General features: G+C 39.2%; 4 protein-coding genes across 5 annotated transcripts; 2 read left to right on the top strand and 2 right to left on the bottom strand.

Moving 5' to 3' along the window:
• Window positions 1-7653: 7653 nt before the first annotated feature.
• On the top strand, window positions 7654-9592 carry LOC129773896 (skp1-protein-hydroxyproline N-acetylglucosaminyltransferase). Of its 2 annotated transcripts, none has more exons than XM_055777558.1 (2): window positions 7654-8586; window positions 9473-9493. In XM_055777558.1, exon 1 carries the CDS (start codon window positions 8077-8079, stop codon window positions 8425-8427), a length of 351 nt encoding a protein of 116 aa, XP_055633533.1. In that variant the 5' UTR covers window positions 7654-8076; the 3' UTR covers window positions 8428-8586; window positions 9473-9493. The 2 variants fall into 2 exon arrangements, 1 of the variants encoding a protein (XP_055633533.1); XR_008742702.1 differs by lacking the exon at window positions 7654-8586 and adding an exon at window positions 9288-9405 and having other exon boundaries at window positions 9473-9592.
• Window positions 9593-43492: 33900 nt separating this feature from the next.
• On the top strand, window positions 43493-105990 carry LOC129773887 (uncharacterized). The gene is made up of 7 exons (XM_055777549.1): window positions 43493-43693; window positions 51755-52119; window positions 52184-52310; window positions 97383-97622; window positions 100872-101905; window positions 101967-105423; window positions 105497-105990. The coding sequence occupies exons 1-7, from the start codon at window positions 43680-43682 to the stop codon at window positions 105633-105635; spliced, it is 5376 nt and encodes a 1791-aa protein (XP_055633524.1). The 5' UTR covers window positions 43493-43679; the 3' UTR covers window positions 105636-105990.
• Window positions 105991-118014: 12024 nt separating this feature from the next.
• LOC129782532 (uncharacterized) lies at window positions 118015-121449 on the bottom strand. Its single transcript, XM_055789664.1, has one exon. It carries the CDS (start codon window positions 121447-121449, stop codon window positions 118015-118017), a length of 3435 nt encoding a protein of 1144 aa, XP_055645639.1.
• A 6673-nt stretch (window positions 121450-128122) lies between these two features.
• LOC129777568 (cyclin-G-associated kinase) lies at window positions 128123-143264 on the bottom strand. The gene is made up of 5 exons (XM_055783921.1): window positions 142981-143264; window positions 142214-142584; window positions 139250-142153; window positions 139023-139184; window positions 128123-130035 (listed from the first exon to the last, which is right to left on the bottom strand). The coding sequence occupies exons 1-5, from the start codon at window positions 143111-143113 to the stop codon at window positions 129925-129927; spliced, it is 3681 nt and encodes a 1226-aa protein (XP_055639896.1). The 5' UTR covers window positions 143114-143264; the 3' UTR covers window positions 128123-129924.
• Window positions 143265-144179: the final 915 nt, after the last annotated feature.

The following is a 144179-nucleotide window of genomic DNA, read 5'->3' as shown; positions in this document are numbered from 1 at the left end:
ACAATATGACCATTCGAATAATCATGGTGGTAATAAGGAACAGGAAAAGTTGGGGTGGGAGTGTTGAGATTCTTGCAAAGAATACAAAATAAGAGATAAAACTTTGAATCCGCTTGGATAGTCCTTCGATTTATTGGATTCTCAAAAGATGTATCATTAGCATCTTCATATGTTACGAGATTGTCTTGTTCTGCGTCAAAACTTGTTCAATTCGTGAATAACGATGTGCATTAGAGTGTCAATGACAATGATCTCAAATTTACGAACTTCCTGAAAAATGTTGATTCCCTCGAAAAAATACACTATACAACATTCCAACCCAATCGAACTTTATTTACTATTGTCTCAAAGACGCCAAAGTTCCGAAAACCGTAAAATCACCCAAGAGAGGAATGAATTAAATCTTCCGAAAACCGTAAAATCACCCAAGAGGAATGAAATCAGAGCTTTAAAAAAAAAGTTGAAGCCAAATGGCTTCAAATTGCATGAACCGTCGAGATCTACTGTCATCTCAATTTTTTTGTCATCTAAATCCCGAAATTCGATTTTTAATAATATCCCTTGGGCGATTTTACTTTTTTTTTAAATTGACTCGATTATATACAGGTTTCATTATATACAGTGAAAAAAATTGAAGACTGTATATAATCGACCATTTGATGGTTTAAAAAAATTTGGAACTTTGACGGCTGTGCGACACTAGTAAATAAAGTCCGATTGAGCTGAGATTTTACATAGGGTATTTTTTCACGGGAATCAACATTTTGCAGGAAGTCTCTTTCGAAAATTCGAAGGTCACTTTTTTCCTATACATTTATTGGCACTCTAATGTGCACAATATGCAACAAAGCAAAAATTAAAAATTGACATTTTTCTCTAAAATATTTTTACGCAATTCTCGCAGCAGGAATTGTCTTTTTGATGACAATTCGTTTTTCTTTGCTCAAGTAATAACTTTTTCGATTCCACGTAAGGCTATTCCATTTGAATCCCAATTTTCGGACTCTTCATCTTCATCAACCTAATGTAGCTTCAAAAATGATGAAACTTTCGCACCCTCGGCAGTCGAAAACGAATTTTCATCATCGTAGAAAAACGTGTTTGGATGCAAAACTATTTTGACTATGCCATCGTCGAACAGGGCCTCAAACTCCACATCCTCATCATGTGTGGTATTGTCCTGGTAAATCATTTTCTTCAGAATCGAAAGTATGCATTCTTTTACAACCGACAACGGGCTATCAGCATTTTCCATGACTTGGCAATGGAATCAGCCGGTACCTCGTTCCTAGTCTCGGCTACCCAAAGCATAGCATCCCTAATGATGATTCGCTTAACCATGTCATCGAACTCTCCTTGGCATCCAAGAAGCTCACGAATGAGCTTTTGCTTGTAGTTGGACTTGACCATTTGAATAATATTTTGGTCCATGAGCTGTAATGGCGGGTTCACATTAGGAAGATCTATAGCTATAGATGGATTTATTCACGCGAAAATAGATGTAAACGGGTGAGAATATTTATGATACATTTCTTCGAGGTATATATAACCACTTTGAATAGAATAAATTCAGGCATATGTAAACGCTGCTGAATTTCTCACTGGTGAGAAATCACTAAAGTTGGATGCAGTTCTACTTGAGGTGAATAAATTCACCGAAAATATGAATATATTCATTATATAAGTTCGCGCTAGTGTAAACGGTTGATGCGATTTCTATAAATCTCATCATATTTCTTCACATGAATATATCCCTAGTCTAAACCCACCCTAAGAAGGCGATTTTTCGATTTTCAGAACATTCCCCCTCCTACAACGGGGCGCCAGTCGATTTCTGGCTACGACTCTGCAATACACAAGTAAATCAGTGCAAATCATAGTTATTTTACGTTTACCGAGAGATTTTCTTTTAAAATTTTGTATGATACGATTATCCGGAAAATTATCCGGAACTATTCACAATCGTGAGTTCAAACTCAGGGCCCTCAATTGACCATCTTTGTGTTGTTATAGAATAACTACGTCCACGCAACCATCATCAGCGATGGAAATCGATCCACGGTCGAAATAAGATCGATTCATCCATACAATGCTCTGCTCTGCAAGACACATCGGGCTGCTGTTCCATAAATAACTCAACAATGATCAATATCAACTGTCTTCGCTGTCCGGTCTGCTGAACAATGGAAGAACAGAAAGAATACCCTTACGCCTAAATGGCTACTACTGTGTGTTTTACCATAATGTACTGGAACAGAATACTTAACGCCTAAATGGCTACTACTAACTACTGTGTAATTTACAATTTATAGAAACATAAACATATGTACATGTACACGATTAAAACCCGGCTCTGTTACAGCTAAAATGCTAATGAGCCTAATAAATAAATAAATGAGATAGAAAAAAATTCTATTCACAATTATGGTTTGCTGCATTACGCGCGTGAAGTCCTCTTTTACAAATTGAACAAATTAGATTTCTCGCGTAACTTTTGAAAAGGTCCTAAGTAACAAATGTGAACAAATCGAGTAAATGGATACGCTTGAGAACTAAATCATTGAGTGCATCGCGAAAACAACCGTTCAAGTATCTATCCTTTTCACCTTTTTATCACCGATACAAAAAAAAATGTCCAATGTACAGATTCGAATTTTAAGCACTCAACTGTTACTTCGGACGCCACTTTCCTCTGACGCTCTATACGTCCGAAGTAACAAAGCATTCAAAACAACACGAAGTCGCACTTTGGACATTTTGAGTTTTTGTTATTTTTGGATGTAGATACCGTTTTTAGTGCAATTCAAGAAGTGATAACAATAATGATCTGCTTTTAACACGAAGTGCAAGTATTTGGATTATTGTTCAAAAGTTATTCTCAAATATTCATCGTGCAACGTAATTTGTCCAATGTACAAAGCAGTCAGTCAAAACGTCTAATGTAACATTTTTCGCTCGAAAACTTCAATTTCAAACTAAAATCACATTACAGCAGTTACGATTGGTTTTTCATTGTTATTATTGACTGCTAGTGGTAAAAGTAGTGATAAAGATAGATTACTTTTGAAATAATTCGCGGAACAATATTCCGGTCTTTAACTTCGTTTTTCTCGAGTTGATGTGAGTGTTACAAAGGAGCTTTTCAAAAGTTACGCGAGATTTTCACTTTTTCATCCTTTTCATTATTACATTCTATACATCGCCCTTAATCTCTTCGATCTATCGAAAAATGGATGAGCAATAAGCGATAGAACCTATATTTATTCAATTTGTACCTCAAATATGTTCCCGGAAGACGAAATCCTACGTTAAAAGATGCTAAGTCAGAAATATTAACATCAAACAAGACGAGCGCTTTCGTGCTCCCCCGGACTCAAACAACTCTCTCGAGATGCAACTGATTTTGTGATTCCTGATTCTGAATGAATCACGCTTTAATCAACAGTATGGTTTCATCCTCTAGTTATACTTTTCCATAATTTTTTACTTACCTTACACAAACAGCAACGCCATAAAGTAATACAGGTCGGACTCGATTTTATACAGCCTCGATTATATTTGATTCGATTAAATACAATTTTGGAATCGATTATATACAGTTTGGAAAAAAAAAAATTTTTTTTATGTTTCAAATACGGCTTATTTCAAGAAAAAAAATGTAATCTTTCAACGTTAAGGTGAAAAGTTACATTGTGAAATTTCAGTGGCTATTACATGTACAGTGGGGTAAAAATCGTGATTTTTTAAGATGTTGCTTTAATTCTCACCAGGAGTTGTTTATATCGATATTGCAGCTAAATCAAGAAGCATAGAAGTTAGGTGTCAAGGAACAAATTGTAGAGCGGTTAGAGAGCTTCAATTTGGTTGATAGCAATAATCAAATTTAGTATGAATTTTTTGGATAAAATTAATAATTACAAATTGAAAATTACCAACTTTTAAATTTTTTGCTTCCAAAAAGTTATTTAAATCCACTAATTTAGATGTTCCACAACTGTATCCTGTACTCAATTTGCTCATCTTTCAAATGAAAGCTACAGAATTGTTTTACGTAGCGTACTTTTTAGGGTAGATCCAGTTTGAGACAACAGAATACGAAACAAAAAAATCTATAACGATTTTTTCCATCAAATATGATCATCAATCACATCCTGAGAGATTCTGGAAAAAAATTCGTGTGAGAAAGGTGTTTTCTGACTTCAAGGCGATGAATCAAAAATTCAATTCTTCTTTCATTTTCAATAAACGAAAAATATATGCATGAAAAACGAATAAAAAAAACTGACTCGATTATATACAGGATGCATTATACAGGTCGGACTTGATTATCCGGAGTACTAATTTTTTTCACCCCGGATAATCGAGTCATAAAAAAAACATTTCTATAGGTAAACGTATTATAATTATCATTTGCACTTATTTATTAAACGGTTTTATCTAGGTTGACCCGTTTGTATGTTTGAGACTTTATAACTTTGCAACTTTGTATGAAGCGCTGTACCACATTAATAGAAATTTAACCCCCTTCCTGTTGACCGATTGATCTGAAATTTGGAGCACATCTTTATCTCTGGTGACATTATAAAACTGCTTAGTCCATGGTCTTGAAAATTCAAGATGGCGGCCGCTACAAAATGGCGGATTGCATATGTTCTCAAAACCCCATCGATATGTATATCAAATGAAAGGGGTTGACTAGTAGAATACAGTAAGTTATGAAAATAATTATTTTTTTTTAAAACCTCTTCAATATGGGTATCAAAAGGAAGGTTGTCCCACATCAATAGAAAATTGAACCCGCTCCTGTTGACTGATTGGTCTGAAATTTGGAAGACACCTTTAATTCTACTGTCATTAAAAAACTACGTATTCCTTGATCTTGAAAAATTCATAACATAATAAACAACATAAATTCAAAAAGTTCGCGGCCACTAAATGGTCTATTATGTATTTTTTGCAATTCCCTCAATTATGGTATCAAATGAAACAATTTGACTAATAGAATACAGTATCATCATGCAAATATTCCGAAGAAACTTAGGTAAGAAATAAACGTTGGATTTCCATTATCCACAGTTAGTTGTTTCATCATATACCTCACGATTTCATTTTAGTCTCATCATTGCCCTAGATCAATGAAGGAACGGATGTGATAACTACTAACTGCTATTTGCCAAATTATTTTCTAGCTCTTAGTACATTAAACCGTTCAACTTAAAAAGTTTTTTTACTTATTTTATTTTCTAGTTTTTAGTGAATTATCTAAATCATTAGTATACTTCTCTACAGTAAAACCATTCGGAAAATTTATTTATATATTCAGTAATTTTTTAGTGGCGGCCAAATTGAATTTTTCAAATTCATGGAATACGCAGTTTTACAATGACCGAAGAATTAAAAGTATGTTCCAAATTTCAGATCAATCATTCAACAGGAACGGGGTCAATTTTCTGTTAATGTGGGACTACCCTACAAACACTCAAATATACATACAAACAGGGCAAGCTGAATGGAACCATTGAAAAGTAATTGTTTATTTGGGAACTGTGGTCATCTTGGATTTGGATTTTTCATGATCTACTGTGTTCTACCAGTCGAGCACTTTCATTTGATACCCATACTGATGGGGCTTTGAAAAAAGGGTGCCATTTTATGATGGGGGGCATTTTGGATTTGCACTTTTGATTTCACCTGAATTTTCGCCAGGAATTGTTTATCGCTATTGCCACTATTTTTCATAAATAACTGTATTCTACTAGTCAAGCCCTTCATTTGATACCAATATTGATGGGGTTGTGAAAAAATATATATGGCGCCATTTTGTAGTGACTGTCATCTTGGATTTGTATTTTTCATAAATAACTGTGTGCTACTAGTCAAGTCCTTTCATTTGATACCCATATTAATAGGGTTCTGAGAAAAACCCATATTGATGATCCGCCATTTTGTAGTGGCCGCCATCTTAGATTTGCATTTTTCATAAATAACTGAAAAATAACTTAGAATTAATAGTCAAGCTCTATCATTTGATACTCATATTGATGCGGTTCTGAGAAAATATCTTTTTCTTGAATGGCGTTAACGTTCCCTGTGGAACTTTTGCCGTCTCAACGTATGCATTAACTAGCGTAATTTATTAATACTTTTGAGATTTCTTAAGCCAAATAACACGCCTTGAATGTATCCCGAGGGGCAAGCTCTAGAATACGCGTGACCACAGTGCAAGTCGAAGTAAATTTCTATGAGAAAAATCCCCCGGCCAGAACGGGAATCGAACACGAACACCCGGCAAGATATTGTGAGATGCTAACACCACTCGGTCACGGGTGCACTCTGAGAAAATATGAAATCCGCCATTTTGTAGTGGCCGCCATCTTGGATTTGCATTTTTCATAAATAACTGTGTGCTACTAGTCAAGTCCTTTCATTTGATACCCATATTGATGGGGTTCTGAGAAAAACCCATATTGATGATCCACCATTTTGTAGTGGCCGCCATCTTAGATTTGTATTTTTCATAAATAACTGTATTCTACTAGTCAAGCCCTTTCATTTGATACCCATATTGATAGGGTTCTGAGAAAATATGTAATCCACCATTTTGTAGTGGCCGCCAATTCCTTTCATTTGATACCCATATTAGCTATTTAATATAGAATTATTATACAAATTATGTGAGTGTGAACACACATCTCCTTACATCCCATCCTTTTCCTAATGAAAATGTGTCACCCTTCTAAACTCGAGTCGACCGCGAGTAATCGATTTCCTATTTTATTAACCATAGAATTAAGGAAACATGTTAATATATGCTAGTAGAAATATAGTTAAGAGTTTGGCTGCTTTAAACTTATGTAACTGAGCCTGTAAAAATAAACGGATTAATAAAAAAAAATATACAAATTATTCAAAACTTCCGAAAATCAAAAATAAAATACTCCGGATAATTGAGTCAAAAATTCCGGATAATCGAATCCCGGAAATCGGAGACTGTATATAATCGAGTTCGCGCTGTATAAGGTATGTTGGGTTCCTGGGTTCTTTATTATGCTTCGATATAACGTACAATTCGATACAACGTACAATTTTGTGAAATGTACGTTATGACGAAGTTCCCCTCTAATTATGTATGCATGCACAACGCACGATAAAGTCAAATTCATCACAACAAAATTTGTCAGTATGGTATTTTTCTTATTATTTAAAAACCATTTTGTTCAATTAATGAATTTCATTCCATTACTTCACGGTGTGATTACTCAAAATAGTTGTATACACATGTAAGCATTCCCAAAATAATCCGCTGAATTAAACCCTGCAGCGCGCAATTGGCGAAAGAAAGCTTCTAGTATTAATAAACCGCGCGCGCGCACACGTAAGCTCTCAAATCAGTAGCGCTGCATCTTCTATTTTGGGATTTTACTCATTTCACGAAACAAACGAAGAAACGGTGAAAGAGCACAGAGAAGCGCTGAGAAAGCTTTTCACCAAAGTAGCACCAAAGTTCAACGAACCCTCTGGGCAGGCAAACATGATCGCACGCATACTATATCGAGAACAATACATAAGCGAGTGAGCTTTTGAAGATCAAGCAGGTGACCGCAAGAGACAAGAGAGAAAACGCACACCTGTGCCCCGCGAACAACGCGCACATCGCGAAACATCGCGCACTCTCACAGAAGTTGTCCAAAATCAGCGATTTCTCAACCGAAAGACCCCTGAATTCTAATCTGTTCAGCTGGATACGGCTTGTGGTACTAGTTTTTTTTATTTTCTGGTTTTGTTTTCGATGGACTAGCGCTTTTCAGTTCTCTGTGCCAATGGAGATAACACTCCAGCGAGAGACCTCCGGGCGTGATTCAGTATATTGTGTTGGTAACAGCGGTTCACAATAATTTTGGGCTTGTGCGACTTCAATGCGCATTTGCATCTGAAAGACGAAACTCGAGAAAAAAAAACGTTCGCGAAATCCTTCATAACGTGTGCTCTCGCGGCGTGTTGCATAAGATTTTGTGCTCGAAACTGAAAGGTGTGAAACCGAATTCGGTACATCTGAGTAACATCGTGCGTGTGAAAATGTCGTATCAGTGCAAAAATTGCGAACGGGAGAAAGACCAAAATAACAACTATGTGAACGCAACGTATTCGGCCAATACACATGGAACTCGTGGCAATTATTCAAATTCCAACCATGCTGGAAGTGAAAAGAGGCAAACCAGAAGGTCCAGCAACAACAGCAACAACAACGGTAACAACAGCAACGAAACCGCCAGCGGAGGAAGCGGTCATCAGGGAGCTAGTTCCGGAACTGGGTCTACCCAGGTGACCGCCAAAGTGATGTGGGGCAGTGTTGGAGCGATCAAAGAACTTCGCGAGAAAGAACAAGCCGAACGAAATCAGGTCACCAGGGCCGGACGTCGGCAATAGCAGCGAAATCGTATGAGAAGCACACGTAGATTATAATTGTTGTTGAGCCAGAATTGCATATTTTCAATGTTATCAACTTTTATTCTATCCAGTAATTAATACGTATATTATTTATCACACACTGATCGACAGAACAAAAGTTAACGGAATAAAAAGCAGGTGAGCTTCCGTGAGAAAGTTATATATATATATATATATATATATATATATATATATATATATATATATATATATATAGGTCGATCTGAATTATTTATTCTTTGTTATACTGTTGAATATAATTTCAAAATATTATCAGCAAAATGATCCATGTCACCGTGTGTCTTTCATTTATCTACCTGCGTTTAGAGAATTCCCAAAACTCATAATCGATTGTTTGGTGTACTATGATGCCACTAAGGCGATACGACAACCTTGGCATATACCAAATATTCAATCTCACAGCTGGAGATTGAATAAGGCGCAAACTATAGTGGATCTGATTTTTTCAAAGCCTTGTCATGTCCCGATCGTGTTCGGCCCCTTGCTCGGCCGAGATAAAGATTTCTGTTCCTTTCACCATGGTTCGGCAAGAACAGAAGGGCAGTATATAGGACACAACCCAAACTGAAAAAAAGCTTCTGTCCTTCCCATATTTAGGTTGCGCGTGTCGGGTACATGAGGGTGTACACATTGTAAGCTTATCGTTTCTATTGCGCTAGCGCGTGCATAATGCGCATACTCATGGTAATTTCGTTATTTTGTAATATGTATTCCTATTTGTTTCAGGAATAAAATTCATTTTGGTTTTGTTTCTGAAACAATCTTCGTCTAATTCTGCAATACCACTAACGTTCTAACCTTCTCAACGTGGTGTTTCGCTTCGAATGAATAATTGAACGATGATAGTTCGAAAAGCTCTCAAGCTTCCATCACGGTATCTTTGATTAGCACTACGCAATGAGCCAAGGGATCTACACGAGAGTCAACATGAAAGCTGTACAGTAGATGTGAAAATTATTTGATACAGTGTAGTTGATTTATTATTATTTTTTATGACTTGCAGAGTGTTGACATTTCAAAACAAAGACATAGCCCAGTCAGAAACTTTTAGCTTCATTCAGGACTCTTATTGCTAAAGCAAGCTCTGCAGGATTCTCGTACTTCTTAGGTCTGAGCCCAATGTCCTGGAAAAAAAGGTAATGAACGTTGTGTTTATCTTTGATTTTCCACCGCATCCATGTCTAAATGCTATTTTCACGACGGATTTATCAATTAAAAGCGTACATTTTTGTAGAGCTCCCGCTGAATATGAGGCTAATGTGATAGCGTGGAGTGAATATTTGTGAAATCACGTCGAAAAAGACGGATAAAAGTGATATTTCCATGTGCCATTTTCACTCCCCCACGTTCATAGAAACAAACGAAGTTTCATTATTTTACCGTTATGAAGTTGATGTTTCGAAGGTTCTCAGTGTCGGTGTGTATGTTGTGAGATAATAATCACCAATTAACCAAAATTTTACCGAAAATGTTACTGCTTTGGAGAACTAAGCATACGACTGCTCTCTGAACCTTTATACCACATGAATAATCGAATTAAACCACGATATAACTGTCATCTGTTAAAAAACAACCAGTTAAATGATTTCATGATAATTTTGGCTCAAATTATCATACGACCGTGAGTACTTTCAACATTGTTTTGTTTCTTCCATATACATTCCATATTGAATGCAAATAATTACGACACGATATTTTGCTTGCCAATACAGATACACTTCGCCTACTGCTCCACCTCTATATGTACTCATTGGTCTGAGCCCATGAGAAGGATTACCAGGTGAAGCAGATGGCAGAATTGGCGAGCGTGGTGTGCGTGATAGCATGCACTGCTATAGCTACTATTCACATTGTGACGTCAGTATTTGGTTTCACATTCAATTGCCTTCTACATCCATGTGAAAACGCCTTTTTTCGGCAAGTTTTTTATCAATTAAAAACAGATCTTCTCGTAGAGTTCCCACAGTGTGCAGTGGATATTTGTGAAATGATGTCGGAAGAAATGAATAAAAGTGATATTTTTGTGTGTCATTTTCGCTCTCTCACCTCCATAGAAACAAACAAATTTTCGTTATTTTCTCGATGATATGATGATATTCTGAAGGCTCCTAGTACCGGCGTATATGATTTGAGGAAAATAGTTTACAATTAAGCAACATTTCATTGAAAATTCTGCTATTTCCGAGGGCTAAAAATAAGACTGTTCTCTGGATGTTTTGGCTCCTTAAATGATGGAAGTAAGTCACAATACAATTATCATCTAATAAAAAACAATCAGTTACAAAATTTCATGAGCATTTTGGCTCATGACATCATCAAATTGGGGGTCTCCGTAGCCACATTGGTTGCGCGTTCGCTTAGTAAGCGATCGATCGTGAGTTCAAAACTCAGGGCCCTCATTGACCTTCTTTGTGTTGTTACAGAATAACTATGTCCACGCAACAATCATCAGCGATGGAAATCGATCCACGGTCGAAATAAGATCGATTCATCCATACAACTGCTCTGCTCTGCAAGAAACATCGGGCTGCTGTTCTATAAATAACTCAACAATGATCAACAAGTGTCTCCGCTGTCCGGGTCTAACTGGATAATGGAAGAACAGATAGAAAACTCTTACGCCTAAATGGCTACTGTGTGAATGTGTACCATATGCAATGGTATAGAAGGGAATACTCTAACGCCGAAAATGGCAACTGTGTAATGTGCTAATTATTATAGACATGATAAACATGTGACATGTACACAATTAAAAAAATCGGCTCTGTTACAGCTGAAATGCTAATGAGCCTAGAATAAACAAAAGGGATAAAAAAAATCATCAAATTGTGAGTTATTTAAATATTGTTTCATCTCTTCCATATACATTCCATATTGAATGCAAATAATGACAGCAAATTATTTTTTTACCAATCCAAATATATTTTGCCTATTGCTCCACCTCATATGTACTCATTGGGTCTCAGCAAAGAATAATTCGCGTTGACGACGGAATGGTGTCGACATTAGTTGGTATGAGGCCAACTATTTTCTATCAGATTAGTCGGCCCTAAGGCAATTTTAAAGCTAAAATTTGTATGAAATTAGTTTTTCCTTGTAGTTATTTTCCTACTAGAAATATGTTTTTCTGACCCTAATTTAAACCATTTTCTATGTATTTTCATATAATCTCACTAAAACTTACTATTTTAATTTAAAATTATCTTTAGACACAATTTTTGTATGATATTTTATCACTACTTGTAAGCAAAAGTGATTTTCATTTACATAGTTAGTACGCTATGATTCGGGAAAAATAATTTTTATTCATAATTTTGATTTTAAAAGGGTGTTCATTTCTCAGGCAAACCCATATTGTCATGCCTACTCCCCCATTCCGTAATACGAAGCTCAATGCCGTCAACACGGATTGGGCAATAGCGCAGATGTAGATGGATGACCGACGTTTGGATGCCGGTCAGTTTATGCTCGATTATCAACACCGTTACCACTTCCAGCAGCGTCTTCAGGATGATTCCAGTTCTGGAGAGAATGACTGAAATAGTTATCGGGACCTCTCTCAAGCTCCAAAAAATCTTGAAGACAGCCAATCGACGGTACTTGCAAATTTCACGACTTTGGGTCTCCTCCAGATTTTCATTCAATTTAATGACAACGTTTATGATGACAACTATCCGCATGTTCTTATTCTAAGCCATACTATCTGACCGGTCGGATGGCGGATGGAGAGATTGGTCAGAACGGTGTAAGCCTAATACAGAACGACAATTTTTCAAAACAGATGCGGGCTGCCATGTTTGCGTATAACTTTTGCACATACGAGGTTGCATATAAATTCGTATCAAATTACAATTGTATAAAATATCGTATATACCTCCAACTATGACTATTCATACGATTTATTATTTGATGTGGGCTGCGTGAGCTAAAGGGCAACCTGCTTAGCCGTACCCCCGGCTTGTTCACTTCTTTTTTCTTCATTCCTTGATCGGCTATGGACCCGGGAAGACTTTTCGATCTAGTTTCAAGCGCCAGTAGAGTGGAATTGTGAAATGCGGACACGAGAAATTGTATGATCAGATTGAATGATGCATCCATTTGGAAATTTTCACTGAAAAATCGAAATCTGCTTAAGATATCCTTTTACAGTTCACGGCGAAATATTTTTTAGAATGCTTTGGGGCATTCGAACGTAAACATGAACAGGGAAATGTTTTGATGTCTATATTCACCAATGTTTTCGCGTTCACGTTCGCCAAAGCCGGTGAACTATGGTGAGTTCATCAACACCTCGGTTCCCCGGTGGAAATTCAGAATCGTAGTGGAATATTTAATTAATCTATTTTTATCAATTTGAATTGTGTTTAAATATGTTTGATATGTTTGAAGAATTACATCGTTAAACTCTTTGATAATGATATGGTGGCCAGTCGAGTCGTTGGGTGGTCCGTATCAGATAGAAGATGCCGAAGTGAAATGAGATATGATGAAAACGCCCTCTGTAACCCTAGATGTATGGATGAAATAAGGAAAAAAAAACAATGTAATATAAGATAATTAGCAATACCGAACACAATTATCAATTTCTCTCATCAGTGCAAACATGTTACTTTAATATAGAGAAAACATATTTTAAAAGGAAAGGGTAATTTTGTTTTATAATTTTTACTTTCTGAGTGTTCATTCAACCCAATGTGAATTTTAATTGGACTTACAAAACCTAATACTATATGTAGAGTATATGGGAAATCACTTTTTCGAATATTTCTTCACTTTTTCAATTTTTTTTTGCAGCATGAACTTTCCTTGAGTGAAAATGAACACATCAAAACAGACAGCCTCAACCGAATGACCCGTTCACGAGCGGAACACACCTTGGTTTTTATTTATGAAAATTGAAATAAATCGTTTCAAATATCAAATCATTTTTAACACAACTGCTACCATATATAATATTACAATTACACTTGTGCTAAATTTTTCACAAGATACGATCGGTCATTGATATGAAATTTCACGAAGCAACCAACATTAAAGTTCCAAGTTTAAATTTTATTTGCTAGAATTAATCATATCACTCACCCTACTTGCAATATAAAAATGCCCCTAACTTGCATATATTTGCAATGCCGATTTCCCTCGGGCACCTTGGTTTTGATATCTCTGTTAAGGAACACATTTCGGTGGGAACAAAAGCTCCCCCTTCTTCTTCTTCTTCAATGGCACTAACGTTCCTAGAGGAACTTCGCCGTCTCAACGTAGTATTACTTGCGTCATTTTTATTTGTACTTAGTTGAGATTTCTATGCCAAATAACACGCCTTGAATGCATTCTGAGTGGCAAGCTCTAGAATACGCGTGATCACAGTGCAAGTCGGAGGAAATTTCTTTGACGAAAAATTCCCACGACCAGAACGGGAATCGAACCCGAACACCCGGCATGTTAGTTATGACGCTAACCACTCGGCCAAGGGAGCACAAAGCTCCCCCTACTTTCATGTATTTGCAATATCGATTTACCCCAGGCAGCTTGGTTTTGATGTCTCTGTTAGGGAACCGCCGCATGTGTCGTCAATTTCGACCAATTAGAAGTTGATATTTCCATTAGGATAGGGGTTGAGATTTTTCAATTGTTCGGTAGTTAGTTTCATGACATATATTATTTTATTCAATATAAGCAATTGTTATGGAGTGCCGAAATCGATTTCTCCGCAGGACTCACGAGAATGGTGTAACGTGACTCAGGGTCCACTTAACGAGAACAGTAGGAGGTCTTCTCTCTCTCTACTTCTTTCACTTCATTCCACCACTCACTTCCCTTTCCATCATGACTCTTCACTATCTATCTTTCCAACTCACTTTCTGTTCGCAACCCACAGCGCGAAAGAGGAGCAAGTATCCATCAAAGTTGCTTTCCTTTTCTATTCCTACCCTTTTTCCCATCCAAGCCTCTCGCTTCCTTCAGAAACGCAGTGTGTGGCGCATGAAACAAATACAGACAGTAGCATATCCTGATGACGAACAAAAGCCGAACACACACGAACAAATGCGTGCATAACGATGATCAATTCCAACCAACCAAGAAGTGTTCCATGCGTTTGATTCTAAAGCGTGTTTTAATTTTCAAACAAGCCACATCCAAACAGTTGGGTCTTCCACAAGACCGTCTCCGTCAATGGTGTGTGATCCACCACTGTCTGTAATATTATACATATTTCTCTTCTCTATTAATTTTCTGTTCAAACTTCTTGACGGACTAATTGCCAGAGTCACCACAGTCTCTCCTTTCAAGTAACCTTTTCTCCTCCCTTCCAGTTCTTTTCCCCTTCCATTTCCTTCCATTCCAACCGGAAGGACATGTGTCAGTATTGACAGATGGTTTTCTCGCTTGATGCCAAACCACCTCGACCTGATGTTGGGTTAATAGGTTCACATGGTTTTTATTAGAAAAAATTAAACCAGTCACAGTAAAGCAGAATTTTACTCGAAATTTCATGAATAACTTTTTAGTACAAATTTCTCAACCGCTCGAACCAACTTTTGGCAATACATGAAATCAACAATTTATAGATAACAAAATAAAGAAACACTTTCCATCAGACGGTATGAAAATTGACGCGGTGCCTGCCCACATTCTATTTGAAGATACGAACAAAATTTCATTGCGGTATCCAATATATTGTGATTCTTTAGATGTTATCATGCCGAACCGTGCGTTGACGTTTGATTTCTTCTTTGCCGACACCTTTGCCATAATTTTTGGCGCACAACCTTAACGCCTGCTTCGCCATAACGTCAGTATAATGCATTGATGCATTCTCAAAGGCACCAACGAAGCCCTAATAATGACGGAAAACAAACAATGTTAACTGTTTGGAAAAAGACTGAATTATGCCACACAGCTTGTACTCTGCTGTAACACCCGTCGATGCGAATTCGCTTAAGAGTTTGTCAAAAGCGACCACCTTCACCACTAGCGGGGGGAGCTTGATTTTGGTTGCTTCCTGGGTAACGGCGTTTACATTTTCGACCGACGCGCCGAAATCGCCTACTTCGCTCTTGTTCGATGCTGTGTCACACTCGCGAAGGCTCGGTTCAGTGGGAGCGCTTTTCACTACACCAACATCGCGTGCAGCATTAGATGACGCTTGCCTCGAAATTTTATTGCCCCTGGCAATGCGTTCGTTTTTTGCAGGGCTCGAGCCTGCCTTCCTCTTCTTCTTTTTGCTCATCACACACTACGCGAAGCGTCCAATTTATGACGCGGAAAGAAAAACACACGATACGAATAACGCGAAAAACGAACAGAAAAACCAAACGACGATATCCAAGTTGGATTACCACTGGTGGGGTCCAATATCAGATCGAAGCGCAGCGAAAGCAAAGTGAACTGGATTGCTCAACAGTCCGATGCCGAATGAAAGTTTGCCTCTGCGAGATCCACTGTTTACTGTAGGCAAGTATTCCACTTCATTCTTCTACTTTTCCTTTGTTCCCGGAGACTTTAAATCCTACGATTTCCCCTCCGTTGATCGGCGATAAGTTGCTCGTTATTGACAGCTCTGTTCGTGAAAGCACACAAATGGACAGAATAAATGTATGGGAAAATGGAAACGCTTAAAGTTGTCATGAATTTTAACCATTTAAAAACCAGGGGATTCTAATGTATAATGTATAAAGTATATGTAATTCAACTGATAGGCTGGTAAACGACCGGACCAAGCGTACGATCGGTACGCTTACCTGCAGGCATAAAATAGACCCCATTCGTGGCCCTTAGCATATTGTCCATCAACTCCTGTCCTTACCTCACTGCCTTGCCGGCTGGGGTACGAGTAACCATAGTGAAGATCGGGTAACCAACCTCGGTGGGATCTTGGTCGTATGCTGACAGGGAAGGGACTCTATCTGAGCGTCTGTTCCCCATGTCAGGGGCGGCTGATCACTGTTCTCGTGCCAGTGGGGATTCTAAAAAGAACCGTGCATTTTGATCCTCCGGCGAGACAGGGGGTTGGTGCAAGCCACCCGTAGAAATGAAACGCACAGGAAAATTCCCAAAAAAAACGAGACAGAACAACCGGACTAGACACACGCAAAGAACACGGACTAGAGATTGAAAACTAGGAACAAGGAACTGCGGTTCGAGTTGGAACTGCAAGTTTCTAAACTTTCTTGCGAGTACCTAATTTTTTTCGGAACCTAAATAACTTATAACATTCCAGTAAGACATTCAAGATGCTTGGAATGCCCCAAATAATTTTTGGCGCACAACCTTAACGCCTGCTTCGCCATAACGTCAGTATAATGCATTGATGCATTCTCAAAGGCACCAACGAAGCCCTAATAATGACGGAAAACAAACAATGTTAACTGTTTGGAAAAAGACTGAATTATGCCACACAGCTTGTACTCTGCTGTAACACCCGTCGATGCGAATTCGCTTAAGAGTTTGTCAAAAGCGACCACCTTCACCACTAGCGGGGGGAGCTTGATTTTGGTTGCTGCCTGGGTAACGGCGTTTACATTTTCGACCGACGCGCCGAAATCGCCTACTTCGCTCTTGTTCGATGCTGTGTCACACTCGCGAAGGCTCGGTTCAGTGGGAGCGCTTTTCACTACACCCACATCGCGTGCAGCATTAGATGACGCTTGCCTCGAAATTTTATTGCCCCTGGCAATGCGTTCGTTTTTTGCAGGGCTCGAGCCTGCCTTCCTCTTCTTCTTGCTCATCACACACTACGCGAAGCGTCCAATTTATGACGCGGAAAGAAAAACACACGATACGAATAACGGAAACGGAAAATTCTGGCTGGTAAACGACCGGACTAAGCGTACGATCGGTACGCTTACCTGCAGGCATAAAATAGACCCCATTCGTGGCCCTTAGCATATTGTCCATCAACTCCTGTCCTTACCTCACTGCCTTGCCGGCTGGGGTACGAGTAACCATAGTGAAGATCGGGTAACCAACCTCGGTGGGATCTTGGTCGTATGCTGACAGGGAAGGGACTCTATCTGAGCGTCTGTTCCCCATGTCAGGGGCGGCTGATCACTGTTCTCGTGCCAGTGGGGATTCTAAAAAGAACCGTGCATGTTGATCCTCCGGCGAGACAGGGGGTTGGTGCAAGCCACCCGTAGAAATGAAACGCACAGGAAAATTCACAAAAAAAAACGAGACAGAACAACCGGACTAGACACACGCAAAGAACACGGACTAGAGATTGAAAACTAGGAACAAGGAACTGCGGTTCGGGTTGGAACTGCAAGTCTCTAAACTTTCTTGCGAGTACCTGATTTTTTTCGGAAATATTAAGAGCCCGAAATTTCAACATCGTAGCTCTGCAGGAGGTGTGCTAGAAAGGTTCGATGGTGCGATCGTTTCAAGGTGGTTATACCATCTACCAGAGCTACTGCAACATACACGAGCTGGGTACATTTTTCATCGTGATGGGCGAATTGCAGAAACGGGTGATTGGCTGGTGGCCGATCAACGAAAGAATGTGTAGACTGAGGATAGAGTTGTGTCACGCCTACTATGGGCTCCGCAAATCCTTAATGTCCAACAAAATCCGGTCCTGTGCGAAGTGTACCATATAAAAATATCTAATTCGTTCTCTATGGGCACAAAGCATGGTCAATGCTCGAAGAGAACTCACAAACACTTTGTGTTTTCGAACGCCAAGTGCTCAGAACAATATACGGTGGTGTACATGAAAACGGAGTATGAAGAAGGAGAATGAAACACAAACTGGCGCAACTCCACGACGAATCCAGCATCCAGAATGTCGCCAAAGCTGGATGCGTGCGATGGGCTGGGCATGTTGCGAGATTGCCGGATAGCAGGAACAAACAGGAGAGGGGTGGTGGTGGAGCTAGGTGGTTCGAACAGATGGAGCAGGACTTAGCGGTGCAGCCGGGAGTGGGAGAATTGCAAGTATGAATAGAGCGCATTGGTGGAACAATGTTGTGAAGCAGATCCAATCTCTTAAAGGGATGTAACATCATTGTAAATTAATAATAGAATCCAATATATTCCGTTCACAGTACCATCGACCCTCAAAGGTGATTTTACTCTTAGACGTTGTATTGAGCAAAACCGTTGTATGTAACATCAGTATTGTGAAGCTAGCTATTGTGACTGACGACTCGTTGGTTGGTCTTATGTTGGTTTAATGTATGTCTAATCTCCAATGGTACCGTACAGACTAATCTCGATGTCGGTTTGCAATAAGATGCAGTTTGCTGGAGATTCGATGACTCGAAGGATGTCAAACAGCTTTCCAAGGGTTATACGAAGGCATAAATCATTGACGAAAAGGATCAATATCAAAGGACCCAGCACACGACGGTACACTGCGGTACACCAGATGGTATGATGAGTGTAGGGAAACTGGTGGTAAGCCCGTCACTGGGGGTAAGACCGGCACCCCTTAAGTTTTAATGTTGAATGGCTTTCACGTTCCCTGTGGAACTTTTGCCGTCTCAACGTAAGCATTAACTAGCGTCATTTATTAATACTTAGTTGACATTTCTTAAGCCAAATAACATGCCTTGAATGTATTCCGAGGAGCAAGCCCTAGAATACGCGTGACCACAGTGCAAATCGAAAGAAAATTTATTTGACGAAAAATCCCCCGGCCTGAACGGGATTCGAACCCGAACACCCGGCATGATAATGTAAGATGCTAACCACTCGGCCACGGGTGCACTAACTTGAGTTTTACTAGAAAACTCTAATCAACTATGTTTTTGAACACTGTACATGTTAGTATTTATTATTTTAAACGTTTTAAATCAAATCCAACCCACTGTGATTCGTCAAATGTATAAATATTAATCAAAACGAACGCGAGTGCAGATCAGGGCCCGAAATCTTCGAAGGTGAAAAACGAAGACCGACTCTACTCTCAGTAGAAGCTACTGACAGTGGAAGCTTCGACTAGAACTGCTCCGGCAGTCGCCGCCAACAAAAAAAGACTTAACTAGAAAATGAATTGACTAGCGTTGACTAGCGAAGATGACTGGTGAACTAGTCTAGTCAGTGGTTATTTTAACTGACTCGACCAATGGATACGAATATGTCTCTTCTTTCAAATGACTTCAATCCACCTTTCTACTTCCCTAGGAACAAAATTTATACCCGCGTACGCAATCTTATTTTTACGCCCATATAAAGAGGAACGAAAACATGATTTCTGTTGCAAAAAAGAAGTTACCCCATCAATGGACGGGTTATTGTCTACCCATCGTGAGCACAAATCAACGAACTTAGACATTGATCAAGTATGCTATAAAAGTCCTCGCGTTAGTATTAGTAAATAGCGTGCAAAATAGCGCGCACACATTGCACGCTGTTTTATACGTGTGAGTAAAATTGTTGTGTACGATAGAAAAGAATCTATCTCACCTGTAGCGTATGTTAAACCACGTTGAACCTAAACATCGATGCATGCACATGTACATTGGAGAGAGAAAGAGAGGAACGAATTCGTTTTGGAGGAAGTCACTTCAAAATGCAATGAGGACAATTTGACTGGGAAGAATGCAATTATATAGTCGAGTCGGTAGAGGAAGATAGCTTACTATCCTCAGTTGACACGACTATGCAGATCCCTGACGCAGATGATGTGCGAACAGATGTAAATTTTCGGTAGTGGAAGTTTAAGCTTTTATTCTTGAACGAAGTTTCTAATCCTTTTTCGTTGTTCTACAGTTTGTCCCCTGGATTGTTAGCTATTACTGGCATTCAAGTTGAGTTAAGTTAAAGCAATAAATTAATAGAAATAGTCTCCTTAAAAAATGTATACTTTTGGAGAAAGACCGTCACCCTTTGAGTGAAGTTTTTTTTTTTTTATTAAATCGTTTATTTTTACTGGGTCAGTTACATAAGTTTAAAGGAGCCAAACTCCTGACTGTATTGTTACAAGTATATATAAACATTTTTCCTTAATTCTAATGTTAATGGTGTAGAAAACCGATTACTCGCGGTCGTGTTTAGAAGGGTGACATATTTTCTTCAGGAAAAGGAAGGGATAAAAGGATATGTTGACAATGTTCACTCTCACACTCACACTCACATTCATTACACTCAATTCTTAAGCCTATCTTATATCTAATATGTTTTTACATTTCACCTTATTCTATTGTTAATAAGAAGGGATTTGATTTCTCGCGAAGGAAAAGGAAAAGGAGAATATAAGGATATAAGGACAATCAGACACGAATATCGATAACTTTTAGGAAGACATATATTTGGGACATGTAATCAAGGTCTAAACCAGCCAACACATCTCTCACCGGCACATTGGGCTGCCTTCCTCTAGCCCGAAGAGAGTTTTCTAAATTCGATCTGGCAACAAGATACTCCTCGCACGACCAAACAACGTGTTCGACGTCGTGGACGACCTTGGCCGCAGGCACAGATATTGCTGTCGGCAAGATCAAAACGAAAGAGTAGCGCGTTTAACGAACAGTGATTGGACATGAGTCGGGAGAAGGTGCGAATAAAGTCCCGGCTCAAGTCCAGACTTTTGAACCATGGTTTGAGGCTAACCTTAGGGATAATTGAGTGGAGCCACCGGCCCAATTCATCTTCGTTCCATTTGCGTTGCCAGTTAACGATGGTATTTTTACGAACTAAAGAATAAAATTCATTGGAGGCGATTTGACGCTGATAAATTTCGCCTTCAATTGCACCTACCTTTGCTAATGAGTCAGCCCTCTCATTACCCGGAATTGAGCAATGTGAAGGGACCCAGACAAAGGTATAACAGCGTCTGGTTAAAGCACTCAAAATTTCTCGTATTCTCTCAAGGAAGTACGGCGAGTGCTTTTCCGGCCTCACTGAACGGATAGCTTCGACAGAGCTAAGACTATCCGTTACAATGTAATAGTGTTCAACAGGTCGTGAGGCGACGCTGTCCAGCGCCCAGTGTATTGCTGCCAATTCAGCAATATACACTGAGCAAGGATTCTGAAGACTGTGGGAGGTGCTAAAAAATTCGTTGAACACTCCAAATCCTGTGGACTCATTCATAGAGGACCCATCAGTGAAGTACATATTATCACAATTGATACGCCCATACTTTGCATTGAAGATCGTAGGAACGATCCCCGATCGATGATAATCTGGAATTCCATGGATTTTCTCCTTCATGAACAGATCAAAAAATACAGAGGAATTGATGTAGTCAGGAAAACAAACACGCTTGGGAATATACAAAGAAGGATCAACCTGCATGGAGATGAATTCATGATATGAAGTCATGAATCCAGAATGAAAATTTAGCCCGATCAGCTGCTCAAAATTTCCGATCACCAATGGGTTCATAACCTTACACCGGATGAGGAACCGAAGAGATATTAAATTGAAGCGATCTTTTAGTGGGAGTACGCCTGCCAAAACCTCGAGGCTCATGGTATGCGTTGAGGGCATACATCCCAACGCGATACGGAGACAAAGATACTGAATTCGCTCGAGTTTAATGAAGTGTGTTTTGGCAGCTGATTGAAAACAGAAACTGCCATACTCCATCACTGAGTACATAGTTGTTCGATACAACATTATAAGATCTTCGGGATGGGCTCCCCACCAGGTGCCGGTAATTGTACGGAGAAAGTTTATTCATTGTTGACATTTTTTACTCAGATACCTAATATGGGCCCCCAAGTACATTTGGAGTCGAACCATACCCCAAAATTCTTGAATGACATAGCATGAGTGATCGGTTTACCCAATAGTTGAAGCTTTGGTTTTGCTGGTCTATGCTTCCTAGAAAAAACCACCATCTCTGTTTTCTCCGTGGAGAATTCGATCCCTAGCCCAATGGCCCAGGTTGAAAAATTGTTCAAGGTATCTTGTAAGGGTTCTTGCAGGTCGGATTCGTTTGATCCTACGACAGACACCACTCCATCATCTGCAAGTTGTCTTAGGCTGCAATTTTGTGTAAGGCAATTGTCGATGTCGCTTACATAGAAGTTGTACAAAAGGGGGCTTAAACATGAGCCCTGGGGGAGGCCCATGTAAGAGAACCGACTTACTGCCGAATCTTCGTGAGAAAAGTTCAAATGTTTCTCACAAAGCAAGTTATATAACATATTATTCAATAGAGGCGGCAGACCCCGAGAGTGTAATTTGTCTGACAAAACCTCTATTGAAACAGAATCAAAGGCCTCCTTTATGTCCAAGAATACTGAAGCCATTTGTTTTTTTCCGGCGTAAGCCATTTGAATTTCTGAAGAAAGCAACGCAAGACAATCATTCATCCCCTTGCCCCTGCGGAACCCATATTGTGTATCTGAGAGTAAGCCATTCGTTTCAACACAACGATCAATGCGAAACAAGATCATTTTCTCCAACAATTTCCGTATACAAGACAGCATTGCTATTGGGCGGTACGAATTGAAGTCGGACGCGGGCTTTCCGGGTTTTTGAATAGCTATAACTCGTACTTGTCTCCAATCATCTGGAACAATATTATGCTCCATAAACCGATTGAATAAATTCAACAAGCGATGTTTCGCCACATCAGGGAGGTTTTTCAGCAAGTTGAACTTAATTCTATCCGATCCCGGCGCAGAATTGTTACATGAAAGCAGAGCAAGAGAGAATTCTACCATCGAAAACTCGGAATCAAGATCGCACCTATCTTGTGAAATATCTCGAACAATTTTTTGTACAGGAACGGAATCGGGACATACCTTCCGTGCAAAATTTAAAATCCATCGATGTGAATATTCCTCGCTTTCATTCGTTGAAGAGCGATTTCTCATGTTTCGAGCCACTTTCCATAATTTTTTCATTGACGTTTCTCGTGACAGACCTCCCACGAAATTTCGCCAATAAGCACGTTTTTTCCCTTTGATCAAGTTTTTAAATTGATTTTCAAGGGATAAATACGTTTGAAAATTCTCAATGGTTCCACTTTTCCGAAAAGCTTTAAATGCATTCGATTTATCCTGATAAAGCTTGGAACATTGGCTATCCCACCATGGATTGGGAGGCCTTCGACGAATAGTGGAACCTGGGATGGGTTCCGTTTGAGCGCGAACCGCGCTGTCATAGATCAAACGAGAAAGGAAGTTATACTCCTCCAATGGAAGTAAACCATCTTTGGAATTGATGGCTAGAGCAATCGCGTCCGCATATTTTTTCCAGTCAATGTGTCTTGTGGGGGTCTCCGTAGCCACATTGGCTGCGCGTTCGCTTAGTAAGCGATCGATCGTGAGTTCAAAACTCAGGACCCTCATTGACCATCTTTGTGTTGTTACAGAATAGCTACGTCCACGCAACAATCATCAGCGATGGAGATCGATCCACGGTCGAAATTAGATCGATTCATCCATACAACTGCTCTGCTCTGCAAGACACATCGGGCTGCTGTTCTATAAATAGCTCAACAATGATCAATCAACTTTCTCCGCTGTCCGGTGGTGTAACTGGATAACGGAAGAAAAAAATACAATACAGAATACTCTTACGCCTAAATGGCTACTGTGTAAATGTACCATATGCAATGGTATAGAAGGAATACTGACGAATGGCAACTGTGTAATGTAATGTGCTATAATTATAGATATGATAACCATGTGACATGTACACGTTTAAAATTCGGCTCTGTTACAGCTAAAATGCTAATGAGCCTGAAATAAATAAATGGGATAAAAAAAAATGTGTCTTGTGAGGTCATATGCCATGTTTATAGATTCAGAAGAATTCGACCCAATGGTGATGGAAATTTCGATTGGCAAGTGATCACTACCGTTGGGATCCTGGATTACATTCCACTTGCAATCTAACGATAGTGAATTCGAGCAAAGCGAGAGGTCAAGAGCACTTGGGTTAGCAGGAGGTTTAGGTACACGTGTTGTTTCCCCAGTGTTCAAAACGGTCATATTGAAGCTGTTACAAAGGTCATATATCAACGATGAACGATTGTCGTCGTACTGTTCCCCCCAGGCAGTTCCGTGAGAGTTGAAGTCTCCCAAGATCAAAAGTGGCTCAGGAAGGAGTGAGCACATGTCAACAAGTTGCTTGCGGCTAACCGCAGATCTCGGAGGCCAATACAAGCTGACTATACAAAGGTCTTTGCCTCTGATGTTTGCATGACAGGCAACAGCTTCGATCCCTCCAATAGGTGGAAGGTCAATTCTAAAAAAAGAGTGACACTTATTGATCCCCAATAGTACCCCTCCGTATCTGTCATCGCGGTCCAAGCGTATTATATTAAAATCGTGGAAAGAGAGATCATTTTGAGAAGAGAGCCAGGTTTCGGACAGTGCAAAAACATCACAATTGACTTTATGAATTAGAAATTTGAATGTATCCAATTTAGGACAATTCCACTGTAAAACAGTGATATCTCCGACCTCTCTATTTAAATTGGACATCAAGAGAGATAATCATTGCAAGGAGGGGCCATGTTTGCATCAATTGTTGCAAAATTGTCTTCAATACTGGAAGCATTGAGATGACAATGGTTCTGATGGAGTCGGAAACATTAAAACACTTGAAGATTTGATCCAAAAGGTCAGACAACTTTATAAATCCCGATTGGGAAGTTGAGCTGGACGGAAAAATAGGGACAGTTGGGGTTTTTGATGTCCCCTCGAGTGCTGGGTCGTTCGAAGATGAACTATTCCCACGGAAACCAGGAGGAACCTGATTTTGATTGTCCGCTGCACTCGATTTTTTAGGCAAGCTAACAGCGGGTATCACCGGTGGGACTTGTCCTTGAACTTTGGGAGTGGTCACATTTTTGCGCCGGGGATTCCCTTTGGAAATAACCGTTGTGCCCCCGCTAGCTGTGTCCGCTTCTATTTCGTCAACTGGCAACGTAGCGAAAACATTATGTGTGTTGATTGGTTGTTGCTCTTGAGCCAGTGGAGAAGCGCCCTTCAAAATTTCCGCAAAAGTGCGCTTCGAGCGTTCCTTCAAAGAGCGCTTCTGTTTATCCCAGCGACTCTTGTAAGTTTCACAAGCTGAGAGCTCATGTGGGGATCCCCCGCAATATGGACATTTATGCTCAGTCGCACTGCAGGATTTCCCCTCATGTTGCTCTCCGCAAGTGACACAGCGCTCCTTGTTGGCGCAATAATCTGCTGTATGACCAACTGACTTGCATTTGTTGCAAGTCATGGGCTTTGGCACGAAGAGTCGCACTGGAAGCCTTAATTTATCCACCATAACGTAGTCAGGGAGGGCGGAACCAGCAAAAGTTACTAGAACCGAGTCGGACGGCGTGAATTTTTTTTCTTCCCCATTCTGGGAAACTTTTCCTAGTTGCTGGCAGTCCAAAATTTTAATTTGCTTCAAAGGGAGCTGTTTAAATCTGCCATCTCCCTCTTTTATTATTTCGCTCGTCAGACCCGTTTCTGTAATCACCCCCGCAATTTCTACGTTATGGCAGGGCACATATACGCGATATTCTATTACAAAACGATTGTCGACAACAATATCGTTAGCGTGCTTCCGATTAGCCACGACAACACGCAGTTTGTTCGGTCTAACCTTTCTAATTTCGACCACGGAGGAATAATATCTTGCCAGATCTTTAGAAATTTGAATGACATTTAGAGATTTTCCTTTTGGTTTGGGCCGGAAGAAAACAACCCATGGGCCAGATCCAGGTGAATCTTCTGGATAGACCTTGTCACGAGGAGAGGAAACAACTGAGGGGGAGGACGAGGTCGATTGTTGAGCGGGATCAGGAACAGTAGGGCTGGGAGGCAAGTTCGGGAGTTGATCGGAAGCGGGAGCAGGAGATTGAGGGGGTTAAGATGAGTGAAGTAAGCCCGGAATGATTTCCAGTTAGTTGAAGGTTATTGCGACATATTTTCCATCTATTTCAGATGCCTCGCAGCTCCCAAGGAAATCGAATTGTGAGAGTGGGTCCCAGGAGAACCTCACCCTTGCAAAAGAGCCTATCGTTGGTGCAATTCCTGTCAAACTTCTAAGACTTCTAAGACTTTGGAATCCCCAGGTCTACATTACGGGATCACGTTTTGTGAAGTAGGACCTAGATTCCATCGAACTAGTAATTTAATTGTGGTGCCGCATAATAGATTTGCCTAATATCAAATTCCTTTCTTTCCCATATTCCATGTTCACCGGAGCTTGTTCCGACCATATCTCTCGAATCAGTTAAGCGATTCGAACCGTATTCGATAGCGACATTTGGAATTAGGATACCTCCCATTTTTCGGTTGCCTTATTCAAACTGGTTCAGCTGGTGTCAAGTATATTCATTAACAAATTGAGGGTGCCGGTGTTATCCCCATGAGGTGCCGGTTTCACCCGCACTGGTTGGTGAACTCTTGCTATGTATTGCAAGGCGCACAATACCGTGTTGAAGGCTTCCGAAGAGTCAATTTTAACGGAGTTAGCTTGACTGTGACTCCTTTCGAAGCATCCAGTTTAACCAATGCACCGAGTACTTCATCGTTGGAAAGGTCGAGTATCGGAACGTGGTTATTGTGAAACATCCCGGACTAAGTACAGGTGATTTGGGATATAAAAAAATGTATTATTCAGTTCAATTTTTGAGTTATATTTTTTTGACTGTGTATTTTGAATGTTACTATTTTTAAATAGCTGATTGTTTTTCCAACAACTTCCTCAAACATCATAATTTAATCAGACATCTGGATTTTGAGCTATGATTTTTTTGGAAGAAAGATCAATGATTTTCAACACGTTTCTTTCAAGAATCAGACAGAATTTAAATTAGTCATATTATAATTAAAATTGTTATTTTGAATAGCTTTCAACTTAAGTATAAAGTTTCAAAAAAATCGGAGAGGGTCAGGTCCAAATTGTTTTCTGGCTGATTTGACGTGGAATATCAAACGACAAAACAAATCAATTCGGAATTTGTTGCTATCAAAATAATCAAATAATGGATTATTAATATTTTGGCTCATATTTGTAATACTTGAATGAATATAAAAATCCTTTGCTGAATCACATCAATTCGGCACAAAAAAAAACAGCTGATCGCACCTATTATCTGTATACAGCATAAATCATGTCGGCGTGTAAACTCTCTCCCACTTGATTCCAGGTTTAACATGTATATAAAAAGTATCATGATCACGAAGAACCTCGAAGTGTGTGGCAGTAGTAACTCAAGATAAATAAGCCAAAGCTCTCCACTCCAGGTTTTTATATTCATATGTACCTACGTAAACGTGTGAAAATGTTGACGCAAAAGAAACTCCATTCAACTACAAAACTGTTAATGCAGAGCTTTCGATGTTCTCTCTTTGACATTGACCTAGACTCAACGGTATGCAGGTGTGTGTATGTGTGTGTGTGTGAGAGAGAGAGTGGTTCGAGACACGAAATGTTTTATGTAGCGATTCATTGCAAATGTGGTGGAAAAATAGTTTTAAATACGTGACTTGATGGTCCATTCCTTTTGGGGAAGGTGCATTTTATGCCGTGCAGTTTGCACTGCATTCACCGCACGATATATGTGTGAATTAGTTGGTAACCTTTTAAGTAACGGTGATGCAATAAGGGATGGAAACTGTGCACCATACATGCAAAGAGAATGAATTGAGTTTCCCAGTGATCGATGCATAACTATTTCCATGATAAGAAAACAAAAATGAAATAATAATAAATATTGAAGGTTAACAATTTCATATCTATGTTTCGGTTAACCCTTTGCGATCGTATTAAATGTTGATATGGGTGTCGTACTGGTCGGAATTAATTTCCCATGAAAAATATCCTCTTATCTTTCCACGCTAAAAATGTTTCAATTTTATTTAAAATAATATCACTCTAGGAAAAAATATTGAAATTTTTAAAATATGATTTTTTTATTGGCTCATGCGATTGAGAGATGCATACTGATTGTATCCATATAAATTCGACAAAAATTGGTTCGGTTCAGCTTGAAGATTTTAAGAGTATTGGGAAAAACACGTTCTTTTAATGAAAAATGTTGTATTTTTATTTTTTATAGTATTTTCTCGATATCTTGAACAACACTTAGTTAGGCTAGAATATTCTTCGAAGAACGGAGAATGTTGCGGTATGTGCAGGCAGTAAAAGGACATATTCCTCAGGGTAATCACCATTTTATCACCTCTTCCCCTATTATGTAATAAAATCCAGAACGAACAAAATTATTTCAATGTTTATGACTACTAAAATCCTTCCATTATTAAGAATATTTAAAACCAAAATAAAAAAAATAAAAACCGATAACTATAAAGGTCAAAAGTCTGGCAGCACATTTGTGTTCACAAAGCGGCACATAGCAATATATTGGTGAACAGTGGTACATATAAATACAATTGTAAACAAAAATATTGGATTCAAAATTCCTTGGCGTTTTCGGCGTTCGACAACAAAAATTCCTCGAAAATTCGGCAGAAATATATAGCAAGCGGAAACCGTCAGCAGCGAATCAAGAATTATCCAAAAGAAACGCTTCGATATCGCCGAGGTGATGCAATCCGAGTCGACCGCCGACCCGCCGTCGGAAGCGGCGGTCTCTCGCAAGCAAACCTGTGTTCCACCGATTGCCCGGTTAGTGTGAAACATATGTTGTTGTTGATTATGTAATGTCGACTTACGCAATTTCTGTTGCATATAAAACGGAAAAAATGATTCTGACAGTTTTGGTGTCGGAAGATGATCAGTTTTTTTTATTTTATTATTAATAATAGAAAATGCATATGGCTGCCGGTAATGTCCGGCTGAAGTTTCGAAATTGTGTTAAGGGACTAGATTGGACGAATCTAAGTTAGATTCACAAACAGATGGCGCAGCGAGTAAAATGAAGATTTAATTTGAAATTTGTTTGAATTTTTTAGAAAAATCAGAATTTTTCTTCAAATTTCCTTGTTTCAGGTATTCTTTCTAAGCTAAAATGGTTAAAAAATCATCATTTCACATTGTTTCAAATAATCACGATCAATCTCGCTTTCAAGCGCGTAGAAATACAAACATCATCATTTTTGTGGTTCTGAGTTTTAGTGTAGGTGTCGCATGAGCTGATACAGCTTTGCATAGCGTCAATTTGGCATGGTATTACTATATCATCCGCTGATTATAATACTTCGGCGATCTCTTTATCCTGTTGGAATGAATGATCTTTTACCATCAATAACAATAACTGGATCGCTCCCAGTTTATGTCTTGATAAATATCGAATGTATATAATAAGACGAAATGACATTTTAGTTATGAAAACTAGGTCTTTTCTCTCCAACTGAGCCAACTGATCCAAAATGTTACAACAACAATCTTATTTCAATGCGAATCCGTCAGATAAGCTGCAAAAAATAACGATGTTAAAATATCAGAAGATCCAGAATACCAATTCTGACGACTTGTGGGCATTCAATGCAACGCGGTGCTGATCTGTAACAAGTTTTTTTTTGTATTCAGTTGAGCTCTCACTCCTTGTATACACATGCACTCTGGCGAATGTGCACGCTCCGAAACACAGATCAAATGTTTCGTTGTCAGCACCGTTTTTGCACCGAGTTTTGCACTGTGTTTTGCGCCGTATTTCGCATCGTATTTCGATAGAGGAAGTGAGGGTGGGAATTTTCTATTTTTTTCAGCGAACATGGTGGTTTGTGTATCTTTATAGTGCTGAATTTAAAGTGTTTTTTGTGGGAAATAGACGGCTGGAATTAGAACAAATTTGTTCCACCGACGGCGAATTTTAAATATTATCAGGATAAGTACCTATTGAGTGCATGCTGATAATTGTTGTGCGTTTTTAAATCAAATTTATATCACGGCTCTACGGCTCGCTATCGCTCAGGATAGCCACCGTAGCTGCTTGTGCTGTGTTGTGTATCGTTGTATTGTTTTTTTGTTGTCTCTGCTTTTGCCATTGCTGCCGCGCAGGGCACTCTCGAGATGAGCGAGTGCAAGGCGTGCGACGGCAAAGTAATGATCAGTGATGATCCTGTTGTTTGTGTAGGTAAATGCGGTGTTCGATTTCATCGGCGCTGTACTTCGCTTACAAAAGCAACAGCGAAACTGATAACAGAGAATCCGAACATTCAGTTTATTTGTGATGAATGTTTGTCGGACCAGAAATGTGGCGTGCGAGGTGATGCTTTAGACGTTGGTGGATTGCAAAGGGAGATGGAAAAGATCTCACTTTCGCTCTCTGATGTCCGAGGAAGCTTCACCGAGCAAATAAACATCGCGTTTGAGAATGAGCGAGATAAGCTTATCAGATCTTTCGACGAGCTTTTCAAAGAGAAGATGGCATGCTTCGAGAGCAGTGTTGCCAAAAAGTTGGAAAATATGAAAAGCTTACTCTCTGAAAAAAATAATGTTGACAGAAATTTAGCTGTGATGAACAGGAAGCGACAGGTTAGTCCGAGCTCAATTAGTGCTAATTTGGACACTCCGAGCAAGAAAATTATGTTAACGAATAAAAATAATGATTTGAAAGAAAAAATGTTTAGAAATAATAATAATAATATTGAAAGTTTCGCTAATGTCGTGGCTCGTAAGGCTCGTCCAGTCATTGTGGTAAAGCCAATAGAGTCTGACAAGAAAAATGATGATACAAGAAAAATGTTGAAGACTAAATTAGATCCTAAAATACACAAAATAGAGAATTTCAGGAACGGTAAAGATGGCTCGATTATTGTTGAGTGTGCAGCAGGGGATAATATTGAGCAAGTGAAAAGTGGAATTGAAAGCAATCTTGGAAAAGGGTTTAGTACTTTTATTCCAAAGCCAATAAAACCAAAATTAAAAATTATTGGGATGAGTGATCGATATTCCTCTGATGTTTTCATTGACTACTTAAAGAGTCAAAATGAAAACATTCCGATCAAGGATGTCAAGGTCGTTGTTGAATATGAAAATCCACGCTTGAAGTATAATAAATACAACACGATAATTGAAGTTGACCATGATACTTACAGAAACCTGATGACTGCTAGTAAAGTAAGTGTCGGGTGGGATAAATGTAGCGTGGTTGAGGCCTTTAGTGTTTTGCGCTGTTTTAAATGTGGAGAATTTGGGCATAAGAGCACAGATTGCAAGAAAGAACAAACATGTTCAAGGTGTAATGAGAAACATAAAACATCTGAGTGCTCATCAACTGAATTGAAATGCATAAATTGTATCAAAGTTAATAATGAACAGAAGTTGAATTTGGATGAAAATCATCCAACTTATAGCACCCAGTGTCCTGTCTATCGGAGACTGCTGGAGAAGAAAAAAAGCGTCATTTTTCAAACCAAATAGCAATCCAAAAAAAAAAAATGTGTGAATAAGTTAGCAATAATTTATCTGAACATAGCTGGGCTTTCTACAAATTACGCAGAAATGCGATATCTTGTAGAAAGCATGCGTCCTCAGATGGTTTTTCTTTCTGAAACTCACATAATCGATGGAGAATCATATGATCAGTACAAAATTCCGGGCTATAAAGTTGCTTTTTGCTTGTCGCACTCCAAACACACTGGAGGTGTTGCAATTTATGCAATAGAATCAGTCAAATTCAACACTCTTTCAAACGAAGCTGTTGAAAATAACTGGTTCTTGGCTATTTCAGTTGAAAGAGGCATGCAGATGGGAAATTATGGAATTATATATCATTCCCCCAGTTCTAGTGACCAGCGTTTTCTAGATATTTTGGAAAACTGGTGGGAAAGCATTGTTGATTGCAGTAAGTTAAATATAATTGCTGGTGATTTTAACATTGACTGGCTTAATGCCCGAAGTTCGAATCAATTGAAACAATTATCACATTACTTTACCTTAAAACAATCTGTTAACGAAGCCACTAGAATATCTAAATATAGTAGAACTCTAATAGATCACGTGTATTCTAATTTTGCCACTGTCCATTCTTCTACACAGGCCAAATTAAAAATAACTGATCATGAGACAATTTTTGTTTACATTGAGAATGGACAGTATGACCGTGACGGAAATAGAATAAAAATTAAAAACTGGAATAGATATTCCAAAGAAGCCATGTCTCAGCTTGTTTCGACAAGCCTGGATTTTGAAGCAATGACGGGACACCTGAATGATAAAGCAGCTGTTCTGACCGATATTCTGAGAGAGTGTACCAATAAATTAGTGGTTGAAAAATATATTGAATTAAACAATTCGAACAGCTGGTACTCTTTTGATCTGCTGCGTCTCAAACGCAAAAGAGATAAAAAGTACAAAAAGTTTATAAAGACTAATTTAGAAAATGATTGGAATAGGTACACCTTCGCGCGGAATATATATTCACAGGTCTTGAAAAGGACTAGAAGTGAATATATACAGAGGAAAATCGATGAACATCAAAATAATAGCAAAGAACTATGGAAATTATTAAAAAAGTTATTAAATTCTAAAAATAGTACACCGCGATCCATAGTTTTCGAAGGGTCAGAAGAACAGTCAGACCAAACTATTGCCGATAAATTCAACAGTTATTTCGTCAATAGTGTTCTGCTGATCAACCAAAGTATTGACTTGGTCAGCGAACCTGACGAAATAATACAGCCGATTAATATCAATTGTAGACTAGATTGTTTTTCACCCATCACTTTTGCTGAGTTAAGAGATATTTGTTTTTCATTGCAAAAATCGGCTGGTATCGATAATGTCAACGCAAAAGTGATACAAGATTGCTTTCATGTCATTGGACACGATCTACTGGACCTAATTAATGAATCTTTACTAACTGGGCACGTGCCAACGGTTTGGAAGGGATCCCTTGTGATTCCGATCCCCAAAGTTAATGGGACGGATAAAGCCGAAGAGTACCGCCCTATTAACATGTTGCACACATTAGAAAAAATACTAGAACTTGTTGTGAAAGTCCAGCTGATGCATTATGTAGATAACAACAATTTGCTAATACCGGAACAGTCGGGATATCGAGAGAGACACTCTTGTGAAACCGCTCTGAATCTGGTGTTAGCAAAATGGAAAGAGAATATCGAAGCGAAAGAGACTATATTTGCGGTATTTCTGGATCTTAAACGCGCTTTTGAAACAATTTCTAGGCCCTTATTGTTACAAACATTGGAGCGCAATGGAATTGTAGGAATGTCGTACAAATGGTTCGAAAGCTATTTGTGCGACAGAACTCAAAAGACTCGTTTTAATGATTCTATTTCCGATCCCATCGGCAACTCACTCGGGGTGCCGCAGGGAAGTGTCTTAGGGCCCATTTTGTTTATTTTATATATAAATGATCTGCGACGGGTTTTACGATATTGTGATATTAATTTGTTCGCGGATGATACTGTCCTGTTCATCGCAGCTAAGGATATAAAAGAAACCGAGGATCACATAAACGAAGATTTGCATTCTCTGGCTCAGTGGCTTAAATTTAAACAATTGAAATTAAATGTTGGCAAAACAAAATACATGCTGATTTCTTCAGTGAACTCCAGTATTGACGTAAATTTTGAAATAGATGGTGAGACATTAGAACGCGTGAATGAAATCAAATACCTAGGAGTTATCATTGATGACAATTTAACCTTCAAGTCTCACATTAATAATGTCATCAAGAAGATTGCCAAGAAATACGGCGTTTTGTGTCGTTTGAAAAAAGAACTGACGGTGAACAGTAAAATTAAATTGTATAAATCATTGATCTCACCGCACATAGACTTTTGCTCGTCGATCCTATTCCTTGCAAACAATACACAATTAACGAGATTGCAGCGTTTACAAAATAAGATTATGCGTTTGATTTTAAGATGTAGTAGATACACTTCCTCTAATTTGATGTTGGACGCGCTACAGTGGCTATCTGTGAAGCAAAGAATTTATTACTTGACAATGGTGTTCGTCTTCAAAATTTTAAACGGTATGCTGCCTCGATACTTGTGTGATCGAATTGAAAGAGGAAGTGATGTTCATAGATACAATACTAGAAACGCGGATGATGCAAGAACACCTAACTTTATATTCAGTAGGTCGCAGAACTCGTTGTTATACAAAGGAATACATTTTTTCAATTCGATGCCCAGAGAAATAAAACGTGCGGCAACAATGGCAGAGTTTAAGAGAATGTGTATTTCCCACGTAAAATCTGTTTTGTAAACAGGTTCTCGTAATTTTTTGTCAAATGATTTATTTATGTTTAATATCAATTGAAATTAGAAAAATATTTACAGGTATCTCAAACTGCCATGTTCGTACTGATGATGATGATGTTTTTTTTGTTGTTAAATTTGTATTGTTAAATTTGTTAAAATTGTAGATTATTATTAAAAAAAAAAAAAAAAAATTAGCGTTGTCTACGAAAGTTTGAGCCTCGCGCGCGTTTGGTGGGTCTGGACAAATGTTAATAATGAACACTGGCAGAAAACTGACACATAATGAAATTTTTATATAGGGTCTGGAGTGGAAACTGGAATTGGGATAGCTCATTCGGAATTGTCGTAAACTATCTTTCATCAGATGGTTATATCGATTATTTCTGATTGTAGCAGATCTCTTTCATGTTCTAAGTAGAAACTTTTAGATATTGGGTTCAATTCCCAATCAGTCAAGGATCTTCCCGGGTTGGAAATTTTCTTGACATGCCTCAGAAAAAACATTGGGCCTGAAGTTGAGACTATGACTATGGCAATGTCAATATGGATAGGAACATTGTTTGTTTTTTCGCAGTTTGTGCCTATTTTTACTGTTCTATTAATAGATATTTATGCCTGCAACAGATCCAGTTCGCTTCGTTTTTTTTATAATACTGGTCTCTTGATATTTTTAAACTTAATTATTATCTATAAGATAAATCGTCCTGCTCAAACCTTTGTAGGGGTATGAGGTGGGCCATCATCATCATCATCATCATCATGTGGTCACCCTATGGAACATGCCCATTTCCTGTGTCCACATAATACTACAATTTCCGTTTTTCGAAAAAAATGGGTGGGTTATATCTATGATATAACCGCAAGGTTGACGTGGGACTATCTTAGCTTAGCAATCATTTGTTTGTATTGATTTAATTTTTGATTGAATGAAACAATTTCCGAATTCAATTGAATTCAATATATTTGCTTTGTGAGTAAAAAGATTGTATAATGTCATGTGAGGTCAATTCATGCATTTGGATAGATTATGTTCTTCGTTACAAGTAAATTTAATGACAATCCTTTTACGTTTAGTATGATGACATCTTGGTTTTTAAGTCTGTGTTAGAGAAACATACAGTAGAACCCCGATTATCCGCGAAATAGTCGGGCTAGATCACCGCGTATAACGAAAATCGCGGATAACGCAATAAAGGACTAAAATGAGGTACAAACACGAAAAAAGATATTTCAGCATCAAAACTATGTTTTGGTAAGGTCGTTCACATCAGTGGTCAAATAATGTGAAAGCCATGACCAAAATAAAAGAGCAAGACTCTACCACTCACTTACAAATTTCGGGACGGTTTATAGAATTACTAAGGAACTCGGATTCGCGGATAATCGAGGTTCTACTGTATTTCAGTCGGAAGAAAAATACACCCGACCTGCATGAATTTGCAATACCAATTTTCCCAGACACCTTTGTTCAGAAGTTTGTGTTGGGGGAACACAATTCAGCCGGAACAAAAATGCCTCCGATTTGCATGTATTTGCAATACTAATTTCCCCACGCTCTATGAATTTGCAGTCAGTGTTAGGGAAACATAGTTTAGTCGGAATAAAAATGCCCCCAACTTGCATGTATTTGCAATGCTAATTTCCGCACGCTCCATGGATTTGAAGTCTGTGTTAGGGATACATATTTTAGTCGGAACAAAAATACCCCTGACTTTCATGTATTTGCAAAGCGGATTCCCCCAGGCACATTGATTTTGAAGTCCGTGTTCGGGAAACCGTAAATCGGGCCAATCAAAACTGAGCAGTTAAGGCGTTTAGATAACGCTTGACATTTCACAGTTATTCAATTGTTTATCTAATGAAAAATAACATTTTATTAATTGCGATAGAAGCGTGGAAATATTCCGTATCAATTGATGCAAACATCTTTCCGATCCAGTAAGAAATGTTCAAGTTATAAGCATTTGGAATCTTTCATTTTTTCCTGCATATTCTGTATTTAGGTTTTCATTTTACCCCCCCATATACTCCGGTTAGACGTAGTCCCACGTCAAAATATTGTAGCTCAACTTATTGTTGTTCAAGATAGCAAGCGGCTTTTGTTATGAAAATTGAAAATTATTTCATTATTAGAAAAAAATTATAGGAGGTTGTGTCCCAGATACGACCGCATTGTTGACGTAGAACAACGCTGTTATTTTATATAAGTCGTTGATTTATACCTTCGGATATTATTCTTTAATGCTGTGATATTTTAGAAACAATTGCTTAGTAGAATAATCTCTGAAATGATTTTTTCATTGTAGAATCAGTTGACGATAATTGATTGTTGATTCATTGTTGCCCTCGCAAAACAATACACTAGCTTATCGTATGTCGCAATTTATTTCATGTCAATGCATTGCAAATTTACCTCGAACGCTATTCCGGCTACAGTCAATTATATACATGTTGCACCAGCACCATTCTTCCACATCTCATAACTACATCAATATATCTTTGGCACCGCATGAAAACAACAACAATGACAACACTTGCTAGTATCTTATATCATGCTACATGTTATTTAGTATTGCCTCAAAGGAATCGCAACTCTAGGCATCGTTCGTACAACGTAAACCAAGCGCCAAACAAGCGTTCGCCATAGCATGCATACAGAGCCATACATTGGTGGTTTGAAACTACTAGGAATTTAAAGACTTCTCATCATTTTGCGCTATGCTCAAAAGAAACGCTTCTATTAATATCACTGGCCTCAAAAAAAAGTTGCATTACTTTCTCATGCTCGAGAGAAGCGCAGCTGTCACCCTGAGTGGAGGAAGTTTTGCTACTGGTAAGCGAAACCTAATCACATACAAAATTCTAGAACGACATTTATTTTCTTGGTGACTGAACACGCAAAATAAACTCTTTTTGTTAATAACAACCTCGAATTTAGCAATGCTTCATTATGATCAATATTAGCGCAAATGCAATACTAGTTGAAGGCAATTTTGCGACTGGCACGCGAACCCAAATAACTTATAGCATTCCAGTTAGACATTCAAGATACTTGGTATTACCCAAATAATTTTTTGGTGCACAACCTTAACGCCTGCTTCACCATAACGTCAGTTTAATGCATTAATACATTCTCAAAGGCACCAACGAAGCCCTTATGATGACGGAAAACAAACAATGTAACTCCTTGGAAAAAGACTGAATTATGCCACACAGCTTCTACTCTGCTGTAACACCCATCGATGCGAATTCGCTGATGAGTTTGTCAAGAGTGACCGCCTTTACCACCAGCGGGGGGGAGCTTGATTTTGGTTGCTGCCTGGGTAACGGCGTTTACATTTTCGTCCGACGCGCCGAAATCGCCTACTTCGCTGTTGTTCGATGCGGTGACAAATTCACGAAGGCTCGGTTCAGTGCGAGCGCTTTTCACTACACCAACATCGCGTGCATCATTATATGACGCTTGCCTCGAAATTTTATTGCCCCTGGCAATGCGTTCGTTTTTTGCAGGGCTCGAGCCTGCCTTCCTCTTCTTCTTGCTCATCACACACTACGCGAAGCGTCCAATTTATGACGCGGAAAGAAAAACACACGATACGAATAACGCGAAAAACGAACAGAAAAACCAAACGACGATATCCAAGTTGGATTACCACTGGTGGGGTCCAATCTTAGATCGAAGCGCAGCGAAAGCAAAGTGAACTGGATTGCTTAACAGTCCGATGCCGAATGAAAGTTTGCCTCAGCAAGATCCACTGTTTATACTCTAGGCAAGTATTCCCCTTCATTCTTGTACTTTTCCTTTGTTCACGGAGACTTTAAATCCTACGATTTCCCCTCCGTTGGTCGTCGATAAGTTGCTCGTTATTGACAGCTCTGTTCGGGAAAGCACACAAATGGACAGAACAAATGTATGGGAAAATGGAAACACTTAAAGTTTTCATGAATTTTAACCATTTACAAACCAGGGGATTCTAATGTATAGCATATTTAACAAATCTTACGGAATTTCCGATTCGTTTAGTATGTAAATCGCCAAAATCCGTTCGCGGCAAAAATAGTTATTAACGTTAACTTTATTTAATAAAAACGTGACCTGTTTTCTGAGTTGGCACCCTTAATGAAAGACGTAGTTCTACGTCAAAAAGTTGAACAATCGAACATGTTTTTAAGTGAGTAAGTAAAGTGGTCACCTGTGGGAGCCAAAGGGATCACTCGCACATATCATGCTAGAAGGGATAGATTCATACGTGTTTTCTTGTCCAAATTTGTTTAAATCATTATTGAGAAATTAGGCACATGTATGAAATGAGCTAGGCCTATTCACCTAGAGTCGTGATTGTAATTTTCTCACATGTACAAAAACGTAGTAGGAAACACATAACGTTTTTCATAATGAGGCTTGGTTTGGTTGGGGTAGCATTTTTTTACTTGGTCAAAACCACAAGAGCAGGGGTCCCTCTTAAGAGCAGAAGGAGAACATTGTCAGAAGTAATCCTGACCACTTTGTCCCCAAACAACAGAGTAATTTCTATGCGAAATAATCGCTGAAAGTGAACAAAATATCTGTTCATCTCTTCTAGAATATGTGAACAGTCGTCAAAACTGTTGATTTGTCGAAAATATAGGGTCAAATAAACTAAATTTCACTAGAAATTCCCTAAATTCGAAACGCATAATATTTTGACATGCAAAAGCTCCACTGAAGTACAGGGCGACTCAAAAGTCATGAAATTCTTCAAACATGAGGTGACTATCAATACGGTGTCAATATTCAATAGTCACACTACCAATGTGACCACTTTACCCCCACGTGACCACTTTGCCCCCACTACCCCTACCTGTTTTACACCACGCTTGAATCTGGTTTGCTTTCTCTGTTGAGTTCTTTTTCTTCACACAAGCGTATACGGTTGGTATGGAGGCGCGCTGTTGTTTTTGAGCTTTGCTTAGAACGAACGCAGACAAAATGGGCGCAAGAATTCGTTACGTGTGTAGAGGCGCACATCAAACAAGTGAGAAGCGATGTTGAGGATCTGAATTCTGGGCTGTGTTCTTTCGGCGCTCTCGTGTTTAAGAATTTGGCACAATCCGTACCAAGAGAGAATATGTGTTTATTATGAACTCGCGCTGATGAAAATTAAACTCGAGTGCAGCGCAGCGTATTTTTTCTGAAGACTGCTCACGATACAATTGGGGCCTCTTTTATCAATGAAAAAATCTGCACTATCCTAATCGTGCTATCCTATCACATAAAAAATTTGTATAATACGGAAAAGTTAACTTCAGTGCATATATTTCAATTTCAATATTGATTAACATTGTTTGGGGTAGAGTTTGTTGCACGGTGCATAGCTTGTTTTCATTTTTACAGCTGATGAACAGGTGTTACAAGCACGTCTGTGAACTAAACAGCATCCATAGCACCACTAGTAACTATAAACTATAAATAATTACAAACATAATGAATTATAACGGCAATAAATACTAGCAAATTAGTAAAATTTGTCTAACTAATTATTTCTCTCAGTGATGCGATTAATCGATTATTTGGGGCGATTAATCATATCGATTATGTTTCATTCACAATGAGTGCGATTTTTTTATTTCAATAATGATTTTTATTCGTCAACCAATCAGAGCAAAGCGCGAAATCACCCATGACAGTGCGAAAAAAGATAGAACTCGCCAATCTTTGACTGCGAAAATCGCATTACTTTGACAGTAGATACTACATACATCAGACAGGTGGAACAATATATGCTAGATGGATTAATAATTTTCAGCTCCATACATATGAACATTTTTTTTTTTTTTTTCGCAATAAATTTTCAGCTCCATACATATGAAACGCTTCATCAAGTGAGAGCTGAGTAGATCACCTATTGCAAGCGTATTGCTGCATAATCAAAATTATTTTTACACATTTTTGTTAATATTCGATTGAATTTGTTAGTTTTTCTATTATTAATTATCTGGAATTTTATACTTGCATTTACACTTTTAGCGATATGATTTTGTTCCACCATCTAGTACGACCTTGTCCATAACAAATAATGGCAGTATGATGAGAGAGATGCAGGTTTGACAGACAGATTATCGCGCGATATCGTGCACCATTGTAAAGAGCTGCACTGAAAAATATCGCGAGTGAGTATATCGCATGCGATTAAAAGCCTGCATTGCGAAGGAAGCATAACGAACGAAAAATATTTCATTAGTTGATGAACGAATAATTTCAAAAATCGGGGATCACCATTTTGGACACGCATATGGGTATTTTATCTCGCTTATTTAAACCTCCTGTACTCGCGTGCAAAATCATAAGTTCTATTGTGTATTTTTTAGGCTTTATTGGTATGATTTGAAAAAGAGTATATAATTGAAATGAACAAAAAACTCCAGAAAATATGTTTTCTACATCTTTATTCATAGTGACCATTCTATCCTGGATTCCTCGAGAAGACGCACCACGCTAGATATGGAGTACAGACTAGGGGGTCGTTGCTGATTAATGGTCAGCTGCATCCCAATAGGAAGTATCCCGTGTCGGGCACAGGTACAGATCATTGAAGACAGCAACATCACAATTACGAAAACACTTGTAATACTAACCTCGAGCCAACCGCGAGTAATCGGTTACATATTACTAACATAGTTATAAGGCAAACATTGTCGAAATATTGAACTCCCGGCCCCGTCAGGTTGACGCCATATGAGCCTTAATAAAAATATATATTTTGGATAAAAAAAAAAAAATACATCTTTATTCAGTTTTAATAGGCATCTAATTCAGCCTCATCCTCAAAACAGAGTAATTTTTGATACTGCAACACAAATAACGAAATTCGACTTTTTTCCTGTTATTAAATGATAGTAAACAATAATTCGTGAACAGTCTTCCAAAAAACACTTACAAATGTGCGCGATGTTCAAATTCCATGTTTTTTTTAAACACGAACATACTTTACACTAGTGCTCAATTTTTATCTCAAACACGCTCAATGATGCATAAACACAAACATGTTTAAATCACACGCGTTTCTCACATCATAAACAAACATGGTGTTTATTATTCAAACGCATCGTACAAAACATATCACCCGTTATCGTAGTATTCGTTACATATAGATTGTTTCCATGCACAGAAAGAAATTATTCATCCTAAAGCATTCCTTTATAGAATACTTTTTCACAGAAACTAACTTCGCATTGCAAAAATTGTGGCTATGAGTTCATGCACATTTTGCAAGTCTGATTAAATAATCCTTGGTTTTCTCCCGTGCAAAGAAAACATCCGAATTGAAAGAAACTTTCTATGAGTATGAGTAACTTTCTATGAGTTTTTTGCGTGTGGGTTGCCAATTGAAGTCTGGAGAACCAACTGCACAGTGGGCGACGTCATACAAATGCTGGCCAAATAAATAAACAAATAGCCAAAAATTAGTTTTAGATTCATGTTTTCGGAAAGTTTACACATATTCTTGGATTTTAATGTGGGTAACTAAACATCTCCGCCACGCTCTAATAATTTTAGTACTTTTAGTAGGTTTTATGAAAGATGAGAAGGTTTACTTGTTCAAATAGCTAATAATTGCGGATGTCACATAAATCCAATTTATGAATTGATGCTTGCGCAAAACAATGATATCAATCGTGAAGAAGAATTTTGTTCAGAACAAATAAATAGGTTTATTTTATTTGCCCAAATTTTTAGACGAAGCACCCATCGTCATGATAGCGAAGGATTTATTCCATGTCAACACACCAACACACCGTCTGTTGAGTGGCAGTGGTAGTGTGGTGTCCAGTTCGCTTCTTCTACTCTACGCACTGCCGGTACTTGGGGTGAAAACGCGAGAGAAACTGTACACCATGCTCGAACATCACGTGAAACAATAGGATTACACGTCGTACATCAAAACATACTACGAATACAAACATGTCACATTTTCAAACAAAGGTACGAAAAAATCATGTTTGTGTTTAAACACCAAACTGCGAACAGTATCGTGAACATGTTTATCTCGGACGCAGTGTTTTTTGTGAAAAACGGAAGACTGACTGGAACCAATGCAACAAAAATCATACCGGAAATTCCAACGAAAACTATACCAAAGCATTCAAACACAGTAGAAGCCCTATTGAGTCACCATGGATAGGAAAAATCGCGGATAACACTCTAAAGGACTGAACAATTGTAGTGCAAAGGCGACACAAAGAGATATTTTAATATGAAATTATCAAAAAAGAAAACATCAAACAATCAAACCAAAAGATCAAGAGCCTACCACTCACTTACAAGTTTCGGGAAGGCCTATAGAATTACAATGAAACTCGCTTTCGGATCGCTCGCGGTTCTACTGTACTACTGTAAACAAATGAGATGTGCTTCGACAAATCAGCGCAAAATCGAAATAAGCTCTCAATAAATTAAAATTCTACTCGAGGAATGCGATAAGCAAACACAAAAACACTTGCAAAAATGTGTATCATCCTTCATTAGCTTCGTTTCTCTTTCACCGCGTCTAATCGGCAAGAAGATCGTTGAATTGCGAAAGTAAAGAGAAATGAAAAGATAAAAATATATCCATACTATGATGAGTACCATTTGAGACAGTGCGAAGTATCATTTAGCCCCAGGGGATGATAGTTTGCAGATTGGTAACATTTGGTATTCTTAATAACTCGTGGCGAACTGATGACTCTTGGCGCAAAACCGGCAGCAAACGGGGCAACGGGAGAAATGCGAAAAGTCTGGCAAATGACGATGATCGAGATGATGATGATAGTGGTTGATTCAGATGACTGAAGATGATGTTCGTGGCCTGCCTTGGCCCGAGATGGAATGAGATTGGCTTATACATTCTCATAAAATTGCACAAGACACATTTAAAAACAGGAACTAAGACTCGCGCGCTTAAAAGGAGAGGTATCATTCAAAGGAAATTGGAAGCTTCGGGTCAGTTACTTTACGACCAAAGTGATGTTCAAACGCGCCATGTAAAAGGGTCGTCTTGTTTTTTAAATTGGCCGCAAGTTACTTACTGGAATGTGAAGACCCTAACTGTACCCAAAGAATCCGCGAATAAAATCGAATGTGGCAGAGTGAAGTGTATCGGAAGTTTGTTATTGAACACAGCTGATATCCATATAATGGCATATTTCCGGTAATGACCGTTTTCTTTACCTGAATGACCTATTTCATCAAATCACATCATTGAGTGTATTCATTTAGCAAAAGAAAATATGTGTAAAGAAATTGTGTTGAAAAATTGTGATTGAAATGACCAAACCGTTGAGGTTGACCGGCTATTCACGTTTTCATATTGGTTGTTCAGAAAATATCCGGGGTTATTGATCACTAGATGTTGTTGATGGTCATATATAAGGCTATAATAATACAATTGTATCAGAGGAAGGAGCGCCTGAAAGATGAACCTGTAGGTTACGTTTCGTGTAGTAATTTACCAATCGTGTCGAAAGTTATACTGATTGTAAATGAGTGAAATTCCTGAAAAAATACGGTATGCGCAGTAGAAACATGCAATCATCACGGGCGATGAAAAATGGGTAAAATACAGGAATATCGTTCACAAAACATCATGCGCTAAGAACCACCACAAACTGCTTCAAAGACTGGATACTGTATGTATGATGGGATTGAGAAGGTTCATTATAAGGTATTCACGCATGGCCTACCGATCAGTTCAGAGCTCTACCGCTTTGAGCTAGACAAATTACACGAAACTATTAAGAAAAGCGATCAGAATTGATCAACAGAGATGTTGTTGTCAGAATTGTAGTGCTATGTTGTTGTTCTGATAACGATGACACAAGATTTATTTGGTACTGCTCCTTAATACCAATCAATTGGATATGCCTTAACATGTATTGAAGCGCCCAACTTGATAATCGGTTACATATTACTAACATATTTGTAAGCAAACATTGTCGAAATATTGAACTCCCGGCCCCGTTAGGCTAACGCCATATGAGCCTTAATAAAAATATATATTTTGGATAAAAAAATGTGTTGAAACGAACAGTGAAGAAAATATTAAGGTCGCAAAAAAACTAAAGCTTTACTCAAATAACGTTTTCATGAAATCCAACGAAAACAGACTCTAATTTCATTGAGAGGCAACTAGACTTCTTAGGCTTGTATCCCCATGCGTATCTTATCGTTTAGGATGACAAACGGATGCCAGCAAACACGCAAGATCTCCCCTTCCCCTTCCAAGGGTTTGGATTATTCACACTCTTAGAGGGGAACGGAGTTTAAAACTTGCTGACAAATTACCCAACTTACCCAAACCAGGTTTTATTCACCGCGAAAGAGTAAGTCGTGTTTCGATATGGCAGGCATCGTTTTTAAGATATACACTATTGTAAAATTGAACTAATCGTCATCATTTATGCGTATCAGGCAGATGCAGCTCAGGAGTCACATAGACGTATAATCTAAAACAATGTATTACTGAGAAAAGTCGCTGTGAAAAATCATTCAACAGTAAATCCTATCAGATCGTAAACGAGGACATATAATTGCACAGTTATGTTGCTATGGTGCCATGCTGTCGACTATGTTACTCCTTAACACTCCTCCTATAAATTGGTTGATTTGATGCCAATAGCTTCTCGTAATTGCTTGAGCTTGATTACTCCTAAAGATTTGGATAACAGGTATGTTTCCATCATGTCATTGTACAGTACTGTATGGTTACAATGATATTCTACTTCCTTCCATCTGAACCCCATTTGCATCCTATTGGGTTGATCATTCGCATCCTATTTGCATGATGCGACACCATTTCTTCTTCCATTGTGGCCTTCTATTTCACATGCTCAGAATTTCAAATGGCTTCAGCGTACATCTTCGATGGCAGATTTACGGCAAGTCCATAGGAGCGTTCCACAGGAACACCAATGTTCGGTCGAGAAGATCGTCGCACTGATTCGGAGTTTGTCGTATCTTCTACCGGATTTTGCTGCCCACGATCGCAGTCTTCAATCACGAAAAACTGCACAGAGTCATCAAGTTCTTTCGGTTTTACATTCTGTTCTTGTGATTGGACCTCCTCCACTCAAAAAGAAATGAACAGAAATTTCTCCAACATTATTTTCATTAGATTTTTTCTCCACTGGTACATTCTTGCTTCCACAATCTAGCTCCAGGAATTGGACATCGCGACTAATAATGACTTCTCCTGTTTTTGTGTTCATCAATCTACAGGCCTTGCTATCAACTGCATACCCGACAAATGTTAATTTAGTCGTTTCATGAGGGCTTCCACGCTGGATTGTCCAGTAGCATGCATATAGCCCCGTCCACTCAAGCTCCTATTCTTTGTTACGGCTAACCCATTTTGTTGTGGTGCAGAGCATGTATTTTGCCTTTATACCTTGAACTTTATAACTTGTCGGACGCACATAACGATCTAAACGTTGGAAATTTTTGCTTTCGCATGTAAGGTGGGACGTTGCATCTGAGTCTATCATCCACAAACTCGAGATATAGCTTTGGCACCGAGCCATGAACCTGAACGACATTTCCCTATCGTTTTCGCGCACTGTTTTCGCCTTCTCTCTTAACTACTTCTTTTTGAACACCTCTTCAACCTTCGAAGCACGACAGTCCTTCTTACGATGTCCCTGCTTTCTCCAGAAGTCGCTTTTTCACATGCGTACCGTGCATGGCTCTTAAACTTGAGTCGGTCGTTGATAATCAAACCAAGATATTTTAGCTCACGATGTTCGCTTGTTGCACAGCCCTGCTATTGCTGACCAACACCATTTCAGCTCTGTGGTGAACCATCTGTCACCCTGTCTCTTTCTTCCAGTTTTCCACAAATTGTATCGCCTCTGCAGCCAACATTTCGATTTCATCTCGCGTTTCGCCGTCACCTTTAAAGAAACATCGTCGGCGTAGCCTGTAATCTTCACACCCGTTGGAAACCTCAATGTAAGCACTCCATCGTACATCCAGTTCCACGGTGTTGATCCCAGGATAGAGCCTTGTGGTACCTTGTGGACAAAGCTTTGGCGATGACATTCCATCTGGCGTTGTTGAATGCATTTTTTATTTCGACTATTATTACGTCGCAATTGAGGCCGGAAAAGCACTCGCCGTACTTCCTTGAGAGAATACGAGAAATTTTGAGTGCTTTAACCAGACGCTGTTATGTCATTAAATTTGTCTGGGTCCCTTCACATTTCTCAATTCCGGGTAATGAGAGGGCTGACTCATTGGCAAAGGTAGGTGCAATTGAAGACGATATTTATCAGCGTCAAATCGCCTTCAATGAATTTTATTCTTTAGTCCGTAAAAAATACTAACTTCGTATCGCTAACTGGCAACGTAAGTGGAACGAAGATGAATTGGGTCGGTGGCTTCACTCGATTATCCCTAAGGTTAGCCTCAAACCATGGTTCAAAATTCTGGACTTGAGTCGGGACTTTATTCGCACCTTCTCTCGACTCATGTCCAATCACTGTTCGTTAGACGCGCTACTCTTTCGTTTTAATCTTGCCGATGGCAATATCTGTGCTTGTGGCCAAGGTTACCACGACATCGAACACGTTGTTTGGTCGTGCGAGGTGTATCTTGTTGCCTGATCGAATTTAGAAAACTCTCTTCGGGCCAGAGGAAGGCAGCCAAATGTGCCGGTGAGAGATGTGTTGGCTCGGTTAGACCTTGATTACATGTCCCAAATATATGTCTTCTTAAAAGTTATCGATCTTCGTGTGTGATTGTTCTTATATCCTTATATTCTCCTTTTCCTTTTCCTTCGCGAGAAATCAAATCCCTTCTTACTAACAATAGAATAAGGTGAAATGTAAATACATATTAGATATAAGATAGGCTTAAGAATTGAGAATGATGAATGTGAGTGCGAATGTGAGTGTGAACATTGTCAACATATCCTTATATCCCTTCCTTTTCCTGAAAAAAATGTCACCCTTCTAAACTCGAGCAAACCGCGAGTAATCGGTTCTCTACTTCATTAACACTAGAATTAATGAAAAATGTTTATATATACTTGTAACAATACAGATAGGAGTTTGGCTCCTTTAAACTTATGTAACTGAGCCTGTAAAAATAAATGATTTAATAAAAAAAAAAATTACGTCGCAATACCGATTTCCGCTCCTTTCCGCTTTAATGCTTTGTTGGCTACTTCGGTGACTGATAGGATAGCATACACTGTGGATCTATCTTTCCGAAAGCCCATGTTTACTATCTGCGCACCACGTCAATCTGTTGAGAATTACCCTCTCCAGCAGCTTTCCGAGTATATCCAAAAGGCAAAGGGGCCTATACGAAGATGGATCGCCTGATGGCTTGCCAGGTCTCGATAAAAGCGCTAGTCTATGTCTCTTCCATATATCTGGAATGGTACCATCATCCAGACACTTCTGCAGTGTTCTATCAGCTCCTCTGCTGACACTCTATCGATGTTTTCTTCCTCATTAGCATATGGTGCAAGGAGCCAATTCACCAAATCATGCTGTGGAAAGAGTGCCTCTATGATACTCTTAAGTTTATCCAGGAAACCTCTGATTTTTGCCATCACTACTCTGTATGCATTGTTCCATGGGTTCACATCGGCATCGAGTTTGCAACAGTTTCTTTTACTAAGCCGGATTTCATGCTTGAGTGCGAATTTTGTCACACTAAATGTTAACATGCGCTCTAGTCTGTCGGTGGCAGACCTAGCCCTTTGCATCTGCCTTCTGGTTCGGAGACAGTTTCCTCAAAGGGAGTTAACCCTTTCGCTACGAACGTCGTCTATAGACGACATTTGCATGTAGCACTCCGACGGAGCACAGTGCCCTAGTGAAAGGGTTAATCGTTTCGTTCCACCAATAAACAGGGCGGTATTCATTTTTTGGCTTTGATTGGCGTCTCGTAGCATGCGTTTTAGCGAATTGCTTAATGATCGCCGTGCTTATAGTCATCGCTAACTCTCCAATTCATGTTTGTTGCCAACGTTGCGCTGCAGAAGGTGACATCGATAATGGAACTTAGTACTAGTAAAAGTAATATTACGTAATATTACGCCACGTATTACGTTGAGACGGCGAAGTTCCTCTAACGTTTACATTAAAAAAAACATGGACAAAAATTGCCGATTTTTCGACGAAAACATTTAAGTACAGTGGAAATTTATAGTACGAAGTGTCTGCCGGAAGTTGCGTCGTTCATCAAGGAATACCATGAGGGCGAAGACGCGGCATTCTGGCCGGATCTGGCGTCGGGCCACTACTCGAAGCGATGGTTAGAGGAGATGGGGCGGCTGATATCGATGTGGTACACAAGTCGGCGAACCCGTTCAACGTCACCCAGCTGCGTCCCATCGAGAATTTCTGGGAAAACCTGAAGCATGAGATCTACTCCAATAATACTCCAAAAAACATGCCTGAACGCATGTTTTCGTCCGCCATGGCGAATGTTCCGGTTAACTGCCGGAAGGTCGCTCGCAAGGGCGTAGATTTTGTTTGCAAGTAAGCAAGTAAGCTAATATAATAATATACCTTACATGGGAAATTTATCAAACTCAATTATCTGTCTTAGTTGTTTTTATCCCCATCCGAAAAAAATACTACGAATTACTACTAAGCACTACGAAGCTTGATATACTCGAAGAGTTCTTGCTTTTTGGGTCCGGCCAACATCGATTCGTCATGCAGCTCTGGCTGCTCAAGGGGTTTGTTGCTGTTTTGTTTTGGTGCTCTCACCTGACCTCTTCTGACAAAAATATTCACATTTTCTACTTCATTCTCTATTTGTTGTGTATTCGTTGTATCCTTCATATTATATTCGGATCCTCCTTCCAGACCGCTATCTCCGCTCGGGATGTACAGTCGCCTAAATGATCCCATGGTTGTCTATGCAACCAGGGAGGCCATGAAAAGGTTGTCACGGTCCTCCAGGGGGTACCATGCTCAGTGCCTGATCAGCGCAACACAGGAATGCTACATCTGAACCCACAACGAGTTTTGAGCGTACCCGAAGACCTGCCGGTCGCACCATTAACCCGCTAGTCATCCAGCTCTACTATAGTAACTGAATAGCACGACTAGTGTAGTTTCCAAATCATTCCATATCTGTGTCATTTTCACCAGTATGCCGTAATTAGAATCTCACTGGTATCGATCCTAAGGGTGGGTTTAGACTAGTGATATATTCGTGTGAAGAAATATGATGAGATTTATAGAAATCGCATCAACCGTTTACACTAGCGTGAACTTCTATAATGAATATATTCATATTTTCGGTGAATTTATTCACCTGAAGTAGAACTGCATCCAACTTTAGTGATTTCACACCAGTGAGAAATTCACAAGCGTTTACATATGCTGAATTTATTCAAGTTATATATACCTCGAATAAGTGTATCATATTTATTCTCACCCGTTTACACCTATTTTCACGTGAATAAATCCATCTATAGCTATAGATCTCCCTAATGTAAACCCGCCATAATATGCCCGTTGGAATTCCATCCTCTGTTGTATGCCGCGGTATTTTCCCCGCGCTATCACACTAGGGCTTTACCGCGCCCTTACTCACGTTGTAGCTCGATTAGTCGCCTCTTACGACATGGACAGTGACCAAGATCAGGAGTGCTATTCTAGGCCGGAAAATCCACAGCGATGGTGATGGTGTGGCGAGCGCATTCATAGGCTTGAAAATGTCCAGAAAAGATTCTTGAAATTTGCACTGAGAAATCATACAGTCAACAGCAGACACGAGATCCCAGATATAACATTTTTTTTTGCAATTTACTGAGCGGACGTGGTACAGAAATTACAGCAACCAGGAGTAACTTATCTGACTGCATCTCTTTCGTATCCTATGTACGATTTTGATGTGATGAAACGGATAGTACTTTGGCCGGATATCCGGCCAGCTTCTGATATTAGTAACAGAACGAGCACTAGGCTTCATTTCTTCGATTCATCGATAAGCTTCTGTGCCTGCTAATTTCTCCCGCTTAAAGATTGCTCGTTTCTAAGATATTTTTTCCACTTACGCTCCACGAGTAGTGAGAACAATAACAGCCCACCGTGTCTGAACTTCGCATTGTCACTGCAAAGATAACATGGTGTGGAGTATGCTGTGTAGGGCATCCCTTGGCGACCGAGTATTTTTTATCCCCTCTTGAAATTTTTAAATCCATTCTTTGGATAGGAGGCATTTTATTTTACTCAATACATTCGATATAGCACGAACATTCGGCGTCCAGAAAGATGTTCTAGCAATGGAAACCCCATAACTTGTCATACGCTCAAAAACACGTGCTCCCCCACATCGCGAAGAACGAGCGACTTCTTGGACGGTCAATACATCATGTTGATGTCATTCGTCGTATAGCTCTGATTTAGCCTCAATGGCCTCTTCATATCCCGTACTATGAGAAAAAACGAAGAAATGATTACATTTCAAAAACGGTGGCTGGCAATATAATAAAATTTCACTCATTCTACTCTACTCAGCAAAGTGAGACATAAACCACTAATTTTCAACAAATCATTCGTTTCATTCTTCAACATTACGTTAAATAGAACGCTTAAAATCGAATCGAAAGGCAAAATGGAACCGTGGAGTAGACGAGAAATCCCTCAGAAGTACGTCTACTCCAAGCTCATGTTTGAATCATAAAAATTATGGAAGCGTAATAAATAATGCTTTACAGCGAACCGCGCACGTTGTGTTTACAAACAAATGGTAATAATGGTTGAGTAAAATCAATTATCCAACATTTATTTGTTTTAATTAGTTGCTTCTTGCACCAACACTTCGTATCACACTCCAATGCAATTCTGCAAGTCCAGCTGTGTACAACAACAACTTGAATGAGGTGGCGAACGGGGGTGTTTACGCTAATGGAAATGGTGTTTCAGTTTTTTTATTTCGCTAATTACTGCTTTATGTACATCACTTCATGGGAACGGCAGCACAATCACGCGTTGCCGCCTTTCTTCGGAATAATGTTGTATGGGATATCCAATGAGAAAATGTAGATTCTAGGTACCAGAATTTTGAATTCTCAGCATTGATCGATGATTACATGAATGGAGTGGTATACGCAACATAATGGTTAATTAAAAATGTACAGCTTTATATAAAATCTAACGGATTAACTTTTCATATTCTCGATTATGATTTTCCAAAGATACAACTCTACCTTTTCAACTTTGATTTATTCTCTGTAATCCCACAGTTTCATAATTTTTACAACATCAATCGCCACATTCTGCGTCATCCTTACAACTGGACCATGCTGCAGCTCGGAACTAACAAACAGTTCGAAAGTCAACTCCATGGTGCGGGAACTGGAACGGTTAGAACCCAACGAAACAAACCTACCGCGACCGATTGTACCTGCACAGGTGCAACCGAAGAGAATGAAACTCAAGGTAACACCCAAAAGACGTAAACACAGCAATGCTACAAGTAACACAACAAAACGATCGAAACACAAACGGAAATCCGCCATGCATAATGCCCTCCAGTCAGCGGCTCGGAAGGGAATGGAAGCGATGATAGAGTTGTTTGACAGACGCGAGCCAGACATGGTTAAGAGAGGTAAGGTGCATTAATACACTAGAAATGAGATAAACTAATAATTATTGTCAATTTTTTTTTTTAGGGAATATTCTTGATCCAAACGATCCCGGAGCTTTGCTTTCGAAGTTTAGTTCATCTGATGATGTTCCCGAAGATCAGGCTAAGGGAGGTTATGCTGCATTGGTAGCAGCTAAGCATTTGAAGGAAAGGTAACGATTTATCTCAGCAGTAATTAAAACATATAAATTTGGATACAGATGAAAGATGAGACATAGGTAACTGTTCACAACAGGATTGACTTTTCAAAAAAAAACATAGGTAACAATCGTGTATTCATATCGTCTATAGCATTCAATGATGTGTTCAAAATTTGGGAATCGATTTCCGATTCAGTTGTGAACTGCGCGGCTCACTGAGAAGAGTTTGAGACTAATACAGTTTACCATTCCACGTTGACAACTTTGAGAAGTACTTTAGGAAGTACTATAACTTCATACAATGTTATCTAATTTGAGATATCGACCTTGGTGAATTCTTTCTGTTTTATAGCTTAAAAACCCAAACGGATTTCTCGTGGTGATTTTGTGTACCGATCAAATAAACAAAATGCAATTGGAGCCAAAATCGATAAATAAGGTGAATGGTTTTCACGTTGTTTTTAGTATGAAACTGACGAACGTATGCAACGCAACTATATTTAGTTCTTTTGGTACCAATCTTACAATGACTCGTTTAAGGCACTTATGCAGAATGCTAGCAATTGATCGAAACGATTAGTATTTATGGTAGATTCTTCTGATACCGATACCGATAGCCTGAAAGACATCGTCATCAATTAAATCAAAACATTTTGAAGCATTGAAACAACTATATGTGAAACTTCTACTCTACATTCTGTCCAACTTCTGTAAGATCACCTTGAATACATTTCGTTGTATCACAAACATTTCAACAAGATATTTCGATACATTGTTGAATGCATAGAATAAAGTATATTTGATATGAAATATGATAATTTCAACTATCTATTTGTTATAAGACCATTTCAAAATTCATGAGTATTATCAAGAACGAATTCAAAACAATCGGCAGATTTACATGTCAATAATTGGTAACCTTGCCATTTCGGTTAATAATCTGGTAAATTCGTTTTGGCATACTATTTACCAAATTCTGCAGAACGGATTTCTCAATATTTTCCCATGTCTCCAAAATTGCATCCTTGAGTTCATCAACCGAGGTGTACTGCTTTCCCTCAGCGTAGATTCTGCGTACTAGGATCCCCCAAAGATTTTTAACAAGATTCAAGCCTGGAGAGCGAGCCGGCCAATGAATCAAGTTTTTGGTCCTTAAACTATTGCTTAGTTTCCTTACTAGTATGAATAGTGTCATTGTCTTGCTGGAATTCTGAAGCATATGAAAGCCATCTTGAGCTGTCCGGTTGCACAGAATCTCGCCCAAACCATGCACGAGCCTCCACCAAAGTTCCTGGTTGAAAAATACTGCTCCTCCTTCCAAAAATCACGCCAGTACCCGCTGAACCATCAAGACCATCCAAATTGAACTTTTTTTCAACACTGATGATAACCTACCAAAGCTAAAGTTTAAAAAATGCCGTCATTGCGACATTGCAGAACCTTCCGTTATGATATATGGCAAAATGTATTCTTTTGAAAACATTCTTCGTCATTACATACCATGTTCAACTGTCGGTTCATGTGAGCCTTTGCAAAATTCAGACGTCTTTCGATGTGAGATGGTCTAAGATTAGGAGCTTTATCCTTTTTAGCCTTCTTCATGTAAGGACTTTTTACCAACACTTTGACGAATTGTCTCCCGGGAAACATTTAATTCAAAGATTGCTTTATTTGCATAAGCGATTTTGAAGTATTCGAAGCTGTTCTAACTATTTATCGCTTATCTCGGTCAGAGAACTTCAATTTACGTGGAGCTCTCTTCTTCTTACCGTATCCTTGAGGATTGGCCAAATAATTGAGTACTACTTGATGGGAACGTCTAATCCGACGAGCACTTTCTCTGATACCAATATTTTCTTGGTGAAATGCATCGATTTGACGTTTTTTTTTCTCCGTGAACACTTTTCCTATCGGCATTTTCCAAATTGATTGAGCTAAAACAACGGAAAATGTAACTGGCCCTATACTAACTTGACACTTGAAAATTTCAAAAACATTTGTTTACGCTCAGCGCTTACACAAACACATATGAAAATCATGCAGTGTATGGTAGCAAACGCGAAGCAAACGTGTGTTTTATTCATTGGATACCCATATGAGCGTCTCATCCGCCTGCATCGTAGGACTGCTTATGTTTAGGAGATACCTTCCTGTAAAATGGAAATCCAAAAATTGTTACATGTTAAAACTCTCAAATTTATAGAATCCATGTGTTTTATGTATTGTAACACGTATTTTCGGGAATCTGATTTGTAACAAAAAAATAGGTTTTGTCAGCATTGACAGTCCAGGAGCTGTTTTTTTTTTCTTAGCAATTCCATCAGCAAAGATGTTGTCTTCAAAAAATGATTTACTGCTGAACTATTTCAAACTATATAAACAGAATTAAAAATCCATAAGCAATATATGTTTCCAACTGTAGCCATCAAACTTATTTTAGGAATTAGAAAGTTTTAGTGATTTTCAAACGAGCATTTGCCAAATAACACAATCAAGCTTCAGTTCAATGAACGTTTACCCCAATGTTTCCGTAATAACGAATCTGAGTATTAAAACCATATTCTGGAGGAAACAAATATAGAGGGTGATGTTCAAGACACGACCGCATTGATTGACGTAGGACTACGATATTAGTTTTTTGTATATTACAGATTTAAACGAGATGAACGAATGTACTTAGAAAGAATTTTTTGCGGTTTCAGGTGGAAAGAGAACATTTTGAGATAATCATTATCATTATTAACGTAAATAAACTTTTCGGCATCGAATATGTATTCTATGTAAAAGAGTAACACATTTTCTACATGTGATGGAAAAAGTCACAGGAGGGTTGTATCCAAGACACGACCGCATGGTTGACGTAGGATTCCGTTAGACTATCTGCTGCATGCTGATTTTAGATATGTTTGAAGAATTACATTGTTAAACTCTTCGATAATGATTTGGGTCCCGTTTTGTCTGGTTGTTAGGTTTTGTTTGTTCACTCCACCAGTGTCCATAACCGAGTGATAATTTTAGAAGGATGATGAAGAGTCATTAGATGGTGCGTATCACGTACCAAAGCCGCCCTCTGTGGTCCTGGACGAGATGACTCCTGCGTTAGGTATGAATGAAATAAAGAAAAAAAAAGCTCATCAATGTAACATAAGACAATTATCATCATCGAACACAAGTTTTCTCACCACAAAAAAATGTTACTTTAGTATACAGAAAATATATTTGTAATGGAAAAGGTAATTTCATTTATATTTTTTTTTATTTGTGTGAGTGTTTATTCAACCCATTTCCTTTTCGATTTAAACCCCACGGACACGATGCTACATGCCTCAATGCGAATTTCAATTGGGCTAACAGCACCCAATATGTTATGTAGAGCATATGTAAAATCACTTTTTCGAATATTCCTTCATTTTTCCAATTTTGCTCATCGCATGAACTTTCCTTGGAAGAAAAAAAACCTTCCATATTTCAAGTCATTTTAACACAATAGCTACCATATACAATTTTACACTTACAGTTGTGCTAAAAGTTTTACAATACATAATCGGTCATTGATATGAAATTTCACGAAGCAACCAACATAAAAGTTCCAAATTTAATTTTTATTTATATTCTATCAAGCATCAGTTCTATTCAATTAATTGAAACATCATTCTTCAATCGACCCATCGAAATATTCTTATTGGAACGAAAAAAAAACACTCGTTCATCGCTCCCAACTTATTCGCCAGCACGTATGCAATCAGCAATGCCCACGCTAGTTACAATGAGCACTATCCATTTGTGTGCATCGTTAGTTAAACTAACGACATGCATTTCATCCGTGTTTCGGAGCGTGCTCATTCGCCAGAGCGCATGTATGCACAAGGAGTGGGAGTTCAACTGGGTACAAAATCTTGTTGCGCATCAGCACCGAGTTGCATTCTGAAGACTGCCTTCAGCTAGCACGTAATACATCTGGAGAATGTCTTTACACCAATAAAGTGAAAGAAACGTCTGTCAAATAATACTGCCAAAACATTCCTGAACCGACCAGAAGAAGCGCTGTAGTAAAATGCGCAGTGCGCAAAGATGCAAACTGAAGGAAACTTTATGTCTGTATAAATTCTGCCAAAAAAGTACGAGTTATTTGTTATTCATTAAAGTTTATCTTCCTGTCTTCGAAGTGGATCCTTTCCAAAATGACACACTTACTTTCCGAAATGGCTCTGACCCCGTCCAGCGTAGTGCTTGTCAAATCCGTCTACTTCTTTCTGGATAGTACATTATCAAAAACATTAATCACATCGGCATTATCAAGGGAGAGTGGTCATAAACTGTCACTTGGTAGTGACAGTTTATGACCACTCTCCCTTGGTCCTTCCTACTTTGAAGAATAGAATATTTGCGCTAGAGTATAGATAGTGGATATCCGCAAAAGGCAAATTCTCTCTTTCCATACTTAAAGCAATCTGATAACATCACTTGTTCTGCTTTTCTATTTGTGTCATCCCAAAAATCCACACATCTCACTTGCTGATGCCTCTGACATTGCAATCAATTTGCGCTCGGTGTGCGTGCTATGTTTGTTTGTTTCTTTGCTTTTAAGAGGCTTTAAACTTTGCAGTTCATTCGCCTCCAGTGCGTGCTATGTTGGACGATTGTTTGGTATTGGTTGGTTTGCGTCTAGTAGGTTAGCGATGGCCAGAGGTGCGATTCCATGGGGGCAATACTAAGCAACTTGTAGCACGATTCTTGATACTTGTGAGTATTGCAATTGTTGTTGTTACCATGCGTTGCCAAAGATAGATTGATGTAATTAAGATATGTGGATTAATGGTGTTGGTGCAACAAATATATAATCGCATGTGGCCGAGTGTGTGTAAAATGCGAAAAAGACCACTGGAATAGCGCTCGCGTTAAATACTCAATGCAGTGCACATATAGAAACAAATTTCTTGTGTATTGTTCTCGTTGGTTAAGATGGAATGAAGATTGAAGAATGAATCACCAATCAACACACTTCAACTGCTTATACAAAAAAAAATTCGGTGCCACCAAAACATTCTAGAGTAATGTCTAAATGTTTGAAGCATTCTAAAATAGTATCCGACATGGTAAACAAGCGAAATAATAAAATGAACGCGTTGTTCTTCGTCAACAATGCGGACGTGTCGCAGCACGTCTACTACCAAAATAGCTTAATTTTCTTCAAAATTTTCATCACAATCAAGTGGATGAGACATTCTTGAAAGATCAAATTCTGATCCCACGTTCGTCCAACACAAAATTACTGGCGACGAGACATGAATGTACGAGTATGACAGGCAAAAGAGTCAACAATCATCAGCATGGACCGTTGCAAACGAGTCGAAACCAAACAAACACGAAGATAATGCTGACTGTTTTCTTCGATATTCGTGGTGTTGTCTATTCGGAATTCCTTCCGGAGGGCCAAACGGTCAATAAAGAGTATTGCATTGGCACTATGAGACGTTTGAGAAAGAAAATGCAACGCAAACGGCCAGACTTGTGGAAGGATAACACTTGGATTTTGTACAACGATAACGCCCCAGCTCATCGATCATTGTGGACGAATTATTGATCAAAGATGGCACGAATGTGATTGAACAAGCACCGCATTCTCCAGATATGGCCACGAGTGACTTATTTCTATATCCGAAGCTCAAATTACCTCAAATTTCGAAGGACTCATTTTGACAGCATTGAAGATATAAAAACGGATTCGCTGGGTAAATGGAAGGCATTTCCTGAATACAGCTATAAAAAGTGTTTCGAAGACAGGATTGTTCGTTGGAATAAGTGAGCTGTTTCAGAAGAAACGTTTTTTGAAGGCATTATTATAAATTTAGATGATAAATTACACATATGTGAAATGTTTTTACATCATTTACCATACAAATGATTTAAAATTTTAAAATTCCAGTGCATTTTCTGTTGAAGAAAGTAGAAATGTCTGAGTCTAGAGGCACGGATGGAAACTTGACGTAGGATTTTGAGGATGATTACTTTTGAATTGAGTTTTTGTAACTGTTCAGAAATCCGTAAATTTAACTCATTCACAACTCCAAATGAAAACCTTTTGTTATAGAAACTCATATGAACGGATTGTAAAAAAAAATATAGACAGACAGATATTTCGACATAAACACGAAAAACTGGACATTCTGTGGTATTCTTGTATCAATGCTCATAAATACACACAATAATATTTATTGATTAAATCGTCCTAACAGAAATATTAATCGATCGATCGCCTTTTTCTTTCATTTCTTAATTTAACTGAACACGATAAGAAGTATTCATCTTACAGTGCTTTCTTGAACTTGAGTTTAAATGTCCAGCATGCTTCGGCTACATTATACTCGTGTGAAATATTGTCTGAGGTGGGTAGTTATAATTGTCATTACTGTCAGTTACTGTCATTTACTTTACTGTCATCACTGTAGCAAACGACTCCGTGCATAATACGAAAACATTTCATGGGATGAGCTGACAACCTGACGGAACGATTAGTCGCCATGATTTGCACCACTAACATATTTATGCTTAGACCTTAATGGTAGCGTAGTCCTGTCAATTTTCAAGTAACGACTAAACTATCTAAATGACGAACGAACCATTTCCAATGAGTTCTCTCTATGCCACAATGGCACGCGACCATCGTCAGTATTGTATGTAAATTTTGTCCCTATTACTGTCTTTATCACATCGACTGCCGTGTTTGTTCTGACGTGACTTAAAGGCGAAAGACTATCAACTAGTGGCGAATTCAAAGTGCATTGTTTTCGTCCCGTCAATGTCTATTTGCCAAACGACCACACACCCGGAGGTCGCACGCCACCGAAATTACGTAATGAAAATCTTTTGCTCAATGATAACGTTTAATTTGTTGAAAATATGAGCAGCATATGAAATATTTTAAAAGTGACCATTAGGTTATTCTCTGCTGTTCTAATTAGATGAACTTTTCTGGACAATTCAATAGAGGATGCCCAAATGGTACCAAAAGTTCCACTCATCGCGTCTGTGCCAGTTTTAAATCTGCAACCCCGAAATTACATATGCACTTCTTTCGCTGTCAGTTCCGGAATGATGATCAAATATTGCATAACCCACTGTTTCATCTCTAATCTGCAACATATCTACGATGGTCTTTATGGTTGGATCGGTTTCGAATGCGGCGCAAAACTCACATAACTCCTCGGTTCCACATCACAACAAGTTACCACATTTCTTTCTCTCCTTTCTTCTGACACGCTTCCTACCGCGTGCATCTGTATTGTTTGGGAGGGAGCATCCGTTTCGTTTCGAAAAAGCGTGTGACGTCGTTTTCGATTTCGTAAATCTTCACAGTCTTTACAGTCCTTCCTTCTATGGTTACGAAACTGGTAAACTCATCTCCCAGATACTTACACTGAACAGTCGTGTTTGTTCACACTGAACGCACAATGGAAAGACGATTTTACTAATTCATAGCTTTTGGGATAATTTATTCCACTGAATAGCGAGCGTTCCACCGTTGCTTCAACGCGATTCATAAAGATGCACAGCTTATTATAAACATTTTTCTCCCAACAATTCATTTAACTCAGTTCGAGTATACATTTTAAGCTCGTTGATGTTTGTACTTATGTCACGATCCAAATCTGGAAAAATTTTCTTTCCAAAGCGAATTAATTTGATTGTCATCCCCGATTTTCATCCCTAACAATAAACTAAAATAAATGTCATATACCCGAAACACGTTTACTCGAAGCACATTTGGCCTAATGCAACATCTCAGATTTTCATGAAAATTATTAGTTTTGTTTCTTATCGCAAAATATAAGACCCGTTTTTTTTTCATTGGGGTGCCAATTTCCATTCTAGGGTGGTTCAAAAAATCAATTTTCCCCTTTTTTCCCAAAAACATTTTTTTCAAAAAATCAATTTTTGAACCATTGATCTCATTCAGATGATCGACAAATCAAAAAATAGTACATATTATACTTTCACTATTGGATTTTGTTCTCATATTTTTTTTTTATCCAAAATATATATTTTATTAAGGCTCATATGGCGTCAGCCTAACGGGACCGGGAGTTCAATATTTCGACAATGTTTGCTTACAACTATGTTAGTAATATGTAACCGATTACTCGCGGTTGGCTCGAGGTTAGTATTACAAGTGTTCTCATAATTGGGATGTTGCAGTCTTCGATGCTCTGTACGTGTGCCCGACACGGGATACTTCCTATTGGGATGCAGCTGACCATTAATCAGCAACGCCCCCCTAGTCTGTACCCCATATCTAGCGTGGTGCGTCTTCTCGACTCGAGGAATCCAGGATAGAATGGTCACTAGCCGGCGCAATCATCAGCTCGTGTAGAGTTGTCATGAACGGTACAACCTTTGGCTCTTGTTGAATGATCAGTGGACTGCACAACCTTCGGCCCGTGCATCTGTAAAGAGTATGTGTATGTATTGCCGCGACAAAGTAAAAGTTTATCGATCGGATAGGAGGAATATGAAACGGGGACACAACGAAGGAAACATCATTAAACGTTGACATCGGCGTTTCTGAGGAACAGGTATAGATGAAGCAGAAGATCAGGATCCCGGCTACCTAAGATATCCCGGACGGGGATATCCGATTGTCTGCCTTGTGCTCTCAGTGCTCTAGAGAGCTGAGAGCGAGCAGCATGGAACCGGATACACGACCAGACAACATGCTCGATGTCGTGGTAGCCATCGCCACAATCACAAAGATTGTTTGCTGCGAGCCCAATGCGATAGAGATGCGCGTTTAGGTTGTAGTGATTGGACATAAGCCGAGATATCACGCGAATGAAATCACGACCTACATTCAATCCCTTGAACCATGCACTCGTCGTAACCTTAGGGATAATCGTGTGTAACCAACGACCGAACTCATCACCACTCCACATGCGCTGCCAACTTACGAGCGTATACTGACGAGGAATGTGGAAACATTCATTATAAGCAATTTGCCTTTCAAAAAGTGTGCCTTCTAAAGCGCCCACCTTAGCTAGCGAGTCCGCTTATTTTGTTTGTACGTGTATGGACTACGTGATCCAAATAGTAATTAATGTTTAGGATCGAATTTGAGAGCCTATCATTCATACAAAATTATTAATTTAATTAAGATGAAAGTGAAACTATATATCTTTTTCATAACTTTGAAAAATATAGCGACGCAACGCTGCTCTTGTTCGTTTTTGCTCTACCCACGCAATATACGAGTTTGTGTTCGTTTTATTCATCATATAATCTTATCTGTCATATTTCCTCGAATATATGACAGATAAGGCTGACCAAAAAGTGCAGAAATAAAAACGGAACACGTAAGCCAAAAATATTTATATTTTTATTTTTTTTCGAGTGAAAAAAACCGAGTATAAAACATAATAAACAAAAATTCTTAGATATACAGGGTTTTCCATTTCGGGCTTCCGAAAGTATACAGCCCTGCGCTGACATCCGTTTGACATAGCTGTCAACCAAAGCGTCATATCGTTAGTTGAATGTCTGGCATTTTACAATATGGATCGTTTTAGCATCGCACAACGTGTACATTTTGTTAAATTATACTATAAAAATGATGAAAAACCGGCAAATATTTTTCGAGCATTACGGACGGATTTTGGTCGTCATGGACGGCCTACAGAGCACACAATCGCTCATGTAGTGCGTAAATTCGAACAAACTGGATCCGTAGCGGATATTGTGAAACCTGTGCATCATCGTAATGTGCGTTCGGCCGAAAATATTGCTGCTGTTGCTGCCTGTGTGGAGGATGACCCGAATGTTTCGATTCAGAACGAACAACAGCAGCAAAATGCTGAATTTTCGCATCAAATTTTCTTCAGCGATGAGGCTCATTTCGAGCTCGGTGGCTATTTGAACACCCAAAATTTCCGTATATGGGGCTCAGAAAATCCACACGTGATTGTTGAGAGGCCATTGCATCCGCCAAAAGTCACTGTTTGGTGCGCATTATGGTCTGGTGAAGTCATCGGGCCGTATTTTTTTGAAAATGAGGACAGCGAGACGGTAACTGTGAATGGTGAGCGCTATGGCCGCATGTTACCCGATTTTTTCCAGATCATGCGATGGCCGTCCAGATAATGCGATTTGAACTCGCTAGACTTTTTATTGTGGGGTTATGCGAAAGACCATGTCTATGCCAACTCTCCGCAAACTCTTGAACATTTGAAAGACAACATTCGTGAAGTTATGACCGAGATACCGCCCTATATGTACCGAAAAGTCATCGAAAATTACCTGTTCCGGATCAAGGTGTGCGAGGAAGCCCTAGGTGGACATTTGAATGATGTTGTATTTCACACATAATGGCATAAACCAAACTTTAATTTGAAATAAAAGTTTCATCGAAACTCGAATTCTAAGTGTGTTTTATTTCGATTTACTTTCGGAATTTTAAGTTGGAAAACCCTGTACCTGCTTTGCTCTACACAACGAAGGAATGTTCTGACGATTAAATGACGTTGCGGAGGAGATTATGATTTTTGGAAGTTTTATCATAAAATTTGTCACATTTCAGATCGAAGTTCTGTTTGACAATTATCTTAATTTTTATGAATTCAACATTGAATCGTGGATTTTCCTTCGTTCACATATTGTCCATAGCAGAAAAATCGTTTTAATAGTTGCGGTATAACCAGGTAGAACCAGGTAGACACGAACCATAAAGCAATTCTACACCAAAACAGCCGATTTTGGCGTTACCCTCTTCAATTGTTTTACCTAGAAATACGTTTTTCAGCAAGTGTTGCGGGAAAAACTTTCATCTTCAGTTTCTTTACGCAAATCAGAAAACAGGTCGTTAATATTTACCTTCGCTACAAATGAATTTGAATGATTTGCACATCAATCGAATCGGAAATGTTCTTAAGATTTGTTTGATGTACTATACATTGTGATTCTCCAATCCGCAAACGGTTTAAGTTAACGAAAAATGGAAGCACTCCCATTCTCTGATACATTTGTACTACACATTTGTGTGCCGTGGAAAGAGGAAATATTTCAATGTAAGCTTCGCCTGTTTTTAACTGAGTATAAATAACCCATTCGCAATTGCAAATCAAAGACTTAATCATACTAAAGGGTGTGTCACATCAAATTGCATCACGGAAAAAACGCTGTAGAAATTTAATTTTTAGGAATTATATCTTCAGCTTTCGCTTATAATCAGATAAGAGTGTATAGATCACGTTGGCCATGCTTCACTGTCAATTTTTCGTAAATTTGGAAAAATGTCGTCGAACGAAAAAGAGCGTCGTGAATTAATCCTGTGCACTCATTTCGAGAATCCGGAGTTGTCACATCGGGACATCGGTAAGATGCTGGGAATCGTCCAATCCACGGTCAGCAGAGTACTAAAACGATACTTCGAGAACCTAACCATCGACCGGAAGGTGAAGAACGGCAAAAATGGATGCTCCGTCAGTGAAAAAGATCACAAGCGCGTAGTTAAGCAGTTTAGACGTGATCCGAGAAGTTCGGTCCGGGATGTCGCCAATAAGCTGAATTTATCAAGTTCATTCGTCCAGCGGACCAAGCAGCGGGAGGGCCTTCGTACATACAAGGTTCAGAAGGCTCCTAACCGCGACGAAAGTCAAAACATGATGGGGAAGACGCGAGCCCGGAAGCTGTACACCGAAATGCTGACGAAGCCGCATTGCCTGGTAATGGACGACAAAACCTACGTCAAAGCGGACTTTCGTCAGCTGCCGGGCCTGTTGTTCTTCTCCGCAGAGGACAAATTCAGCGTTCCGGAGGAGATTCGCAAGCAGAAACTATCCAAGTTTGCCAAAAAGTACATGGTGTGGCAAGCGATCTGCTCTTGCGGAAAGCGGAGCGCCCCCTTCGTGATGACCGGCACGGTAAACGGGCAGGTTTACCTTAAGGAGTACCTGCAGAAGCGCTTACTACCACTATTGAAGCAGCACGTGGGCCCGACCATCTTCTGGCCGGATCTCGCTTCGTGCCACTATTCAAAGGACGTGTTGGAGTGGTACGAAGCCAACGGGGTCACCTTCGTGCCAAAGGAAATGAACCCGCCCAACGCGCCGGAGCTTCGCCCAATAGAGAAATATTGGGCGATTATGAAGCAGGCCCTCCGGAAGAACCCAAAAGTTGTCAAATCGGAGGCGGACTTCAAGAGAAAATGGATTTCTGTTCAAAAAAAAACTACAACCAGACATTGTACAGAACCTTATGGTCGGGGTAAAAAGGAAGGTGCGAGCATACGGGCTTGGGCTCGAAGTATGAATAAAAAGAAAATGCCAAAAGTTGTTTAATAGTTTTTATTTTACTGTCTAAAATTTTCAAAAGGATCGGTCTACTGGGCGAATTTCTACAGCGTTTTTTCCATGATGCAATTTGATGTGACACACCCTTTAGTAAGCAAACAACTTTTTTTGACGTAGGACTACGTCTTACATTAAGGGTGCCAAATAATAAAACGGGTCACGTTTTTATGAAATAAAGTTAATGTTAATAACTATTTTTGCTGCGAATGGATTTTACGATTTGCTTACCAATCGAATCGGAAATTTTCTAAGATTTGTTTGATATGTTACACATTACAATCCCATGCTCTGTATATGGTTTAAATTGATAAAAATTGGAAGCATTTCCATTTCCCCATACATTTGTTCTGTCCATTTGAGTGCTTTACCGAACAGAGCTATCAATAAAGAGCAACTTATGCAACCGCCAGAATACGAACAGTCGGAGACGAATGAATCGTTGAATTTAATGTCTCCGTAAATAAAAGAAAAGAAGAAGAAGAAAAATAGAAACAACGAAGGGGGATCGCGAAAAGCGAATATTTGCGAAGTAAGTGAGCTGTCACTAGCGTATAAGTGTTGCATCTCCTCTGAGGGAAATTCTCAGAATCTTTCTGCGCCCAAAATAACAAAGGTCGCTTATTCTGCTCGTTTTGTGTTTTATGTTTCCCCTCGAGCTGTGAACGCTAACTGTACATGTAACACACCTTCGATACTTTATACTTTTAGTTGCCATTCGTATTTGCTCTCATGCGCATCGGCTCTGTTCTGATGCAATACGGTTCTGTTGACGGTTTTGACCGAGATTCGAGAATCGATTTTTCATAAACGGTCAATCTCGCGTTTCATGTTTCATTTTTATCGCCTCAACTGTGTGCGTCTGTTAGGCCGTGTTTGATGCTTGTTGAATGGCGATGCTCGGAAGATGCCTCTCGTTAAATACCCAGTGCAATGCGTGCATTGGCATGAAAGAACCGTTGCTTTTACAAATGATTCTACAAAACCACACAAGCCATTAAACCTTTTCAGGGTCCCCGGAGCTTTTTACTAAAGAGTTATTTATGAACTTTCGTCGTATTCGCAAATAATATCCGAATTAATAAACCAAATTTCAAAAACAAAAGATTACGTAGTCCTACGTCCTAAGCGGTCGTGTCTCGGATACAAGAATGAATAATTAATCAATAATCTTCACCTGTTTCTACAAAACTATTCTTTGAAGATCCTTCTAAAACCCCCAAAATTTTCTTTGAGTTATTTGAAATTTTTGATGCTTTCTTCGATGTAATATCCGTCCTAAAGAATTGATTTCCATAATTTCCATAATAAGCCAGCTTTATTGTCAAAGATATTTTGTGAATCCAGGAATTGAGTTCGGACTTCTTGGTGACTTTTTCCGATCGTTCATTCAATTTTCGTGAAATCGACGATTGTTTCCGGGTTAAAAGTGGCGTTGAAGTGCAACGTATTTTAAGCCGAGTGTTTTCGGCAACTGGTTCTCGCGTATGCGTTATTGAGAATTTCGTCGATAGGGATCTAAATGCTTTCGGTTACATTACAATACTTTGGCGAGTAAATGGTTTAAAGTGATGAAAACTAAAAGCATTCCCATTTTCCCATTCATTTGTTCTGCTCATTTGTGCTTTTACCTACCCATGTCGTCAATAAGGAGCAACTTATGTAGTCGCGACAACATAAACAGTACCTCTCACGCTAAAGATCACGAGTTCAATTCTCACTCCCGACATTCTTCCGGAAATGGAAGTGAAAGTGACGAGCCAGCCAAAAGTGTTGAAATTTACTATTTTACAGAAAAACATAATATAAACAACGAAGGGAATATTTGCTAGAGTTTTAATCGTAGATCTCCACTGAAACGAATTTTCAGTCTCGTTCTATACCCAAAACAACGAACATCGCTCGCTCTGCCTTGTTTTGCGTCATCACATGACTTCGGTTCCCCTTGAGCTGTGCACGCGACCAAATATCTCACTAATGTTCTGAGCTACAAAATTGTGTGAGGAATTATCAAGCTATACCATCGTCGGCTCACTAACAAAATGAATATCGTTCTGGAGTTTCGTGTTTGATTTGATGTCTCGTGCTAGTAACCAAACTCCCTCCACCAAAGATGACAGCTACGCTAGTCAAGGCCCCAGTAATATTAACAGAAAGAGTTTCATTCGAGAAGAGCGCTAAATGGTGAGAAGTGTACGTGTATTTAGTCGCTTCAATTCTTCAATATACGAGTTTGCGTGCATACTGCACCAGTTTATTGGGCTGTGTGCATGCTATGTTGGTCGATTGTTTAGTGGTGCCACTTATGCAACCGTGATGATATAGATAACGAAGGAAGAGAGCGGGAGGGGAAAATTTGCGCTAGGGTAAGAATGATGGATCTCCGCTAAGGTAAATTTTCAATGTTTTTCTATAATCAAAGCAGCTAAAAGCCTCCACAGATGATTATTGAACTTGTTATATAAAAAAGTTTGAAATTTAATTAAATAAATAATAACAAAATTTCGGTTTTATTCATTAGTAGTGGAAATGGGGGTAAGACGGACATGTTAAGAAGAACTTCAATTGTATCCTTGGAAACGCATGTTTTCTAAAACTCAAAAGCAGTTTCTTACAGTTCAATATACTGGTTTTCGAAATGGTCGGGCAAATGTTTTATAAAAATGTGTTTATCTATGTTTTTTACTGAAATTAAAACAAGTCGAAAAGCCGACATGTAGTGGGGGGAATATGGAGAGGTTAATAATATACGAAGCGTAGAAGCGTAGTTTATCGCTCGCTGAATTTACTTTTCCGTACATACCTAATATCGCTTCGCTGTCAACTCACAAATCGGAATATAACCATCAGTGAATTCATACAAATCAACCACCTATATTGGGGGTCTCCGTATATATCAACCACCTATATTGGGGGTCTCAGAAGGTTTCAGAACGGGTTCAAGACCAATAATTGGATGGTGACTGGGGTTGAGAAATGGATCTCGTACAACAATATTGTGCGAAAACGATCGTGGTCAAAATGGGGTGAAGTAGCTCAAACGGTGGCCAAACCAAGACTAACGGCCAGGACTGTGTCTCTAGTGAAGCTTGAAATGAATCATTTATTAGTTGAGTTGCTGCCGTATGGCCAAACACTTAATTCAGATCTCTACTGTCAACAACTGGGCCGTTCGAAGCCAGCTATTGACGAGAAACGGCCAAAATTCGTCACCTGAAGAAGTGTTGTGTGACATCAGGACAACACAAAGTCACACACGTCTGTAGTGACTCGCCCGAAACTCCGCGAGCTTGGTTGGGAAGTTTTATTGCATCTACCATGTAGTCCGGACCTGGCACCAAGCGATTACCATTTTTTTCTCGCATTGCAAACTTTCCTGAGTGATAAGAATTTGTGATCAAGAAAAGATTGTGAAAATCGATTAATAGAAATTTACTAGAAGATCAAGAGAGAGAGGCATTATGAAGCTATCTTTAAAATGACAATAAATTATGCAACAAAACGGTGCATATTTGACCCAAATCGGACAGTCCAAACATCTCAAATAAAGTTTTTAATTTCACGCAAAAATAATGAATTTCTTTATCCTCAACCTAATATAATCAGACCCACTTCAACATTTCAAAACAATCAAAAACACACAGCAGTGCAAGGATCTGGGGCATTTTGGAAAACTAAATTGTTAAGCCAATGTCAACATTTATATTTTACGCACTCAAACGCTTCAGAACGAAAACTGGAATTGGACGATTCGAACGAACTATCTTTTGCACTTTTGCGAAAACATAAAGTTTCGAACGCATATGATTCGAACAAAAACAAGAATAAGCGTAATTATCAACTTTTTGGGTACCCAATTACCATAAATTCTAAATGTATTGTCCAGGACATTGTTGTTAAATGCATCATTTTTTGATTATTTGATTATCATGATTGATGGTATCTTTCAACAGTCACGTACGACGATAATTATTTCCTTTATCAACTACACGAAACGCCACGTCCTTTCTTCACCCTGGTGCGTTGGCTATGGCGACGTCGCGAAGCAGATTGCGGATGCAGCGTAAACTTTCTCCACTATTTGGAAACAGCATCTTGTTTTGCCAGTTCCTTTCGGAGATGTGCCAGCCGGTTTCTCCACAAGCTTCATACATATAGAGGCTCACAGATATGAGGGAAGCGTTCATGGTTGTTATGTAACCAAATGATCGGTCCGTCGGCGGAATTACCGGAGCTTCCCAAGCGCTAATGCGCATAGGGGGCAATAGTCTGTCTTGTTTGCGAAACCTCCCACGCCCTGCGGCTCTCCTATACAGTTCATTTATTTTTCCCTATTGCTGCAGCGGCGTGTTCATCAAACTGAAAGAAATTACATGAAAGCAAAAAGTACATTCTCAAGATGTGCCAATTCGCGAGCCCCGATCGCATACAATAATGTAACTAAAATGGTAGAACCTCACACGGATCGTAAGACAGAGGTAGCTTTGTGTGGAAAATGTGGTTAAAAAGTATGCTTAATCAAACAATATGCAAGCCGATGTAATCAACTTTGCGCGTTGCAAGAGGAGAGATTATTTATGATGCAACAATCTTTTTTTTGTTGATTCGGCAGTGCAAATGAATCGTTAGCCAGAGTATAATTCTTGAGGTAAATTAACCGGATTGCATATGCCATTGTCTAATGGTCTTACGGTGTCAAACGCATACAGGGTTTTATCGCGCGTTCATAGTGTCGATTTTTCCACATTTTCAACAAAAACATTTAAAAAATATTCGCTGTTAATGATTGTACTCGTAAAAAAATGCAAACTCTCTTTTGCGCAATGAACATATTTGCACATTTTTCACAAGCTTTAAAATGTTCGTATGTATGGAATCAGACATCTCTTTCTCTCAGACTGACTCAGCTTGGGATTGTACCCAAAAAAAGGTCCAAAGGATATCAAGCGGGGAAATGCAAGGTTGTTTTACACAACTATGCTATCCACATCAGGGTTCTGGCAACCCTATCCCAACCAACACAAATTGAGAGTAGGCGGCATAAAGCTAGACTCGTGCTCAGGCCTCACGCATTGTTTATTGTTTGAAGTCAATATTGATGCAAATATATTCAGCATTTGTTGTCGTTGGATAGTTTCCTTCGGAAAACAATTTGTGATATTCACCCAGAAGCTTTATTTGGCGATTTGCAATTTAAATCAATACTACAGGATCGCACGAAGCACTTGATTTATGATTTTTGGTTATGATTTATATTCTATTGATTTCCTATGCTGACTACGAAAAGATGGCGGCTCAGGAGCTCCCTGATTCACATAGACACTGGTGCTGTTGCATAGATACATGATAATATTATCCCACATTATAAAACAAAGTAAGTAAAAAGTAAAAAAAATATACACTTCTAGCTTTTCTAACTACTTATCTCTCATATTGATCGTATATTGCTATTGCATATATATTATACAAATACTGTACCAGTATGGGAGAGAAGCACATTTTCTGTTATTTTAAAGCCCATTTAATGTAATAAATCGGGATGTCAAAACTTGTGCGAACAACTAATTTGAGTGTACTGGATTAAAATTAATTTACAATAAAAAAAAAGTAATTCATAAATTGAGCAAAAAACCGACCCAGCAAAAAATGACCCAGTTTGAGGCTTTTTCTTTCTGATTATTTCGAGTGCTAGGCAAATTACACCTCGCATTATGAGCAAACTATCTCGTTCCAACAAAGTTTTATAAATAATTATAATTCGCCGGACAAGAAGTAGAAGTAATAGATCAATTCGTTAATTTCTTTACCTTTTTTATCTCATAGATTGTGCATTTCACTTTCACCACAACGTACAGATTGGGGTTAAATATATCTCCGATTCACAAATGCAAGCGAGAAAAAAACAAATGAACGACGAACGCGAAGGCCGGGTCGATGGCATGACTTTGTTTGCCGTTTGGCACGAATGCTCGAGAGAAGACGCCTGCTGCTGTTAACAATACAAATATATCATTGCAGCCAACGTTCGATAACAGTGGTGTAGACTGTAAGCACTTCCTTCGGTCTATTGATGTTTTGTTTTCACATCGGTTTCCGAGTGTATGCAGTGTATGCTCATTTCTCCTGCCATTGAACGTGTCGAACATGAATAGAGAGCAGATACAAAAATAGATTAGATCATTGCAAGATAAGTTTCCCCTTTGCAAATATAGATACATTTCATAGATAGATACTTCATTTTGGCCACAGAATTGGGGTTAGAGATGGAATTCAACATAGAGCTGATATGCTGCTCTTATTCTGATAGTATCGTTACGTTATTGGACACATCGCGATGTTAGTTATAATTATGAACCCAAGTTCGGCCGATATTAAAGCCTGTCCACGTTAAATTTCGGACACCAAGATGATGCCAGTAAAACAAAAATTCACGTAATACAACAAAACCGATGGTTTATTTCAGTAGAATAGACTTATATCTAAAACAAGAAAAGCTTCCTTAGATGTTAATTACGTTGTCTGTAAAACTCATGAACTTTCTTGGGAACATCTGCCATTAGGTTCCTCAGATATGCTGGCGGCAGCGCTTTTTCATTTCCTCTTGAAATCATAAATGCCAATCACTTTCTTCTTAGTTTCGAATAGTTTTCGCTTAATCAGAGCCCAGTACTTTTCCACTGGGCGAAGTTCTGGACAGTTCGGTGGATTTGCTGTTTTTGGCACGTATTTGACCTCATGTGCATTATACCATTCCAGGATGAGTTTTTCATAGTGATAAGAGGGCAAATCTGGCCGAAACAACGCTGGAGAGTAGAGGCTTCTTATGAATGGTAGCAACCGCTTCTGGAGACATTCCTTCTCGTAGACATCTTTGTTGATAGTGCCTGGTAGAGACGAAAGATTTGGATTTTCGGCCACAACTGCATATGGTCTGCCAAACCAAGTACTTTTTGTTAAGTACTGCTCGGCCAGGGGGAATTTAGACTGCTTCTTGGCCCGAAACACTCGGCTACGGCATTCCTTCGCATTGCAGTATAAAAAGCGAGACCTGGAAGCTGTTTGAAGTCTTCGAGAACATAAGTTTCATCGTCCTTTCTGGTGCATGAACATTTTCGCAAAAACTGAGAGTAGAGCACCTTAGCACGGCTTTTTGCAGTGAAATTTTGCTTATTATCACGAGTGGGCACCTTTTTCACTTTGTACGCCTTCAGTCCACGCCTCTTCACTTTTTGTACATATGATTTTGATTTTCCAACCTTTCGAGCCACATTTCTAACTGAAAGGTTGGGATGTTTCTCAATCATGGCAACCACCTTTCGATCCATCTGTCGGTCCAACCTTCCGATCCACAGTTAAGCGCTGGTCAAACGATTTGCACACACTAAACACGGTACTCTTCGACAGTTTTAGCTTTTTGGCAAGATCGTGTACAGACAGTGTTGGATTTTGCTGCCGTTCGCGCAAAATACGTTAGCGTACTTCCACTTGATTCGACGCCATTTTACCAAACTGAAGTAGAATGTAAACATGTTGGACATCGAAACAGGGATGCCAGGTGATTTTTTCAAATGTCTTCACATGGTATGAAAAATGTCTTCAAATGTCTTCACAATCATATCGAAGGAAACTAAAATTCATAACTTACTTTTGAACAAAGTTTGACAGCTTTTTCAATGCTTGTTCTATTTGGCATTGTTATATAGCGCATTTCATCAAATTTAACTTTACTTTTTGAAGTTTATTTCAATAAATGTGAATAAAGAATATATTCATGCGAACTGCGAACTAAATTTCATGAGTTTTATTGAATACAATCGTATGAAAGATTTATTGTATCTATTTTATCTATATCTATTGTATCTATTGTATAGTATAGGACCAAAATAATAAAAATAAATGTCACAAAGTGAAATGCAAGCAATTGAAATTCGAATTCTCGAGTGCAAGGGAACTAATGTCTCCTAGAGAACGCTTGGAGTTCTCCAGAATTTGATGTAAATGTCGCTCTGTTGTTGAATTCATTATACTTGTGGATTTTCTGCTTGGGAAAGTTTGAAAACAGCGAATTGATAACTTCGAGACAAAAGTCTCCGTTGATTACTAAGATTAGAAGTAAACGAGTGTCATTGAGAAAAAAAGCCCTACTTCTTTTGACGATATTTTCGGCTTAAGGTTAGGATTTTATGGAAATAATATCTCTTAAAAATTCACATACGTTATCATACTGAAATGTCTTCACATATTTCATTATGTCTTCAAAAAGTCTTCACAAAATCAAATGTCTTCAAAATGAAGACATGTCTTCAAACCTGGCATCCCTGCATCGAAACAAAGAGGAGGGTTTCAGCTGTCATGTAAGTGAAATATTTCACTGATTAGTGAAATATTTCATAAACTACACTGAAAGAAAAATGTCCGAAATTTAACGTGGACAGGCTTTAGCAGCTCAAAGCACACGATTCCTTTCTAGTCCCTTCAAACGCAAGCTTCATCGTCTTACCGAAGCGAGTCCTTGTCGTCGATATTGATACTGTACCAGGTGAATACCTCAACATTTTAGGTTTGGGATTCTCGAAATTTTGCGCTTTATTGCCATATCTACATGCATACATTTCTATCAGATGTTTTCTCCAAAACATCGTAGAATGGAGACAGCTTTTCAAACCAATTGTTCCTGTACTACCTTCTGCAACGATCGAGAAGATGCTTCTTGAATCTGACGCTTTTTTTTTTCGTTGGAAATATCAAGCTCGATGTGCTTGAATGTCGAATGCCTTAAAAACTTATCTACCAATTTTTTGGGGGGGGTCTTCGTAGCCTAATTGGTTGCGTGTCCGCTACTAAGCGAACGATCATGAGCTAATAACTCAGGGCCCCTCAACTGACCATCTTTGTGTGTTATTCTAGCTACTACGTCCACGCAACAATCATCATGTGTCGGTAATCCCAGTCCCTTACCGCTCACATTACGATCTGCTGCATCGGTAATTGGTGCTAATTCTAACACAGCAATGGAAGCCTCATATCAGCAGTCCCGTTGTGAACAGTCCAACTGTGAACATTCGAACAATAGGAATATTCTAACGCCGAAAAAGGCGGCATGTGTTGTGTATCGATAGAATATTCTTAGGCCTAAACAGCTACTGTGTTATACATAAAAAAAAAACAAATGTTTATCGATGGATAGGAATCTTAAGCCTAAATAATATACAACAATAGTTATCTTAACATAAAAATGTATACGAATAAATTCGGCTCTGTGACAGCTGAATTGCTAAATGAGCCTAATAAACGGATGGGATAAAAAAAAAATTTTGGGGGGTTTCCATCTAAGAAGTGTACCAGGGCATTAAGTTTGGTAGCACAGTTCATGGTCACCCCCTTTTCTTGCAGATAAAATTGATTTTCATTCGATTCTTCAAGTACTGCACACCACGAACGTACAAAACAGGTGAAATCAAGGTCGCACATACCGTGAACGAGTCTATCCTATTCATATGTTCCGTAGGATCGCAAAGAAATTGTAAATTACTATCAAAGCTATCTGTATATGGTGTGTATTACGACGAAATATTCCTCAATGCCCACTACATTCGGAAATGTTTGATTGACTTTTCCTGATCATTCTGCACTTTCCAAATCGTGTCTCCAATCGACGCCACTGTTCGTCATACCATTTCCCGACAACCGACAAAAGATATCAACGTTCAAAATAGGCTCTTGATAGAATGACATCTGTTGATTTCACAAATATGAATAATTCGCAGATACAAAGGGGATAAGTCATGAAGACAATGTTTGTTTCTAAAACTCCAGACTCCATAGATGCTTCTGCACGGATCCACTCGAAGTGTGCGGTGACGTTGGTGTGACATGATCCTTTTCTGTGCAAAGCAGCGGTCCAACTGAATTTCCGGTGCAGGAATCGATTCCTCTCTGAGAAAGATATATAGCTTAAATTATATCATCTAACAAACCACACCACCTCCTGTATTTTATATATTAAATATAGGCAATTTTTTTATAACCACACCCAGCAGGTATCATTCCTTCGATTTCTTTTTGAAGAATCGACCCACAATTTTTCATTTTCTGGTAAAAAGTTAAGTACTGCTCGGCCAGGTCTTGAATTATCGACCAGAACAAATGATAGTTAGAAACAGTATACACTGATATATAAACTATCTCTGCGTGACGGCATCTCCCCTGCAGCTTGTGTCGATAACTCATGTCCACAAAACATGCCACCCTATATCTGTTCGCGATAGTTTGCTACATGGTGCAATATAAAGCCTGTGTCCTCTATATAGTATTGTATTTAGCAATGATCTTTGCGAAAGTTTATATTTAAAGAAAAGATTGTATGCGAATGTCCTCAAAAGTTTCCGAGCGATACAATAAACTATGGACTGTAGCATGCTGCAAACTGAAATTGAGCGTTTAACGGTCTACTGCCAGGGAAATGGAATGCATACGAATACTAACAAACGCAACGTTATCACATTTACGTTGCCTAGATTAGCATTTGTTGTAATTCAAACCATTTAGGGCGATTGACTCTGCAAAGGCTCTTCAATTTTTTAATTTTTTCAAAGTTGACTACAGCAACCAACTACAAAACGTCTCCCTAGACATCATCTCGACAGCTACGCCAACAGCAACTCCTGGCGAATCCTGCCAACTCACCAACCCAGTCTCTGTTGTTTTCGATTTCAATGTTTGTAAATTAGTGTATTGTCATGTTATCTATATTCAAAAAACATTGTAAACAATTCAGTTAGAGCTGGACTCCATACGTAACGCAAGTAACACCTGTGAAGACAGAGAAACGTCATAACACAAAAAAAAAATTTAGTGGCGATGATGATTAAAGTAAAGGATGAGTCTCAAAGTCATAAGTTCACAAGTCCATACAATGTGTATTTAAAATGTGAAACAATTAGACAGATAGGAGCCCCTCATTTCAATCTTCCCCAAGATTTCCGTCTCCCTGCCTCCATGCTCTTGGCCACCTTGAGATCCACTCTTTTGGCACTGGATGCTGTCCAAGCAGGTAATGACCCACTGAAATGAGCTTAGAATGTATCACATAAAATAGCCGGAGTCTAGACCAAACATCGCGATGCAGCCGATCGTACAGAACAAAAACGCTGATTGTGAAAGAATGTATAGCTTGAAGCGGCTCAGAGAAACCCGGGATGATTTGGCGGAATTGCCGGGAGGTTTTCGACACTCGAAACGAACAAAGTGTCCATTCGAAGACTACAGCTTTTTCTATTATAAAAAAAGAAATAGTCAGGAATGCTTTAATGTTGATCTGAAATATTGACATATCGAATGTGTAGTTAATATGTTGGTCATATTGAATTATAAGAATATAGGGTTGGGGAAAAAGAAATGTCGTATATCTGATCGAAATTTGACGCTTTATTTAACATACCTAAAATTTTCCAATTTAAGTCAAATATGCGCCGTTTTGTTCGCAAACTTGTTGCCATTCAGAAGGCAACTTCATTATCCCCTCCTTTTAAACCCCCCCCCCCTTATTTCCAAAAAATACTCAGACAGCCAGTTTTCGCAAGCCTCTTTTGAGTCCAACTTAGTACCACCAAGAGCGTTTTGCATGGACCGGAAGAGATGATTATCACTTGGAGCCAGGTCCGGACTATACGGTGGGTGCAATAGGACATCCCATCCGAGCTCCCGTAGCTTCTGGCGGGTCATCAAAGATGTGTGAGGCCAAGCGTTGTCCTGGTGGAACACAACACCATTCCTATTGATCATTTCTGGCCGCTTCTGGTCAATCGCCCTCTTCAAACGGTCAAGCTGCTCACAGTAGAGAACCGATTTGAGGGTCTGGCCATAGTTGAGCAGCTCATAGTGGATGATTGCCTTCCAATCCCACCAAACACACAGCAAAACCTTCCTGGCCGTCAATCCGGGCTTGGCAATGGTTTGGGCCGGCTCACCGCGCTTCGACCACGACTTTTTTCGCTTTAGGTTGTCGTACGTGATCCACTTTTCATCACCAGTCATCATCTTCTTCAAAAATGGGTCGAGTTCGTTCCGTTTCAGCAGTGCATCGCAGGCGTTGATTCGGTCTAAAAGATTTTTTTGCGTCAACTCGTGTGGAACCCATACATCCAGCTTTTTTTTGAATCCAATCTTCTGCAAATGGTTCCAAACGGTTTTTTGGTCTATACCCAGTTCCTGGCCAATCAAGCGAGTGCTCACATGCCGGTCAACTTGGATGATTTCAACGATTTTATCGGTTTCCACGACGATTGGCCTACCAGTACGGGGTGTATCTTCGACAGCCACTACGTTGTCTACGAAATCGATATAACTAACGCTGTACTGTGCGAATCGTTACAGTCGGGTCCATAAACTACACGATTTTTTTCGGCCGCCTTCGTTGCAGGTTTACCTTGCAGGTAGTAAAAACGTAAAATATGGCGAATTTCTTGCTTGGTGGACTCCGTCTTTGACGCGCTAAAACTTGAGACTGAAAAGGACAATCACAGCACTGTATGACCCGATGCGATAAGTACAACACAAGATATGTTTAAGTGTTGCCATATATTGACAATACGACATACGACATTTCTTTTCCCCAACCCAATATGTTTATGAACGATAGTCAAAAGTGTATAAGAACTTTTTTCCCTCAATCTAGCCGAGGTCATATAAGTTATGAAGACGATCTTTTAACTGAAAATTATACCAAGCTGGCTTTCTAGCAAAGTGGCTTTCATCTGTTTCATCGTTATTATATTCTCGGATTATCTCCAAACTGGTAGAACAATAAAGTTAGTTGATTTTTGTAACGTCCTTGACAAGCTGAATGCAAAAAAAAATCCTATGGAAGATCTGGTCTATAGAAGAAAGTCAGATCTTTCTCATTTTTCATCAATACATCAATTATCACAGGGGTAAAGAAAACATCGTAAATCAGTGAATAAAAAATACGAATGGTTGCAGCATCCTCCTCATCCGTCAAATTCTGCTCAATCTGACTTCTGACTTTCATTACATATCATAAAGTTCAAGCGAGGACAACCATTTTCATTAAAAATGTGAAAGTGTTTTTCGACTGGCTTCCGAGTTCTCGCTTCAGAAATGGAATCAATATTTAACGAAGTTCAGGGAGGTCATGTTTAAAGACAAAATATATTTCATACCATGGAGGCGTATTTTCTTGTCGAACGACATTACTTTTCGAATATCCCAGCACGTTTCGAAGTGCAAAACATGAAAAAAATATTTATCAATTACAAATATTAGGCTGTCAAAAAAGTCCTGCGGTATTTTTTTTGAATTTTCATTTGTTCATAAAATTAGTTACAATCATCTGTTTTAAGTCAAATATGCGCCGTTTTGTTCGATGACTTGTTCCCAACGAGATGCCAACTTCATAATACCCCTGATATAGAAGCTCGCTTCCTTATTGGCAAAAAACTCGGATAGCCAATTTTCACAGGCCTCTTTTGTGGCTAACTTCTGACTACCTAGCTCGTTCGCCATGGACAAAAACAGGTGGTAGTCACTTGGTGCAAGGTCCAGACTATACGGCGGATGCAAAAGAACCTCCCATCCGAGCTCCCGGAGCTTCTGGTGCGTCACCAAAGAAGTGTGTGGCCTGGCGTTGTCCTGATGGAAGACAATGCGGCCTCTGTTTATCAAAGATGGCCTCTTCTCCATGAGTGCTACCTTCAAGCGGTCCAGTTGTTGGCAGTACAGGTCCGAATTGAGCGTTTGGCCATAGGGAAGCAGCTCATAATAGATTATTCCTTGACAATCCCACCAAACACACAGCAGAACCTTCCGGGCCGTTAATGAGGGCTTGGCCACCGTCTGAACCGCTTCAGCGGGCTTCGACCACGACCGTTTGCGCTTCACGTTGTCGTAAGTGACCCACTTTTCATCGCCAGTCACCATCCGCTTCAGAAACGGGTCGATTTTGTTGCGATTCAGCAGCGATTCACATGCGTCGATAAGGTCAAAGATGTTTTTTTGCGTCAACGTGTGTGGCACCCATACATCGAGCTTCTTTGTAAATCCAAGCTTCTTCAAATGGTTAATAACGGTTTGATGACTTATCCCCAGCTCTTGACCGATGCTACGGCTGCTAATATACCGGTCTTTCTCGGCTAATTCAGCGATTTTGTCGCAATTTTCGACGACAGGCCTTCCGGAGCGTGGCGCATCTTCGACGACCTCTACACCAGAACGAAAACGCTGAAACCATCGTTGAGCGGTGGAAATGGAAACTGTATCGGGTCCATAAACTGCACAAATTTTATTGGCAGCTTTAGATGCATTTTTGCCTTTGTCATAGTAGTACTATAAAATATGTCGGATTTTCTCTTTATTTTGCTCCATATTTGCGACACTATAACTCACGAACGACTTAACCAAACGAAACACTGTCAAGGACTATATTATAGCGCGCAAAAATACCTACAACAACCTCCAACAAGCTATAGTATGACTCGATACAATGAATACAACTAGAACTACGCGCTTACAACGACACCTCGCGGAAATACCGCAGGACTTTTTTGACAGCCTAATATATAATCTTTCGCTAACACCGTTGATTGATTTCTAAGAACTGTTCATAACATGAAAAATACTTTGAGTCATAACTCAAATCTTGCATTTCGAACAGAGTCTCCGTAGGATGTGCAGTTGAAAAATAATCTTATATGTCTCGAAAAAAAAAGTCGAAAACCTTTTCCCTCACCAATTTCGTTTATCTCTCGCGATTCCATCTCCGGTGACGACATAATCGGAATCGCCCGAATAAAAGGAAAGGGAGAAATGATAATTTCGGGGTTTAGCGTTTTCACTTTCAACCCATATTACGGCCGAAATTTGGCGGGACCATCACAAAAAACGCCAGAGAAAGTCGTTCATCAACAGGAAGCGGTTACTTGCGTTTACTCCATGTAGCAAAATCGAGTTTGAGATCAAAGTAATTCATTCAATAATTTGTTTGAAATCCAAACAAAACGCGAAAAATAACCACCAATATTTGATTATGAAACCACCTAAAAAGGTTCATTCACTTTTTAGTGAAATAAAGTGGCTATATTCTCATAACACTATATTATCAATACCCCCAAAAGAATCATAATTCGGTGCCTGTGTTACTAAAATTAAACCACCTCAAACAAGTTTATGCCCTCTCACTGTCAAATAGAAACGGGTGATTATTTAACAATTTTTTAATTTACAAACCAACGGAACCGAAAAGCATCATTTAACGGAGTCACACAAAGATAACACGTCATTCCCGGCGATGTGACGTCGGAGAACAAAGCGGTAGAAAGTTTTATCAACCATCGACCGGAGTACCGCCATACGATCGTAGCCCCGACCGCGCGGCATTATGTTTACCAACGCAAAACGTGATTATATATTTTCTCTTTCGTTTGCTTTTTTCTGTGTGACCACTGGAACCGAACGAACCATTTTGCCCCGAAAGGTTATTACGTGCACTTTCGAAAAACGACGCTACGCCACTAGAGGAAGCATTTTTATTAAATACACATAAATGTGTAAGAAAACTGCGTTCCGAGCTCTGTGAGTTCAGATGAAAGTGTGATTTTCATAAACGAGGTTTTTTTTATGAGAAGTGGGGGAACGCGAAGAAGGAAACAAGGTGGAACTGGAAAATCGCGGCGCGGCGCTGCCAGCAAACAACCGGGGGCAAAAAAAACTATGATCGGCTTCCACTGTAGCAACAAAATAAAGTTGTCGATCAAGTTCAGCAACGAATGGAAGTGGGCGCTGGTGATCCTGTATGAAAGAGATGAAATAGAGTCAACAACATGATCTGTAGCTTTCTTTTTCAATGTTGATCTTCCAAATATAAACACGATGAGTGAGTGATATATTGGACTGATTCAAAATCGCACATTTTGAACAAATGAATAATTGGATACTTTCGTATTAGCGTCACCGGAGCCGAAATACAACAGATAGCATTTTTATTGTTCGCACTGGCATTCAAATATTATTTGTATTGTTGTTACCTTGTTTTATGCAGTGCTTTATCATTTTTAAGTGCTACGAAAATGCGTATTTGTGATTTGGGGTATTTAAGTATAAACGCCACCGGAGCGCAATTTTCATTATAAATTGGTTTTTCTTAATTAAATTTATTCTGAGGTCAGTGTAATGGGGACGAAGTCCTCATCTGATGAGGATAAGGAACCGAGGCGGGATTACGTATTAGCACCACCCGAACAGAAATAGTATAGAAAGATATAGACAATAGAAATCTTATTGTTCGCACGCGCACTCAGTTATCAGTTATTGCTTGGTGACTTTTTTTTTATCTCATTTATTTATTTATTAGGCTCATTAGCATTTTAGCTGTAACAGAGCCGGGTTTTAATCGTGTACATGTACATATGTTTATGTTACTATAAACTGTAAATTCACAGTAGTTAGTTGTAGCCATTTAGGCGTTAAGTTTTCTGTTCCATTACATTATGGTAAATTACACAGTAGTAGCCATTTCGGCGTAAGGGTATTCTTTCTGTTCTTCCATTGTTCAGCAGACCGGACAGCGGAGACAGTTGATATTGATCATTGTTGGGTTATTTATAGAACAGCAGCCCGATGTTTCTTGCAGAGCAGAGCAGTTGTATGGATGAATCGATCTAATTTCAACCGTGGATCGATCTCCATCGCTGATGATGTTTGCGTGGACGTAGTTATTCTATAACAACACAAAGATGGTCAATTGAGGGTCCTGAGTTTGAACTCACGACCGATCGCTTAGTAAGCGAACGCGTAACCAAGTGGCTACGAAGACCCCCTGCTTGGTGACTTGTTGTTTGTAGATTTTTGCCATTTTTAGTACCGAAAATGCGCATTTGGGAATTTGCAAAAAACAGAGCAAGATGCAATTTACTTTCTTCAGGAGCGGAATATTCTACCAAAGCAAAGAAAATGTATCAATTCTCATGACATGAAAATTTATTTTGGTAATCGCATGTTTTGGAAATGTAACTCAGTACAGTGTGATCAGCAAGTAGGACTCAGAAGAGACAACTGGCTTGAGGGAAGCCTTTTTGTACAGTTTTGAGATTGCTATACTGCTGGTGCGAGAAATTGACATCGGGTAAATTTTGTAAAAAGCAACTTGATTTATCGGATAAAACAGTTGTAGATTGGAATAGTTACATGCGTGAATTATGTGTCTTAGATATGGAGACTAAACCAAACAATAAGGTAGGTGGGCCGGATTGCATTGTGGAAATTGACGAAAGTTTGTTTAGTAAACGTAAAAATAATTGTGGCCGTGTTTTACCCGAACAATGGGTGTTTGGAGGAATACGTATAGAAACAAAGGATTCGTTTATTGTCACTGTTCCTGATAGAACTGGCTCTACCCTGCTTGATAAAATTATTGAGAACATTGCAGATGGTAGCACAATTTATTCTGACAGTTGGAAAGGTTACCAAACAAGTAAAATAGAAAAAGAAGAATTCCTACATGCGAAAGTAAATCACAAATACAATTTCATTGATCCTGATACAGGGGTTCATACGCAAACCATGGGACAGTGCTAAATGGAGGAACAAGAAACATAAGGGGGGCAGCGAGACATCACATGGAATCGTATTTATAAGAATTCATTTGGCGACAGCATCAAATGAACGAAAATAATGAAAATAAGCAAAACTTAACCGGGCAAACGTATGTCGTCCGACGCTCGCTAACGCTCGGTCGGACCTAACTGATGGATCGTCTCCTATGTTTCAAACTAACCGGGCAATCGATGTAACACAGGTTTGCGAAAGTTGCCCTACGTCCCCATTACGTTGCCCTCAGAATAAATTTCATTACGAAAAAAAAAACATAATAAAAAGCGCGCTCCTGTGTCATTCATACTTAAATACCGAAAATTATAAAATCGCATTTTCGTAACAACAAAAACTGACAAAACACTACAAACAACAATACAAAAGATATCTGAGTGCCAGTGTGCATAATAAAATTGCTATCTATTGTATTTCGGCTACGGTGACGCTAATACGAAAGTACCAATAATTGTTATGAATAACGTTTCTACAAATCTCATTTTCATTGGAATGTGAACGCATGCGAAAACTATAAGTAACATGTTCTATTTGAGCGATGAATTGATTCAATTTGTTCAAAAAATATCGCTCAAATATTTACCACTACTTGATTCACAAACGTCGATACGAAAGTTGCATTTTTTCGCTAGCGCGAAGTTTAACCGTTTGAGGCCGAAGGAGCACAAAAGCGCTTCTCTTCTTACATGTCAAAAGTCCGGGAAGCGTATTATTTAAATTTATTGCACCTTTGGTTATGCAAAACTCAACAATATTTCTAGTGCAGCGCAAAAAAAATATATTTTATTATATAGACTTATAATGAAAAAAAAGAAAATTGAATTTTTCATCAAATGCACCAGTTATCTTATTCAACAGAACTGCATGATCCTACACAGTAGATCCTAAATAGAACGTTTCCAATGGAAAAATTATCAACTGGTTGCATTTCCAACGAATTGAAACAGAATTTTTAATCCCAAATTAATATCGTACATCTTTAGCAGCCCTTAAAAAATTGAAGTATTGCCAGATAGATAAGTCTTTGGTTAAGCAAAATATTGAAATAATACGTGCAGCGGAAAAAATAAATATATGTATTAGACCCGTATTTTTGGTTTATTTTTTCATTGGGGTGCCCATTTTCATTTTAGGGTGGCCCGAAAAATATTTCTTTTAATTTTTTTACAAAAATGAATTTTTCAAAAAAAAACATAACTTTTGAACCATTGGGCTCGTCATATCAAATTAAAACCAATTGGCTAATCTTTTTTGGAAAATTTATTGAAAAACGACAACTCAAATACGAAAAAACTCCTCCCTGATTTTTGGATATAATATGTGAATAAAATAAATAAAAAAAAAACTCTTTAAGTGAAACGGTTTAATTGTGATTAAACATAATAATGTTCTAAAAGCTAGAAAATAGTTAGGCAAGTAGCAGTTAGCAGTTATCACACCTCTCCTTCATTAGTTTAGGGCATTGATAAGACTTAAAAAAATCGTGGGACATATGATGAAGTCGCTAATTGTGGATAATGGAAATCCAACGTGCCCCACGATTTTATTCTAGTCTTATTAATGCCTTAGACTAATGAAGGAAAGGTGCGATAACTGCTAACTGCTACTTGCCTAATTATTTTCTAGCTTTTAGGACATTATTATGTTTAATCACAATTAAACCGTTCAACTTAAGAAGTTTTTTTTACTTATTTTATTTTCTAGTTTTTAGTACAATATTTGTTTCATTGGAATATTTCTCTACAATAAAACCATTGTACTGTATTGTATCAGTCAAAAAATTTGATTTGATACTGATATTGAGTGGATTGCAGAAAAAACATAATATGTTCTCCAAATCAAGTTCGTTCGTTTGATACACATATCTCAATCAAACTTTTTTTGAAATGATATGGAATCAGCTATTTTTTAATGGCGGCCAAATTGGATTTTTCAGGATAAGCAGTTTTAAAATGACAGCAGAGATAAAGGTATTTTATAAATTCGGTCAGTTTCTATTGGTCAAATTTATATTAATGTGGGACAACCCTACAGACATACAAACATACATACGAACAGTTCAAGCTAAATAAAACCGTTCAATAAAGTAATTTGCTATTTTGTGATTGCGGCCTTCTTGGATTTGGATTTTTCATGATCTACTGTGATCTACTATTCAAACCCTTTCATTTGATACCCATATTAATCGGGTTTTGAGAAAATATGCAGACAGACATAATAGATTTGCATTTTTCATAAATAACTGTGTTCTACTAGTCAAGCCCTTTATTTAAATACCCATATTAATGTGGTTTTTACATAATATGTAGTCCGCCATTTTGTAGTGGCAGCCATCTTGAATTTGCATTTTTCATGAATAACGGTGTTCTACTAGTCAAGCCCTTTCATTTGATACCCATATAAATAGTGTTTTGAGATAATATGTAGTCCGCCATTTTGTAGTGGCAGCCATCTTGAATTTGCATTTTTCATGAATAACGGTGTTCTACTAGTCAAGCCATTTCATTTGATACCCATAATAATAGGATTTTGAGATAATATGTAGTCCGCCATTTTGTAGTGGCAGCCATCTTGAATTTGCATTTTTCATGAATAACGGTGTTCTACTAGTCAAGCCCTTTCATTTGATACCCATATTAACGGGGTTTTTACATAATATGTAGTTCGCCATTTTGTAGTAGCTACCATCTTGGATTTGCATTTTTCATAAATAACCGTGTTCTACTAGTCAAGCCCCTTCATTTGATACCCATATTAATGAGGTTTTGAAAAAATAAGTAGTCCGCCATTTTGTAGTAGCAGCCATCTTGGATTTACATTTATCATAAATAACAGCATTCTACTAGTCAAGCCCTTTCATTTGATACCCATATTAATGAAGTTTTAAGAAAATATGGAGTCCGCCATTTTGGAATGGCAGCCATATTGGATTGGCATTTTTCTCAAATAACCGTATTCTACTAGTCAAGCCTTTTCATGTGATACCCATATTGATGGGGTTTTGGAAAACCCATATTGATGAGGTTTTGAGAAAATATGTGATCCGCCATTTTGTAGCGGCCGCCATATTAGATTTCCAAGATCATGAAATACGCAGTTTTATAATGACTACAGCGATAAAGGTTCCAAATTTCAGATCAATCGGTCAACAGGAAGGGATGTCAAATTTCTATTAATGTGGGTAAGCGCTACAGACAAACATGTTACAAACATACAAACAGATTATTGGGCAAGCTAACTAAAACCGTTTAATAAAAAAGCATTCAAGAAAAATATAAAATAATGTAGCGCCCTTTATCTTTAAACGAGTAAACGGCAAAAAAAAACACAAATACAATTTTGCAAGTATAATATTTTTTCAAAGAAGACTTGTTCATTGGCTTCAACTTGATATGCCGATCATCAAGTTTTAATTTTTTGGAAAAAGCCATTATTGGAAAAAATGGTAAAAAATTGATTTTTCGGACCATCGGTTAACTTTGAAAACCCATATCTGAAAAACGAAAACAAACGCTTCTCTGATTTTTGGATATGCTATGCAAAAAAATCTCAGCTTTCAATATCTTTAACCGAGTAAACTATAAAATACATAATGACTAAAGCAAAATCCTTTTTTTTGCAAGTGTGATATTTTTTGATTTGATATGCCGAACATCTGAATCTGCACGCAAAAGAGACAGTGTGCTTTGCGTTATCCAGTCTCGCATCTCACAAAGTCATTGGGAGCTGTCTGCGAGGTAGAAGGCAGCCGAGCGAGCAGACTTCCTGTGCGCGCTGAAATTCCGAGAGACGAGTATCGATTTTCTCTTCCTCACAGCCCTTCCATGTACAAGCGATGAGACCGGGCTTTAGCACGCGAGCTCGCGATTGACATTTTCTTTTGTGATATGTTGAAGCGCGCGCACAGGAAGCCTGGCTGTGCAAATAAGTTAATACTGATAAATTTTATAAATCTTTTTTTTTGCATTTTTTATTTAGCTCAAATTTTTCAAACGCAATTTTTATGATACAAAAAGGAAAATTTGCATCATCGGGTTTCCATTTTGACTCTAGCCTTTCTTTTGAGAATGGCCAACACGAAAATTGGTTGAAAATTAAAAAAAAATTACGCCAAAATAATTAAATAACATAACAAATGTTATTATTTTTTCATATTTGAAGAAAAATTTTCTCAAAAAATAATATTTCGATGTTTGAATTGTTTTGGATGTTGCAGCGCATAACAAATACAGTAACGTCTCGATTATATAAAAAAGCCCGATATAATGGAAACGTGATATATTAGAAACAGATATTTTCTATGATGATTTTAACACTATTCTTCGTTTGACGTGCAAAATCTATCAAAAAATATTTATCACATTATTTTTCACATGAACACGTAAAACAATAAATCATAACACAACATAAAACAACGTAGCGAAGCGATTGCAATCTCTCGTATTTATCTGTAACATCGTTATATGGCCTGAAAAATGTTCTGTTCTGCCCATTCAATCGCGTCACTATAATTGTTTAATGTCGTTCAGTGTTAATTCTGTTGATGTTAATAGACACATATTTCAGTTTTGCTATTTCCGTTTGACACTTTTATTCATTAACTAGCTGACTCGGCAAACTTCGTCCTGCTCAAAGTTTATTTTTCGTTATCACATTCTGAAATTTGAGTTTCATTCGTATGGCAGCCTCCCTCTAGAGAGGGGTTTTAGGTTGTAGTTCCATTCTGGGCTGAAAAGGCACTTTCGGATCAAACTGATTTTGGAATCATCGACAAAATAGTTTCGGATTCATTCGAAAAATAGGAAAATCCTCAGCAGCACATCGAAAATGTCGTATTTTTGGAACAACGAAAGTTCTTCTATCTTCCAATAATCATCGAAGGCATATTATGAGTAACAAAAAAACATTTTGACCTGTAATTGGACATTCGCGACGACAGTGGTACAGTGTCGACGTCTGATGGCGACTTTCAATCTGGGGTTGTAATTTGGGTACCAAACTCGATGTTTACAAAAATGTCCAATTATTTGGGTCGCATTACAGGTCTGTCCAACTAGCTAAATGTTGATTTTTTCTATAAGTTACTTCGGTCACGTAAATCTTGGCCAGAAGAAGGCCACTTTCTATAGCATTCAAATTGTTGGACACCGTTAAAAAAAACAAGTCACAGCACTTCATCGCCCAACGCGACGTTTCTGAGTTTCTTGTAGAGCCCAACTTGCGGATAAATTATTAAATGAAGATCAAACTTTGTTTGTAGACAACTTCTACATGATCTAGCAATATTTTTCATAATTTGAAGATGAATTGACAAGAATAACACATTCCAAAGTCATTTTATATGAATTCCGCGAAAGAATGCAGTACAAACCATCCGTACTTCAAATTAATAAAAAATATAGTATAATTGTTCTAATGCAATATGGTTATGATTTTATTATTTTTCTACATATCCTATAATTACATTCAGGTGCCTATTCTATCAAATTTGTTTTAAAAATCCTACTCAATTTGAACGAGAAAAGTGTCACCCATATCTGGGTGACGGGGCGTCGAACGTATTAAAAAAAACACCGATTGATTCTATTCGCGCAATGGTGAATTTTTTTTCTCACTCAACTTACCTTGCCTCCTGGAAGATACACAGAAATAAATACAAATTTCAATTCACAAAAAATACCAAAAAATGTATCACCGGCTGTCTTGAAATGGGACTTCAACAATTGACGAAATGAAATACTCCACTATTGCCCTTTTCGCGGAACTATTTTGGGAAACGACACATCTCTTCTCACACAATCGAAGAGAAAGTCGCTCAACAAATATGGGATATTTTTGATTCCGAACCTTTTAAATTAACACAAGCTGGTATACGCTGCAAATCATACAGTTAAAATATTCTCCGTAAAATTTGAAAAACAATGTTTGGTCCTTCTCAAAAATAAGGCTACAGTAAAAATGAAAAACAAATGATGCAAATTATTGTCCTTTTTGGTCATAAAGAATGCGTCTGCCCAATTGGAGCCAAATAAAAAGAAATTAAAAAAAAGAAAAACTTTAAATTCAAACTGAACCTATTAGAAAAATAAGAAAAATTAATTTGAAACCGTTTTTGTTGCTAATTGTATAAGGCAAAAATATCCTCATGATTTTCATAAGTATATATCTACTGAAAATGATGCATAACCCATGTTATAACTAGTCACTCGATATTAACGTCCGAGTTGAAAGTACACATTTTACCGATTGACTTACCGAGACAAACCACTAATTTCAATTGAACCTTGTTATTATTACTGTTAACGTTTGAATTACTGTTGCTATTTCTCTTTGCGGCTATCTCCAATTCGTTGAAGAACGAATCTCGCGATACAGAGCAGGCAGATGGCGGTAGAGCACGGCCGACTGAACCCCAACCAAGGGCGTATTTCATTTTCTCGTGCATTGCAATTTGCGCCGTCAATTGATGCACTATGGGAAAGTGTAAATTGAAACGAATGACAGCCATGGTACCGCCCTGACACCACAACCACTCATTTTATTAATTTATTTGTGAGATTCATCTAAATTTTATGAATCATTATTCTTAAATCAAGTACAGTGCCAGTAATTTCTAGATTTCCATGCCAGATAACAATACTTGATTATATTCTGGAAGCAGGTTCGTGAATATGCGTGTACCAGTGAAGATCGCAACAACTTTTTTTTGAGAAAAAAGCCCAACCAAAACATGAATCGAACCCGAGGCTCTCATCATAACATGAGTGAAACTAACCACCTGGAATGGGAGGTTTGATTTAGATTTATGTCACATTTGCACCGTTTATTCGATAGCTTGTAGCCGCTTTGAATTTTGAATAGGATTGAACCTCCCTCTCTCTCATGAGAATCATCGTCCCTATTGGCAATGAACTGGGACAGTCAATTTCCACAAGCTTCTCTCGAAGCAAATTTTCGTGCCAGGCTCGAATTGTCAGGTGGGTGCATAAGAACCTTCCAATGCTTCCGCAGGTTCTTGCTAATCAATATCAATATTTAGCATAGGCATAGGCTTGATGTCTGTAGCCTAGACTTCAAGTTCGGCCCTGATGTAACATAATTCCTCGTCAATTGGCTTTTGTTCTTTCTTATGATAATGGTTTTTACATTATCTAACCACTGGTGTACTCGTACTAGGATTGGGCGATCTTGGATCGATTTTCAGAAGATCGATCTTTTTCATTTCGATTTCCGATTTTTGGATCGATTCTTTGTGCCCGAAAAAATGGTCAAGATCGATCTTTTTTCCTTCGATTTTTTCGATCTTAGATTTTTTTTGTGAAATGGTTATTCCATGTTTGAAAAAAGACAATACTTAAATAGAACAAGTTAATCAATTGGAAAAAGCGATTTTTCAAAGATCGATTCAGCAAAGATCGATTCTTTGGTACCGATTGAATCAATGAATCGATCCCTGCGCTGTTTAGAAAATCGATCCATCAAGATTGATCTTCTTCTAAAGATCACTCAATCCTAACTCGTACAGACGGATAGTTAAGTGATTTTTGTATTGATAAAACATAGCTAGTTTTTTATGCTGAAATATTTACTTGCTCCTTTTGTGTGCATCTTATTTTTAGTCCTTAATTGTGTTATCCGCGATTTTCTGTATCCGACCTTTTTTCCTTTTTTGTCACCACTCACCCACCTCTCGAAGAAACTCTCACTAGAGCTTCCTGGATTTGAGCTCCATTTGATTTAAAACATCTAAAAAACGAAACAATGAAAATGTTAGTAGGATGGAAGCGAGCGGCAAACTAGTAGAACACTGACATTTGGATCCCAGTGAAAACATTATTTCTTTTAAGAGATCCAATTTTAAATCATATTGAAAATAATAAATAATAAAAACACAAAATTTAGTAACCATACTGGCAAAATCATATTGAGAAAATAGTATAGACACATGAATGAGTTCACGGTATTGTTGTGGTTGATTGCTTTTAATATTATGAATTTATGTATTTTTGACTAGAAACAGAGCTTGAATTTAGTTTTAAGGTGGCCAAGACGTGTTATCATCACGGTTGCCAGAATAAAAGCTGTGACGGTCTCAAAAAATCTTTTTATCTGATTTTTTCGTCAGAAAATCTGTATCGAAATCTGTATTAATTTTATAAGTTCAATTTTGAAGCGTAATCTTAGCTTTAGTATCATTGATTGGCATAGTTATTATGAATTTGACGATATTTATTGCATCCATTTAAAAATTTGCATGCACTGTGCTTTAGTGGGAAAAAAATAAGCAGTGTTAATTATTTATTGTAAGCTAGCCGATGGCGCAGACTTTTGTATCTTTAGATTGAACATAAGAAATAAATTACTACACACTACATATGAATGCCAGAATGACTCTCATTTAGACTGATTCGAACGCAATATGAATAAAATTGATGAGTTGGGAAAAAATATTACTGAGAACAAGCCTTAACTAACATTGGACCGTTATTTTGAAAAATCTGTAAATCTGTATGAAACAAAAAAGATCTGTAATCTACAGATTCTTGATTTCAAAAAGTCTGGAAAATCTATATAAATACAGATTATTCTGTAGATATGGTAACCCTGGTTATCCTTCGGATTTCCTGTAGTAGTGCGTTAAAGCGAGACGGTCCATATAACAGAATACGCTTTTGACCAATACACGATGCCAATTCTGAGCCTGCCGTGTTTCATGTCCATGGTTTACAGTAGCGATTAATATGTTATGGTGACTATTATTTACATTTATCACACTGTGTACGAGTACGAGAGAAGTTTGGGACCTTTTCGATAGTTATCTTTGTAATTTTATTGTCTTGACAATTAATGTTTCTTTTCCTTGGGAAGTGAAAGAGCATGTACAGTAGAACCTCGATTATCCGCGAGCGGTTGATCCGCGGTGCGGATTATCCGCGAAAGTGAGTTCCCTAGTAAATCTATAAACCTTCCCGAAATTTGTCAGTCAGTGGTAGAGTCTTGCTTTTTTGTTTTGGTCATGGCTTTCACATTATCTGATCACTGATGTACACGACCTGACAGATTGATAGTTTAATAATTTCTGTATTGATGAAACATAGTTTTCATGCTAAAATATATATGTTTGTGCCTCATTTTTAGTTTTATACCGCGATTTTCGTTATACGCGATAGCTTAGCCCGACTATTTCGCGGATAATCGGGGTTCTACTGTATTTAGTTTTTTTTAGAGTGAGTGATAGCAAGTTAGTCCGGAAATATTTACTAAGGATAACTAGGTCGTTTTCCATTAGTGAAACTACTGATATCGAGTCACAGCATGAATAAAATAATGCTGTGTCATCCGCAAACAGTCTGGCTGTTCCTTTCAAAGGCAGATTTCCTATATCATTGACGTACATTAGGAATAGAAGGGGTCCAATGTTACAACCTTGAGGTATGCCAGAGTGCTTTTAGCATTATTCAGTGTTACATATTGTTGTCTACCGGTGAGATAACTACTGACACTGACGTTCGATTTCCCGCGTATTCCATAAATGCTCAACTTTTGTAGTAATATTTTGTGATCTATCGTGTCAAATGCCTTCTTGAGATCTAGAAACAGACCACATGATTGTTTTATGATCTATTCCATCAATTAACTCATCTATAAGCTCATTGATGGCGTTTGCAGTACTATACCCTCGTCTAAATCCATACTGAAACTTGTAGAGAACATTATTTTTTATTCAAGAAATCGAGTAATCGATTTACAAATAATTTTTCAAATATTTTGTTGAAAACAGACAGTGTTGAAATCGGTCGATAGTTGCTTGGATTTGACGAGTCACCGGCTTTGAAAACTGGGAAGACTCTAGCAACTTTCAAGCGATTCGGATAGCTTCCAGTTGACAACATTATATGCAACATTTGTGAGCAAATTCTAGAAAAATCGAGCGGGGTTTTCTTTATGATACTTGTTGGAATATTATCAGGCCCACAACCTTTTTCACTATTCAACTGGTTGATGAACAAAATTACCTCATTCGACGTATTCGGACGTATTGGGAGTAAATGCATGGATTGTCATCGTTGGGCTTAACAATTTCCCCCAGATAATTGAGTGCCAATATTTGTTAAACAAATTGTTAATAATTTGACATACCTCATTATCATTTGTAAATTCCCTACCATTATGAATCAGGCTAACTTGAGGTTTTTCTTTAGAGCGTCCTAAAATTGAATTGACAGTTTTCCACATGTTGGACACTTTATTTAGCATATCTTGCAGATGCAAATCATTAGGTCTATTTTTAACCTTTTTCAAATGTTTATTTTTCAGTTTTATCAGCTTCCATAGATCGTAAGTCATTCAAGGGCAAACATTTCCTTTGATATTAGCTTCAACAGAAACGATTCGAGAGCATTCTGATAGCAATGACTTGTAAGTTGACGTGATATTAGTCAAATACAGTTCAATGTTTTCTTCACATTTTAGTGTATTTTATATGTGTGAAAATTCAGCATTTAGCTTCTCATGATCTATGACAATTTTGTTCAATTTAATTTTAACTATACAGCCGTATAGCTTCTATGAAAACACTATCAACGAGTGATCACTTAGATTGGAAAGCACTGAGTCGATCGAACATTTTGCGCGTCGATGATCCTACACACAACATCTGCCCATGTTTGTATAGGAGACGTAAGCGACAAAATGAACAAACTCGACTTTTTCGCCGTTTTGCATTCTACGTAATGTAATACGTTTGCTCAACATGCAAACAAGCATTTTTGGTTCGAAAACATTTGAGCAATTTTGAAAAAACGTTTCCGAAAAAATCACTGTTTATCCTAATAACAGACGTAGTTCCATACAGCTTTCAAACATCGTTCGAGAATCAACAAACAACTATCAGTATTATGTGCTATAAGCTAAATCTATATTTGAATCACATTATTTGTAGAGTCTAAACATGCCTGTCTCGATAGTGTCTTATTACTCAGCATGTATTGAGTGGAATTCGTTTGAATTATGGCTATCAATAGATTTATATTTGACTGAATTTTTCACAAAGACAGCCTAAACTTAACCTTAAGCCGATTCTTCCCGGCAAGAGATGGTTGCACTGTATCCTTTGATACTATAAAGTGAGCAAAATCCAGGCTTGAGGCATGTTTCGCCAATTATCATATCATCTATTGACATTTCACGCTGATTTAAAAATAAAATTGTATTGTCAAAATTATCTATGTCGTTAATCCCACGTACATTCCACTGGAGTATTCTCAAAAAGTCTCCATTTATATTTCTCCAACTAATGTTCAAATCATTTGCGTTATCCTGTAAAAAAATCGAAGTATTTATATATGTCACTAGCTGACCCGGCAAACTTCGTCCCGCCAAAAATTTGTTTTTTGTTATCAATACCTTCAAACATTCACGTTTTTTACTAAGCGCAAGTTCATGGGTCGAATCGCAGAACTATTCATTGATTGATCTTCTAATCGACCCTGTTGAATTTACCCTGTTACTATAAAATTCCTAGTACTTCTACGAAAACTCATCATTATAATATCAGATTATTTTCTGATACAATTCTCATTCAAGATTTTCCAACCACTTGCAAATAACATGTTTCTCCGTTACATGGAATAAATGTTTGATACAGAAAATATGACAGAATGAAGACAGCCCTAAATCAGTCAATTCCTTCCTCGAGTTTTGCTCTTATCAACATATTCGGCAATCCATTTTTATTGGTATAGATAGAAGAAGATAAAGATATTTCGTTAGGGCAAACATCAAATGAACTAACAACGCTTGTCACTATGTAAATGTAGAACATATGGGAATTATATTTCCCGAATTTTCTCTTTTTCCTTCAGAGTTTTCCGAAAATTTTCAATTGTCATGTTTGATTGGAATATTTTTTGTTGAAATATGTGTAACATTTTTATGTGACCCCCTCTCCATTCCAGAGGGTGTCATACCATCATGAAAACAACTAATCAAGTAAATTATGCTTGATTAGTTCTCGAGTTATGCAGAAGTTTGTATTTCATTGGTATGGCAGCCCCCCTTAGAAAGGGGGAGGAGTGTCTTACCACCATAGAAACATTTATTGCACCCTAAAACCTCCATATGGCTAATTTGGTTTCATTTTCTTGATTAATTCTCGAGTAATGCAGAAATTTGTGTTTCATTTCTATGGCGGCCCCCCCCTTAGAGAGGAAGGAGGAGTGTTTAACGACCATAAAAACATTTATTGCACCATAAAACCATAAATATGCCTAAGTTGGTTTCATTTGCTTGATCAGTTCTCAAGTAATGCAGAAATTTGTGTTCCAATTGTATGGCAGCCCCCCCTCAGAGAGGGGGGAGGGGTCTCAAACTATCACGATAACCTTCCCCGGCCCCAAAAACCCTTACATACCAATTTTCATGTCGATCGGTTCAATAGTTTTCGATTCCATAAGAATCAGACAGACAGACAGACAGAAATCCATTTATATATATATATATATATATATATATATATATATATATATATATATATATATATATATATATATATATATATAGATTTTTGTAGTAATAGTCAAGTATTTAGAAAAAGAGAACTAGAAATGTTTATCAATGAATTTAAAAAACGTGATTGTCCGACTTCTTCCTCTTTGGCGAAGGTGTATCAGTCCCATTCAGATATCGAGTTATTAACTTGGTAAGGTCATCTGTGTTTCTAACAACATCAAGTCTATCGCCGTCCCCCTTTTTTACCAGAACTATTCCATTTCTACCAGGCCAAACATATTTGATTTTCAATATTTCCTGGGATTCTCACAACTCATGGAAAAGAAAAGTTCAGAGTGAGTGGACTTAGCTCATCGCGAATGGGTATGAAAGTTGGTCCGCCATTTAACATTAGTGAAGGGTCAATTGCAGTTGACAATAATTTACCTATCTGTTCTTTTTCCACCCAGGACAGTTTCTTTGTCAGATACTTCAATAAAAATTACATTAATAAGAATCAGTGCATTGTTGTGATTTTTTTTAATGTAATATACCGTTCTGAATCATATTTCGGACAACATCATATTTCGGACATTTTATTCTAATATATTGAATGGCTTGATGCACTGATGATATAACTATAACATTAATATCACAATTGCTTCTTTAGAGTAATTCCTTAATTTCACTCTCGCTTCATTAGAGAATTGCATTTGAATTATTACATAGTCGGAAAAAAACCATCCAAAATCCAAAATCCACTCATTATCGTTTGTGTTTGACATTTGCGTAACGTGAGCACGTAGAATTTACCCCTTCATCAATATTTAAATTTCTCTCGTGTTTCATCAGTTCTCATCATCGTTATCAGGTTACTGTGATTGCTTGGTAAGTGTTTCACAGTTGACTATAAAATATAATCAAGTGTAATGTAATTTTCGTTCAAAAAATTAATAGTGTCCGAAATTTGAATTCAATCTATCCTAAGTTTGATTTAGTGGCCGAAGTTTGATTTTTATTCGCTTCATTTGAAAAGCATTTTATTCGATGATTTTTTATGTTTTCAATCAAATAGGTACCAAAGTAGAAAGCTTAAAAGCATATTGAACTAATTTATTAAAAATATACACCAAATAATACTTGTGCATAAATTTTAGATCTGTTTTCTGCATCATATGCCTTAAGCGCCCGAAATATGATTCAGAACGGTATACAGATTCTGTATCTGATTTGGCGAAAAATTTGTAAAATACAGAACATTCTGTATATGTGGCAACCATGGGTCTACGATTTGTTCTTTAACACCACCTTTCACTTTCGCTACAATTCATTTCAAGCTTGTTCAATTTCTAGTCAAAATTTTTAGCCAATGTGTCCATCTGCAAACGATAGAACGCATAACATGATGTGTTCGAAATAAAATTACAACGAGAGTAAAAAAAATATGCATAAGCACGAATCGTACATCAAATTGCTCCGGATCATTTTGTTGATCAAAATAATGGGGTCAACTACGAATTTAAAGGAGAAAAACAAAAATACCCTAGAATTCCACTAGTTTTAGCTTTTCTACTACTGCAACGCTACTCAATACCAACTGAATAATCAACCGTTTTTCTTGGATTAGAACGTGTTGAAAACACGAATAATCTAGAACTAGAAAGGTTGAATAACTCAGTAACATATAAAACTACAAGAATTCAAAAAAAATTTGCATTTTTGGAAATAAATAAATCGCTCGCCTTTAAACATACTGTGGATCATCGAAAATTATTGCCGGAATTTAGATCCTTTGACATACATTTGTTGTTTATACCATGCATATTTTAGTACGTGTTTTAGAGGCACACACGTGTGACTAAAAGTTCTCACGACTGTTTGTGTTAACAGGTTTAGCTGGACTTCCGTACCTTCTTGATGACATTTACGCGCTGCTATTTTCGCGGAAGACGATATTTGACTCTTCTGTTGTCTTGTTGCATAACGAAGTTTTGAATTTTAATCGGCTACTAGCTTATGTAAATAAGAGGTGTCTCCCATACCTGTTTGAGAGACGGTCACATTTCGAACCAGAATGTCCCACTGTTCACGTTCATTTTGACTGAGGCTCGCGTCGTCAAATTTCGCGTAAGATGCTTCTGCCGCTGTTACGATGTATTGATATACCTTCATTAACCAAAACACATGTGTTGGCCGAACGAGAGCGCCCCGGAGAAAGAGGGGGCGCTCTGGTGGTCGTCATATCGAACCAAGCGGTACGCACGGAACCAGCGCTTGACTTTATAAATACAATGCGCCAAGCGATCAAACTCATCAGTCTCACTTGCACTTTCCTGCCGTCTACATCGGCGGCTTCAGTTAAACCTGAAACGAAATAACTGGGATATATAAGTGAAAGTGCAATTAAACTGTGAACTTTCACTCGTGACCCGAGGAGTAAACGTGAGAAGAAAGTGAAAACTGGTGTCGTTCGAACTTAGCCAACTAAATTGTAATATAAACGGAGCACATCTCCGAAGTGAAAATGAACAATCGAACCGAGCGTTTCGTACAAAGTGAATCCGCTGTGGACATTACCTAATGCATCATTTCAAAGTGTTTTTTTTCATCGATAATAATGTGCAACTTTGTGATGATGCAGCACCAACGTAGAGTATGTGGCCATCGGGCGTCAGGTGACGCCGAAGATCTCACTCAAACGGACCCCCCTGGAAGGGCTGTGTCCTGCGAGAGATCCACCGCCGTGTGTTCCCGCTAGCAGGCGCTATCGTACTCACGATGGAACGTGTAACAATAGGAAGCGGCCACGCTGGGGTGCGGCCCAGATGCCCTTCCATCGGTTTCTGGCACCGGAGTATACTGACGGCGTTGAAGGGATCAGGTGAGTTTGTTCATATCCTACTGTTCCATTACTACCACTTTTCATCACTGTATTTTTGTTGATTTTGATCGAACGATGAGAATTTATGCAAGAACGATTAGAAATAATTCGAAATTGGTCAGCTGTACACCCTCGAACTTCTCTTAGTACTTGTGCTCAAAAAATTATATTGTTGTCCAAGCTTTTCGATTAATCTAAACATCTAGTTTCGTTTTAGTTAGTTTGGGCACCTTAAAGTGCATAAAAACAAAATTCTTAAAAAATGAGTATACCAACACGAGACGATGATAAACAACATGTTTAAAGGCTGTGTGTTAGAGTTCCAACGAAAATGAGCATCTCGAAGTTTCAAACGGAACTTTCTTAAAAATGTTGATTATCACTCAAAACTATGCAAAATATCAACTCAATCGGACTTCATTTACTAGTGTCGCACAGCCGTCAAAGTTTGAGTTTTTTGAAAACCGAAAAATTACCCAAGAAGGAAGGGGGAGGTGGCTGGTGTTGGCTTGTAACATGATATAAGGGTTTAAAGAAAATTGATGCCAAATGTCTTCAAATTGCATGAAACATCGCCTTGGGTGATTTTTTGGTTTTAAAAAACTCAAAACTCAAAAAAGTCTCAGACAGTCGATTTTTGACAAAATAAAAGTTCGAAATAACGACTTTTATACTCCTTGTATACACATGCACTCTGGCGAATGAGCACGCTCCGAAAAACAGATAAAATGTTTTTATTTCGCGTATTTCGCACCATATTTCTATACCTGTTTTACATCGCGCTTGAATCTAGTTTGCTTCCTCTGTTGAGTTATTTTTCTTCACACAAGCCTATACGGTTGGTATGGAGGCGCGCTGTTGTTTTTATGATTTGCTAAGAACGAGCGAAGACAAAACGTGCGCTAGAATTTGATGTGTGTGTATAAAATGAGGCGCGCATTACACAAGTGGGAAGGGATGTTAACACGTTAACCCCCGCGTCGGTCGTGTTAAGTATCGGAATTCTGCGCTGTGTTCATTCGGCGCTCTCGTATTTAGAAATTTGGCACACTTCGTACCCAGAGAGAATATGTCTTTGGGGCTGTCCACATACCACGTGGACAGAAAAAGCATGATTTTAAACTCCCCCTCCCTTACCGTGGACAAGCGTGGACATTTACTAAACCCCTCCCCTCTGGTCCACGTGGACATTTTTTGCATTTTCTCGAATCAAGGAAATAATTGAATTGAGACTATATTTAAAGCTTATTTTATATTACCGGAACTGTAACGTTAATCTTGTTTTATCCTGATTGTAATATTAATTCAAACGATCGGCTTTGTAAAAATAAAGCTAATTGGATTTATTAGAAGTCGTGTTTTTCCTGTCCTTTGAATTTTTCACTAACATTACCCAAGAATTAATTCGCATCGCTCTTCAGTTTCTTCCAAACTCCATTTATGTAGTCTTGATTTTTCCATTGTTGGTTACCGCATCAAAACATCACTTATAGGTTTTGAACAGATTATTTTAAGATTTGGCACATGCTATCATTATGTATCTTATAATATCTTATAACAAATTCTAATAGCAACTGATTCTTAGAAAATCATATCTTGGATATTTGATAAAGTTTTTAGAGAATAAAAAACCATTATATTAAAAAATATAGCAGTTTGCTGGAAAAGAATGAATCGTAAAGCAATATGAAAATTATTTTTTTTATGTCAAGATGAGTTCGAATCTATCCTGCACGAACGCAATTAAAATCAGAACTATCCTCTCATGAGTCGGCTGAACTGTTCAACTGTACAAAACTTCACGGTATTTCAAATACTTTGAAGAAGGTCTAACCATCGAAGATGTTGTCTTTTTCTGACGTCGGATTATATGCCTCTCTGACCCGTCTTGATAAACCGTCACTATTCAGATATGACCAAATTTTCATGAAGTACAACGAAGAATACTTGCTAATTGACGACTTAATTGACTTGAAAACTTACTTAAAGATGGATTCCGGACAGTTTCCTGGCCAAAAAATCTTACCTAGATGATGTCCCTGGCAGATTTAAATTCACATTCATGGATAATTTTTCTCGTAAGTTCGTGATTTGGCAAGATATTTGCCCTGATGGAGCGAAAGTCAAAATATTGATGGACTTTTTGGTTGTTTTGGTTGAATTGACAAGAAACTAGATCCACCCAATTCTCCTCAATTCCGTCCAATAGAAAAATATTGGGTAATCTTGAAGCAGAGGATGAAGAAGTTTGAAAAAATAGCTAAGAACACTGCACAGATGATAAAACTTCGGGACAAACTATCGAAAGAGATTGACACTACAGCTGTGCAATGTTGGATTGCGGGTATCACAAAGAAATATATCAGAAATGAAGAGAAATGCGTAATGCGTACTTTTGCGTATCTAACCCATTTGATCCCGAGATATCAGTGATTTTATGTGAGTTAGTCTCAAAGCATACATTACGGTGAAAAAATTCAACAATATAAGGAAAAGATGGATGTTCGACCGGGTAATACTCTCAGGCAGCTCAATTCTTATATTTAAAAAAATACGAAGTACGAGGGGTGAACACTTTTTAAAAATCTTTGAAAATTCTGAACAAATTTCAGATTTCATATATACTATACTTATTAAGAGCGTCCACGTGGACATTATTCATAACCCCTACCCCCCTCACCATGGACAAGCGTGGACATTCGCGTAGGTATGTGGACAGCCCCTTTGTTGTGAGCTCGCGCTGATGAAAATTAAAACCGAGTAAAGCGCACCGTGTGTTTACTGAAGACTCGAGAAGCTTCTTACAGTTTTCAATTACTAATGGGTTCATGATTCCGCTTCGGATCAGGAAGCGAAAGTACAGTTCCTAAAACCGAACCTGCATTGGTAAAACACCTGTCAGGACTTCAAGACTCGAGTTGTGTGTTGATTGCATACATCCTAAGGATAAACGCAAGCACGATACTGTATCCTCTCCAGCTTAATGATATGGGTTTTACGACAGAAAGGAAACAAAACAAACCATACTCCATTACTGACAGTATTGTACAGCCATATTAGGTCTTCTGGATGAACACCCCACAATGTTTCAGTAACTGTCCGAAGAGAATTTGTTCTCTGTTGACGTTTTTCAAACAGATACGAAAACCTGACACGTTCGATTAAAACTAAGTAAAATAAAGCGAAATCAAATATATTTATAAAAATCAATAATAACAACTGAACACCGTTTCCGTCGATTTCCCACAGACGTTCGGCCAACGGTTCACCCCTGCCGTCGGCGCGCTTTGTCAGCCTCGTCGTGCACGGAGCCCGCCAGGAGGAAGCCCCCATCACGATGATGCTAGCTCTGTGGGGACAACTGTTGGATCACGATCTCACAGCTACCGCGCAGCCTCGCAGCCTCAACGGTTCCACGCCCCGTTGTTGCGGTGAAAACGACGACAGCTTGCATCCTTCCTGTCTGCCTATAAAAGTGCCCCTCGACGATCCTTGGCTATCTCCGCTCGGCGTACGCTGCCTAGAGTTCCTTCGTTCGGCTCCCGCCCAGCGACGGGATTGTTTGCTCTCCTGGCGCGAACAAACAAACCAGGTAACCTCATACATCGATGCTTCTCCCATTTACTCGAGTAACCCGAGGAGCTCGGATAATGGTAGGATATTCCGTGGCGGTATGCTGCTGTTCGGGCGTGGGCCACCCAGTGAGGATGTTTGTTTCCGAGCTGCCCTTGCCAACCAATGTATCCGACCCGGGGATGCCCGAAGCGGCGAACAGCCGGGTTTGATGATGCTTCACGTGATCTGGGTTAACGAGCACAATCAGATTGCCAACCGGCTGTCCGACATAAACCCACACTGGAGCGATGAAAAACTATACCAGGAAGCCAGACGAATAGTCGGTGCAATGTTCCAGCAAATTACTTATCGCGAATTTTTACCTGTCATACTAGGGAAGGAAGTGAGTCGCCTTTTTAATCTGGAACTTGAAACCAGTGGCTTTTACAATGGGTATGATCCCAGCGTTAATCCGACGGTTTCGAATGAATTTTCCGCGGCGGCTTTTCGTTTCGGTCACTCGCTGATACAAGGATCCTACATGCGGGCAGATCGACACCATCGTTTCATTCCCAACAATGTCACGTTGCATGACGAAAACGCGGAAGGCGATCTTGGGGGCCCCGGATCGTTGCATCGATTGATACGAGGTATGGTCAACCAACGTGCACTAAAACGAGATGAGTTTATCACAGCAGAACTGACAAACCATCTATTTCAGACTAGCCGTAAGTCCCACGCTGTATTCCAACGAGCTTGTAGGGTTTTCAATATTTATGTTTATTTCAGGTTTTCCGTTCGGATTAGATCTGGCAGCTATCAACATACAACGAGGTCGAGATCACGGCATTCAACCATACGTAAGCTGGAGAATACCTTGCGGACTGACGCCGGTCAAAGAGTGGGGTGACCTGGATCGCGTAATGGGTCCAGCATCGGCACATCGATTGCGCAAGGCGTACCGTTCGGTGGATGATATTGATCTGTTCGTTGGAGGTCTAGCCGAACGGCCAGTCATTGGTGGCATAGTAGGACCAACGTTTTCCTGCATTATTGCTCAGCAATTTAGCAATCTTCGCAAGGGAGATCGATTCTGGTACGAGAATCCTGGGTTCGAGTCTTCCTTCACTCCTGCTCAGCTGGACTCAATTCGACAAGTGGCATTCTCGCAAGTTATTTGCAGAGCACTTGGAGGGGGAACCTTGCAACCACACGTTTTCTTACCACATGACAACGGACCGAACGAAAGGCTACCATGCAGTTCAAAATTAATGGCGCCTATTGACTTGGAACCCTGGACAGAACGTGACCCATTCGCAAGACCCAATGACACGCCAAACACGGGACAGAGCGGAAACCTGATCGATCTGGAAACTGCACCAACCTCCTCTTTCTCAACTACGTCCACGACCACTACGACCACTACTAGACGTCCTACAAAGATTGCCAGTGTAGTAAACAACGTAGACTTTATACCAAACGCAAATACCGGACTCCATATGCAGTCCACTACGACTACTACAAGACGTCCTACGAAGGTTGCCAATGTGGTAAACAATGTAGACTTTATACCAAACGCAAATACCGGACTCCATATACCTCCTAACGGACAAATACTGCTCAATTTATCAAAGCCAGCAACAGCCGTAAACAATAAACTGGATCTCAACAATGTTTCGACGCGACCTGCTTCCTCCGCGTCACAAAACACTGCAACAAGACCAACTCCACATAAAGAACCATTCTTGACAGCGTCTACTGCCATTGACAACAAACTTGATCTTACCGCAGCGACTGTTCCTCCCAAACGCAAACCTACCAGAAAGACAACTCCCAAACGACGACCAACTCCGTCCAGCAATATAGCGAACAACATAGACTTGAGCTTGAAACGAGATTTGACCCACAACTTGACCGAGGTTAACATCAACGTTGAACACAAGCTGACAAGACGTGACATATCTTTCATAAACCTCTCGAAACTATTTACAAACGACGACAACGCGACATTACTTTCTACAAAAAATATCGAACTTCGACGAGGGTACTATCAATCTCCCGCTCCCGCTCCACCATCCGATTACGACGACGGTAACCATTACGACTACCACAACGACGCTGACCCACCTGTGTACGTCAAACCCGGATACGGTTACGGACATGGATACAAGCCACCAGCCACAGAACCACCATACCCAAATCCGTACTATATCGCTGGAGGGTATTACGGTACGACTGAAGCACCACTGGTCCATCCACCATACTGTGTTTACAACTGTTACCATCCGCCCATGACAACATACAATCCCTACGGCATGGACACCCGCAGACCACTCCGAAGAACGACCCCAAGACGAGGACTTCCGAATAAAATCACAAACGTTGACTATGACCACGATGCACAACTTAGACAAACAACCAAGAAACAACAACAACAACAAAGAACGACTACTATACGATCAGTTTTCCAACAACCGGGACTAATAGTAATAAAAGATAATAGACCAAATGACAAACCTATCTTTCTGTCGTCTTCCTCCTTTCCATCTGTCTCGTCTATGAGCACCAACGTGTTTCCTCAGAATTCTAATGCACATACTACGAGCGCTTCTCAATCTGTTTTCTCCGTAGATCCTAGACCTGAATTTTCTTCTTTGCCTATCGCTCATCAATCTATATCTTCTCCAATCTTTTCTCAGAAGAACAGTAATCATAACAATCTTTTGGGAGCATTCAAAAATGGTCAAGACCGATCATCCTCTAAACAGATCTTCGCCTTGGACCACGACAACGACTATGACAGTTCAATGCTCGATCTAGAAAGACCGTTGAACATACACGAACATGACGGATACCTTAGACCGGAACTTAACAAGTATAAACCACTGAAAAAAACCAACAACTTCACAACGTACCGAGACTATAGTTTATACAACAGAGACAATACAATTGTGACTTATGAAATACCCACCAATCTGACACTTTGGACAAACGTCGACCACAGACGATACGCAGAAAACCATCAGCAATTCGGTCTACCAGACTTGGATGACGACCGGGACCAATTTGTTGGGCCTTACATCGAACACGACAAATCTCACAGTTCCGACCCGAACGATGACCAGTTGAATGATTACTCAAACAAGCACGACATTGGCCGACACTCACACGAAACAGACGTAAAAATCGCTGACGAACAACAAAGCAACGCTACAATTAATATCACTCAAGACAATTCGAATAACTTTGAAAAGAATTCCAATTCCATTAATTCCAACAACAAGGATATGGACACCATTGAGACTGATCTTCAACAAACTAACTCAACAGACAAAATAACTAAAACTGACAAAGACATCGGAAAACATGGAAACGTACAGCAGACGATGGGAACTTCTCTTAAAACATCGAAAGACCAAACAGCCATAATTGACTCGAACGCTAAAATCGATGATGGTACAAACGATAGCAATGAACATGACAAATACCTGATAGAACAGCTTGACGAGAAACAATTTTCGATAATAAACGTAAATACCTCAGACCTGGACTCTTATGACTTAGTCGACTTGGAAGCTAATAATTACGATACAAAAAAGCTGAACGTTCTTGGAGGAGACCGTGAGAAACCGACATCTTACATTAAACGAACGAATACTCATTTAACGATTCCTGATCACCCGTTAAATAGACCTAAATACTATGACATTGACCCAGATTCGATATTAGACTTTGAAGACACTTTTGCACGCACCTCCAATCAGGATACTATACAATCAATACTTTCCGACCAACCGGATGCTACAGATAACGACCACTTGTTACAGACAAATGAATATCAACTGACTGAATCTGAAAAACTAACTGAGAAAGACGAACAATTACATGAACGGAAACCTTCAAACATAAAACTATCTGACAATGAACATCAATCAACAGTGCCCAAACAAACGAATACTGCTACGCGACACACAAACATTGACGACCAATCGACATCTGTAGAAGAAAACAGAGGGAGAAGGCCGATAGGCAACGTCCAAACTAAACGGCTAAACAACGAACAACCGACGTCGACGTCGACCACCCCGAAAAACAAAAAAACCTCAAACGCCTCACGAAAACGACGACCGACAAACCCAAGACGCCCGACTAATAACCCGAACCACCAATCGAACCACGGACAAAACGACCGTAGACAACCTGAGATTGCACTGGTTCCCTTCGTACTGCTAACCAGCATCGATAGGTAAGTCCGTACACGTCATAATTATTTCTAAAACTAACTCTCCCATAACTCTCTAATACAATCTTTCCCACAGACCTGACAACTGGGTGATGTTTAATGTGGCCAAATCGAAGGAACGAAGACCCTTACCGGATGTTCCCCAGCTCAAAAGTGACATTTTCTCACTGAGCGAGCTGCCAAAACCAATTTTCGCCGAGGACGGAGGACTTTGACAGAAGACCAAAATAAGACCAGAGTAGAATGACCATATGACCAAACCGTTCAACAAGATAACTTTTTTGACGTAACGACGAATTATTGACTTATGACTCGACGAACACAGAACCCTGACACTGGACTCAAAATAAACTGAAGCATCCTTTCGACACAATGCAATTTATACTGATTATTTATTTATTTATTTATTTATTTATTTATTTATTTATTTATTTATCAAATTCATTCATGTCATTAGATCAAATACAGTGAGAATTCATTAGCACTGTATATTTATCACAATGAATCATATTTTATTATCAATTTATATTATGGTATTTCAATAAACCATATATGTTTGTAAAGACTAAATTTATTTATATTAAACTTTAAAGATTGAAAGAAAACTGGCTGATCAGCTCATCACTCCCATTTTTCGTTCTACGTTAGTGATTTCGGCTAAGCTATCTAGCTATCTAGTGACTGGGTAATTCGAATCATTTGTAGTCTCCTTTCTGATATTCCTTCTAGATAAAGGGTGTGTCACATCAAATTGCATCACGGAAAAAACGCTGTAGAAATTCGCCCAGTAGACCGATCCTTTTGAAAATTTTAGACAGTAAAATAAAAACTATTAAACAACTTTTGGCATTTTCTTTTTATTCATACTTCGAGCCCAAGCCCGTATGCTCGCACTTTCCTCTTTACCCCGTCCATAAGTTTCTGTACAACGTCAGGTTGTAGTTTTTTTTGAACAGAAATCCATTTTCTCTTGAAATCCGCCTCCGATTTGACAACTTTTGGGTTCTTCCGGAGGGCCTGCTTCATAATCGCCCAATATTTCTCTATTGGGCGAAGCTCCGGCGCGTTGGGCGGGTTCATTTCCTTTGGCACGAAGGTGACCCCATTGGCTTCGTACCACTCCAACACGTCCTTTGAATAGTGGCACGAAGCGAGATCCGGCCAGAAGATGGTCGGGCCCTCGTGCTGCTTCAATAGTGGTAGTAAGCGCTTCTGTAGGCACTCCTTAAGGTAAACCTGCCCGTTTACCGTGCCGGTCATCACGAAGGGGGCGCTCCGCTTTCCGCAAGAGCAGATCGCTTGCCACACCATGTACTTTTTGGCAAACTTGGATAGTTTCTGCTTGCGAATCTCCTCCGGAACGCTGAATTTGTCCTCTGCGGAGAAGAACAACAGACCCGGCAGCTGACGAAAGTCCGCTTTGACGTAGGTTTCGTCGTCCATTACCAGGCAATGCGGCTTCGTCAGCATTTCGGTGTACAGCTTCCGGGCTCGCGTCTTCCCCACCATGTTTTGCCTTTCGTCGCGGTTAGGAGCCTTCTGAACCTTGTATGTACGCAGGCCCTCCCGCTGCTGGGTCCGCTGGACGAATGAACTTGACAAATTCAGCTTATTGGCGACATCCCGGACCGAACTTCTCGGATCACGTCTAAACTGCTTAACTACGCGCTTGTGATCTATTTCACTGACGGAGCATCCATTTTTGCCGTTCTTCACCTTCCGGTCGATGGTTAGGTTCTCGAAGTATCGTTTTAGTACTCTGCTGACCGTGGATTGGACGATTCCCAGCATCTTACCGATGTCCCGATGTGACAACTCCGGATTCTCGAAATGAGTGCACAGGATTAATTCACGAAGCTCTTTTTCGTTCGACGACATTTTTCTAAATTTACGAAAAATTTACAGTGAAGCATGGCCAACGTGATCTATACACTCTTATCTGATTATAAGCGAAAGCTGAAGATATAATTCCTAAAAATTAAATTTCTACAGCGTTTTTTCCGTGATGCAATTTGATGTGACACACCCTTTAGTCTGGTACTGGAACGTGACTCGAGGCTTGAATAGGCTAATCCGGTGTCATCAAATTTACGATACTCTTGTCGTCGGATGTATCGACCGTATCGTTTTGCCAGTTACATAATGTGACGCGGTGTAATACACGACCAAATAATCATACTAGTCCTGTTATAAGACCAGTGAATATTCGGAGTTATGTTTTTTTACTTATTAAGTTGTACAGCTATCAACTGACCATCACTTCCCGATCTTCCCATCTCGACAGTTCCATCTTCAACACACAATCAGGAATTCTACAGAATGGTTCTAGATCAGTGAAGGAAGAGATAGAGCCGGATCTGGCAAGTCCAACTGCTTTTCATTTCCCTCTAAACAGCAATGACCAGGAATACAGTTCAGTTTTATCGAACTTATCTGACTTAGTGGCCGTTAGAGGTAAATGCATTCCCAGGCATTTTTGAATAGTATTTCAGAGGATTAAGGTGAAGGTGGAAGGAAGCCACAAATGACTGCCACAATGGCGCTCATTTCTTTCATCTCCCTCCCTCACCCACGCCCGATATTCAATAATTTTGCGAAACAATATGTAGAAAATGATCGTTTTCGCACACTTCCTATCAAGTAATATGACCCAAACTCTAATCAGTTACTCACAAGATATTAAATTTTCACCTGCCGTCGCAATGTATGACGCAGTTACATCATATTTCAAAAAGTTGGACGCTACGCACTTCGCGCTCGGAATAGAAAAACTCGTGCCACGCTATGAGAAATGCCTCGAACGTTACGGCGATTATGTAGAAAAAAATAAAACGTAGATTACAAAAATCACCTTTTTTGTTTTTCCGCGATTTCTGAGGCACTGAAACTTATTTTTCGAACGACCCTAGTAAATTAAAGGAAATCGTTGATTAGATGAATAAACATTGGCCTCACTAACTCCATAATAAAGGAATGACTAAGTGACGAAACCATATGCTAGTACAAAAACTGCTCGTCTCGTTTTCTGGAATAGGGCCCAATATCATCGAAAAAGCTATAAAAACCACTCAATAAAATGTTATTCCTGAGTCATAGCGTTTCATGATATGAAAATCAATGAAATAAAATTGTGTTGATATCAATAGAATTATTGTTTTTACGTTTAATGAGTCTATAATGTAAGTTTTAGCAACTTTAACATTGGTTAAAAAAATTGTATTGCAGAGCTCGGAACACTGCCACGAAAACGGAAAAGTATTACATTTAATCAAAATGCATCGGCCAACGAAGAGAAGGGTTAAAGCTCTCCAACGTGAATATAAAATAAAAAATACGACCAACGAAGGAAAATATTAAGGAATTATCAACATCGAGTTACTGTGCTGAAGAACTTGTTGATACCAAAAGAACCCCAATTCGCATATGTTATAAATTTGCTAATGTTACGCTCGCGTATAATCAGAATTTTACTTCATTTGTAAATGCACCTTCTCTATATATTTGTATTAGCAATTGTTCATAGCAGCACATCGTTCGTACATTCTACTTCAGTATTGAATTGTGATTTTTATAAATGTATTCTGAGACTCGTGTCAGTGAAACGCCACACAGTCTGGTAAGTGAATTGATCTATTTACGTACAAAAATCAAAACAAACTTTGTGCTTTGTGCTTTGTGCTTCTCTCACAAACACTATTACCCCATACAAACACGTGGTTTTACCTATACTACTACAATGGCTTCGTTCCACCTTCATCTTAAGCTGAAGCTTACCTTGCTTGCGGTGCGTGGAAAAATCCAGATTCATTCCAACTTAAGGACCATTTATACGTTGCCAGTAGCTGACTTGACAATGAGCAGCTACTGACCCGGTGGACTCGCTTGACAATTGGTTGACTCGCCTTGCCCGTTCACACAATGTGAGCTGCTGGCGAGAAACTAGATACTACGGCACGGGTTTACCAGGAATGCCTGGCGATTTTTCAAATGTCCATCAAATAGTCAGAAACAGCAATCAGGTCCGAATTTGTCAAATGATTGGTCCGAAATCGACTTCTTTATTGGCAGTTTTCATCTTAGGTTTTCAGTTGAATGTATCATTACACAATTTTATAGCGAAACACACGCTGATCGTGTTTAAAAATACATACTTTGTGCTGAATTTCTTTGAACTGAAGGTACTATCCCAAAAAGCAGAAAGAAAAAAAAGGATTCGGGCCAGGTATTGGATGCAAAGAAAAGGAGCAACAAATACAATATTGAAGGAACTCTACGATGAGAATCCCCGAGATTACAGAGCAGTGTTGAGAATAACACCTGAACAAGTGGAAAAACTGTTGGATTTCATTGGCCCACAAATACAACGCCAAGATACAATCACGAGGGATGCTGTATCTGCAAGAGTGAAATTAGAAATGACATTGATGTGCCTTTCTTCTGGAATATCGTTCAGATTGTTGTCGATATTTTTTAGAATCTCGAAAGCATCCATAGCTAAGATAATTCCGGAAGTATGTGATGCTATAAATGGTAGTCTAAAAGATTTTTCTAAATTTTATTTATTTTGTAAAATGAAAATGATAGTCTCAAAAAGAAAGCGTGCCCCGCCAGCGTGCAAAACGAAATAACAATGATTTCGTTTAGAAACTATGAGGATTTTATTTGTTTTTCCAATAATTTTCAAGTCTATAAATATCTTCGCATATTTTCAAATATCTTAAAAATAGAGACATTTCTTTACATTTGGCATCCCTGATTCGGACGCTAAATTCTGTTTTTGACGTTTTGAAGCATGCGAGTGCGAGTAAATTCAAAAATCTTTGAAGTAGCTCGCACGCCGGATCACACATGACAATAACTGGCATGATGTGTTCACACGGTGTGAGTAGCTGCACTGCAGTAACTGACTAGACCGACTCGTATGCTTACTCGCACCGTCTGAACCCGGCTCTAGTCAACCTATTGTAAAGTTATTTCCAATTCAGACAGCAAACCGACAAAGTTTAATTCCATGTAAGCGAGCATTTCTAAGCAACTGGCATTTGAGGTACATGTTTTTAATAGTAAATAAAAGAGTTAAAGTGATCTTTGGTGTTTTATTCTCTCAGTTTCTCTCCAGAATAATTTATAGATTATAATTTATATCAATACGAAACGTATCAATTGAAAATGGGTCCGATATTTCAAGAAGATTTTTCTGGTGAAAACCCGAAGCGATCTGTTGTGCTTTTGATTATCAAGGATGCAGATCAAGGAATGTCCATTAATTCAATGCTGAAGTATAACATAAAATCGCGTTCAAAAGTCATCAAAAGTTACGGAAGTGCAAGGAAATATTTGTAATAATTTTTCATTTCATCACAGGTGAACTAGTTCTGATTAGTAAATTGATTCGCAGCAAACCGGAAACGTTCCAAAAAGGCCTAGCATCCGGAGGTAGACGAAGCCCTATTCATCTGGTTCCTTCAAAAACGCGAAGGTAACGTTCCTGTGAGCCATTATATGCTAGAAGTACAGGCTCAAAAGTTTTATTCTCAAATGGTTCGAGAGGGTCAATACGGAAGTTGGGGTACGTCGATAAGTTTATAAACCGATATGGTATACGCCTGCTTAAAATAACCGGGGAGAAACTTGCCAGTAGTATTGGGATTATTGATAAATTTGTAGAAGATTTTTGCAGAGCCTTAAATTGCAAACGTGTCAAATTTTTAACGCTGACGCGAGTGGCTTATATTTCAAAGCCATTTCATAGACGACGTTTGTAGACAGAAACTCGTCTAGTGTTCCTGAGACAAAAGTGAACAAAGAGCGCTTGACTTTTATGCCGTATGCAAACATGGATAAAAGTCTTAGGCTCCCACTATGAAAAATCTTAAGAAAAATCTTAAGGTACTCCCTGTATATTAGAAAGCATCTGAAAATGCGTGGATGACAGGCTGCCATTTTAGAAATTTCGATGTATTCTTGAAATCTATTTTATATTTACTTTTGGCTGAAGGGAGCTTCTGTGAATTCAGGAGTATGTTTGGATTCATTGGTGTAATGATGTTGTTTTGAATTATAGAAGCTTTATGCTCTCTCAGTTCATTCGCCTCTAGCATTGAGAAAAAACCAATTTGAGAAACTAAACTAAACTACTCGGTCTTGCGAAATACCTTTTGAAAAGTCTTGCTGCCGTCTGGGCGCTTGCTGGATGACTGATAAATCGTTAATTACTTGTTTTTGGTTTTTTTCCAATCGACCATAGAATTTTCGTGATTTCAATTATGGTTACCGGGTCAAAAGTAAAGTATTTTTCAGCGTTGAGAGTTGTCTTCTTCGGTGGAAAACTGAAGATGAAAATTTGTCTAAGCACAATATTTAAATCTCTTAGTTTATAATAATGTAGTGAAGTTTCTGCTAATTCTTCGATCTTTTTGTAAATTTATTTTTCAGAGCACATCGATTTTAATCTCACCAAAGGCCACTTAACAAATTTTATAAACATAATATCAACATTTGATCACTTCATTAAGCTTGCTACCAACAAAGTCAGATTTTCCTACTATTTACTTACGTACAAATACTGACAGGACCAGAACTAGCGGCAGCTACCAGTCTTTAGAAAATATACGCAGCGCTGCACTCGAGTTTAATTTTCATCTGCGTGCGTTCATAACAAACATGTATTCTTTCTTGGTACGAAGTACACAAAAATCAGAAACAAGTGAGCGCGAAATTAAGTTAAAGAAGAATTCAGATACTAAACATCGCTTCTCACTTGTTTGATGCCCGCTCCTCATTTCATACACACACACATCAAATTCAAGCGCCCCTTTTGTCTTGACTCGTTCTAAGCTAAGCCTGAAAACAACAGCGCGCCTCCATACCACCCGTACGCTTGTGTGATGAAAAATAACTCAACAGAGAAAGCAGAGCAGACAAACCAGATTCGAGCGCGGTTTGAAACTGGGTATATGAACCGCGATACGGTAAGGATATGGTACAGTAAGGATGTTCGAACCTTAAGGTGAAGGTGGAAGCCATTGTATTATTATAGGTAAACCCACGTGTAAAAATGGAGTAATAGTGTTTGTGAGAGAGGAGCAAAGCACACGTAAATAGATCAATTCACTTATCAGACTGTGTGGCGCTTCATTGATACGAGTCATTGAATACATTTGAAAAAAATAACAATTCAATACAAAAGTAAAATGTATGAACGATATGCTCCGATGATCAATTGCAAATATAAATATATATATATAGAAGGTGCATTTTCATATGAAGTAAAATCCTGATTATTCGCGAACGTAACATGAGCAAATTTATAACACATGCGGATTGGGGCTCTTTTGGTATTAACAAGTTCTTCCGCACAGTAACTCGATGTGGATAATTCCTTAATATTTTATTTCGTTTATCGTGTTGTTTTCACATATTCACGTTGGAGAGCCTTAACCCTTCTCTTCGTTGGCCGAGGCATTTTGATTGAATGTAATTCTTTTCCGTTTTTCTGTTTTGAAAGCATAGGCAGCTCTGCCATACAATTTGCTTAACCAATGTTAAAGTTGCTAAAACTTACATTATAGACCCCTTCTTCTTGAATGGCGTTAACGTTCCCTGTGGAACTTTTACCGTCTCAACGTATGTATTAACTAGCGTCATTTATTAATACTTAGTTGAGATTTCTTAAGCCAAACAACACGCCTTGAATGTATTCCGAGGGGCAAGCTCTAGAATACGCGTGATCACAGTGCAAGTCGAAGGAAATTTCTCTGACGAAAAATCCCCCGGTCAGAACGGGAATCGAACCCGAACACCCGACATGATAATGTGACGTAATTAATCGTAATTAAACGTAAAAATAATAACTGTATTGATATCAACACAATTTTATTCTATTCATTTTCATGATGTGAAACGCTGTGACTCAGGAATAACATTTTATTGAGTGGATTTTTAGCTGTTTTGATGATGTTGTCTGGCATCAGTGTCAGATCACTAACTCGAGTTTTCCGACGTTTTTCACTATACAGTGCGACAGCAGAATTTAATATCTTGTGAGTAATCGATTGGAGTTCGGTTGATATTTCTTGGTGGGAAGTGTGCAAAAACGATCATTTTCTTCACACTGTTTCGCAAAATAATTGATTTTCGGGCGAGGGGTGAGGGAGGGAAATGAAAGAAATGAGCGCCATTGTGGCAGCCATTTGTGGCTAGCTTCCACCTTCACCTTAATGCGAACGATGTAGTCAATAAAACATTTCAACTTTTTTTTAGTGCACGTTGATTCGCCCGAGCGCATGTGTGTACAAGGAGTGAGGGTTCAACTGAGTGCAAAAAAAAACGGGTGGGTAATGTCGGGAACATAACCGGAGTGACGTAGGACTATACAAAGGGGACAGCTTTTGCTAAATATATTTTTTAAATATATTGTTTTATTTTCTTCTCCTACGTGAATACCCACCTATCTACCTGAAAAATGGATTAGTTTACTGTTTACTCTTTATGAACATGTTGGGGGTTCTGAAAAGAACTTTTGTGTTGTGTTTTTGCTTTTTTTTTACAAACTTTCTCAATTTTTTCTTTTTTTTTTATCTGTATTATAGTGAGTTTTAACTCATTTGGCTGGTTCGTCAGTTTTTACTTCCATTTTTGGAAGAATGTCGGGAGTGAGAATTGAACTCGTGATCTTTAGCGTGAGAGGCATGGATGTTACCACTACGCCAGATCGACTCCACATCAATTTTTTCTTACTATCTCATAGTTGATTCTTGATTTTTTTCTGAAGGCTTTGTACTTATTAAATGTTCAACGCCGGGCATCTTTCGGCGTATGCACATATCGTACAATCAAAATGATGGCTGTGATAGGGAATGCATAGGTGGTCATCAGCTTATTCACTATCATATATTTCACTATTGAGCACATTACCGTACCTTAAACTGTGGTTTCGAAGACGAATGAATTGTAAGATTTGTATCTCCGCAAACAAAGTAAATAGAAATGAAAAAGAACTGAGGTTTTGGAGACGAACTCTACGATCTGTCGAGAATTAAACTAGCTATAAGCGTTCTGAAAAACCAACAGTAAATTAACACAGGATTAAAGTCCTTTAAAATAAGGACAGAGCAGCAGGAAATACATAGCTCATCATGTTGCTCCTTAGTTATGTTTCTATACAATGCAGATGTAACGTCAGTCAATTTTCAACATCAGTTATCAACCACAGAAAGCAGTTCTTGGTAACGAGCAAATTCGTTAATGCCATCCTGCATACAATGTGTTGTAATTTGAAGCCACTTTTAATTCGGAAACCATGCATGGGTTTGTGAAAACTGAATGATCAATTTAAAAGACCCCAAACCAATAAGTTCAAGAACAACCATAAACAAAATAAATCAGTTTATATTATATGTCATATTATGTCACTTTAGAATGCATTGGTATTGTGAAAAACTTTTAATAACTCTTCTTTCAAAGGTTTAATGGCCCTGAAAAGCGCCGTGTTTTACGGTGGCTGGTTTTGCCACCAAAACAGTCTGTATAAACAAACTTTTTCCTTCTTCTACCTGCTGCCGTTTTGCGATTGCGTTTGCCACTCGCTGAAACTAGTTGTTGCCATCGAACCGAATGTGTTCTGTTCTGTAGGCGGGTTTTCTTATTGTCGTGAGCAGCTTTGCAAGCCAACTCGAGCACTCCGACGGCCGAAATTCTATAACCGCTATTAGGTATACTGGTGCTCCGGCACCAATCCGTTGATGCGATGTGATGTAAAACGATGCCATACAACCACCACCAACACTGATTTACGGTTTGAAAGAGAATGAGATATTTTTCAGCGGATTCGCGCATTTTGTACTTTAGCGGTACACGGTCACAGGATAGAGACAAATGGGCAGACTCAGCCAAAGAGGCGAGTTCAACGAGATGAACGAAAGAGCGTTAAAAGGCAGCGATGGCATAAAAATACATTCATTACGATTTGTTCGCTCGTTGGATTCACATGCAGGCTAAAAAGGGTCCTTTTCAGGATCACAAAATTATCTTTAATTTGAAGAGTTTATTGTTTTGTTATCACTCGATATCCCCATCTTGTTCGACTAAACCTTCCTGTTTAACGATTGCGTTTACCACTCGCCACAGCTTTCACAGTTGGAAAATTTCTTCCCTTCCAGCTCGTGACATGTTGTACAGTAAATTATATTTAATGCGACGCGCCGAAGTGCCACTCAGTGTCGCATTGGAGGCGATTTTAACCTGTAATTGAACATTTGCGATGACAGTGGTACAGTGTCGATTTTCAATGTGGGGTCATAATTTGGATCTCTATGTTTACAAAAATGTCCAACTAAATAAGTCGCATTACATGTCCGTCCAATTTGCTAAATGTCGAACAAATTTTAAATTACTGTACTTTCAATCTGTTATTTAAGATTTGGTGAAAATTGAATAATCAGGAAAGTCCCCAACTATCAATAAGCTCAGAACAACTGCCAAATTCACATACTCATCAGATCCTGGCAAACAAATTATGAAAACATCAATTTGTGTTTTATTATTATTTTGGATAATGTTTTAGAAAGCATTGAACTGTATTTCCTAAACTCTTTTTTGGAAGGTTTAATGGCCCTGAAAAGCGCCTTGTTTTATGGAATGGTTCCAATTTAGAAAACTTAGTACTCGTGGTTTTGAAAAAAAAACCATTTCGAACGCCCTCGATGCCGCCTTGTTCTGGATTTGCCACCAAAGCAGTTTGTATAAAGAACAAACTTTTTTCTTCTGCTACCTGATGCCGTTTTGCGATTGCATTTGCCACTCGCCACTCGCTGCAACTGCCTGTTGTCTTGATGTCCACCGAACCGAATGTGTTCTGTTCCGAATGTGTTCTGTTCCGAATGCGGGTTTTCTTATCGTCGCGAGCAGCTTTGCCAGCTAACTCGATCACTTCGGCGGCCGAAACTATATAACGCCGACTAGGTGGACTGATGCACTGGTACTAACGCGCTCGGCCTAGCTACCCTTGCGGGGAACTCCAGATCAACACGGTTCGAGCGGGATTTTGCTTTTCCCTTCACTTTTCCTCCTTTGCCATGTCCAGACATGGCTGATTGGGTTGGTTTGTTGATGTGTTGTGATGCGAACTGATGTGGTGTACGGTTTGAATGAGAATGAGCGTTACGGAAGGAAGGAAGGTATTGTATTATAGAGACTTTAAACTTTTGCAGTTCATTCGTCTCTAGCCTTGAGAAAGGCCCTTTGAAAACTCTACTCTACTTTACTCCAGCGCTACCACCTCCGCCCTCTTGCCTTGAGAAAGGCACTCGATCCCTCGCCGTCCAGCCCGTCCAGCAACGATGTTGTCCAGTCGGTGTCCACACAAAGAATGTCATCGTTACGGCAGCGAAGCGGGGATTTTTAAGCTGACTGGCTGGCTCGAGAATTACGCATGTGTGAGACAGCGACCAATGTTTCGTTCATTTTTTTTCTTTTTCCTTTCCAATCGTGCTTCATTCTATTTCGCTGCTGATCTGGTTGCCCGTTTTGGTCGGTACGATTTGAGGAGCACAAAATGGACCAATCAAAAATGGGCACATAGTGCATTTGGACAATGCTTGAAATTTCACAATTATTCAATTATTTATCTCAAGAAAAATGAAATGTTATTCGTTATGATAGACGCGTAGATATATTTCCTATCAATTGATGCAAAAACCTTTGCGATCTATTGAGAAATGCTCGAGTTATAAGCGTTCCAAATCTTGCATTTTTTCCTACTTGTTCAGTGCCTAGATTTCCATTTCACCCCCTATATCTTCCGGTTAGACGTAGTCCTACGTCAAAAGTTGCACATCAGCACCGCGTTGCATTCCGAAGACTGGCAGCTACTGATGGGCGTGATGTACTGCAGCCAGTGGGCCATACGATCTCTGAACTGGATAGCGACATCAGTTCCAGCCGAAAAACTGTTTTCTAGAACTGGCACTAAAACCAAGAATCAGCTGCGTTTGACAGCTGACTTTCATGGGATCGTTGTCAGTTGAGTTCTGGGCAGATACCAGTTGTAGAATTTCCTAATAATGCTAATTCAATTACCGTGCCCTGGAAAATGATTTGGATTTTTTTTTTTGCGGACTTTGTGTTGGGGAACAAAACAAAATGCATTTAACGTTCGAAAAGATATATGAAATATTCATTCCCTGCTTTAAAAAAAGACGACACGCATATAAAATAAGAAGTGTTACTGAGACGGTTCGGATTCCTCAAGGCAAACTCGTTTTTTTGAGTAAGCTTTTAGCTGAAATATTTTTATTTTTATTTTAATTCGTATTCGTATTCATAGTTCACTTACAATTTATGTTCCTTTCCTTACTTATTCGTCTACTTGTAACCGTTTTCTTAGTATAAATGTTGAGTTCTGTAAGAACTAAATAGAAAAAATCGTATTCACCAATCGATTTAGTTTATAAATTTCGATCAACTTTGTACTCCCGCGCTATTACTGTTGTGAATGAGGTATATACTCTGTATCTGACGTATTCACAATGAATGACAGTGAAGCGTTAGTTTCGCATAAACAATTTATATAAATGGGAAAGAACCAGAAGCGTTTTACGTTGACGAGGGGTTTTGTACCGTTGCGCACATACCCCCACCCGTATTGCTCGAAGTTTTTTCAGCCATACTCTCAGCATCTAGCACATCCAAAACTGCCAGTTTCGTTAACGGTTTCTGAACGATGCCTGTCGACGTCTTCACATCTGCGCTTCGTATACGCCCATCCTTCCCCGGATACAGCTTGACAACTCTTCCTCTTTCCCAACTGTTTCTTCTCATTTCGTTCACAATCATGACTAAATCTCCAATATGTATCGATTTTACTTCCCCGAACCACTTGGACTGCCTTGAAATTACTGGAAGGAACTCCTTGATCCACCGGCTCCAGAACCGATCGAGCATGACCTGTACATGCTTCCAATTTGAACGAATAGCTGACGTGTTATGCGACTGCATGGTTACTGGTTGGCATACTCCGTTTGAACTGAGAAGCAAAAAGTGATTTGGAGTCAGTGCTTCATTTTCCTCCGAATCCAATGGAAGATACGTAAGTGGGCGACTATTTATTAGGGACTCTGCTTCTGCTAAAGCCGTGATGAGGGTTTCTTCATCCGGATTCTTGGACATCTCCATTGCCGCCAAAGCTGCTTTCACCGACCGTACAAGTCTTTCCCAGATACCTCCCATATGCGGGGCATAGGGAGGATTCAGTTTCCACTGCGTCGCCGCATTCGTAAATGTTGCAGCCAGTTCATGGTTCAACTTGTTTATTTCTTGTTGCAGTTCTTTCCTAGCTCCTTGGAAATTCGTTCCCTGATCCGAGTATATCTCCAAAGGGGCACCACGGCGTGCAATAAATCTTCGCACAGCTAGCTTGCAGGATTCCGTAGCCAAAGTGAATGCCAACTCTAAATGAATTACCCTGGTCGTGAGACAGGTAAACAATGCCACCCAACGCTTAACACAACTACGTCCTAATCTGATGGAGATGGGACCAAAATAATCTAGACCTGTAAATGTGAATGGTCTGACGTATGGGTTTAACCGTGACTCCGGAAGCGGACCCATGCGAGGAGGATGTGGGCTTGCCTTACGAACTTTGCACTTCCTACAATTATCTGACATCTTCCTAACAGCCGATCTGATCTCGGACACATGAAACCGCTGCCTCAATTCATTCACAACCGTCTCGTTGTTCGCGTGGCCGAACTTACGATGATAACTGTGGATGATAAGTGTTGTCACGTAATGGTTTTTGGGCAAAATCGCCGGAAACTTTGCTTCATATGACAACCAGGGTGCGGCACCGATTCTTCCGTCCTTCCGTATCACACCGTCACCTCCAAGAAAGGGACACAGTTTGTATAGTTTGCTGTTCTTATCAATTAACTTCCGTTGTTCCATCGGAACTTGTTGGTTGAACACCAGTGTAGCGTATTCGTTTGCGAAAGATTCACGTTGGATCAGCCTCACCACAGTTAACTCTGCTTCCAGAAGTTCTTCTCTGTTCAATATCTCAGGGTCTGGGAGCGTTAATTCATTCTTTTTCTTCTGGCAGTTATATCGAAACCTTCTAACGTACGCAGCAGTCCTCAGCAAGCGTTCCCATTTGGAGAACCGTTCAAATTTAAATATTTCCTCAGTTCCGGTACGATGATGTAGGTTAACAATCCGCATCTCCTCGGAAGTGACCCAGTTCTTCTCTTGTTCTGGCCAATCCCGTTCGTTTTTGTACAGGGACTCTGGTCCTCGTTGCCACCTACACGTCTCAGCAGCAACTGGACCATTACCCCATTTCGTTGCTTCATCTGATACGTTCCACCTGGTTGGCACCTTTCTCCAATCGGATGCTTCGGATTGTTCCAGGATTTCCCCGACCCTGAAAGCCACGAATTGATGAAATTGGTGTTGATCAGAACGAAGCCAAGCTAGAACGATGTTTGAATCGCTCCAGAAAATTTTTCTTCTAATCGGAATTGTATGGCTTTCAATGATGGTTTTCATCAGTCTTGTACCGATGACATCAGCTTGCAACTCTAACCCAGGCACTGATAGTTGCTTGAGCGGTGCAACCTTGGTTTTGGAGGCTACTAGAGTACAACGGACAGTCTCGCGATCGATTATCCGGAAATAAGCAGCTGCGGCATAAGCGGTCATACTAGCATCTACGAAAACATGCAGCTCTATACTCTCGAGGGACTTCGGATCGTATCCGGGAAAATAAGAGCGATTTATTCTTACACTGCTTAGTTCTTGCAAAGCTAAAATCCATCGGTTCCACATTGGATAGATAGCCTCTGGTATGGTTTCATCCCATTCTATACCTGATCTCCAAACATCTTGTACCAAGACTTTACCATGTATCACGAAGTTAGCCACCAGGCCAAGAGGATCAAATATGCTCATTACCAGACTGAGCAGTTCTCTTTTAGTAGGGTAGCCATTTCCGTCCACCAGTTTTTTTAGGTCACTACGAAATTGTACCGCAAAGGAAAATATGTCCTCTTGTGGTATCAAAATCATACCCAAAATCCGTTCTGAGTTGGTACATTTTCCCATTACGAAGTTCTTTGAAGATTCAGACGATTCCTCACCGATCCGCTCCAGTACTTCCGGGGCGTTCGACAACCAGTGTCGTAATTCGAATCCGCCTCGCTCGTGTATTGTTTTGACCTCATCAGCCAACTGCACCGCTTCTTCGGCGGTATCGACGCTGTCCAAATAATCGTCCACATAGTGGTTCTCAATTACCGCGGTTGCGGCCCTTGGAAACTCGGTGGAATGCTCACTTGCGTTGAGATTCTTCACGAACTGTGCAGAACATGGTGAGCATGTTGAACCAAATATAGCGACATTCATTACAAACACTTGCACTGCCTCTGACGGCTGGTTTCGCCAGAGAAATCGTAGTGCTTGCCGATCTTCCGACCTGATTAGCACCTGATGGAACATCTCTTTGATGTCAGCGTTGATTGCCACCTCTTTTTGACGAAACCTACACAATACGGTTGGGAGTGACTGAAGCAGATCCGGACCTTTCAGAAGGACCGAGTTCAGGGAAACGCCTTTCACAGATGCTGCGGCGTCCCACACAATACGAAGCTTTTCCGGCTTCTTTGGGTTGGTCACTACACCAAGGGGTAGATACCAAACATCACTTGCCTTGGTCTCTTTTAATTCTAATTCCGTTGCTTTATGCGCGTATCCTTTGGCTAAGTAATCAGCTATTTGTTTACGAACATTCTCGTATAATTTCGGTTCTTTCGACAATCGTTTTTCGAGAAATTGTAGCCTTTTTTCCGCCATTGCCCTGCTGTCAGGAAATTCCACCTTGTCGTGCTTCCAAAGAAGGCCTGTTTGGAACCTCCCCGAATTTGTACGTTTTGTGGTGGCTTCCATTAATTCACGAGCTCGTTTTTCGCTAGTTGATTCGACTAATTGCTTTGCACTGACACCCGTGTCTTCGACCGTGAAGAAGTTCTTTACCATTTCATGGAGTTCATTATTTGTCGGACGATTGCAGACGTGCATAACTCGATGAAACAAATCAGCATTCGCATTACCCGATCTCCCATAGAGCGTCCACCCTAGGCGTGTCTTTGCTGCAACTGGTTCGTCGCCTTTACCTTCTCGCAGTTTGAGGGGCGTCTTCATTCAGGTGTTATCTAATCCGATTAGTAGTCCCGGTACCGCATCTTCGTAACTTGAAACAGGAAGCCCTTTCAGATGAGGGAATTTCGCCTGCATTTCCCTGAAGTCGCTCAGCGTCTTGCGGATTCCCTGGATGTAGGAATCTGTGATGGTGTTCTTGGCAACCATCCGATCCGCATACCGAAGCTCTACACGGCCATTCGCCATGCGGATATAAGCATCTCCTACACAAATGTGCTTCTTGAACTACTTTCCAACGATCTTCTAAATTCTTCGCTTTGAAAGTGGGACATTCCTTCGGTTTATGTCCAGGGGATTGGCATACCGCACATGGGCGTACTTTGGGAACTGTTGATGCTTGAACCGCACTATGTTTTTCGTCATTGGTGATGTTGTTTTTCTCAGAATGATCTTCTCCACTCTCGGATCGCACTGAATTCACAAACGCATTTCCCTTCTGTCGCTCTGATTTATTACATTCAGAAGGTCCATGGCTGACACTACTTGCAGCCGTGATTATAACGTTCATGTAATCTGCAAAGGCATGTAGGTCTTCCATTATAACGGATTGCTTGTGCATCGCCCATCCCAATTTAATGTTAGCGGGTAACTTGTCCACGAGTTCTTGGAGGAGTATAGGATTTGACAAATGTTGCTCCTGGCCGACTGATATCAAATGTGCACAAAGGTTGCGCACCACTAATCCAAAGTTCACTACGGTCTCAAGCCTCTCCGGTTTGGGTGCGGGGGTTGTTCGGATGTCATTTAGTAGTGAACCAATGATGATGTCTGGTCGCCCATACAACATACGAAGTGTTGAAATAATCTCTCTTACATTTGATGGGTGTAACAGAAAACTGCTAACCGCTTTTTTTGCTTCACCTCTCAAGCAACGTTGTAATCTCAGGAGATTTTCAGGGTCCGTGTATCCACACATTTGTGTTGATGTCTCGTAACTACTGCTGAACAATGGCCACTCCGCTGGATTTCCCCCAAACGATGGGAGGTCCTTTGGAACTACGTGGCGGGCAGCCAATTGTTGACTAGTTGGGCCTGTGGTTGCCTCTGATAAATGTTGTTACTCCGTAAAGTTCGTATAAGGATTGCTGGTTACACCAGCATAGTTCATCTTTGAACGAGTACCCGTGGGTACTAATTGCGGAACAGATAAGACAGGCTGATTGAAACTTGACACTCATACATCGAATTTTTATTTTGTCCCCAATTCCCATCTGGATTGGGCACATGCAAGTGATTCGAAAAATATCCTTGCTGTGTTATATACGATGGTGGAATGTTGTTGCCATCTGATGCCCACGTATTCAATACATTATTAGAATTTGCATCTCGCACCTCTTGTACCTTATACCTACTACTCGTCACCTTCAATGGTGGAATATATTGACCTACTTCTTGACCGGTCAACACATTTTGGCCATTGTACATACTCTGCCTAATCATCGACGTTGACGTGTTCAAACCCGGGATAATTTGCTGTATCGTCTGTACCAAACTACTTGCTACTGGAAACTCCTCAAGCCTGCTTGTTGGTGTTGAGTGGTGATGTGGTGGACTGAAATACTGCTGTCCAATCGACGAAGTATTAGCGGTTGGTAAGGGCTCCACGTACGGTAGATGTGAGGGTACTGGACCAGCTGCATATGGTGTTAACATCGGTTGTTGTGGTTGGTACGGAATTGTTGGTGCGAAAGCGGGATATTGTGCGTGTGATAAATCCGGGATAATTCGTGGCAATAAAGGTAGCGTGGTTGGTACCGTCGTTGTTGCTGAAATCTCGAATATATTGTTGGCGTTCGTTGTGGTGGATACATTAACCTCCCATGGTGTTGGTATCGGTCTTCCTTGGTTCCACTGCATCACGGTTGCTGTTATTGGTGGGGATGGCAGTGGTTGCTGAACGGACGAATGAAGTTGTGAAGATACTTGTTGCGATGTGGCGAATGCCAAAGAGCTCACTGGTGAATTAAGATAACCTCTGGTCACACTAGGAGTGGTTAGCGATGCTTGTTGCGCTATACTGCTTCCATCCGCTGCGGTAGTCATCGCTGAGGATATTCGGAATGAACTTTTTGGTACCTCCGTTTGTAACGTGAGCCCAGTGGAACTACACCCAGTATTGGCACTCACGGTTACTTGGGGGTTCCGTTTTATCCAATCTTGAACCTTGCTATTAAATTGACTGCGGTGGCTGCGAATACTCGCTGCATCATCGCCTTCCTCTAGCTGATTGTGAAGGAGATCATATTTCTTCTTAATAAATTCCTTCTCCAAAGCAAACATCGCCGTAATCGTTTTATCCCTTCGTTCTCTCTCCAAACGAAGCATCATTTCCAGCAGCTCCCTGTCCTGCTTTTCCCTTTCCCCTTGCAACCGTTCCTGTAATTGTTTTTCCTCTGCCAGACGCTGCATTTCAAACTGTAATCGGGACTCGCGAGTACTAGCGGATGTTGAAACTACTGAGCCGGGGTGTGGAGCAGTACAAGCCTTGCACACGAAACTTCGGTCATCGTTTTCGATGCTTTCATTGACACCGGCACATGTGAAATGGCACCAATGTATACATGCCTCGCATTGGACTATTTTTCAATCTGCATCTTCCGGTAGATTGCAAATAATACATTGGTGCTTTGATGATTCAGCCAAATTTGCGAGGTTAGTTTGCGACATGGTTATGTGCAACTATCGATGTGCTTCCGCGTTTAGAAATAAATTCTAAAAGTTTGTTACAGAGACGGTTCGGATTCCTCAAGGCAAACTCGTTTTTTTAATAAGCTTTTAGCTGAAATATTTTTATTTTTATTTTAATTCGTATTCGTATTCATAGTTCACTTACAATTTATGTTCCTTTCCTTACTTATTCGTCTACTTGTAACCGTTTTCTTAGTATAAATGTTGAGTTCTGTAAGAACTAAATAGAAAAAATCGTATTCACCAATCGATTTAGTTTATAAATTTCGATCAACTTTGTACTCCCGCGCTATTACTGTTGTGAATGAGGTATATACTCTGTATCTAACGTATTCACAACGAATGACAGTGAAGCGTTAGTTTCGCATAAACAATTTATATAAATGGGAAAGAACCAGAAGCGTTTTACGTTGACGAGGGGTTTTGTACGTTGCGCACAAGAAGATAAACAAGGAAAATACGTTTGATTTTCCAATGGTCGATATGCCAAAGATCGATTCTCTGGTATCGATTTAATCAGCGAATCGATTCATACACAAGATTGATCTTCTTATAAAGATTTTTTTTAACCCTTTTGTTTATTTTAGGCTCATTAGCATTTTTAGATGTAACAGAGTCGAATTTTAATCGTGTACATGTCACATGTTTATCATATCTATTATTAGCACATTACACGGTTGAAATTTTTCGGCCTTAAGACCGTTTTATATTATCCAGCACGTAGCGTAAACTGCACGTACCGACACGGGCAGACAAATACATGATGTATTTATATTATCAGGCATAGCAACTTTTCTGTACGAACCGGCAGCGCATACGGTGCGAAGGCGCATTTACGGAGCGGGAGAGTTAATTCGCGTTGACAAGCGTAGCTTCTGGTGATTTAACCGATGTCTTACCGAAGAGCGACGAACGCACCCATACCACGACTTTCGACTTTTGATTTGTATGTATGATCCTACTCGCCCGTGTAGTTCGTGCCCGGCACCGGCAAAATATTCTTTTCGAGAATTCCTTCATGCATTTGTTTGAAACGTGCTGTGTATGCCCGGAGCCGTTCCGCTATATATACGCATACGATCTGAAACACACACAATAATATTTTTCTTGCATGAAACGTGTCGTGCCGGTTACGCTACGTGCCTGATAGTATAATATTACCTTTAGAGCAGGGATGGTAAAAAATCACATTCAACGATCAATGAATAAGTATATCCCTCTAGTCGGATGTTTTTAAATCACCCCCAGCAGGCGAGGCTCTTTTATTCTTCATATGTACACAGAGAGAATACTTGGAACGGTGAGCTACCAAGATCTCAAAAAAGCAATATGAGAGCGGAATCCCCACTGCTTGCACTCTCGAAGCATTACTTCTACTACTCAAGTTTTATCGTGAGTGCAAGCCACAAACGATTATTCCCATTCCATAGAGCGGATGATGAGTTCTTGATCGGAAAGTGTAACAAGAGACGATCAACTGAAATCTTACGACACTCATCGAGGGATTTTTAATTCTCTATTGCACTGTCCGCAGTGAGTGGCTGACTCAGTCTAGTGTCGATTTTATTTTGCTGTCGTCTCCCGCCCGATAAACAGCAGACGGGTAATGGATGCAATTGATTAATTTTATTACCAGCAGATTTGGGCGAATCTCATCCCGCCCAAAATCGTTTTTAGATTCCAATAATTCTGAACATTCACATTTCTCTCCAAATAATTTTTCCAACAGTAATTCAATTAGTGACATCACGAAACACCTTTCGAATTCGATTGAATTTCAGACCCTTTTTTATTTTGTAGATAAAACGGATCACATATTTGATTAATTCAATTCTGTGTGGTTACGTTCTTCGTTGCGAATAAATGTAATGAAATAGTATGGACGTATGACATTCATGTATCGTGGACTTCCGACATATGTGGCAGTAGATTTGTCGAACGACTAATGTTTTTTTATATCCCTTCAAACTTGTTGCATCTCTCAAGTGTACATACTGCTTTGACCGCAGATTTGCATGGTAGAATCTGGTTAATTTCAGGTATTCAGTCTTCATATTGTCGAATGAATACTGTTGGAACAATAGGTATCGCAGCAAATGATTATCAACATCCTACCTTATCATCAAACGGTATGCGAATAATTTCAGTGAACTGACGGCATTGGAATATATGCTTTGTGAGGACCACACAATTATTATCAGAGCGAATAAACGTCCGACTGGAAGTCATGAACATCAATTCAATGTGCCCAATATAAATTTATCCTTTGAAGGTCATTAACCTTTCTAAAGATGATCAGATGGAATATATTCCAATGTCGTCTGGAATAACCTGTCCAACACCTTATGATCGTAATATTGTTTTTGCTATTATTCTGATGTTTCATAACACGGCACTCTATTGATTATTCGCCGAAAATGAATAAAAAATATCCTTGAAGTTAACCTACGGTTTTAGTAGCAGTGCAATATGGTGAGCCAGTCTCAGGATAAGAAAACATTTAAAAATAAAGCTTTTTTTTTAATGAATCAATAGTAAAACAGAACGTCAAAAAATTTCTCAGCTTTGTGATAGCAGATAATCATTATCCATTTGAGTTGTATGAGTATTCCATTCCCCCACAAACTGTGGATAGTTTATCTGCATACAAATTATGTAGAGTGCCACAATCCAAAAAAATTATGAGCAAATATTTACGTGCTTAAACAAAAAAACACATGTTGACATATTTGCGCTAATTTATGTTTTTTTATTAATTCAAGGTAATCAAGGTCTTTTCTAGACACCAGTTTACTCGGCCCCGAAAAAAGTGGTCTGTATTTGGGCAGGCGGAAAAATATATCTCGCAAGACCACGTGTTCGATGTCGTAAAAGCCTTGGCCAATAACGCATTTACATTAACTCATAAAATTAGTGATTTGAGAGGGATTATTGTTTGTAGTCTCTTGATTAATTTAAACACCATCTGAGAAATCCTCTGTGAAACATGAAACATTAAAGTCGTCCTATCTGCTGTAGCGCATTTTTTTTATTTTACCCAGTTTCATCGAAGTAAACGCGCTCGGAAAGGAAAATTGAACGCCCGGATGAGAGAGCGAGAATCGTACGTCATAGAGACACTCATTCCCATGGAGCAAATTCTTGTTAGGAGTTGAAAGCAAAACGAGGAAGGAGAGTAACTCAATTATTCGAACTAGTTTCAGTCTAGCAATGCTTTGGTCAACTCAGAGTTACCAAGAGAAAATCATTTGGTTATGATGGGTGAGGATTAATAGTTAGTCGCAGTTTGCACAGATTACGATCTGTGCAGTTTGCGATTAATCGTAAATCACATCATGCTCCCTTGTTTTCCATCCTTGCTTTAGAGTATTCCCTTCTATACCATTGCATATGGTACACATTTACACAGTAGCCATTTAGGCATAAGAGTTTTCCTTCTGTTCTTCCATTATCCAGTTAGACCGGACAGCGGAGACAGTTGATTGGTCATTGTTGAGTTATTTATAGAACAGCAGCCCGATGTGTCTTGCAGAGCAGAGCAGTTGTATGGATGAATTGATCTTATTTCGGCCGTGGATCGATTTCCATCGCTGATTATTGTTGCGTGGACGTAGTTATTCTGTAACAACACAAAGATGGCCCTGAGTTTTGAACTCACGATCGATCGCTTACTAAGCGAACGCGCAACCAATGTGACTACGGAGACCTCCTTCTTATAAAGACGGTCAATCCAAATTCATCTACAAAGCTTCTTAAAATTAAATGATCGGCATTCGGATATATGAAGGATGAAAGTGTGGAGTAGTGTGTATTCGAAATATTATCATGTATCATAATTATTGATAATTTCAACTATATTCCATCATAAATATAATACCTATAATAAACATATTCACATTCTCGAATCGAATTCATAGTTAAGATGTTATTCTTTGAACATAACTCAATTCTAATCGGCTGTACGCATCTGTTATGCACCCATCATCACATAATCCCTGTACAATCTTATTTAAATAAGGACAGTCACAAGCAAAATTTAATTATTGCTATTATACACATGTAAGAATCGGTAAACCTTAGGAATGCACCACTTCAATAAGTCTTATATAAAGAAAAAAAAAGATAAGAAAATAATACAAATAATATTGCGTTTATTGCAAGCCAATTTTTTGGAAAAATAAGAAATTTACGTTCACGAATAGTAACGGTTACGAAGCTTGAAAAGCGGCGACGAAAATATAAATCACATACACATAAACTCTAAAAAACTAAGTAATTCAACCTAAATTTTATGTTATGCTTTGAAATGAACAAATTTCTCTGTCTTCGAAATGTGTAATGCAGCCCAAGCATTCAATCAGTATCAATCACAGCTTTTTATCTTCCAACTTATTCTATTCTTCATAACCGAACAAAGTGTAGTAATTTGCTTTTTATTTCTTGCTATTACAACAACGGTTAAAATTGTGTCTGTTTTATTATACATTTTTAATTGAGGGATGCAAAATTGATTTCTTTCATTTTCTATTTATAACACCGAGAGTAGATATAATATATACGTTCACGAAGAACTAGATTTGTTATAACAGCTTAATCTCATCTTCAACATTTTCAACGTTTCAAGCGTTTCTCATCGCTCATGGAATATAGCGGATGATATACCAAAAATATCGTATGATTCAAATAAAAAGTTGCGTAATTCCGACTCAAAGAATATCCCAAAAGTGACCGGAATTGCCAGCCATTTTGTAACAAAAAAAACTCAAATAACTACTCATAATCATATAATATCTGCTCAAATAATCCAAGAATAACAAATTTATGATATTTTATGCGCTGCAATCGTGATATATTCACGATGTGCACTGAATGATATTGAGCATCCATCGCGGTAGATATCCGCACTGTTTACCGAAATCAGTTATTAGGAATAACGCATTTCAATTGAAAATACAAATCAAATTAACTCTTGAAAAACTATAACATCGAGCCTGACTCACCAGGAACTAACACTGCATTTGCATATCATAGGGTTACGACGTAACGACGTTCAGCAAATTAGTGGCCCGTTCTTTTGAAAGTTGTAAAGTTGTTGTATGCTAGAGGCGTGAGAAAAAATTGTATCGTTTCTGAAGTAACATCCTGAAAACTTAATCTGTATTGAATAACGATCGAACATAAAGTTCGACCCTTCAACATACAATTAATGGCCTCGAAAACTTCTCCAATATATAACTAAAACAATAATAAAATGGTGGAGTTCATCAGCTAGACGATGTTGGACAATTAATCTCAAACAATATGCCCTGGATTTTTGAAACATGTATGCTCCACATCAAATTCTCCATTAGATGTAAGATTCGTCGTAGATTACTGAACAATTTTATTGTTCCGACTTTTTGCCAACAGAAATATCGATTGATGGCACATTGGAACTTCAAGTTTACTTACGGTCAAAATTAATGTTTATTGGAAGCCATGCGCATGCGTTTCTTCGTGGTCAGGAACTAAAGTTTAAGTAATGCATGTGATTCAGCAATCACAGTTGATGCCAATGATAGATTTGAAATGGTTGTTTGGTTAGTGTTTTTTCTCTCTATCACATTAATTTGCGAACAAATTTTGCTGCGTAGCATCATTCTCGAACTCACTCCAGGCATTGTTAAGCTCCATGAAAATAAGTTTCGCCATGTCCTCATTCTCCGTACCGGTATGCTGTAATGAACAATAGACACATTTAAAGATTTCCAAATGAAATGCATGAAAAAACAACTCCACAAAAAAATTTCAGTACACCATAGAAACATTTATTGCCCCCTAGTGCTTCCACGTGCCAAATTTGGTTCCATTTGTTTGATTAGTTATCAAGTTATGCAAAAATTTGAGTTTCATTATATGGCAACCCCTCCCCCTTCGAGAGGAGGTGCTAAATTTATTGCTAAAACCTACACACTCCAAATTTTGCTCCATTAGCTTGAATAGTTCTCGAGTTATGCAGAGGGAAGGGGTCTGGAACTATCAAATTGAGCTCTATTAATTCTATTCACTCGGTAAACTTCACTTGGGATATTCAACACATACGGAATCTCAACCTTGAAGGGGAGGAAAAATACTGCATCGCAATCTATGCGATCGTACTCGAAGTTGTGTTGGTCGTCACTCATTGGTTTCTTTGTCCTTATTCTGATTAACGCGATGTTGTTGAATATTGAAAAAAAACGCATGGAAAACATTTCATAATATGTTTTTCATGAGTTTTTCAATAGAAAAACAACCATCTTGAAATTGATTACAAAAACGTTATTATTCGTATTCCTAAAATTGTTATTAATTAATTGTACCTGGTTGGTGAATAAATCACATTAGGACCGCAACATATTGTTACGACACGGCGGGTAGATTAAAGTAGAGGACGAATAAATGTAAGCAACGAACAAATGTAAAACATATAAAAAATGAACTAAAATAATTGAAATACAGCTTAAAGCATATACTGAAACAAAACATACGATTTCGTTATAAAGAAGTCCGAAACGAAACCCGCTCCCGTAACAACACTAAAGTCTGCATCCGAGATAATCTGAGCACCAAAAAATTGTAATGGAACAGTCATTATGCTTTAAATTTCCAATGTAACTATTTGTTTCATAAGTATGGGCGATGGTTTACAAACTCACACGGCCGAAACATCATTATTCAAAATTCATATGGAAATCTCGAACTTGTCACTTCACTCCAACCATAATACTTATGACAGACATACAGCTGTAGTTGCGTTGTACTTCGAAAATTGTATGTCTGTCACCATGTACAGCGCTAGAACCATGCAAGCAACTCGGTACAATCGCTGTACCTGTACCGACCTGTTTTACCGCTGTACATGGCTACAGTTGTACTGTGCGCAGCGCCATAGACGGTTAGTTGTGGGTAGCATGAACTAGCAGAATCAAATTACTTGCTAAACGTTCTTTTCATTGACTTTCTCTTAAGTTAATAACTCAGATTGGAAACTTGTTTGTTGTGTTTGATAGTTTAGACACTAAATAAAAACCTTTTTCATTGAAATATGTGGTGGAAATTGGAAAAATATCTGATTGCCAGTTTGACATACGGTACAATGTACAACCAAAGTATGTCTGTCATGGTACGATGGTACCTGTACAACGCTGTACACGTACAACGCAAGTACAGCTGTATGTCTGTCCCTGGTATAAGAGTTTGTACAGATTCCTCAGCGAAGTTACCGACAGCTCTGGTGTTTTGGAAATGTTTTGCATTTTGAACTCCCTGCTTCTTTCAAGAAAGCGTTCGCTTCATCAGAGCCTAATAGCGAATTCGTTTTTAAAACTGAGTTAGTGCAACACTGACTCTGTAATAAAAAAACCTTTTCAGTTTCACGAAGGCGGTGGTTTGTTGGTATGTGTTATATAGTCTGATTTGTTTATATTTGCGACGTACAGTGTCGACGTCTGGTGGCGATATTAGTGCTTGGGAGGTAAATTATTCTCTATCAGATCTATCAGATAGTCCTAACACTCACTTAACCCTTTGTCGATGCATTCCCAGTTTGTTCCACAAATAATTACTATTATAATATAAAATCATCATTAGACACAGTTTTCGTTCAATATACAGCCATTCCATGCCAAACCGATATAGTGGTTCTCAAATTTTCGTCAAAAGTGGTAGTTTTATTCTTTATCGTAAATTATTAGACCAGTATTTTTTAATTTTTTTGTTAGGCTGACCATTTCCATTTTAGGGTGGTCCGAAAATCAAATTTTTCCACTTTTTTCAAAAAATGACTTTTTTCAAAAATTCATAACTTTTGAACTACTACACCGATTCAGATGATCGACATATCAAATTAAAGTCAATACCCCACCCAATACTACAACTGCAGGAAATTCGAATTCTGCTCTCGTTATTATTGATTGTATTCGTTCTTTATTGTTTTCATAGTCTCGGAACCAAAGGCGCTATATTTTTTTATATTTTTTCTGGAAAGCTAAGCTTTTCACATAACATATGTCGAAACCAGAGAGGCGTTTTTTTTCGTTTTTAAGTTATGATTTTTCAAAGTTAACCGATGGTCCGAAAAATCATTTTTCCCCATTTTTTCCACTACAAAACTTTTGATTTACTGGACCGATTCAGATGATCGACATATTAAATTAAAGTCAATTAGCTAGTTTTGTTTCAAAAAATATTACACTCTGAATAAAAAAGGGTTTTGCTTTCGTAATTATTGATTATAAATGTTTTTTATAGCTTACATCGTTTCGGGATCACGAGCGCCACATTTTTTTATATTTTTTCCTGAAAGCTGAAGTTTTTTTTCACATAATATATCTAAATACCAGAGAGGTGTTATTTTTTCTTTTTAAGCTATGATTTTCCAAAGTTAACATGTTTTCGGTTTTCGTTCAATATTTCTATGCGACTAGACTGGATGTATGTGACTATAATCCAATTAATTGACAAGTGTGTTATTTAAAAAAAAGGCTAGCTAATAGCCTTTAATTTGATACGTCGATCATCTGTATCGGTTCAGTAGTTCAAAAGTAAAGAAACAAGTCATTTTTGGGAAAATAGGGAAGAATGATTTTTGGACCATCGGTTAACTTTGAAAAATCATAACTCAAAAACGAAAAAAACGCCTCTCTGGTTTCGAGATATGTTATGTAAAAACTTCTCAGCTTTCCAAAAAAAAATATAAAATAATACAGCACCAAACAAATACAATCATTGATAACGAAACCAAAATCAAAATTCTTTGCAACTCTGGTACTTTTTCAAAAAAGATCAGCTTTAATTTGATATGTCAATCATTTAAATCGGCTCAGTAGTTCAAAAGTTATGAATTTTTGAAAAAGTCATTTTTTTAAAAAAGTGGAAAAATTGGATTTTTCGGACCACCCTAAAATGGAAATGGTCACCCTAACAAAAAAAAACAAAAAAATACGGGTCTAATGGTTTGCGACAAAGAACAAAATTTCCACTTCCCACGAAAATCTGAGAACCACTATATCGGTTTGACATCGAATGGCTGTATATTCCTGCGATATCGATAAAAAAAGTCTTATTTCATCACATAACATAAAAAAGTATAAATCGATACGTTAAAGTAAATTTTCATTTATAATTTTGATTTTGAAAGCGTGTTTATTCCACCTGAATATCCATCATTATTTTCGCACACGAAGCTTAATGCCGTGTACGCAAATATACTGTTCAAAATCCAAATTTGAATTGGATTACGATTCCGATAATACAAGAGCAAAAGCAGCAGCTTTTCCATTTTCATAATCTTTATTTTTAGATTTTCCAAAACAATACTCGGAGCTTGACAGTTCAGTATAGTTGTATTGGTGAACTCGAGTGCCAACCCGTGAAACATCTCAGTGCGAAACCAACGGTTTTCGGGGCGAACCTAGTGTGACACTAGGTTGAAAGTGAGTGAATAAAAAAAACGTTTTGACAGCAGTTAGTGTGGCACTGGGGTTGAAACTGAACAAAAACGAATTCGCTATAGTATTTTTCAGTTGGGCGTAAAGTCTTGTTTAGACCTCTCATGAACGTGAACGTGAACAGATGTTGAAAAAGTACGATCACTTCACGGTAAACCACATTGCGAACAAAAAAAATCTCAGAAAATCGTAATGAAACGAATGTTTTTGTTCACGTCCACATTGAATTTCGCCAGTAAACGTAAAGTAAGTAAACATCGAGTTTCAATAAAGTAATTCGGATAATTCGAATCCTCACAAAAAGCATTCATATCTCACTATCAAAGTATAACAATAATAGTGCACGGAGAAATAATTTTCAAAATGCCTTGAAAAGGTTGGCTTAGAGTTCCCGTGAACGTGAACGCGAACAAACACTTTTTTGTTAATAAAGCGCGATTCACATACAATATCCACATACCGTTGCGTAAATTATTCTTCCATACAATTCCTATTGATATATACATTCACATACACAAACAACGGCAAGTCGAAGTTGCCATTGCCGGTGTATGTGAATGTTTGCATAAGAACTGCTTGGAATAATAATTGACGCAACGTGACGGGAGGGAACGTGAACGTGACGTGAATGTTGTATGTGAATCGCACTTAATTCATCAATTCATACACAAAACGCGAGGTAAACATATTGATAGAAATGGATTAATTCAATATTTCACTACGATTCACCGTGCAATTGAGATGTTGGTGAATTCAACATACATAGTTCGCCGGCATCAGTGAACGTGAACGCAATGGTGAACATAGACGTCAAAATATTTCCCCGTTCATGTTTACGTTCGAATGTCCCAAGGCATTCTGAAAATTATTTCACCGTGAACTGTAAAAGGATATGTTTAGCAATTTTCATGTTTTCAATGAAAATTTTTATATGAATGCAATTTCATTCAATCGGATCTCTGCGCGGGTTAAAAAAACTTCGTTGCTTCGGGTTGATTCGTGAACAACTGGAGATCGATGTATATTTACTTCACGTTTACTGCCGAACTTTTAATATGAACGTGAACAAAATCATTCTATTCACAACGATTTTTTGAGTTGTTTGTGCGCAATGTAGTTCATTGATCGTACTGTTCCACCACCTGTTCAAGTTCACGTTCACGGGAACTCTAAAACAGGCTTTACTGAACAGAAATGAATGCGGACGATTTAGAACTGCCTTCGAGGATACGTTGAGCAGCTCTCGTTTTTTTCTGTGAAAATTTCAATATGGATGCAATTTCATTCAATTGAATCTTTAAACGGGTCGAAAAACATTTGGAGTCCTTAGTGAACAGTTGACCGAATGATAGAGTTCCTTCGAAAATGCGATTGGCGATTGTTTTGGAATGTTTCGCATCTGGTGCAATACACCGCATGAGCAAGTCGACATTTTGTCATATTATTAATCAGGCCTGTGATGATATTGTACTAGAGTTTCGAAGCGAGTTTATGTTGAAGATCGCAGCAACCGCTGATAATCCGAGGCTTTGACGTTCTGAATTTCGTTCTGAATAAAGATTCATTCCACTGTTAACTGTTACTAAAGACAGACGTGTTTGATTTTCACTCTACAAGTGGTTATGGGCCCAGAGCACGGATATTTTTCAAGATTATTCTAATTTGAAGCAAAAAAAGATGTCCACGACCAGAAGTTCGGTTTCCGGTGCTGGATCTGGAGCTGGAGATGGCAATGGAAGAGGCAGGACTGAAGCTGGAAACGTTCGAGTCGGTAGAAGTTCCGTTGCGCTGCCGGCAATTGAAAAGCTCAGAGGAAGGGAGAACTATTCGTAAAACGTAAAACTTGACCGCGGTCCGGTCAGCAGCAGCACAGAAGGTGCTCTGTACAGCAGGGCAAGTCGGAAGAAGCCCACAGAACCAAAGGACGGTGGAAAAGGTGAGAAATTGTGCTACAATTGCGAAAAACCCGGGCATTTTGCAGCCAAATGTCCCAATGCCAAGAAGTCGACGGTGAAGGCGGTGAAGGACGGTGGACGATGCCAGTAAGAAGGTAGGCGTGTACTTTCTCGAACGGAAGGACCGGGCCTTAGGTGCGTTCCGGAAATTCAAAGCTAAAATTGAGAGACAAAGCGGAAAAAAGTTGAAGATTCTGCGTACAGATAATGGGACGGAGTACATCAACCGAGGGTTCCGTGATCTCCTGGAAAGTTAAGGTATCCGGCATCAAACCACATGTCCATATACGCCCGAACAGAATGGGGTTGCGGAACGTATGAACCGGACATTGGTGGAGAAAGCACGATGTATGCTCAACGATGCCAAGCTTAGTAAGCAGTTTTGGGCGGAAGCAATCTCAACAGCTGCCTATCTGGTGAATCGTTGCCCGACACGATCGTTGGGTAACAAAACGCCGGAGGAAGCGTGGAGCGGAAGCGAAGCCAAATTTACAGCACCTGAAGGTATTTGGTTCTCAGGTAATGAAGCACGTGCCTAAAATAAAGCGGAGGAAGTTCGACCCCAAAGCAAGAAAGGTTATCTTCGTCGGCTATTGTAGGACACCAAAGGCTACCGTCTCTATAATCCGGAGAATGGTGAGTTCGAAATCAGTCGAGATATTGTGGTCCTTGCAGAAGGTGCGATGAATGCTCGTCTCGTCGTGAAAGGATGCTCGCAGAGGTCAGGTATGGATTACGACGAGATGTACTCTCTCGTGGTGCGATATGCGACGATTCGTTACCTCATGGCGCTGGCGGTCAGATACGATCTGGACATCGATCAGATGGACGCCGTTACGGCATTTTTTGCAAGGAGAATTGAACGATGAGGAGATCTACATGATGCAGCCGCAGGGGATCGACCAACGAAATGGAAAGGTGTGCCGTTTGAAGAAAACGCTCTATGGCTTGAAGCAGTCAAGCCGAGTATGGAATGCGCAGCTGGATAGCGTGCTCCAGAAGTTCGGGCTGAATCGTTCTTCAGTTGACCGTTGCTTGTACTGGATGATTCGTGGAAACAAACTGATGTTCGTCACCATTTACGTTGACGATTTTGTGATCTTCACCAACGATCGGAGTCTGAAACGGAAACTGAAGAAGTATTTGTGCCAGCAGTTCAAAATGAAGGATCTCGGTGAAGCCATGTTCTGTTTGAGTATCCGAATTACGAGAGACCAAGCAGAAGGAAAGCTAGGGCTCGATCAGCAAGCGTACGTTGAGGGAATCATCGAACGGTTTGGCATGAGCGAAGCGCACCCTGTTTCAACGCCTGCAGATCTACGGCTACGTTTTCACGCTACAAGGAGGAGCCATATCGTGGAATGTTAAAAAGCAGCCAACCGTCGCTTTGTCATCCTGTGAAGCAGAATATATGGCCCTGTCGCGTACAATTCAGGAGGCCATGTGGTGGAACAACTTGCAGTCGCAGATATTCGAGGAACAGCATCCGATACCTCTTAGTGCGACAACCAATCTGCAATCAGCATCGCGACAAATGGATCATACAACCCTCGCACGAAGCACGTGAGCATTCGCTATCACTTCGTGCACGATAGCCTACAGGAAGGAGTGGCGCAGCTGTCCTACGTACCGACGACCGAGCAGCCAGCTGATGGTTTTACGAAGCCCTTGGCCGTCCAGAAGCAGCATCGTTTTTGCGAACTTGTGGGTGTCTCGGATTAGGGAGGAGTGTTGAAGATCACAGCAACCGCTGATAATTCGAGGCTTTGACGTTCTGAATTTTCAATAAAAATTCATTCCACTGTTAACTGTTACTAAAGACAGACGTGTTTGATTTTCACTCTACGAGTGTTTATGCCGTTCACAAAACAAAATTGGATGGATGTTGCAAACGAATTCAACTATCGCTGTAACTTTCCAAATTGTGTTGGAGCAATCGATGGTAAACATTAAACGGTTTAGTATTGTAACATGATACCAGATCGTGGCTTTTGATGAAAGACAGCAACTGTTCCTCAGGCACACTTCCTGGTAATTAATAAAATATTGACTTTTCATGCCACTAGTGCTGATTGCTTGCCAAATAAGAATTTTGACGTGGGACTACGTCTAACCGGAATATATACCCCCTATTTATTCCGGTGAAAATGAAAACCTAAACACAGAACATGCAGTACAAAATGAAAGATTTGGAATGCTTATAACTCAAACATTTATTGATACATCGGAAAAATGCTAGGAAATATTTCTACGCATCTATCCCAATTAATAAAATGTTATAATGCTTATCAATTAAATAACTGTCAAGCGCTATCTAAACGCTCTAACTCCCCCGTTTTGATTAGCTCGATTTCCGGTTTCCCCAACACAGCCTGTTAGGTCTCGAAGAATCGGATTATCCCTGTACCAGATTCCATCCGTGAAATATTTCAAACCACTCAATAGTATCATACGAGTATAAAACGGGAACCGTTAAGGCTATACTCATGTTTATCGCCTACGGTTTTTTCGTTAGGCTTTAGGCGTTAGGCTCTTATTCCATTGTATTTAATTCCCGCCGCAGTATTGTAGTTTCCGGTACTGAATAAAACACAGAAATTTGATCACGTTCCTCTCAATTCGCGAGTTTGGTGTTTTATTAAGAGTATATCCCCATTTTATCCCGTCAATTTGTTCAACACAACGTATTCGGGTCCTATACCGCAGTTTAAGTGGATGAGTAGCAACTATCATCATTGAATACTTGTCGTTCCCACGCTCCCACGTCATCCCGATATTCGCTGAACGGACTTCCGATTACCTGCAATTTGGATAGCGTCAAATCCCCATCCCCTGTGTCGACACCCCGGAGGCTGTATACAACACAGCCATCTAAACTAAGATACCTGCGGAAATTGACATTGCAAATACATGCAAGTTGAAGGAACTGTTGCACCCACCGAAATGTGTTTCCTAACACAGCCATCAAAACCAAGATGCCTTACATTATACGGCGTTCGTTCAAATTCATTACTTACACAGCGAAAATGTTGAATTCAATTGAATTTGAAACTTGGTTCACTCAATCAAACAAATGATTACTAAGCCACCGGTAGTCCTAAGTCAACCTTGGGTTTATATCTTAGGTATAACCCACCCATAGTTTTGTATTCGCATGCATTCCTGCAGACCGGAATGAGTTTCCCCAACACAGATTTCAAAACCAATCAAAATGAGATTTTGTTTAGAACCGAAACCGAACAGGTTCAATGTTTCCTTGTGGTACAATTTTACTTACTTTATCCGGATGCACTGCTAAACAGGCTTTGCGATATATTTTCTTCACATCGGAAGCGCTAACCAATTGATGCATCTCACATTTCGTCCATTTAGCACCAGGCCAAAGTACGGTATGAACTGTACAAAGTAATGCACGAATGTTGCTTTTCTTTCCCTCCGTCTGTAAGAATGAAATGCGTTCATTTAGACACCATAAGCACACACACAGCATACAAAACGATTTACCCATTCCAGTAGCTTCACACGCTCTGGATCCATCTCTTTGACCAGTTCCTCTTTTCGCATGTCATTAATTGTTCGTGGACCCTGATGCTTTCCACTGCCGAACGAGTATCCCTGCGAGCCTAGAATGTCTCCGAAGATGTCACCTGGTTTCTCTTTTTGTCCATTCGATCCATTGTTGGCAGGCTGCTTCGGGTGTTCGAAATGGGAACGGCTATAGTCCGGGCGCTGTGGATCATTTGGACTTCTCATCTGGTGAATTGGCGTTGAAGGTGCCCTCGGCGAAGGATTTGCAGTGCTGGCTCCACTGAATTGATGCGTAGGACTAGAAAATTGCGTGGACCGTGGGCTTGGGGTGGTTGTGGGAGGAGCCGTACCCGCTTTGTTCCATCCCGTCGATCCCAGACCAGTTGCCAGACCACCAATATCTGCAAATGGATCCTTGTTGGGCGGTTGTGGCTGCTGGGTTGTTGGTTGCGTTTGGTGACTATTATGGAACACACTTGCACTGATACCAGCGAAAGGATCGAATCCAAAACTGTTATTGAACTGATCGTTAGCTCCATTGGATGCATTCGTACCATTTGAAGCTGCCGGCTGGGCAATACCTCCGAAATTATCGAAATTAAGATTAAGACCGTTGAGATCTGTACTCGATTTAGAAGTTTGAAGCGGTACAGGCCCAGAAGTGCTACTGTCGATTGTACCGAATATATCATCTAATCCTGCTCCCGGTTGAGAGCTCTCATTCGGCTGGCTTGTTTCTATGACTGGAGGGGCAAATCCTCCGAGCAAATCGAAACATGCATCGTTCGCCTTTTGTTTAGATTCTTCAACATCTGTTTGTTTCGTGTTGCTCAGATTCAGCAGGATAGCTTCATCCTGCTCGGTTCCAGTGTGAACTTCATCGACCGACTGTGTGGTATTAGCTCTAGGAGGCTGCGGCGAAGGAGGAGCTGGTCTTGGAGGAGGCCGGTGTGATGATGCTGGCTTCGAAGCCGTTGGCTTCGAAATGAAATTTTCCACATTTTCTTCATATTCAAGCATGGAAGCGAATAAAATTTTAGGATCCCGAGGAGCCTTGGTTGGGACCCACGGCGGCTGAGTGGATGGAGGCCGTTCTGAATCGCTAACAAACACCGACAAACCGACATTGAAACCATGCGGTACGTGTTCAACGTCAGGAACGTCGTCTAGTTCAGATTTACTAAAATTAATAAGCGTTTCTTCCTCCGGAATGTAGCCGGTGTTGAACTGGAATTGACAAATTTTCAAACCTTGCGGCCGTCCCATACCTCCCAGCGCATTTCGTGCATGATACAATGTAACGGTCACATCTCCACACACATTCACATTGAGCGTGAGCGAAATCTTTCCTTCGGTTAAGCTGTATAGCCTCATGCGTTCATACTCTTGCAAAGTACTGAAGACTATTCGATCGCCGGAAGCCACCTCTATATAAACGCGGCAACCATCACGTGCCTTGGTCATTCTTGGTATTGGACTGGCGGTTATCGAGACTAATGTGACTGGATTGTAGTGTGGGAGATGAGGCACCGAACGCACAACGTCGCCCAGATAGTACAGGTAGCGCAATTCGGAAGCCCTCATACCTGGCGGAGTTCGTTTCACAGCAAATATCTGCATTGCATCCTCCGGTTCAGTCACGAGCTGGCTATACACTAACAATGCACAAACCATAGTTGCAGCCAGTGCCTTTCCCGAATCCGGACTCTGGATAACAATCATGGTTTTCGGGTCAGCATTTAAGAAACCGTACATATCTTCCGCCAATGAGTACAAGCCTGATAAAGTAGGTGCCTTGTAGGACGGTGGAACGGGTGAATATATAAAACTGCCTTCAACAGTTCGCACTGGTGGTGGTAATCTGGGACAATTACGTGGACCTAAGTTGTAAATACTTATTTTTGTCGGAAGGTAGCGGCTTTCAAGGTAAATTTTTACATCATCAATGTGATTCGTTCTATAGGTTGACTCTAAACCCTCCGATGGGCATGGCATAACTAAAACTCTCTGTGTGATGTAACTGATGTCGAGGTCTGTACGAGCAATGCTCTGCTGAACAGTCTGCATAACCTTAGATGAAGTATCTTTTAGATTTTTCAGGAAACTACCGGCACCTCCTTTGATAGAGGAGAACAAACCACTTCCACCTCCCACGTGAGCTGCCATAGGGGGTGGCTGATGGGGATAGTGATGAACAGGCGTAGCAATGACCGGATGCGGAGGTCGAACAGGCTCTGGGGGTCGTTGGGGATTTTTTCGCTCCGGAGGCGGACCAGCATTTTTTCCAACTGGGGCAGGTCTTGGAGGTGCTGGTCGCTGCGGAGGAATATGATTGGTTCCAGATGCTGGTTCAGGATGATGCATCGGACTGGGATTAGGTGTTGGGCCACTTGGAGGAGTGTTTAGAGGCTTTCCGGTCAGTCCAAGTGGTGCCTTCAATGGCCAACCTTTTGACTCTGCTATAGCCGCCAATCGTTCCAGAACCATAGCAATATCAAATCTTCTCTGGGGATCAACTTGAAGACAACCTCTAATAATTTCTGTAAAGCACGTATACCGCGAATCATTTGGTATTGTATAATTCGCATTGATTATTCTTAGTTTAGCGGAATCTTCGAACGGGTGCTTCCGGTAGCATAGGCAGAAAATAATACATCCCAAAGCCCAAATATCTGTCTTGATACCGATTGGGTAATTATTCCATGTGTCAAGCTGTTCGGGTGATCGGTACATAGGAGTTGTACAGTGTCCCAGCAAATCTTCCAACATATCTCTTTGGTGGGCGCTCCAATTCACATTTGGAGCATAACTGTCAGTTGAAGCTGATCCAAAGTCGCATAATTTCAACTGACCATCACTGCCGATGAGAAAGTTTTCAATCTGCAATAACATTAAAATACAAATTCTGTCTACGATGTGAAATAGTTTGACTACACCCACCTTAATATCTCTATGATTGATTGGAATCGGTTGCGTGTGCAAATGAGCTACTGCTTTACACGCCTGATAGAAAACACGCAGCACCGTTTCGGGAGCCAAATCGTTCTCCAGACAATCATACAACGAACCACCTTTGCAAAGCTCGGTTAGTAAGAGATAGTCTGCCCGTTTAGCGCCAGCACTTTGGGTACGATCAATGAAAGATGCCGCAACAAATTTTACTATATTCGGATGACCGGAGACCTGTTTGAGTGTGTTGATTTCGCGGATTATGCTATTGCATTCTTCCTTATCAGAGCCGAGCAGCCTTTTCAGTGCGTACTCATTATTTGTTTGTATGTCCTGGGCTACAAATACGAATGCGAATCCACCTGAAACAGATGTAAACATATTAATAACTTGAGTAACGACATTGTATGCAACGCTAATCACAACATATGAAAACAAAACAAAACAAACGTCACAGAAACTCTACACGTCTTCCAACAACCAGAATATAAACACGCAAGAGCGAAACATCTTTGTAGAGACAGAGAAAATACATCAAGTGTCAAAAACTTCCTTTCCTCTGAACACACAAAGGAGCACCGTACGCATGAATGATTGATCTCCTTCTCCCTTCTTCTAGTTTTGCAAAACATGATTAGAACAGATTACACAAGCAACAAAACTCGACCTAATTCCTGAGTACTCAACGAAAAGCAATAAATCGAATGATAATCGAAACCCCGTCGCGGAAAGATGCATCGAACATCTTTTCCACCCACCTTCAGCGATAACACGTTTGATTCGCAGCTTGACGTTCGCAATTTCTACGACCTGGCCAACCAGCTCATTATCCTGGCCGACGGAGGGGCCCGCATTGAAATAATTCATAGCCGATTTCAGGAAGTCACTCATCGTGCCGCACTATGAACCTAAACTATTAAGTCAAATAACGATATTTTCTAGCACTGATTGATATTTTTTCGCAGCACTACTCGGAAACCTCCCCTTTTCGCTGCTGGCTTTTACAACATTTGATGGCGATGACTCTTTCGAACTCTAGGTTGTGGAGAGTTTTGCCCTTCTGCCAAAACAACATCCAGTGCTGGTCATAATAAATCAAGGTATATAGAACGATCCGCATCAAGTTGTATTTTTCAGATATTTCATGTCACTTTTGTGAGGGTTTTGCTAATTGCTTTTTGGTTTGCACCGTTTTCGTGTTTTCGTCCTTGTGTTTCGTCGGTGATTCGATGGCGTCGACTGAGGGGTGCGGGGACTGCTCTCCGTACACGATTTGAGGGGTGCAGAAACTAATGGGAAACAAGGAGGAATGATACCGAGATTGATAGATTCACGATGATTTACTAGAAACGTATTTTATTTAAACCTTTCACAAATTCGCTGCCAAGGACGAGTATACTCTACGAGCATCCGGTTCAAGCGCCAGCTTACGCCGTTCTGTTCGGGAGTGTAGGGGACGGTCCACTGGATTTGGATCCCTTTCCGAAACTCTGGAACTCTCGACTCTTGCATTCTTCGCCATTGTCACAGCGGAACCGTGATATGAGCTTCCCAAATTCCGCACTCATATACGCCTCGTACTCCTTGAAACGATCGGTTACTTGATCTTTCGAGTCCAGTACGCTCACTACGGTTAAACCTGTAAAGTCATCGACGAAGGTTACGGAAATTTTTCACCTTCAATGCCCACCGGCGTTACATTTCAGAATGGGAAAAATATATAGGTGCGATATAGCGTCTGTTCTTGAGACGCTGTGTGTGCTGGTCGTGCCGGTTGTGTTGGTGAACAATCATATAGCACCGTGCGTTTGGCACTGTATGATTACACCGGTCGGGTGGTTGTGTTAGTGTATAAATATATCGCGCAACTCTGTGTGAATCAGACATTGTATGCGAGTGATACGTTATTTATACCAAACTGTGACTCAATATGCGCTCCACCACACTACGTTTGTGA

The sequence above is a fragment of the Toxorhynchites rutilus genome, chromosome 1 (assembly GCF_029784135.1).
Source record: "Toxorhynchites rutilus septentrionalis strain SRP chromosome 1, ASM2978413v1, whole genome shotgun sequence".
Taxonomy (NCBI): domain Eukaryota; kingdom Metazoa; phylum Arthropoda; class Insecta; order Diptera; family Culicidae; genus Toxorhynchites; species Toxorhynchites rutilus.
This window is presented reverse-complemented; position numbering and strand designations above follow the sequence as displayed.

What these genes read in the sequence shown, in the direction of transcription:
- LOC129777568 (XM_055783921.1), bottom strand. Translation starts at nt 143,113, where the DNA reads ATGAGTGACTTCCTGAAATCGGCTATGAATTATTTCAATGCGGGCCCC. An exon ending in CAAACGTGTTATCGCTGAAG is followed by an intron (nt 142,585 to 142,980) that starts GTGGGTGGAAAA and finishes CATCTGTTTCAG; the next exon opens with GTGGATTCGCATTCGTATTT. An exon ending in TCAATCATAGAGATATTAAG is followed by an intron (nt 142,154 to 142,213) that starts GTGGGTGTAGTC and finishes ATGTTATTGCAG; the next exon opens with ATTGAAAACTTTCTCATCGG.
- LOC129773887 (XM_055777549.1), top strand. An exon ending in GCTAAGCATTTGAAGGAAAG is followed by an intron (nt 52,311 to 97,382) that starts GTAACGATTTAT and finishes GTGATGATGCAG; the next exon opens with CACCAACGTAGAGTATGTGG. An exon ending in GACGGCGTTGAAGGGATCAG is followed by an intron (nt 97,623 to 100,871) that starts GTGAGTTTGTTC and finishes GATTTCCCACAG; the next exon opens with ACGTTCGGCCAACGGTTCAC.
- LOC129782532 (XM_055789664.1), bottom strand. Translation starts at nt 121,449, where the DNA reads ATGGTAAAGAACTTCTTCACGGTCGAAGACACGGGTGTCAGTGCAAAG.
- LOC129773896 (XM_055777558.1), top strand. Translation starts at nt 8,077, where the DNA reads ATGTCGTATCAGTGCAAAAATTGCGAACGGGAGAAAGACCAAAATAAC.